The sequence below is a fragment of the Rhipicephalus microplus genome, chromosome 1 (genome assembly GCF_043290135.1).
Source record: "Rhipicephalus microplus isolate Deutch F79 chromosome 1, USDA_Rmic, whole genome shotgun sequence".
In the NCBI taxonomy this organism is placed as follows: Eukaryota; Metazoa; Arthropoda; class Arachnida; order Ixodida; family Ixodidae; genus Rhipicephalus; species Rhipicephalus microplus.
In genome coordinates, this window is record NC_134700.1 from 159,082,705 (window position 1) to 159,186,655 (window position 103,951).

General features: G+C 47.0%; 3 protein-coding genes across 3 annotated transcripts; 1 reads left to right on the plus strand and 2 right to left on the minus strand.

Annotated features, from left to right (window-relative positions):
* Positions 1–236: 236 nt before the first annotated feature.
* Positions 237–28,459, plus strand: LOC142801692 (peptidase M20 domain-containing protein 2-like). The gene is made up of 8 exons (XM_075887552.1): positions 237–362; positions 1,423–1,675; positions 7,119–7,359; positions 16,161–16,327; positions 17,828–17,977; positions 20,738–20,870; positions 22,222–22,464; positions 25,721–28,459. The coding sequence occupies exons 3-8, from the start codon at positions 7,131–7,133 to the stop codon at positions 25,999–26,001; spliced, it is 1,203 nt and encodes a 400-aa protein (XP_075743667.1). The 5' UTR covers positions 237–362; positions 1,423–1,675; positions 7,119–7,130; the 3' UTR covers positions 26,002–28,459.
* Positions 28,460–30,217: 1,758 nt separating this feature from the next.
* Positions 30,218–57,765, minus strand: LOC142765877 (putative transporter YutK). Its single transcript, XM_075867684.1, has 11 exons — positions 57,745–57,765; positions 56,720–57,067; positions 45,719–45,888; positions 45,011–45,152; positions 44,599–44,823; positions 43,121–43,282; positions 36,079–36,204; positions 35,429–35,559; positions 33,843–34,014; positions 32,658–32,997; positions 30,218–30,305 (listed from the first exon to the last, which is right to left on the minus strand). Exons 1-11 carry the CDS (start codon positions 57,763–57,765, stop codon positions 30,241–30,243), a joined length of 1,902 nt encoding a protein of 633 aa, XP_075723799.1. The 3' UTR covers positions 30,218–30,240.
* Positions 57,766–86,886: 29,121 nt separating this feature from the next.
* Positions 86,887–100,012, minus strand: LOC142768908 (uncharacterized). The gene is made up of 5 exons (XM_075871453.1): positions 99,878–100,012; positions 97,407–97,758; positions 95,707–95,957; positions 88,601–89,093; positions 86,887–87,198 (listed from the first exon to the last, which is right to left on the minus strand). The coding sequence occupies exons 1-5, from the start codon at positions 99,930–99,932 to the stop codon at positions 86,946–86,948; spliced, it is 1,404 nt and encodes a 467-aa protein (XP_075727568.1). The 5' UTR covers positions 99,933–100,012; the 3' UTR covers positions 86,887–86,945.
* Positions 100,013–103,951: the final 3,939 nt, after the last annotated feature.

Below are 103,951 nucleotides of genomic sequence, written 5' to 3' on the forward strand. Positions count from 1 at the left end.
CGACTCCTAATCAGCCATGAGGTAGCGATCCCTCTATTTTATTACAATAAAGTGTGTGCGAAACGAGTTTGCAGTCCTAAGCGTCGCAGTGGGCAAACAGACAGGCTGGCACTCAACGACATGCAAGATAACAGCGCTTCCTAAAACACCTGATGTGCCTCGGCGCAGCCAAGGAGAGGCTTTCGTTATCGGTGTACTTAGTACACGCATGTCATTTCGTCGCTATCTCGAAGGGCCATCGTTGTAACAGTTTCTCGCAGGCCCAGTGCCCAGCGGTGTACGGTATTATTCGTCCTGTGGGGCTCATCGAATGACCAACCACTTTTCTTTGCCACATTTTTTCACCAGAGAGAGAACAAGAGGTAAGTCTTTGAAAAATTGGAAGCATTGCAGGCAACCACAGAGCATAGTCGTATGGGTGAAATCCGCAATGACTCAGGGAAATGGGGTTTGCTTGAGAAGACGTTGAAAGACAGGCCAGGGGCAGAAATTTTCGCCGCGGTAAGGGGGGGGGGCGGGGCACCCCTTTGAAATGGTCATTATTCGCTTGTATGCAATGGCGAAAAAACTTCGGTAAGGGGAAAGGGCATGAGCCTGGTGTGCCACCCCCAGGTCGCAGGGTGCAGAGAATATAATAATAATAATAATAATAATAATAATAATAATAATAATAATAATAATAATAATAATAATAATAATAATAATAATAATAATAATAATAATAATAATAATAATAATAATAATAATGCTGATGTTGATGGTGATGATGATGATATCTCGTGTTTTAGTTCAAAAACCACTATGTGGGACACCACAGTGCAGGGCTCCGGACACTTAGATCGTCCGTCCCGCTGACCACGCACAGTACACGGGCCATTAGCGTTTCGCCTCCGTCGGAACGCCATCGCCTCGGCGACCTTCGGGTCAGCAGCTGAGCTTCGTAACATCTGTCTCACCACGGCGGACAGGGTGCCGAAAAAGAAGGCGTCATGGTATACGAGGTAGTTAGGTGAAACGAATTATATGCTGGTGGAGCGCACGTGATCAAACTCGCTCCAACATGCGTGAGTGAGTTTGATCGAACGCGCTCCACCACCATATACAATCCACTTCACCTGACTGCGCATCCACTTCACCTGACTGGTTTTGGGACGTTAAACCTCACACACCAACCAAACCGGAATACTATCGACATTTACCAAGCGCCCCTCTGTACGACATGTGGTGGAAATATATCTGGCTCTACCAAATGTTCCTCGATATGGATGGCATCGGAATACTATCTGGCTCTACCTACAGTCTGCCTGTATGACATGTGCCGGAACACTATATGGCTCTACCAAGTGGCCCTTTATATGTCATGTTGGCAGTCAGCGGCAAGGCGGGCCAGCGTCACTGAAACATTTTCTTCATTCTTGGCAGGACACAGTGACAAGCCTGGGAGTTAATCGCTGTTTTCGTCAAGCGCTGACATCATAGACGCTCTTCGGCGCATGCGGCTTCCGAATCCCTGGACACGCCCGTTCTTGGATCTGCATCACTGCAACCTGGTCCGCTTGGTCTCGGTCGTTGTGTGCCGCTAGCAACGTACAGAAAGTCTGCGTTCCCGGCTCGGCACTGCAGTCAGCGGCAAGGCGGGCCAGCGTCACTGAAACGTTTTCTTCATTCTTGGCAGGTGGGTCCCTAATTTTCACCTTGCATATAGTGATTTGGTTATCGCCACTGACTGCGCTGCAATGTCTTCCTTGTGTTCATCATGTACCAAGCCCGTCGAAGGCAAATTCCTGGTGTGCTCGACTTGTAAAGCAAGCTTTCACCTAGGAAAAAACTGTTCCGCAATCACAGACAGCGCTTATATCAAAATGTCTACGGTTAAGCGTGAAACGTGGGCTGTCAGATGTGCAAGTCTGGCATGGGTTCGGGTGATAGCAATGGTTCACTTGTTCCCCAGTTATCTACTGTTAATACCGAATTGGACCAGCTGACTAGCACTGCTGAAATGCTTGTGTCGAAGGTTGAGGAACTGCTCTCTTTCAAAGAAACCTGTGAAAAGATGGTGGGCACTGTGGCAGAAATTCAAACGTCTATTGACTTCCTGTCGGAAAAATACGATTCCATGCTCTCTAATATGACTTGTAACCAAGCCGAAATCTCTCATCTAAGATTTCAGGTGGAATCTGTTTCCCTTACAGTTGCCCATCAAGCTGAAGCTCTTGACAGAACGACAGTGCAAATAAATGAACTAGAGCAATATGGCAGACGTTGTAACTTTTAAATCCATGGTCTCCCTTCTAAACCAGGTGAAAACCTGGGGTCCTTCATTAGTGACTTAGCGGGACTTTTCAACCTAGTAAACTTTCAAGATGAAATATGCAAGGTACATTGTTTGCCAACCCACGATAAATGTACACGCAGACCACCCATTCTTGTGCAAGTACAGAACACTTCAGTAAAAGAAAAATGGCCTCGAGCTCGAAATGGCCTTCGTGATCTTGCCCAGTCCGATAACTTTCCTCGTTTGTTTATTAATGAAAACTTGACACGGATGAGCCGAGAACTCTTCCGATTGACCCGCTCGAAAGGAAAAGAAAAAGGTTATAACTTCGTGTGGACGAGGGACGGAAAGGTGCTAGCAAGAAAAGCTGAAGGACCACCTACCATTCGCATTAAAAAACTGTCAGGTTTGGATAAGCTGGTGTAAACATGGCGGTTATGGAAAGTATCACCTGCACCGACTTCGCGAATGCAGCTAAATTCCTTTCTGGTGCCTCATACGACGGCTTTAAAGTAGCGCATGTCAATATTCGTAGTCTTCGGAAACATTGGAATCAGTCCTGTGCCATCACTTCATCATCTCGCCTAACTTTCTATGCTTTCGTCCTTACTGAAATCAACATTTCATCCGAACAATTCTCACCGTTTGCTCTGCCGGGTCACCAAGCCTTTGATACACACGCCCAACAAGAAAAGAAGGAGGTATTGCCGTTTTTATAAGCAACAAATGGGCAGTTTCACAGCTATCCTTTTCTTTTACACAAGCCGAAGTGTTAGCACTGCGCTAACACGAAGTGTTAGCACTGCGCTTGAACAAGCCCGCTTTTTCGGTGACTCTCTTATCGGTGTACCGGCCTCCCAGTTTCAATACGCGCCTTTTCTTATCTGAACTTGAGTCCACACTATCATCTTTATCGATAGAAGAACATGTGTGCATCATAGGAGACGTCAACATTGACCTTTTGCGTCCCACTGTAGGCCCCGTTGCTGATCATCTAGACAGCCTTTCTAAATGGGGCTTAGAGTGCCGAATAAATCAAGCGACTCGAGAGGAATTTTTGGCTGGAAAGCTCGTCGTGTCGTGCATTGACCACGTTTTCGTGTGTGCGCAGAACCTGCTCACAAAAACCGCAATAGAACAGACGAAGATAGCTGACCATTACTTTGTTTGCGGCTTAATCAGCTGTCCACATATGACGACGATGCCAACTGATACAAAAAAAAAAAAACTAATTTCAGTGCTAGATCCAAAAAAAATTTGATAATCTGGTAGCTCATTATGACTGGAATTCTTTTTTGTCAATAACATCTCCTAGCGATCTCTACGATAAAGTTGTAGAAGCGTTCATAAGCTTAAAAGAAAGTGCGACGCGAACAATACACATTAAACAACGTAAATTGGATAATAAATGGATGTCAACACATTTACTCGCTGCAATAAAAGAAAAGGACTTGCTTTGGACACAATGTAAGCGTTATCCTAACTGTTCCGACTTGTGAGCCAAATTTAAGCAAAGCAGAAACAAGGTTCATGCTATGATTCGCTCGGCTAAACGAACCCATTTCCGAGTCAAATTTAAGGATGCCAGTAAGAGCAGCAAAAAAAAAAAAACATGGGCGTTAATTAACACCTTTAGAGGTGCAAACACTTGCGTCAATAATTTGAATAACTTTTTTCGAGTCAAGCCAATAACGCACAGGATATTGCTGATGAAGTTTAACAACTTTTTCTCTCGAAAAATTAAAAACACAAATTCCCATGTAGTCCCGTGCACTCTACGTCACAGTGTTAGCGAATCGGCTTATCTACCTTCAATCTCACAAGAGGACTTACGATCTATCATTTTCAGTATGAAGTGTAAAAATCTTTCGGTATTGATGGTGTTTCTATAACTGACTTGCGCCGTACATTTGAAAACACCCATGAAGTTCTGCTAGCACTACTAAATCGCAATATTTTAGTGGAGAAATTCCCATAAACTTGAAAAAATCAATAGCTATACCTCTACACAAAAGTGGTGCGCGTGATAAACTTGAAAAGTATCGTCCGATATCAATTCTGCCTTTTACAGCACAGATACTGCAAAAAAACATTTTTGGTAACGATGACAAGCTTTCTCGATAGTCACAACATTTTATCGCCTTGCCAGTATGGTTTTCGACAGGGGAAAAGCACTCGGACCCTATTGGAAGACTTCTCTGATCAGTTGAACGAGGCGTTCGATAACAACAAAGTTGCCTGTGCGCTCCTTCTTGACTGCAGCAAGGCTTTCGATAGTGTCCATCATACCTTGTTATTGGATAAACTTTTCCAGTTAGGGTTTAGGGGTGCCTTCTGGTCTTTGTTGGCAAATTTCCTCCAAGGCAGGCGTCAACTTGTACCCGTTGAACAATCTCACAGCGCGTTCCAAATCATCAAAACCGGCGTTCCACAGGGATAAATTCTTAGTCCGCTGCTATTCAATATTTTTGTAAATGACCTTCACAGCGCGATGCCGGTTTCTCCATATCAATACGCCGACGCTGTGATCGTGACGACTGCAAACAACTTTTATGAGGCGATTACTCTTCAGTCAGCTGCCACTAAAGCCATGGATTGGTTTTGAGATAACCTTATTAATATAAATGTGTCATAAACGAATCTAATCTGTCTCCATAATCCATTGAAGAAGGTAACCCTTGACTATCCTTTCATTTTGCATTGTTCTGACTGTTCATCCTGCTCTTGTAGGCCATAAAAGTATTCATCTGTTGTGAAATACCTTGGCTTATACATTGACAGCGACGTTTCCTGGAACAGTCATCTCGCCTATGTTTGCAAAAGACTTCGCGCTGTGTCATGTCTATTATATAACATAAGATACTACATGCCGTGTTCAGTACGTAAGATGATAGCACACGCTTTAGGTTACAATATACTGCGTTACGGAATAACCATTTACGGACACTGTGCTATCCGATGGTGCAATAGAATAAATAGAATATTGCGTTCGATTAAAAAAAAATATATCTCTTACGACCTGAACATGAATTCTGAGAGAGACATTTTCAAAACGCTGTTTATGCCAAACTTCAATGATCTGTTAATTCAAGCGGTTGTTTTAAAATATTTCTGGTCCAAAGAATTCCTGGTTCCGTATGTTACTTCTCGTTCTTTAAGGCCCAAAGTACGTTACTGGAGGCCGCGGTGTTCAACAAGGTATGGAACTAGAATACGAGTCCATTATGTGGCCCAACCTATTTCAATGAACTACCCCCCCAGCATTTTTCGCAAAAAAACAAAATACAAAAACAAAGAAACTGCTACGGCGTATCTGTCTACAATTGTAATGCATGTAGTGTGTTATTTCATATACACTCATTCGCAAACATGATGCTGCACAATCATCCAGTGTGGTACTTTGCTTAAGAAACATTTGCTCTAATTCTGTTTTTTTTTCCTTTATACCTTTTCACTTTCCATTGCTGTAACTATTGTATAATGCTTGTAACTATTGCTTGTATGCCCTGTTGTTTCTAATCTTATATGCACGTTGTTTTTTGTCCTATCATCCCTCTTAGGTCATGAAATACGATCATGTAACTCGTCCGGTTTGTTTTGCTGTCTGCCAGGCTCTACCACGCAAGCCACCAATTGGCAGGCCTAGTCACATGTACTGTTTTAATTGAAGAAATAAAAATTATTATTATTATTATTATTATTATTATTATTATTATTATTATTATTATTATTATTATTATGTACCGGAACAATATCTGGCTTTATCGGCCTTGATTCAAGTTCCATCTTTGCCGTGCACCCTCACCCTGACCTGCTGCTGTCGTGCTGCCTGCGCTCCGTTTGTGGCGACTATAGAGTTTCCTATATATACACTAGAGGGAACTATAGCGCTAGTGTCTATGATAACTGCAACACACGGTGCTTCAGCGAGCATGGGAATGAATGGGTAGTACATAGATTTGTCTAATCTTCGTACTTATGCTTCCGTGTGGCTTCGCGTGGCTTGGATTTGTTTTGTCATGAAACAAAAAAAAAAACGGCAGGTTTTCAGCTGTTGCACTTCACTACCTTAACCTTTTAAGCTCACCATTTAAAAAGGGCTCATGAAGTTCGCAACCACCCGTTCTTTCATTCGAAACAAAACCAAAACACGGAAATAAAAAAAGCCACAAGCGTGTACAAAGCCCGCAAGTACAAAGGCTAGGCATATGCTTGTACTACCTGCCATTCCCATGGTCGCTGAACGATCGCAGCGCTAGAAGTTAATTTTGGGAAACTTTATGATGATGACATCTTCGACAATCAAGGACGGAGGCTACTCTTGGTCAATATAATCACGAATGATTGGATATTTGAAAGTTGTTCGTTTCTGTGACAATGCCTTCCTCAATCTCTTCACGGACTATTGCCGATGGCGTACGATGACTACAAAAAGAGCTCATATCGAGTAGAGATGGTCGTTACAAAAATTTAGCATCAGTGCAGCAAGTAGATGAAGTGAGAGGGCTGCTTAAGTAAAACCACAATCAGGAGTTGTTAGGGCGACTACTGGAAAGTAAACCACACCGTAAGTAAACCACAATCGGAGGCGGTCAGGACGAGTACTGGAAACCAGGATGTAGCTTAGGACCAGAAGTGGGTAACAAAATTCGCGTGCGAGGAAACTTGCATAACAGAAGTTGTGTATTACCTCGATGTCACGTGGCAGGGTACGGAAGAGATGTCAAGCGGATGACCACGTATACGACACGCCACATGGTCTTGTATACGCCAAATCATTGCCTTCATGCAATCTCAAATTGATGGCCGAGTTCTCTCCCGATTTCTTTTTCGCTTGTTGCAGGAGCCATCTAAGATGGGCTCTTTTGACACAAACGGGACCTATGCCCGTGGAATCGTGGACGAAGCGGTCTTGTCTCGAACCGAAGCCTTGCACGCCGTGGGTCGCTTCCTGTGGGAGAACCCGGAGATACGCTTCGAGGAGCACAAGGCGCACGACACGTTGTGCGCCTTCCTCGAGGGCGAGGGATTCGACGTACGCCGACACCACTTCCTGGACACGGCGTTCCGCGCGGAGTACGGGGGTAACTATATGCAATGCTCTATCGTCAGCACAGCAAAATGCAGGGACATTTGATAAAGTTAGTGTCACAGAGAAATATCTTTCGAGTTAACCCATTCAGCAGCTTTGCACTATTGATGATATTACGGTCTCAATGTTAGAAAAACACTGACACGATTTGAAGACAACGCAAAAGGTTCGTTACCTAGGTATGCAGTGTCAACGCTCTCCCCACACTGGAGACCGACAACGCGTACAAACTGTCTTATTTTGATTTTGAAGCTTTGTCGCTGAGCATCTGGAAGCTGGTTCCCCGGCAGGGGACATTATCCCGACGAGTCGATACATTTTCTGAGTTGGCGAGCTCTGCGTCCTGCGCGCAGCCTAAATCGCAGAAATCACTGTCAGGGTCACTGTACGACAGTTCAACCATCGTTGTTACCTCCACCACGAGCAGATGACATATTTGCCATTCGAACGTCACCATGATATATATATTCATGGGACCTGCTGTCACGCGTCATTGAGGAGACGCCCCCATGATACCGAAACCGAAAGAAAGGGCAAAAACTATATTTGATGCGTTATCAAGCACATCCGTTTTAGGTTTCTCGACACCAGAACTTTCATTTAAAGCAACAATTAAAAAATTAAATTTTCGTTGGTACTCCTTTAACGCTCGTTAATGTCAAGGCTCGCCGCATATGAAATGGTAACGATCGTTGAATTATCGATTGCATTAAATAATAATACTGTTTAACTGTAATAGTTCGAAAAATACCCATCAACTGGGATGATCAATCACCCTCTGAATGCGACTAACTTAAGTGAGCCGCACATTATATTAACGGCCTCTTGCTTACTCACGGCACCACCACCTTATATACACTTTTCAAAGCAAGACACGTTATCTTATACGTAGGCTGCACTTCCCGGTAGGAGGGAGCTCGTCCCTCTTTATAGAAAATGGATCACACTCCGTTGCTCCGCCATGGACCTGTGAATCATAACTGTTATCTTGAATTACGGACAGAAGCGATGTGTCATGTAGGTACGTGCTGAAAAGGCTGAGCCTTTCCCAAGCTCCGCCGTTGTGAACGAATATGTTTACTTTCTGTTCCGAGTCATATTGTGGCTTCAGACAGGAGCAAAGACATTCCGATTAGTTACTTTAGCTTCACTACATCTCTGAGGCCAGATAACTATAGCTTGTCTACCCACGGAAGTATTTTGTGCGATTCTTCCATGACGAGACACAAAGAGAGAGAGAATAAAAATATTTGCCCCCACCTACCCGAAGAGAATCGCGAGCAAATGCGAATGCATTTCTTGCGCCGAGAGTACATGGCGTAGTAATTTTAATGGCATAAATTGATGACGAGGCGAGGATTTGTACCGTAACCATTTATTTACACATTCATAGGCCAGCGAAAGGTCGAGGGGGCACGCGCTTGACTCCATTCATATATACGTGCCACGGCCGCTGCATGAAAAGCGCACGTACGAGCGAGCGGGCGGGAGAGTGGGGCGCAGGGAGGAGAGAGAGCGATCTTTAAGAGAAGTAGCGGCGAAGCGCTGCACATACTCTCTCCTTCACTCTCATAGGCACTGGGCCGTGCTCCCGACCAGGCTGCAGAAATTGGGTGCCTTTCTCCTCTTCTAACCACTACCACCACCACTCTCACACGCAGGAGCTCCACTGAGCTTCCGCGATGCGAGTGTCTTCACACGCCAGAGCGCGCTCCTCCTCTCCACTCGCTCTCCGCTACACTGTGTGGTTATGAAAAAGAAAAGAGAAAAGTGCCGCGCGTAACTTTGTATGTAACTGTCTGTATGTAACCTCAACAGGGGGGCACAAGGATAGGGCAGTGGGAATAAAAGGGATACGTAAAGAAAAGGCAAGAGAAAAAATGGTAGGACCCATTCCCTCCGCCTTTCCCAGCACGCGCCCGAACCACCTCCGCCCACACCACCAGCTCCGGTTGCTATAGGGGCGAGGATAAGCGCGCTCGGCCACAGTTGTTGCTATGGGATAGGGAGTGAGAGCGGAGAGATAACACCTGAAGGTGCGCGGACACCGACAGACGCCTGACATGCCCCAACTAACAAATGCCTTCGCACTGAAAAAAACGCAGACGCCCGGACTTCAAAGAATTTACAGTGACAGTTCGAGAAACTCCGGAAGCGTATAGCCCTCGAACTTCCGTTGCTATTGGTTTCAACTTTAAGTTATTGACACCTCTTTACGAACGTGCTACCAAAGTTCCAGGGGAACTAGTGGCACAGTGAGAAATGGAATATTTTACTGTTACTGAAGCTCTACGTAAATACACCTTTGCACAACAGGAAACACAAGAACTTGTGCTGGGAGGTGCATACAGCCATATTTAATGTCTAATGAAAACATAGTCACTGGCGAATCACCATAATGGTACGAATGTGCCTACGCGACATGTGCACTTGTTCTTTCATGTTCCTATGCATTGGTTCAATCACTGCGAGCAAGCGTTAATGTGACGTATATCACGGAACAACGCAGCGTGATAACAATCCAGTCCACTGTACATGATTGATTTATTTGTAGGGTTTAACGTCCCAAAACCACCATATGATTATGAGAGACGCCGTAGTGAAGGGCTCCGGAAATTTCGACCACCTGGGGATCCTTAACGTGCACCCAAATCTGAGTACACGGGCCTACAACATTTCCGCCTCCATCGGAAATGCAGCCGCCGCAGCCGGGATTCGATCCCGCGACCTGCGGGTCAGCAGCCGAGTACCTTAGCCACTAGACCACCGCGGCGGGGCCCAGTCCACTGTACAACTGGTCCTAGAAGATAAGCCACGTACAAGATGTCCCTATATATAGTGGACACCTTTAAAATAGATGTGCTATCAGAGGATCCTGTCTTTTTAGGACATGAGAGCTACGTCGAGGCATAAATACTTTGCCGCAGGTAAAGTGACATCGATGTGGCTAATTAACAGAAGCTAGTTCATTAACTTTTGACAATATTGACCCGAGGACAACTATTTATATGGGAACTTTCTAGTCGAGGGTTTCGTGGTAAACTCAGTTTTTTTAGAAGTCACAAAAGTCGCACATAGATTTAGATATCCGTAACAAGTTTTGATAGACATATCAAAATAGACCACGCCTGGAGCATTAGAAACGCGGTGACTGTTGCGTCAGACAGGAACTTTCCGGGCCAAGAAAATGACGAACTTTGAACCGAAGTGCGTCAAAGCAGAACCTGCTGTGCAAATACGCCAGTAGTCTGCAAATAGACAAGCAGCTCTCTCATTCTTGGCGTGTGATATTCGGTGCTGTGTACAAGGAAAAAATTCCCACCTCCCCGAAGGGAATCGTGAGAAAATACGAAGGCATTTCTTGGTCTGAGAGAGGGTACCGTTGCCGTCAGAAATTTACCTTCACCGATTTCTGCCATCGCCCTGAGAGGCGCCGAACCAGCAAACGGTCGAGCGTGAGAAGCAAGTGGACGGGAGAGTGGGGAGCCAGCGTTCTCAGCTCAGCGTTGCTGTTTCACAGCGGCGTCTCCAGCACACATTTCCGGATATTCTTGAAAGGCGCCCAGCCCGCGAGAAGACATTCTCGAAATAAAGAAGGGTGAAGAGTGGGGTTGAGAGACACAGAAACTGTCTCTCAAGCGAGAAAACCACAACCGCGACACTTGGTCGAGAAGGGGGAAAAGGGTAGGGGAAGAATTAGAGGGGAGTGAGAGGCATGGGTGTTGTGGGGGAGGGTAGTATAACAAGAGATTTGGAGCTAACACACATGGTCGAGAGTGAGGCGCGAGCGTATGGGAGAGTGGGGTGCAGGGAGGAGAGAGCGAATGGCGAGAGAAGGAGCGGAGAAGCGCTGCGCCGACGCTCTCTCACACCTCATGCCGCGCTTGCTAGGGGCGACGGTATGCGTGCGCGCTCGCAGCTGTTGCAATGAAAGGAGGAGTGAGAGCGGAGAGATAACACCTGCCGGCGCGCGGACACCGCCGCGGACAAGGCCGGATGCCTGACATAGCCCGACTAAGAAATGCATTCGCATTTGAAAAAACTCCCAAGCATTTCCCCGAGGGTGAACATGGTTAAGTGCGAATACACGGGGTGATGCTATGAGGGGTATTTATTAATTCGCACTACTATATTTATTAATCACACTATGGTGCCTTTATGGTGTAATGGTTCCTGGAAATCGCAATTTGATCACACGGGGGAGTTTACGTTAACTCACTGGCGAATACCAACGGATTTTAACTTTACTCCCCCTCACGACCCGCTCTCGACGGGAGACTGAGAGAGAAGGCGGGCGCGCGAGAGAGGGGTGCGCGCGCAGCTGCAGCGAGCGAGGAGAGCGGAGGAGCGAGCGAAGGGGGAGGGGGTATAAGGCGCGTTACTGACACCGATATCAGCGTCGCGTCCGTGGCTTATTCGGTAGAGCGTCGCGCTGCGGCCCGCCAAGTCATCTTTCTTTTAAAGATAGAGAGAAGACTGCGGACGCCGCCGACGGCGGTGGATGGTTTGGGGTCGCTTATGAAGTGTATTCACACTTAAAAAGCAGTGCCCACCTTTTCTTTCCCTGTACAGCGTACAACTCAGCAGCAGCCACTACGGCGTTTTTCGCTTCAGGCAGGAGGAATAGTTAGAAATCGATAAGCACGGCACATTGAATGCAAAAAAAAACAAGGTGTCCAATTGTGTAGATTGGAGCACTTGCTGTTTTTCTTTTAACCAAATTCTGCTTCGATGAGGCTTGCTTCAAATTTCGTCACATCCTTGACACGGGAAGTTATGTGCTGACGTAATAGAGTGGCCGCGTTTGCTACGAGTCAGACGTGGTCAGCTGGTTGTCATTAAAATTCGACAATGAATATATCAAATTACTAGCAACTTTCATAGCTTCTAAAAGAATGCGCATGCCACAGCTTTTCATTTACTACAACTTTTCATCACGAGCAGCTTCTCCTAATAGAATTACAATATACTGAGTTTTTGTAATTAGCAACTTCTATGACAAATTGTATGTGGTTCATTCATTCATTCATTCATTCATTCATTCATTCATTCATTTTTATTTCCTTGAAGACCCCTTGCGGGGCATTACATAAGGGGTGGGTACATAAAAATTGAGCAGAAAACAATCGTTTGTCCTAAAGTGAAAGATGATTAGTGATACTGGTTGTGAAGGTAGAAGTACAAGTCATGGCAGGAATGTCGCCTGAAAGGCCATTCCAGGCAACTGCTGTGCGAGGAAAAAAAGATGTTGAAAAGGTAACGGTGCGTGCACGTGGGCGTGCGACTTGAAGAGGATGATTAGTTCGTTGAGAGATGTGCACTGGGGGAACAAAATAAGGTGGCATGCGCATCGAGCTGTGAAAAAACTTATGAAATAACGAAAGACTGGCGATACGGCGGCGGAGGGAAAGGAGGGGCAGTTGAAGTTCTGCCTTTAGTGAAGATACGCTGACGTCATGGGAGTAAGAATTATTGATAAACCTAGCGGCACGGTTTTGAATACACTCAAGGGCGTCTTCAAGATAGACCTGTTGCGGGCTCCAGATTGGGGAAGCATATTCAAGTTTAGTTCTAATAAGGCTTTTGTAAGCTAATAATTTTACATTTCTAGGTGCGTTACGTAGATGACGTCGCAAGAATCCCAATGTTTTGTTTGCCGATGATATGACTTTCGTGATATGCAAACCCCATGTAAGATCGTTGCAGAGTGTGACCCCCAGATATTTAAAAGAATTAACAGTTTCAACTGGAACATTACTGATGGAATATGGAAAAACAAGTGGAGAACGGTGGCGGGTGAAGGATAAGGCTTTGCATTTGTGAGGGTTAAGTTCCATTAGCCAATCATCGCACCATTGTTTTACATTGTTAAGATCACTCTGTAGAGCTAATTGATCAGAAGCGTTACAAACAGTGTGGTAAATAACACAATCGTCGGCAAACATTCGGATTTTACAGGATACATGAGTTGGGAGATCGTTAATAAATATCAGGAATAAAATCGGGCCCAGAACCGACCCCTGCGGGACACCAGATGTTACCGGAAGTGAAGTAGAGGTAGCGTTGTTGACAAAGACAGCTTGAGTGCGCTTACTTAAAAATTCACGGATCCACTTTAGGACGTAGGGGTGTAGGTTTAAGCGGGAAAGTTTCAACAGAAGGCGTTTATGGGGTACTTTATCGAATGCTTTCGCAAAGTCCAGGAATATGGCATCAGTCTGTACGTTAGAATCCAAGTTAATATGCAAGTCGTGCGAAAACATAGTACTTCCCCCTCGACGAGGTGCTCGCATGCGAGACGGACATGGGCGTAACCGTCATATGATGGTTTCAGAGGATCTGCATTGTCAAAAGACTAACAAAATTATGGACCATCGCCCTGAAAATAACCCTGATGGAATGCGGAGCAGCAGTGGTGCGCGCGGCGTTGACCCGGTTGAAATGGGAGTCGACGCGGGGGCTGGAAGAATGGTCGAAACTCGCTGTAGCGTTTAACAGAGTAAACGTTTGTTTGAAACACAGACACGGGAGGCGGGTTGCGTTTTGTTTAAGTTTCATCGCAGAAGTTTCATCGCAGATATAGAGCCGAAAAGGTGTTTCCACTCGACGTGCGGTCATTCATTGCGGGTAGTAGAGAGGGTGAAGCGAGCGGACTGAGGAACCGGCAGCTGCGGGTGCTGCGGCGAGCGGGCTGCGGGTGAAGGAGAGAGTGACGTCAATGCGTAGCTGCGGCGTGACCTACTTGGCAGTATTCCAACACTCGCGGTGAGAAAAACGCTGCGTGTTCGTACGGACGCACGTAAGTACGGTGTTACACACGTGAATCAAAAAGCTGCTTCGCATTTAAAACATCCTGTATATATCTTGAGGTATGGTTGAACTAGGACTACCGCTGGATGCTAAGTAACGTTTCGAGAGGTGAACTTGTCTTGGTCAGGCACGAAACAGCCTTCCTCAGCTGTTGCCGGTGAAGATAAGTCCTTTTGTCGAAACGTTGGCCTCAGCAAAATTTCTTTACCGACAATTTCTTCTCACTATTAAGCCTCTGTCGTCACGAGCAAATCTGTCTTGTTCGGCTTCCGTAGACAGGCTTTGCATCTGAGGCATCTTATTGCGACAGCAATAATATAGACGCTCCAGCTGCATTTCCGCCATCGCCGTGAGCTTCACTGAGCTTCCGTAATAATTCCAAGGGCGATAGCGCATCCCCACGCGTTGTAGGTTCTATGTGCGAGTGAAAGCGTGTGTGAGTAACCTACAATCGCGGCTTAAGCGAAGAGGTGATACACCAGCTGTTTTAGGGGCGAAGCTCCTTATAGCGGCACCCGTTCGTCCCCCGTAGTATGTAACAAGTAAAACATTTTGACCTCCAAGGTGGTGCCGGTGAGAGACTTCTGTGCGTTGTTGAACAATAAAAAATAGTGCTCAATATACATGTCAATGGCTGCTAATGGGGAATGAGAGACAGGAGCATTCGGCTTTTAGTTAACGCGCAGGCTGCGATCACCATTAGCAGCCATTGGCATGTACATTGAGCACTATCTGACAAGAAAAGGTTGCTACGTTATACTCGCTGGGTGTAACCTCCTTAGCTTTAGAAAGGTTTAGCGAGCGTTGAGCCGCAGTGCCATGAATACAATGAACTTGTATATACCATGAATGAACTCGAGGTGGTTAAAAATGGGAAGTAGATACGAAGCGCAAGCCGTAAGAAAGTAAAAGCCGAATTATCCGCCTCTCATTTCCCATTAGCAGCCATTGGCATGTACATTGAGCACTATCTGACTGAAAAAGTTTGCTACGTCATACTCGCTGGGCGTAACCTCCTTGGTTTTCGAAAGGTTTAGCGAGCGTTCGGCCGCAGTGCTATTAATACAGTGAACTAGTATATACCATGAACTCGAGGTGGTTAAAGGTGGGAAGTGGACCCGAAGCGCAAGCCGTAAGAAAGTGTGCGTGTGCCATCTCTCGTTTAGTCCTTGGAATGTCCGCTGGATGGCGTTGCTTCTATATGGGGAATATGTGATGAAAAAATGCGAGATGGTGGTACTTGGAGTGTTGAATAGATGGACGAACGGACACATAGACAGATGCATGGATGGACGCATGAACGGACGCAGGGGCGGGTGCATGGACGAACGCAGGGACGGACGCACGAACAGACGCACGGACGGACGGGCTGATGGACGCATGGATGGTCACACTGACGGACGCATGGACGGACGGAATCAAGAACGAATGGACGGATGAATTCTTCGCCCCACTCTCCGTCATTCACTCCGTGGATATGCTGCCATTTTTTTTTATTTGCGCCAAAGGCTCATTGAAACCAGGCAAGCCAATGGGAGGGACGGGAGAGGGCTGCGTAGCTTCAGCAGAAACTGCGTACTCTGAACGGCCAGGTGTGTTCGCGCGTACCTTGTCTTGAAAGGAATCGACGACCCACTCATAACTTTGTGTGTTCGCGTGTACCTTGTCTTAAAAGGAATCGACGACCCACTCGTACCTTTGTCCGTCCTGCTTTTTCATCATTGAATTTGCGTTGAAACGGCAGACAGTGTGGAGATCGCTTCGCTGACTGCAGCGGCGGCATTTCCTTACGCCAGCGTTTTGTTGATCTACGCCACGTCGTATTTAGAGGAGTTGGGCCTTATTTCATGTAATATTCTGATTTGTTGCTCTCGCATTCATTGCTTCACTCTTGCGAAACCGTTACTTGTTTTATGTAGGTTTGCTGTGCGGGACTCTGTCACAGCGTGATAGCAACTGGCCATTCGTGTAAAACATGCGCAGAGGGCTCCCCTGTGGTGGCGCTGCTGTGCGAGTACGATGCCTTGCCCGGCCTCGGACACGCTTGCGGGCACAACCTGATTGCCGAGAGCGCTATCGCCGCTGCGGTCGCAGCAAAGGAGCTTATCGTTCGTAAGAACAAGTTGAGCGACGTCCCCTTCAAGGGGAAGGTGAGCACCGATCTAAGATTTTGAAAGCGATTTTTTTTTTCTTTGAGGTACTACTCTTGAAGTGCTGGCCATAAATTGTAATTACGAGTGCAACAATTTGCTCGTGTTAGCGATTGCGTGGTGTTCTATTCAAGCAGTGATAATGAGTCTTTTCTTCACCTTCGTCTTTTAACATTAAAGCATTTTGTGACGAGGTCCACCACATTTGACGTATTCCCGTCCTGAATAGGACGTAAAATATGTACAAAAATTGCTAAAAAAACTACATGAAGAGGTCCAGTCGCCAGGACTTGAACGTACGAACCAACGCTCCGCAACGCGCGGCGTGAACGGACTGAGCCGCAAAGCGTACGTTAATTAGCTAGTTAACAGTGAGCTATATATATACTACACCATTTGTTGTCTTCACCAGCGAGATGGCACAAAGGGTGCGAAGGGCGCGCTTTAAAAGTCGTCGTCACGCACGATGCGATGCGCGCGTGCGCTTATGTCGTGATGGGTTGTTTGTACTTCTTCAGCTTTCACCGCAAGAGAGCGTTGAAGTTACAGGGCACGGAGGTCACTTCGCTCGCTCCGGTCATGGTCCACCATACTCCGGTGGCCGCGCTTGCTAAAAGAGCGCGCTGCTTACACAAAAAGTAGCAATTGTGACAGTTAGTTCGCACTCGCCCTGTGTTTACTTGAGCATTCGTTCCGTGCGACTTTCTTTGTGCTGGAGCAGAGCACTTTAAGTATCAGGCTGTGACATTGTTTGCGCTCGTCCTATGTTGGTTCCATTCGTGCATTCTTTCTGCTTGAGAAACGTGCTGCAAGTTCTGAATGGCTATGAGTGGCTATAGCCATTCCTCGCGTGACATTACCTTCGACCTTGTGGCGAAAAAATGCTCAATAAACACTCAGCTACCTCTTTGAAAAGGCGTTACATTCTTATGTTATACCGATCTTTGTGACAGAGGGAACAGTGTAGTTTTTTGGAAAGTCGTGAACTTTGTAACGTCATGATAGGCCGAATGTGTGACGCATACATGTGCTGAAGCACATAAATTTTGATAACTGGGTTTATGATTTAGGAGAGGGAAACATGATGCGTGGTCTCTGAAAAGTAATGTACTCTGAGCGCTCTTTAGCTATGCTTAATTGACTCTACTGTCGTCGTTAGTTCAGCGGACTAGTCAAGTTCACAAATAAGTACGTTAATTAAGTAGGATTTGTGTGAACGCACTTTCTGAGACTATAACTAAAGGTGAATAACTTGTCTTGATTATGTCTTGATTCATTCAAAATTATAATTACGCGATCGGTGTTTGGCGAGCAGATTTTCAATCAGCGTCATTGTTTGGGCGGTGGAGACCTCAGATCATCAGTGTCTGCTTATAGCGTTCAATATTCTGCACTTTTACGCCTTTATATCACTTAAGTTTTCCCCCTCTATATCTTTTTTTGCTTCTTTTTTATGGAATTGATATGTCCGCCCGGCAATCGTCACCTCCGGCCTCTCAGATAGTAGTGCTGGGCACACCCGCCGAAGAAGGCGGCATGGGGAAAGATCTGTTGCTGCGTGCTGGCGCAATGGACGACATCGACGCTGCGCTCATGGCGCACCCCGAAAACAGGTCCGTCCTAAGGATGCGATTGTCGTCCAGAAGTGGGGTAAGTACCGCGTTATTGGGCAATACTGTTCACGAAGCAGATTAATTATTAGTTTTCCTGGGGTTTCCCGTGTCACAACCATTATACATGATTGAGGCGCACCCAGGGGAGAAATCTGGATTGATTTGACAGTGTGTTTTTTTTTTTGCGTGCGCCAACGTGTAAGTACATGAATGTTCTTGAATTTCGCCTTATCGTAAACGCAGCCGCTGTGGCTGGAAATTGGACCGGCGTTAGGGTGGCCAGAACGGACATACTATATAGAGCTCAGCAGCGTGGCACCTTTTACCTATAGGGTTGCCGGATTTGGCTACTTTACGCCAGATTGGCTACGTTGCAAAGGCCACGGAGACAGCAAAAAAATGACGTTGGCTACTTTGTAACTATTCTTTTGGCACAGGCATAAACAGATGATGTACATGAAAACCAAGTGCAGCTATAGAAAAAAAAGTGTTTAAGGGTTCATTCACACTGCCGGCTGCGGCTCCCTATAGGTGTAATCGCATTTTTTGTACTGCCTTGGTTTTCACACTATTAATGGAACTCATACAGGTTAGGCAGCGCTGTAACGTGACTGGCGCGGGACTTGCTTAGGCTTTCTAGCCGCTATCCGCCTCACGCGCTAATGCTCTGAGCTGTATAGGTGGCGAACTTGGTGAAAAGTGGATGCACTCGGCTCATGGAAGCCTTGCGCAGAGCGCATGCATCTCGCTATTTTTGCACTAATTTTCCATTCCGGTTTATTATTTTCACTGCCGGCACTGCTGCACTTGTCAGCCATAACGTTTCTTTATCGACTGTTCTGTTTCATCATTTTTTTTAATGACAGGCCAGGTTTCATCACTGTTTGCACGCACGATGTACTGCACGAGTTTCTTGCGTGAATGCATTTGAGCTGCTGTTTGCGTGATACGTTAACACAAACCAAATAAGAAAATATGTGCACGCGAAAGGCCCAGCCGCTCTTGAACGGCACCTTCCTAGTATGCCGGCACTCGCATCCTGAAGTTGAGGACGTGAGTGCCGGCATACTAGCAATGGAAGTCTGGATCAAAATGTAAACTTACCGGGATGCATCAGGTCAGCTCATATTGTTTTACTCAATTTTGGTGTGATAACCATTGCTGTGATGCATATGCGCGCAGCCGCTGTGGCTTAAATTAGACCGGCGTTAGGGTGGTCAGAACGGGCGTATTGGAGCTCAGCAGCATGGCACCTTACCTAGGGTTGCCAGATTTGGCTACTTTACGCCAGATTGGCTACAATGCATTCTAAGGAGTCAGGTTGTGGTGATAATTCAACGAAATTGAAATCATGTTTGGTTATTTTTTGGCTCAAAAACAAAAAAACAAAAAAAATAACGGCTGCCGGTTGGCTACTGCTCTAGCTATTTTGGTTAATTTTGCGGCTTTTTTTCTCTTCTATAGGACGTGGCAACCCGGATACGCGCAATTACAGAGGCCAATGCCTATACAAACGATATAGCGGGTACTTGAACTTGAACGCGTACAAGCCATGCGGCGTGCTTTGTCAGTGACAATTACAATTTTAACTTCAGGGTTACATGCACTAAAAATAACTTAGGATGGAAGTCTCTTCAGCAGTGCAGAAAATTCTTGCGATTAAAGTTTTTCCATTCTATATTTTTTGATGAAATCCGCATCAACAAGAGTTTATACATGATGAGCCCACACTACGTCTCACATAGAAATTATCACGAAGAAAAGAAATCCGTGAGGTCAGATGTCGTACTTGTGCCTTTGCCAATTCTTTTTTTTCCTTATTACTATTCGCGAATGGGATGAGTTGGATGTGTGTGTTATTGGTCTTGCAGCGAAAGCTGTTTGTTCGTCAGTAGAAGATTTGTGCTTTTTGTGAATGTGCTGGAGCTGCTGCGCAAATGTATGCCATTTTCGTCGGCGCAAACGTGCGCTTTGTTGGACTGTAATACTGTTCTTTTCCCTCACCCCCTTACAATAATGCCCACTTGGGCAATGTAGGCTGCACTAATAAATAAATAAAAGAAAATAAATAAACCGTCAAGACAGTAACTTTCCAGACTTCTGTTGAGTTTTGGTAACGGGAAGAAGTTTTCCGTGGCTCACATCAAGAGTGCATTAAGGCCGCATAAGCCCAGATGTAAGCCGTACAGTTTTTAAAGCGAGGAGCACTTTAGGGACCCGGGTAGTCATATGCTGTCGTCACTTGGCACGTAAAGCAGGCAGACTCGAGTATAAAAATAGAAAAAAAAGGAAGCATTCGTAAAATAGAAAGACAGAAAAAAAGGGAAAATAGAAATAAAAAAGACAAAACAAACAGCAAAAAGTAAAAAGAAAGGAAGGCAGGAGAAAGAAAGCTGAAGGGAAACAAATATGGCTGCCCAGCTCCGCATGCTCTTCCGGCTCGGCAGCGCTAATGCGAAGGTGCCTCATTTTTGTTTCTTGTTACCAAAGCTAAAAAAAAAAGCTGCATTGCATCTTTAGGGCATCTCATAAGCACATTGTAAAAAGTGTGTCTTCTTCACTGTTCGAAAATTTGAAATTGAGGTAGTACAATTCCAATGCGAACTTCTTAGATGGTCAGTATTAATTTTATGGATTTTAAAAAAAAGTGTTACCAATTTGACCAATACACGCGACCAATTTGATAAAGAATTTTTACGTTTATTGAACAATCTCGCCAGGCGAGCGGAAGCCACTGATGTAGCATTCTATATGAGGGTGCACTGGTGTATCAAACGCAGTCGTCGTGCTTGTGTAGGTGACCATGGTGTTCGACAGCGTCGACGGTCCGGACAGCGGGGATCAACCCAGCGCAATGGACGCCGCTGTGCTGGCTTATAGCAACATGACACTGTTGAGGGCACGTATGGATCCCGACAGCCGAATGCATGGTAAGTGTGCCGACTGGTCGGAGGGAATGAAACACTTGTATAGCTTGGAGCCCCTCCTTTCGTCAGCGCACACATTCTTCGTTGGTACCGCACAATATTTGATTGGTGCTGTTGCTGCAAAACTGATACTGACATCAGCAGCTTCCGTACCGTGTACATGTGTATCCACGAAAAGACGGGTTTTTGCGGAAAACTATTTTTATTACACTGTCTCCCGCAGTTGACCTCATGGGCACATATATTACGATTTTTTTTACAGTAATCCGCCATAGCTTGGACCTTGCACATACGTTTTACGTTGATGCATCTGTGTTAGCAATATGCAGGCACAAGGAGCTCACAGGCGCCATCTACAAGTCAGTGCGAAACACTGCCTCCGATTCTACTACAACTACACCGACCAATACGTAGTAGACAAAAAGGTTGAACTTTTTATAAACGAAAGTGCTTTACATCTAAATTCACCCAGACATTGCTGATGTATTTACATTACAGAAATGCGTTGGCAAAATGCACGTGATCAAACTAGACCAAGAAATTCAAGTTCTACTGGCGGGAGTCAAACCCACGACCTTGTGGTCTCCTATGATTGATGGCGGGTGCTTAAACCACTGCGCCAGCGTGGAACTTTTCTTCCTTATAAAGCTAGTGTCGAACTCATGAAGGAGCCTCCACAACGACGCGTTTTATCCCTCACCCTCTCCACTTGCAGAGCTCTTGGTTCACGGGGTGGTGTTGCGTCTGGAAGAGATAGAGTGAGGTAATATGTGGCCCCCTGAGATTAGCTCCTGCAACGCGCTGTCGTTCGGACCGTCCGCTTTAGCGCGTTTCCTCAAAAAGAAGTGTAACTTCGTCAACGCCTTAACACACCGAGGCGGTACGTTTAGCCCAAGCTTCGTGGGAAGCCTACATGACCGCTCATGTAGGCTCCCTAAAGCATCACTCACAGCATGCATACTAAAAAAAGTGGAGGACCCTTAAGCCTTTTCCTTTAAGAGTTGAACGCGATAGCGAAATCCAGCCCCCAGTGCTCCCTTCAACCGCTAAGTGCATACTCCCGCATACGCCCTCGTGGTCGAGCTTCAGTTGACACAGATGCTGCATGAAGTGTCGCAGATAAGGCAGTGTGGGTAGCGCTCCCAGTTGCTCGTGCTTGAATGTCAGCATCGTTCTGGCTCGTTAGCTCTGGGACGATACTTGACATGAATGTCCCACAGGCACTCATTGATGAGCAAGACTGTGCAGTGTGGCCACTTCCCTCTGCTAGAACGGCGCTCTGCTGTAGTCGAAAAACGTCGATAATTTACATGTTATAACTGGTATCGCAATGAATCCAGTCTGCATGTTGCAGGAATGATGAACACCGAAACGACGACCGACTTCAACGTTCACCGCAGCCGCCTCGTCATGAACGTGCGGTCGCCCAGCACAGAGCGGGTGCTGCAGATGCGACGTGACGTCGAGGCCTGCGCCGAGGCAGCAGCCATGGCGACAGGCTGTCGCGTCACCATCAGCGACCTGGGACGCCTCTGCAGGCACATGAACTACAACGAAACCATGGTTAGGACATTCCAAAAGCACGCCGACCAGTATGGTGAGTTATATTTTGTTTATTCAATGCCCGACAGCCGCGTTGCTATATCTCGTGTAGTTACGACACAGTAGGTCGGCACCTCTGCTGCCACTCTCTGAAATAGTCTATGTATTTTAGGGGCGAGGCTCTTTATAGCGGCAGCTATTCGTCCCTCGTAGCCGTTGTAGTTTGTAACAAGTATAACAATCTGACCTCCAAGGTGAAGCCGATGAGAGATATCTTCTGTGCGTTGTTGAACAATAAAAAATAATGCTCAATGTACATGCCAATGGCTGCTAAGGGGGAATAAGAGACAGGGGCATTCGGCTTTTAGTTAACGCGCACGCTGCGATCCCCATTAGCGGCTATCGGCATGTACATTGAGCACTAGCTGACAAGAAAGGGTTGCTACGTAATACTCGCTGGGTGTAATCTCCTTAGTTTTAGAAAGGTTTAGCGAGCGTTAAGCCGCAGTGCCATGAATACAGTGAACTAGTATATACCATGAACTGGAGGTGGTTAAAGGTGGGAAGTAGACCAGAAGCGCAAGCCGTAAGGTGCGCGTGCCACCTCTCGTTTAGTGCTTGGAATGTCCGCTGGATGGCGGTGCTTCTATATGCGGTATATATGATGAAAAGATACGAGATGTTGGTACTTGGAGTGTTGAATAGATGGACGAACGGACACACAGACAGGTGCAAGGACGGACGCATGAACGGACGCAGGGGCGGATGCATAGACGAACGCAGGGACGGACGCACGAACAGACGCACGCATGGATGGGCGGATGAACGCATGGACGGTCACACAGACGGACGCATGGACGGACGGAAGCAAGAACGAATCGACGGACGAATGCTTCGCCCCACTCTCCATCATTCACTCCGTGGATATGCTGCTAATTTTTTATTAAATGCGAAGCATTTCTTCGTGATCTATCTATCTATCTATCTATCTATCTATCTATCTATCTATCTATCTATCTATCTATCTATCTATCTATCTATCTATCTATCTATCTATCTATCTATCTATCTATCTATCTATCTATCTATCTATCTATCTATCTATCTATCTATCTATCTATCTATCTATCTATCTATCTATCTATCTATCTATCTATCTATCTATCTATCTATGACATTTAGCTCTCCTGGCCGTTTCGATAATGGTAACGATACCAAACTTGGTATGGCATAACATGACTGTATGAAGAACATATTTGACTAGTCATAACATAAAAATCGTGACATGCATGTCACGAATGTCATGATTTATATTTCATGGTGCTGCAGCTCTTGCGGTGGTTCCGTTCACATGGCATGTTGCAAAACTCGTATAGTAGTTTCGTGTGCTATATATACACCCCTGTACGAAATAAAATTTTGGTTGTAAGTCAGCGCTTCGTCCGTCTCTTCTCTGTCCTGTGTTACGCGCTGTTTTTTTCACTTCGTTGACCATGTACCAACCGGCCCAAATAAGCACTTTCGTATAGTATGGCATGAATGCATGACTAGCACAAGCGACAGACCCTAACATGATTCAAATCATGACATGCGTGTCATGTAATAACATTACTACATGCCACGCGCATGGTGCGCTCGCGACCGTTTCGCTAGCATCACATATACCAAATTTGGTATTACAGTACGTGAGTGGATGACGAAGGTATGTGACTGGTGCAAACATAATAATAATGAGTTGCGTGCCATGTAACAACATGACTACATGTGATGCTCATGATGCGCTGGCGACCGTTTCACTAGCCTCACTGATTCCAAAGTTGGTATTACGGGGCGTGAATAGATGATGAAGGTATGATACTGGTGCAAACATGATAATCACGACATGCATGTCGTGTAACAACATGACTACATGCCACACTGATGATGCGCTCGCGGCCGTTTCGCTAGCTTCACATATGCCAAATTTGGTATTACGCGGTATTACGCCAATGGATGACGATGGTATGTGACCGGTGCAAACATGATAATCATGAGATGCGTGTCATGTGAGAATATGACTACATGCCACAGTCAAGCCGCCAATACATTTCGACATGACGCGGTGCGCATGCTCGCCGGCGTTCATTTTGTCGCGTCACGCCAGCGTTGCCACGCCAGGTGCCGGTCCTGCCATATCCTCGCAGGCCCGCGCTGCGTTGCTTTGACGCATGCGCGTTTCAGCGCGTCCGGCGTCCCACCGTCACGAAAAGAGGGGGACGCAGTGTTGTCTGGGTAACGCATCGGGGCGAAACGTAGCATGTCGCATTTCGCGCCGGTTTCCGTCGGGCCGCGCTGACGGACGCTGGTCGCGCCTGGCGTGAGATTACAGAGTGCTCGCGTTTTGCTAGCGTTGCGTCGCTGTGCCCTGCGTGCGCGTGTGTCAACGCTACATTGGAGTATATTGGGCCCTTCATGATACGCTCGCGGCCGTTTTGCTAGCTCCACATATAGACAAATTCCACCGGACTTACGTCACGAAAATGCAGTGGCGCTGTCTTGGTAGGCAAAAGACGATCTGGCTACCGCAGTTTCTGCTGGGTTTTCAATGGTGCATGTGGTGTTCTCAGTCAAGAAACGAGAAAAAAAAAACGGTATGCCGACGAGCTGCGTCACGGTTGGATGTGAGTCACGTCTCACAACTTAGTTTTGTTTGTTGGCGCACATGGCAGCCCTCAGCGCTTATGGCTTTCACAACGCTTGTGGCGTCTGACAACGTCGTTTTGTTGGCACACATTTCAGCCCTCAGCGCTTATGGTGGAAGTCACGTGCGGACGTCGGTATAATTTTACCCATAATGTCGACATCGGCCTACCTGTGTTTACAAACATGGAATGGGTGTATACCAAATGTGGTGTTACGTGACGTCAATGGATTACGAAATATATGACTGGTGCAAACATGATAATTCTGACACGCGTGTCATGTTACAATAACATGACAACATACCACGCTCGTAGCGTGCTCGTGGCCGTTTCGCTGGCTTTACGTATACTAAATTTCCTATCACGTGACGTGAATAGATGACGAAGGTAAACGACACATCCAAACATGATGATCACGACACGGAAGTCATGTACGGCATCATTTACCTCCACCTCGTGACGTTGTGCTGATTTTAAAGTGACATGTAGATTTCTCATTCGTGCTTTGCATATTATCATTCCCACTGTACGTGGGATATGTCACTTTTTTATTTTTATTAATAAGCCAACCAATCTATTGATCGGTTGATTGATTTCTAACTTCTTTCCGCGTGCATATACGTTTTGCAGGAATGCCCTTCATAGACGTTCCAATGACGACAGGTTCCACCTCCGACGCTGGTAATGTGTCTCACAAGCTGCCCACGATCCATCCCGTGTACCGCATCGATTCGACCGGCTTCAACCACACGAGAGAGTTTTGCCGCGTGTCCGGGACGAAGGCGGCCCAGGAAACGGCTGTGCTTGTTGGGAAGATGCTAGCGCTCACAGCCTTCGACTTACTGTGTGATCCGCATCTCCTACAACGTGTGAAGAAGGAGTTCGATGACTTCGCGGCGCAAGCCGTGTGAAACGCCGATAGGTGGCCACGCTAATTCACTACGTCAATCCATCAGCTCATTCATATTATGTATGTTCGAAGGTATGTGACCTGCAGGATGGTCAATGCGCTGTGCGTCTAAAGCGCTTAAGCAATATAATAAGCAACACAATATTTCTGTAGAGTTTAAGTATAGCGTACTTGCAGATCTAACAACACCTACTAAACAAAAGAACGCACATGCACTTTGGGCACTGAAGTGACTTGGAAGACTGAGAGCCCATACATTTAAATAACGAACAAAGTTGATGAATATTGCAAATGAGCTCTGCGGAAACCCGCAATGTGGCGGAAGTGTTAAGAGCCGTTCCACGCGCTTCCCGCACAGCCGCAACGCACGTGCTGGGACCCCTACTGAACGCAATAAGCCAATTGGAGACGCTGCAGAGGGTGAAAGAGCGTCGCCAATTGGTTTATTTGTCCTCCGCTCGCGTGCGAGAGGGGTCCCGGCACGTGCGTTGCGGCTGTGCGGGAAGCGCGTGGAACGGCCCCAAGAAAGCCAAAGAATACAACCACCCATTTGTAGCATAAAGCCACAAGGAAATCCGTATGGATTTCCTCGTGGCTGTGTGCTACAAACAGGTGGTTGTCTTGTTTCCCCCTCCTAAAGATCAAACCTGCAATATTTTTTTTCTTTGCGAGAAGTGTGAAATTTTTTTGTTTGGCTCGCTAAGGCTCTGGTTTTTCATGTGTACATCATGCGTTTCACGGTATTAAATACCATGTGTTACATATGCAGGGTGTCCCAGTAAGTTTAGCCAGAGTTTAAAAATCTGCCGGCACACGCAATTACGACGCGACCAAATGGATGTTGCTCTACGTTGCCTGGAGTTTGTCTATTTTTTGGGATCTCAAATAATGTTTAATTAGATCTGTTTATTAAATAACTTCTGTAGGAACGAAGATGAATACAAAATTCAATGAGAAAGTTGTAGATCGGTTCGCAAAACGTCCGAATAGATAGTTTTGAACTTTCTATCTGTTAAGTATTCGTGTTTTTTTACTAATTACTAATGCCCACGAAATACAAAAAATACCACGCGACACCCGCTCGCGCGTCAGTGCGCACGATGATTTTAGTGCTCCATAACGCTCCGCGTACGAACTACACGCTTCCCTCACACCGGTTCATGACAGCGATAAGCAGTCACAGAGGTTATTGTTTTTGTGGCCGACAGCAAAACGTGTTCACCGTAAAGCCACCACCATCGTTGCGGCCCTGTCGAGACAGCACAATCGGGCAAATACTATGGTCGTTCGTAACATACATTTGGTCACATCGCAATAGCGTGTGCCGGAATATTTTTAAACTCTGGCTAAAGTTACCTAGGACACCCTGTGTATTTTATGCACTACGTGTTTCACTTGTTTGTGTGCGCCTGAGAAAACTAAATCATTCCATGGAGTCCATTTTCAAAGTCACCTCGCCTTGATAACAAGCGCTGCCCAAGAGGGCAGAGCGTGTGTATAACTTCTGTGACGGGAATGACGCGAGTCAATTCTTGGTGGAGCACCGTATAAAACACTTATATGTTAAAAATTACCGTGACTTAGCACAACACGAATGGGAGAAGCGAAATTTGCGCGCCATAGTAGTGGCGTCATGATGACGTTTTATAGTAACGTCATCAACATATTGTCACGTGCTTGCGGCAAGAAAGACGATAATACAAATATGAATATTCAATACTGAAATTGTATAACTCGTGTAATGAGTTCTTGGCCGATCCCCGTGAGTGAGTATGAGCTATGTTTAAATTAAGGCGTCATCATCATTATTATCATCATTAGCAGCAACATGTGCTATGTAGGTCAGTAGAAATGACGAGAAGAAAAAACTCACTCGTGCTCGACAATATTGTTGCATCATAATGTGACATTCACAACGATAGTTAGAGAATTCTTCTCCTACCAATTACAAAGGGGTCTTTGTTTGTTTGTTTGTATCCTTTAATCCATGGCTCGTACCCACTCTGGGGGATTGGCCAAGAGAACAAATAGTCTCATATGAACGATAACTGCATTATTGCTTACAACGAAAAAAAGGGGGGGGGGGGAGTTGTATAGTTAAGACAGTATGTTGGAAAAAAAAGAAATAAACCAAAGATTTAGATAGTGAGAAAAAAATCAATAACAAAGTAGACACTAATAGCTACAACTTGATTTTGGGAGCCGACCAGACAGCTGGTTTTGCCAAACCCGATTAATTTGGTATGTCACGGATTTATCCAGAATAGAAAATTACTTTTTGTATTCTGGATAAATCCGTGACATAGGGTCATCCACAAGTCTTCGTCGTCGTCAGCAACATAGTGCACATAATTTCTTGCAGACGTGCCGTGGGCACCTCTATTGTCTGCAGAATGACTAATAATGGCGCAGTGCGAGCCTCCCTGCTTCACAATAATTAAAGTTTACGGTTTAGTGGGTACCTTGTAAATATACTTCAAGAACAATCAACCAACCGGCTTGCAGTAGTCACCCCAAGATAGTTAACAAGTTACAACGAACTCTACGAAGGCTCGATAATGCAGCTTTTACTGTGACTGCAAGCCTATAGAGTTATTTTTTTTAACTTTCAGACAGAGCCAGGATTACGAACGCCAAGCGCAGGCACTTTTGTTGACTTTTTTTCGCTCAATTACTATACTTATGTTCAGCCGTGAGGCGACTTGGCGCCGATCACACTGTCTTGATAATCGCTCTAACGAATACAGTGAAATATATCTAGAGACGTATTAGGAGATAGTACTCATGCAGAAAATTTGCTGAAGGATTGGCTGCTGCGACATTTTTAACCGATGACGGGCAACCTACTATTGCAGCAACTTTATTGGTGGGGCATATTCTGTCCATGTAGCTTTTGTTTCTATCATTTCTGTGAAACTTGCGTATTTTCTATACCTGATGACAGTTATATTTATTCTACTTGTGGAATTACGGATATTAACGGGCCATCGAGCAATGCTTTGTTTTCCTTCGTCATTCTTCGGAGAAGCCTGGTACCCGCTACATGGCGAAGATTAATCAAGCCTGAAGCTCTTGTAGTGGGTTGGAGCATTCGATGACCCACTCGTTAAGCAATACGCATTGTTTGACGCCTGGTTGTTCCGTTGCTGTTCGAAAACGCCCATATCGACGCGATTTCTTTTCTGGCGTCAAGCCTGGCTAAGGCCAGTTTGCAACGGAGTCTCGAGCACCTAATTGACCCTGTCGTAGAATACTGGGCTGGCACGCAGGAGGCCCGTGTTCGAATCTCATTTTCTTGGTGTTCTTTGCTTACTTCGCTTGTTTTATTTCGCGCGACAGTCGTTATGGACATCAGCGGCGGCGGACAAAGGTAGGTAGGTGGGTGGGTGGGTAGGTGGGTAAGTAGGTAGGTAGAGTGCTTTCAGTACGCAAATAAACGCTTCGAATTTAAAATCTGTTTTTTTTGCTCAGGATGTACTGTCACGTGGTCGTAGTGGTGAAGAAGGCGGAAGTCTGGCTGTTGAGACGGCTCTTCTGCGGATGAGCGCGTAGCCAGAAAACGAAAGGTCAAAGTGCAATCAATGCAAGGTGTACACTGTTAGTGGTAATCACAGTCCTCGGCAATTCGATGGTGCGTGAAATGCATACACGCCCGATCGAACCTTCCAGCGTTGTCACTGGTGCTCGTGTTATATCCAGAATAAACTCGGCTATACGCAACGTGCGTGTAATTTTAGGAGAACCATCTGAAACAATCGCGATGTTTCCCCAAACACTGTGGTGGCGCTGAGAGACGCCTTAGTGAAGGGCTCCGGAAATTTTGAGCATTTGGTGTTCCTTAGCGTGCATGGATATGGCGCAGTACACGGTCCTTTCCAACTCGTCTGTATCGAAATGCGACGAACGTGGACGGGATCTAGCCCTACGACCTTCAGGAAAGCAACCAAGCACCATAACTACTGTTCCATCGAAACGGACCTGAGCCATATCATGGTTTTACACGTGTAAGAGGCAACGCACATGAAAATGCAAAAAAAAAAGTATTGCGTGTGTAAATATGAATCGAACTAAGCGATAAGATAAAGCGGCTCGCTTTTTTTTTTCGTAGCGTATAGCATGCCCAGTTAGAGCGCCGTTCTTGTGTTTTTCTACTTAAAGTGATTTCGTGAATGAACAGAAGCATGAAAGATTTTCTTGACGTGGAATAAATATATACTGCCCACTTTTTTATTGCTGCCCTCTAAAGAAAGTCGTAGCTATTGAAGGCCCTTGGGACATCGTAAGAGGCAGTATCCGTCAGCGCCCCTGCATATAAAGAAGGTGTATACTGCAACGAAAATTCCCAAACTTATATAGAAAGGAAAGTGATTCGTCAAATGGCTAATTACAAATGCAACACAATGCAATGTCATAGGATCCTTCAGATCGCACCAGTGTATAGCCTCAAAATTTCGCTGACTTCTTTTTTTGTTGCCACTGCTCTACTCGCCCTTTCACGTGTTTCGTAGTCACGCCCACGCCGAACAATTTGTGTTTTACCTTGATGTTTAACGTACCATATGCTGACAGGCTCAGTGGTGGCCTGCTTTGGTTGAAGGGTATACTTGTGCAGTTAAGGTTAACTGAGTGTTCAATACAGCACCCCATAAAAAATTGGGAGACCCTTAAGCATCACCTTTAAGAGTTGAACGCGATAGCGAATTTCGGCCCCTAGTGCACGTTTCGACCGCTAAGTGCATACTTATTCATATGTTTTGTTGCATACGGACGCACGCACACAAACATGCAAACAGTAGAATAGACCAGCGAGCGCTATTATCGCCGAATGGGCTCGTTTTCATCGTGACACCTGTCGAACGAAATGCGTTAAAGGGGCCCTGAAACACTTATTCAAGTAACCATGGAATGAATTCACTAGAAGAGCTTACTGCCTTACGAATTCAACGCCGCAAAATTTAAGAATCCGTCCAGGGCGAGTGGAGTTACAAAGGTTTGTCTCATGCTGCAATTGCATTATCTCTTCCCTCGTCCGGACGAAAGCGCTGGAAGCTAAGCAGGGAGGGATGGCAGGGAAGACTACCGCGCCTTGTGACCTTGGCCACTTTTTTTTCTTTGAATGCGCGGCTTTCTCAGTACTTGTGATCGCGCGCGCGAGCGTGTACAAGTAGCGGCCTCCCACGGCTATCTCGGTAACTTGATTTTTCGCAGACGCACAAACAATTTTTCGCTCACAACCAACGGGGCCGACGCCGGCGGCGGCTTTTCTGCGACACGAGCTCTTTACCGCTATCGCGTTAATAAGTGTCCACGGGGCTACTGATGTTCGCGCTTATACAGAAACACCAACCCCGTGCATAACGAGAATGATAAGTATTTGAGCCCATCAGGAATTCCCAAAATGAGCTACACTACTAAAATAACGCGGACTTATTACTACGTAATCCCAGCTCTTTAGGCTTGCTCTGGCTCGGTCATGTCTTGGTTGATTAGCATCGTGACCACAGTCGCCAGAACCAGAACTACCGAAAGGAGCGCCACTTGCTGAGTACACGCAGTAAAATCGCATTCATGACAGAGTCGGCCGTGTTTCATGATTTTGTGTTTTTCCTCTAGTATATGGGACAGCGTAGTGCTCTCCCATAGTAGAGTGCACCGTATACTCTAAATTGTGCAACATTTGTTTTAAACGGCGAAGCAAATGAGTGCGCACAGTAGAAGAAGTGTCCCGTTGAAGTATGCGTGGTTTGCATAGCATTGCAAAATATGAAAATATGCAAATTACCGTGAAGGAAGGAAGAAGCTCTATAGGCGAGAGCATTACGTCACGCAGTCAGTGGCTGCGTATTGACTCTCCGTAAAGCCATACCCTTCGTATACTTCTCCCCTACCCTGCCGCCTGTTATCGCTCGCCCACACCCCATTGTATTGACCCAACAGGATAATTATAAAACACAGTGTCAAACTAACAGTTCAGATGAAACACAGCGCATTGGCTGCAGAATGCGGCGTGCGCGGATAGTTCATACCGGAATCACACTTGTTCGGCGGTACCGCAGAGCGCAAGCGCTAAAGCCTGCCGTGCTTGCATGCGGGGCTGATATTTTTGCGTTTTAAATCGTGTTGCACAATGCTGCCTTCTAATTTTTTCTTCCGCCACGTGTGGTGCTGTCATTTTGGGCCATTGGCTTCGTAAGCACTGGGGAGGGACTGGAGGAAGTATTGCAAAAGTGCACAGAGCTGTACATGGATCGAGCGAATCAAATCATAGCTCAATTCAGTATACCTTGTGCTTAGTAGCCGATAATAATAATAATAATAATAATAATAATAATAATAATAATAATAATAATAATAATAATAATAATTCAGGTTTTACGTAAAGAAAGCTCACTATATGTCTACGAGACACACGGTAGTTGAAGTGTCCGGAAATATTGACCGTCTCGTGTTGTTTAACGTGCACTGACATGACACAGTAGATAGGCCTCAACCCTTTCGCCTCCATCGAAATGAGATCCCCGCGGCTGGAATCGAACCCACGGTCTTTGGGTCAGCAGCCGTGCAATGAGACAACAGTTCCACAGAGGCGACTGCTGAGTAGTCCAAGAAGCGAGACTTTTCATGTATAGTTTCCGTCACCGGATACTTCTTACTCACCGGCAGTGCAGGCGGTCATGAAGCACGCCAGCGACCCGGCGATCACCGCGCGTCCGGCTACGCGCGCGCAGTCCGAAAGGCGCTCCGGCGCCAGGACAGCGTACGCGCCCAGCTGGACGCCCAGGGCGCCGAAGTTCGAGAAGCCACAAAGCGCGTGCGCACACAGCATCTGGGAGCGCAGGGACAGCAGGCCGTCTCGTGCCAGCTCGGCCATCTTGCTGTAGGCCACGACCTCGTTGAGGGCGGCCTTCAGGCCGAGCAGGGAGGCAACCCGCGAACACTCGTGGAGCCCGACGCCCATGGCGAGGGCCAGCGGCACGAACAACCGGCCAAGCAACCACTGGGATCGACACGTGATGAAACAGTGATTGGATAGAGCGATAAACGTACGCCTCTTCATAAGGGACCAGCAAAGATGTGAGCAGACTTCCATTCATTCAATAAAATAATCTATCAATGAATTAATCAACTTGCAAAATGGTATTTATTGTTATTGATATTGAGGAGGCAAGGATGCATTGTACGAGACATAGGGGAGTTCACGCAGCCTATAAGTAATAACCATATAGCGTCAACATTATCGTCATGAGGTTACAGTAGGAGTGCAATTGTTCCGACACCATTGCGTTAAACGCTAGGGTAGTAAAGAAGACTTTGATGGCGAAGAGAGAACAGGGCCCTGAGCATGGATAATAGTTTAAATAAAATACGTGAATCGTTAGCGATAATGTTGGGTAGATTTCGGGTAGCGGCATAGCAGGGCTGTAAAATCCGCACACATGGTTTATTTCTTTAATACTGGGCGGTCCTGAATCGTCACACCAAACGGTCTACTAAGTATTCATTTTTCATCGTGAATCACCCATCTCGCTCAGCCTATGCCACTATGTCACTCAGCGAGATATGCTTTCGGCAGGCATCTTCGAAAGACAGCGGCATCTGTATGAAGCAGTGAATTCCAATGCTCTTTCTTCGTATAACGTTCCGCGATTTACGCGATCTAAAATGTGCTCTTCAAGCCCGGTGTATCACGTGCAACGTCCTTCCTATACATCAGACGTCACGCGATTTCACGAGGCATCCTTGTCGGTGGTATTTTTCTCATTTGTTAGTAAGTATAGTCGATCCGCTAGGCCCCTGAAGTACACAACGAGAAGCGAATACAGCGCTTCAAGCAAGTCTTACGTTGAGCGTGACGAACTGCCATCCTACGAGGGAACCGATGGAGGCGAGCAGGGAGTCGAGGAGCGCCACGAGGGACACAAATCCCAGAAGCGAGGCCACCACGTGCGCCGCCACTCGCAGCTGCGCCGATAGTCCGTACGCCACGGACTCCAACAGGGTGCAGCCGGGACGGCTACGACGGCAGCAGCAAAGTAATCGTCGCGAAATATGAAAATTAAAACCATGAGGGCAGTTTCGCAATAAAAACAGAAATGAATTAACAATGCAGACATGCACCACGGCAGGTATGCAAATGGTATTTCGTGGTCTCGTTTTGAAAAAGAAGAAAAAAAAAACATACTCAGATTTCAAAATAGTTTGCCGGGAAGGTGATGCATGTACTTAGTGTTGGCGGATCCGGAGAGGGGGGGGGGTGACTTCCACCCCCCTAAAAAGTTCTCAGTGCCCCTCCCCCTCAATTCTGTGCTCGTAGTCCACCACCTATCACTAATTAATTAGGACAAATGAGTGAATTAAACCACTGTGAGCACACATTAACAGTATTAGTGCTATTAAGTGGTTTTTTTGCTATTGATTGATATGTGGGGTTCAACGTCCCAAAACCACGATATCATTATGAGACGCCGTAGTGGAGGGCTCCGGAAATTTCGACCACCTGGGGTTCTTTAACGTGCACCTAAATCTGAGTACACGGGCCTACAACATTTCCGCCTCCATCGGAAATGCAGCCGCCGCAGCCGGGATTTGAACCCGCGACCTGCGGGTCAGCAGCCGAGTACCTTAGCCACTAGACCACCGTGGCGGGGCAAGGTTTTTCTGCTAGCAGAAACAAAAAAGTGATGACCGTGCTTCCGTCTACGTTGTTACATTAGCTGACCCCCCCCACCCAAAATGAGTGGCTGAATCCGCCCCTGCTACTTAGCAGTGTTAGAGCGCATGTCAGTCGGCACTGTGTCTGATTTGTTTTTAGTTTACATGTGCTTTACACTCTTATATGCCTTATGAAAATTTTTAAGTACAAGCAAGGATTTAAATACTTTTATGTACCATATATATAAGAGTACAAGTATAAAGGAGCCCCGCCGTGGTGGTCTAGTGGCTAAGGTACTCGGCTGCTAACCCGCAGGTCGCGGAATCGAATCCCGGCTGCGGCGGATGCATTTCCGATGGAGGCGGAAATGTTGTAGGCTCGTGTGCTCACATTTGGGCACATGGTAAAGAACCCCAGGTGGTCGAAATTTCCGAAGCCCGTCACTACGGCGTCTCTCATAATCATATGGTGGTTTGGGGACGTTAAACCCCATATAACTATCAATCAAGTACTAGTAAGGAAACAAGTTCGACATCGGCGTGTTGACAGTGGTTGTCTTCAGCTTCTTTCGGCAGTGAATGGGAGCGGAGAACACACCCTTTCTGGCTCTTGCCTTTCACCGTTCACTGTAAGCCCGGCTAGCAAGGACAGCGGGGTCGTTACGAGTTTACAAAACTCTTCATTCACGGATCTGGTGGTTGACGTATCCCTTCACCTTCGAATACAATCTCTCGAACTCGAACCTTTTCTTGTTAGTTGGATCATCAATCATTACCTTTTACGGGGGTCGCTGATCTTCTCAAGACTGGCACGACTCTCTTCGGTCTCCGGGTAGAAGAGCTTGGCAAATCCAAGCGCCGCCGGTGCCGACATCAGCGAAGCGGCGATCATATCCTCGGCCTTCACCTGCGATGGCAAGTTTATTAGCTACCAAGAATTATTTTTTTCGTAATTTGATCTGGCCTACACACTGTTAAACTTATAAAGTTGTATGTAAACTTCGTAGCCACTAGTGCCGTATGAAGCATCACACATAGAATATAGGGGCATAATTGTAATGACGTAATATGTACATCTAGGTAAGTCATTTGGTATAGCAAAAGAATTAGATAAATTTTTGGTTTGTAGTCAACAAATGTGCCGATACATCTATGGTGCAAAATGAACTATAATAAGCGGTGCGATCACACTGCAGGAAAGATTTTGTTGCAACAATTGCGCAAGAATCCCGTATAGACCGCACACACTATGAATCGAGTTAAAAGGAGAGCAGTGATTCTATGAAAGCGTCTGCACACTCCGTACAACTTGTCCTCTACTGCACATGCCAGGGTGACGATTATGAAGCCCCAAAGTCGATTTACTAGTGAATAGTCTATAAACGTAGGCGCTCAGTAACTGAGGTATATAGAAGCGTCAACTCACGCCAAAGGTCGTGAAGACGGCGAAGAGGCTTCCCGATATGGTGGCGAATCCGCAAGTCATGACGCAGTGGATTTCGGACATGGTCAGCTGCGTCAGGCACGGCTTTATCAGGAGCACCGAGTCAGCCTGCGCGCGTCTGACAGTTGTACAATGATTTCAGTGCGCTGTCGCCATGTGCTGGCGACAGCGCACATGGCGACAGCACATGGCGGCATGTGCGATGACAGTTGTACGATGATTTCAGTGCGGTCTCGCCATGTGCTGACAGAGAGACCACTCGGGGAGGATTTCGCTTTTTACGTACACGTAAATTTCGAGTCTTATCACGAACCGAGCAACACGGTGCACTTGAGTCATTTAACGCCAAACGTCCTAGCCATTTTGGCGACCATCTCAAATGCGTTCGAAAAAAAATTATGCTGATTTGCCTCATTGAAGACAGTAAGTTGCTACAATATTTCGGAGAAAAAAAATTTTGGTCACCTTCCGAACTTTCCAGAATCTTGCCTGGGGGTTGTTTCTCAAAAAAATATCCTAAAAGTACCACCTCTTCTTTCTACACCAAATTTGATAATAAGCTGCTTGTGCTTTTATTATTTGTAATCATCACCGAGGGTCACGTTGCAGACGTGTACTTTGGGACCCTCGTCTGTATATTTTACTCCCTGTAACATCCTTTTATGACATGATAATAAACTGATTGACTTGACTTAAAATATTGTTACGGTGCATCATCGACAGGAGCAAGCGTGGCACTTAGCGAAGATGAAGAAGACGCCTGTGCGTTAGGCGCTTGCACGAGAGGCAACTCAGCCATCTTGTTCTGCTGCCGATTCTCGGCGGACGCTGTTCTGCAAGCCAAGACCTTGCCCCGTAACATTTGGTGGAAGTGCTGGGCAACCGCCTCGCAACGGAACTTCGCAGCGGCCGACGTTTAAAGGGTCATTCCACAACGATGACGGAGAGTACGGCGTCTGCATCTGCTCCTGGTGTTCCTGCGGCCGGAGATGATGCGGTAACTACATCTCCTTCTGCGACCACAACCTTTGTGCTCGAACCCCCACGGGATCCTGGCACGTTCAGTGGTTCCGGCGATCCAGATGAAGTTGACGTTGAAGATAGGCTGGCAGAGTACGAACGTGTGAGTACTCGATACCGATGGGGCCCGACTCTTATGCTGGCAAACCTGTTATTCTATCTTAGGGGAACCGCCAAATTGTGGTATGAGAACCATGAAACAGAACTTGTGAGTTGGGCAGTGTGCAGGGAGAAAATGCTAGACCTGTTCGGAAAGCCGATTGGAAGAAAAATGGCCGCGAACAAAATGCTCGCGTCTCGGGTGCAGACCTCGACCGAGTCTTAGGTCTCCTATATAGAAGATGTGTTGTCGTTGTGTCGCAAAGCCAATGCCGATATGCCGGAGGCTGACAAGGTCGGGCATATTCTTAAGGGGATTGCGGATGACGCATTCAACCTCCTCATCTGCAAAAATTTTTCTACAGTGGACGCCATTATAAAAGAATGTCGGCGCTTTGAGCAAGCGAAGAGCCGGCGGATTAACAGCGTGTTCACCCGCCTTCCGAATACGGCTGCAACATCATCTTGCGAAGACCGTGCAAGAACACAGCCACCACCTCTAGATTCATTGGATCAGGTGACCCGAATTGTTCGGCGCGAACTTGAAGCCATTGCCTCTGCTCCGGCTCACACCGCTGCAAGTGACACCACCCCACTCACTGCTAACATGGTTCAAGCTATCGTCCGCCAAGAACTCGCCAACATAGGTATTCCCTCGGTGTGCGCTTTGCCCAGCCCGCAGCGAGCTTCATGGCGTCCACCCTCGTCCTATCGCGAGCAGCAGTTCACGGCCCGATCTCGCGACCCTGCGGCGTGGAGAACCGTCGACAATCGACCAATTTGTTTTCATTGCCACCGTATCGGTCATGTCGTCCGTTACTGCAATTACCGCTGGTCCTCGCCACCTCGGACTTCATCTCAACCTCACTACCGACAGGACAGCACCCGCTTCGCGTCTGCCGTGCAGCCTTCTCCGCAAAACAACTACAGAAGGTTCAACAGCGATCTCCGTCACCGCATGGTCATCAGTCGCGTTCGCCTCCAGGACGTCGCCAGCCGTCTCGCTCACCGCAGACTCGCAGGCCGTCATCTCCATTCAACCCCGCTCCTGCCTACCCGGAAAACTAAACGGTGCAGCGCCCGGAGGTGACGCTGCATCTTCGACTCCCTCCACAAATCCTCTCTTGACGCTTCCGACGAGACAAAATTTGTTAGACGTTGCCGTTGACGGTGTGCCTATTTCTGCCCTTATAGATACTGGAGCGCACATTTCTGTAATGAGCGCGAACCTTCGCCGACGCCTACATAAAGTGCTCACGCCTGCCGCTTCCCACAAACTTCGTGTCGCTGATGGGAGGACCCCTGATGTTCAAGGGATGTGCACGGCCCGTGTGTCCATTGCCGGTCATCCTACATTAGTTCAGTTTGCCGTCATTGAAATGTGTCCTCATGACCTAATACTTGGTTTGGACTTCCTGTCACGTCATTCTGCGCTCATTGATTGTGCCACTGGTGCTCTTCAGCTTGAACTGCCGCAGTTTGCCGATTTTCCAGCAGACTATTCTCCCCGTTTACGCTCTCGTCACCACGTTCGCTTGCCTCCGCAAGCTGCTACATATGTCACTTTGTCGTTCTCACGTCATGTGCCCGACGGTGACTACCTCGTCACTCCTATAGTCGACGTACTGATGGCCCGAGACGTCGCCCTTGCTCACACTGTTGTCGCCGTCGCTAATAATACAGTGGTTATACCACTACTCAACGTGAGTCTCTTGACTCAAGTTATTCCACAAGACATGTCTTTGGCCACCCTATCTCCACTTGACAGCTGCAACGTTACTGGTTTGGACACCGACACTACATCCCCCTGTCTTGGCCGCAATTACACTCTGCCTGCAGATGACATTAACAAGATGATTGCTCCCGACCTCACTGCAGTGCAAGCTGCCAGCCTCCGTAGTCTGATAACATCATATAGAGACGTTTTCGACTTTGACCACCGCCCTCTCAGCCAAACAACTGCAGTGACTCACCGGATCAACACTGGTAATGCCAGTCCTATACGGCGGCGTCCATATCGCGTATCTCACAAGGAACGCCAAGTAATTCAAAATGAAGTGGACAAAATGATTACTAAAGACGTAATAGAACCCTCATCCAGCCCCTGGGCCTCCCCAGTCGTGCTCGTTGAGAAGAAAGATGGCAGCTGGCGCTTTTGCGTGGACTATCGCCATTTAAACAAAGTGACCCACAAAGATGTCTACCCTTTGCCTCGGATTGATGACGCCCTCGATTGCCTCCATGGTGCCCAATACTTTTCGTCTATTGACCTTCGATCCGGCTATTGGCAAATTTCCGTCGACCCCATGGATCGTGAAAAAACCGCTTTCGTTACGCCCGACGGCCTCTACCAGTTCAAAGTCATGCCGTTTGGACTGTGTAATGCGCCGGCAACTTTCGAGCACATGATGGACTCCCTTCTCCGAGGATATAAGTGGTCCATCTGCTTATGTTATTTAGACGATGTCATCGTCTTTTCACCCACCTTTGACAGCCATATAACACGTCTGTCAGCCGTTCTGGATGTTTTTCGAAGAGCTGCTCTCCAGCTCAATTCTGCAAAATGCCATTTCGGACGTCGCCAAATCACCATACTCGGCCACCTTGTCAGTGCCGATGGTGTTCAACCAGATCCCGAAAAGGTGCGAGCAGTACAGCAATTTACTGAACCACGCTCAACCAAGGACGTCCGAAATTTTGTAGGGCTATGTTCCTATTTTCGTCGATTTGTCCGCAACTTCGCCGACATCGCTCGACCGTTTACTGATCTCTTAAAGAAAGACGTTCCCTTCGCATGGGGTATAGAGCAAGCGGACGCCTTTTCGGCTCTTATCCATCTGCTGACTACGCCACCAATACTGGCCCATTTCGACCCAGCATCACCTACAGAGCTTCGGACCGATGCCAGTGGCCATGGAATTGGAGCGGTCCTTGGCCAACGACAGCACGGGAAGGACCGCGTGATTGCTTACGCCAGTCGTCTTCTTTCACCTGCCGAACGGAAGTTCTCCATCACTGAGCGTGAATGCCTAGCTTTAGTGTGGGCCGTGGCGAAATTCAGGCCTTACCTGTATGACCGAACTTTTTCCGTTGTTACGGACCATCACGCTCTTTGCTGGCTGTCATCGCTAAAGGACCCATCTGGACGTCTTGGTCGCTGGGCGCTCCGTCTCCAAGAATACTCTTTCGTGGTCCACTACAAGTCGGGACGCCTCCACACAGACGCAGACTGTTTGTCACGTTATCCGGTTGAAACGCCCGACTTGACAGACCTTGATTCAGACCCCTGCGTTCTCTCCATCCACGCTTTGGGTGATATCTCCACCGAACAACGACGTGACCCGTCGTTACTCTCCATTATCGAGCGTCTGACCTATGCTCCAACAGACCCTTCCTTTCGCCTGTTCGAACTGCACGACAACATTCTGTACCATCGCAGCTTCAACGCTGATGGCCCGGAATTACTACTCGTGCTTCCCCATCACCTGCGTACCAGCGTTCTCGAACAACTACATGACGTACCTACAGCCGGTCACCTAGGCGTCTCTCGTACCTACGATCGTGTGCGACGTCGCTTTTTCTGGCCCGGACTGTATCGTTCTGTGGTTCGCTACGTCACTGCTTGCGACCGCTGCCAACGCCGCAAGCGCCCCTCTGTGCTACCGTCTGGCCTCCTACAGCCCATTGACATACCGACGGAACCATTCTTCCGTGTTGGCCTTGACCTGTTGGGCCCGTTTCCTACGTCCACCTCCGGAAATAAATGAGTTGCAGTCGCCACAGACTACGCCACACGCTTTGCCATCACTAAAGCACTGCCAACAAGCTGTTCCACTGACGTCGCTGACTTTCTCTTGTATGAAGTCATTCTTCATCACGGCGCTCCGCGGCAGCTGCTTACTGATCGAGGAAGGTACTTTCTTTCACGTGTTGTGGATGACATTCTCCGCGTCTGCTCCACTGAGCACAAGCTTACCACTGCTTATCATCCACAGACAAATGGATTGACCGAGCGTCTGAACCGAACGCTGACGCAGATGCTGTCAATGTACGTTTCGCCAGATCACCGTGACTGGGACAAAGCACTCCCCTTTGTCACGTTCGCGTACAATTCTTCACGGCACGACACAGCTAGTTATTCGCCGTTTTATTTGCTATTTGGCCGACATCCAGTATTACCATTTGACACGCTCCTTCCTTCGGCTGCCCCCCTGTCTACTGAGTACGCCAGCGATGTCGTTTCTCGAGCCCATGCAGCCCGTCAGCTTGCCCGTGATCGGCTGCACTTGTCGCAAGCGCAGCAAAAAGACCGCTATGACAGTCGCCACCAAAGCGTGCACTTCTCGCCGGGGTCTCTGGTACTTCTCTGGACACCAAACCGCCAAGTCGGCTTATCAGAGAAGCTACTATCACACTACCATGGCCCCTACAAAGTGTTACGACAACTTAGTGACGTGAGCTACGAGATCGCACCACTAAACAATGCCTTTTCGACCACCTCACTCCAGACAGACGTTGTACACGTTTCCAGACTGAAACCGTATCACCCTCCTCGTTCGCCGCCGCCTTACTAAGCGCCGTGACGGCGCTTCCGCCGCAGGGGAGTGATGTTACCGTGCATCATCGACAGGAGCAAGCGTGGCACTTAGCGAAGATGAAGAAGACGCCTGTGCGTTAGGCGCTTGCACGAGAGGCAACTCAGCCATCTTGTTCTGCTGCCGATTCTCGGTGGACGCTGTCCTGTAAGCCAAGACCTTGCCCCGTAACAATATCAAGTAAAAATACTTGTGTAAGGTGTTTAAAGGTGAGTAATATTCGCACATTTTTTTTCTGCCAGATATGCCTACAAAAATTTTCCCGAAAATGTTTTATGTTTACATGTGCTTCTATGCTAATGCTGCACGTTGTAAGAATATTTGAACAATGAATACTTACGCCACAGAAGATATATTTCATCGAAAGTATTTTAGACCCCTGATATTGCTAAACCTTACAAAAAAACCACGAATTTCACAAAATTGTCATTTTTGTTGACGTCGAGATGCGATTCGCACCATGTCCTGGTCTAACTAAAAATTGTCTTTATAGTTAAATCGAAAGCCAATGAATAGTTGTGCTAATATGGCAAGTTCTATCATTACAATTTTTGTTTTCAGGAAGAAAATAACTTTTGAAGTTTCCCATTGATGGCTACCTGTCTATTTGCTGACGAGGGCTTCCGCCTTGCCGTCAAGCTCCCCATGGCCGTCAAGGAAACTACTACAATGCTTGAAACTGCATTTCAAGTATTGGCATAGCTCTGTGATTACTTCAGTCTGAATACTATGTTCTGTTCTGGCTTACAGTCCCGATTTCTATTTTTTTTTACTTCCACCGAGATGCTTCACAAATCGACAACGCTGCCGCCGCCAGCGCCCCATATTCTGTGACACGGGCTGAGTCACGCTGTCGCGTTAAGATTTCGAAATGTCTGTGACTGTCTTTCTTGGGTCTACACGACACCAACTGTCATTCACCCGTGCGTGACCCACAGCTGCATAATATCAGCTGTGGTATGCGGGTATGTGCGATACTTGAATGAGGGAAGGCGTCCCATAACGTACACGATGAATATCTCTTGCTATGCGCATGTTCATCATGTTTGCCATAACTTATGCCCTCTCGTGCACATTTTCGATATGTCAAGTTACGGACACGATCACGAGAGCTTTCAGACGAAGGCGGCAAGATAACTAAGTAAGTAGGTAGATAGAAATGTTCAAAGTGTTTTTCGTTTGCCCAAAAAAATGCTTCACGCTTTAAAAGCTATTAAAATAAGTGAAGGAATTTTGTGTATACGTCTATGAAATGAAAATATCGACCAGTGCAATGTAGGGGTGAACATGCGAGTAGGAATAAACCTTACCATCCCTAGGAATATGTTGATTGCTGCACAGTAAGACTCGCAAGGGGTAGTGCCCAGCACGACTGCCATGATGCGGCCCGCTTTGAGTGCGAGGCACTGGAGCAGCCCGTAATGACACAGCAACGACACTAACATACCGAAAAACACCACGGCCGACAGCACCTGCACAATAATAGAACCAACTGTGGTCATTTGACATCCCACACTTCCAGGACTAAACACTAAGAGCACACACGCGTACTCACATACACGCACGCACGGTTCCAAAGTTGCACAGTTTGCCCAAAACACGATCGCATGCACGTGCAAACACACATAAAAGAACGCATACGCGGAACACACACACACAAGCCTGCAGATAATAACGAACCAATATAAAACCGCGCGTCGCCCAATTTCCTTCGTTGCTATGTGCAAATCAGTGGTAAGACATAGGCTCCAGTAGTTTCGCAGTGAGCCATAATTTCCCCACCAGCTACCATTGTCGTTTCGACCATGTCCCGCCTTTAGTTCGCACGATGGACGTGATTCAGATCTATGCCCAGTCTGCATTCACAGGACAAGGGGAATTCCTGCATTGCTCCTTGAGGATCCCAAGAGTGATTTGGGATTCTGTCGCTTCACGAATGGCTCCGTACACACCGAAGAGGGAACGTGGGAGTGGCTGACGTATGGGAACGCTAGATTCGGTGCTTGGGCCAAAAAGGGGAGAGGAATTCCGTGTGTACTGCGAACGAGTCGCCGAGGGCCGCTAGCCTGAGGAAAGCCGTTACAGACCGGGCTGTGTCATTCCAAGCCGGGAAGTAAGGCACCCTGCAGTCGAGCGTCGCAATCGAACCCAATCGGGTTTGGTCGCGACAACATTTCTCGAAAGAACAGTGGCGCCGCTGTGGTGCTTTTGACGCATCAGCACGAGCGTCAGACCCATCATCCCAACGACCTTCTCATGCCAGCGAGTGGTCACCATGGTACCACATAGGAGGTGTGGTAACTCCACCCCTGTCAACGGCGCAGATGTGGGCGGCTGGGGGTGGCCCCGTTGAAGGTGGTACATGTCTTGGAATTGGAAAGTGTAATTTGGTGCCCTTTCCCTCTTACGCGGATGTGGGGAAATTAGACGGTTAATAATAAGCCCTCGTGGGCTTCTTCGGTAGCTTTTTGATGTAGAGCTTTCTCGTAAGAGAGCTTTTCGAAAAAAGACTGAAGATGTAACTCTCCTCCATGTGATATATGTAAATAAATCTGTGTTAATACCTTCCTAAGAAGGCGCTTTCCTCCCTGCAAGATGGGCTAAATGAGACCAGTTGCAGTGGCCAGCTACCCACGATGAAACTCGCCGTACCCGGGTCGCAACGACTGGCAGCAGAGGTGGTATGCCGTCAAACTCCAGTAATAGCAACGCGCAATCTGCAGGGTCGAATCGCGAGTTCGTCGTGTGAATGCAGCTTTAGGTGCAAATTTCGTTTAGAACTACGTACACTGAGAGCAAGCACGGGCTTCTGCTGGGGCAGCCCATCCCCTTCTAGCTGTCCCGTGGCCAGGTAGCCGAACACGAAGCGCGCCCCGTGGCTGGCGAACGCGATAACGGCGTTGACCTTGTTGGCGAGGCAGAACAGGACATCTCGGCCGACCTTCCAGCGCAGCAGGAGCAGACCCAGCCCAAACTGGAGAAAGAAGCTGCTCAGCACTGGGCGCCATCTAATCTGCAGTGCGTACAAGAATGCCTTTTATGGAAACGTACAGTAGTCGTTCTGCAGCAGAGTCGTTAACAGGAGTTCCACAAGAGCCTACGTGACCACTTATTAAATATCCTTGAAATCATCCGCGGACGGCACGTCTAAGCAAGCTATGCTCACATATCTGTCGGGTGGTACAAAGCCACTTGTGTACCTTGCTGCGGTTCTTGGAGAAGACGTATCCGAAGCCGATCAGAAGAAGCATTCCGAAACAAGCCTTCACACGAGGCCGGTGAAGTCGCGAGTCGATGGCAACAAACAAGAACACCGCGGCCCACACCGCGACCCATGCAGTCCTGGACGAGAATTAAGAGAAAAATTGAAAGCTGCAGGTGCACCTTGCACTTAAGAAACAATAGATATCTAGTGTACTCGAAATTATATAATAAATTCCTCATGTCTAATCTGTGAAATGATCATTTCAATCGCGCGCGCAGAGTGACGCACTAACCAGCCGTGTTCAATAGTCACTCTAGTCAGAAAAAAAGTGACTCATGCATTCCCCTCTTTGACTCCCAATATGGTCAGGCTGATGTGCTGAGAGACAGAAGATAGATCTCACTTGTGGACTCCAAAATCGTTTGTTTTATTCGGTAAAATGTACCCAAAACTTGGACGACATAGAAGCACTATGATTCTTCATTTTGCCTCTTTGTTGGAAATGGTGTTCTGGAGTCTGTGGCACAGGCAACGTACCCCATGCCTCTGTGTCGATTGATTATGTCGAGGCGTGAAGTTTGGGCTGTGCCAGCCAACAACCAGCCCGGCAAAGGTGGGGTATGTACCAGACAGCAAACACAATTAATAAAACGTGTGCTTGCGATTCGCTTTGGCGCTGTGGAGGAAATTGTGCGTTAATCACCTGACTATCCATTTCCGCTCGCTGAGCCACAACGTCTGCTTCTTGGCGCTTTCGTTAATGGCGGCCATCTTTTTACGGGGCACTAATCGTAAGCAGATCCCGCACCACAGCCATAGGTCCAGGGTCAGCAGCAGCAGGAGCAAAAAGCCAGAGCCCTGGCACCAGGGCGCCTGGAAAGAAAATTTAATCTCACATGTAAACATCAGGTGTGACCATCTGTCACATATCAGGTGCGGTATTTCACACGGCAATTTGTGCGAAAGTTTACAGTGATTTTGACAAAATTGGTGGTTAACAGCTCGAAATATAGTTATTCATTTTCTTTCAAACTCCTTGACTGGTTTGTGCACTCGCTTTTTGTAGTTAATCACCACATTGACGTTCGAACACTGGTTCTGCTGTAGGAAAGCAGTCACAATAAATAGAAATCAAACGTGGACGTTAATTTTATTCCCCTGAGATGGTATAATGCAATCGAAGACAATATTGTTGTGCACTATGTCAGAGAGAGCGAGAAAATTAGGGGACCCTACAGCTTCGCCTTTAGGAGTTGAACGCGATAGCGACATTTTGTTCCTAGAGCGTATACCTCAAACACTTAGTGCATGAAAGCTTCTCGAATTTGTTTTACACCCGCTACGTGGCCTTAAGGAAATAGGCGCAGTAGCATGTGCCTTTCGTAGTCTGGTACCGGCTATCAACCAGGAAGCCATTACGATAATCACATATTCTGATGCCCATTGGCAATGAACGCTTGTACCACGCATTGTTACTGCAATATCTCATGCTGAATTGTAAAGCATGTAAACAGTACGCGTGTGTTTGTGAAGGATAATATACTTTCATTGCCGTTCCAAGCAGAAAAAGCTCTTTTCACTGCTTTCACAAGCAGAGGTTGGCCGTGTGGTAGAACATCCGCTTGACGCACAAACGACCAGGGCTCGGTCCCCACTTGGACCCAAACAACCCTGGTTCGACCCCTGCTCTGCTTCAGCGTTTCTTATAATTTATTCATTTTATATGCATCGTTATCGATTTCTCGGTCACACATAAGATGTTTTTTCGCTCACAAGCAACGACGCTGATGCGGACACCGATGCCAAAATTTCTTCGACACAAGCTTTAACGCTATCGCGTTCAAAAAACATGGTTGATTCTTAAGCCATAGCGATTGGTATAACACGAAAGTGAAATTTGTCTTTACAGAAGTAGTTGACTATTTACTGTACATTCATATAAGACAGCTTGTACAATTTAACGTCTGTGAATGTTTTACAGCTACGGCACCGCTTAACGGGGACGCACGCGCGCTGAAGTTTAGTGATACATCTCCACTCCAACGACTAACGTTCACGATCAGTGATTGAACAAACATTTGTGGTAGCTGTAGTAGTTAACTATGACAGCGGAATTACATTGACTATAGCAGAATCATAGAAAGCGGTGGCGCAGTAAGGAGCTAACCGTTAGCTAAACGCCACTGAATCGTCGACCAATGAATGATTGATATTTGGGGTTTAACGTCCCAAAACCACTATACGATTTTGAGAGACGCCGTAGTGGAGGGCTCCGGAGATTTTGACCACCTGGGGTAGGCGCAGTAAGGAGAGCCGTGACTATTGGACGCCCTGAACTTGGGCTTCAGCAACGCTGAAGTCGTGGCACGTTAAGGGAAGGCTACGGCCTGCCTAGAGAGAAACGCAACGTGCATCGTGTCTAGCTATTGGCCGGCCACGATTTTTCGCGCGTTCAGTGTAAGTGCAGAACTATAGTGCTCATAATATAGTCTATAGTCCCATATATATAGTCCCTATAGTACCCATATTATAGGCTACAATTATAGTGAACTAGAATATTCTGGACGTCTGCCAGTTGGGCGTGTTGGTAAAGGTTCATGATAAAACAAGTGCTAAAAATTACACACACTCAAGGAGGAGGAGAGACGCTGCTCTCGTCGGAGCGAGTGGACGCGCGTCGTGTCGGCTCCTGTTTCAACGAATGTTTTGCAGTGGAAGTCACCTAGAAGCCCACAAGATTTTGGTACCCGCGTATTCAGCTTGTCATCAGGAATCGCCCGGCACCAAGTTCCAGGTGGGGACTTGAATTTTGACACCTTTACCAACGCATTTTTGTCAACCACGCTAGCGAGAGAGATACGCCTAACGCCTGCCAAGCCACCGGCAGCGCAGCTGCCAGAGACGCTGCTGCCTAGGCCGGCCTAGCTCTGCGGGCACCAAAAAACGCCGGTCGGCGCGTTTGACGCGTCCAACTTTTTGAGAAGAAATGGAGGTCACAGTGGAGGGAGAACCCATTTCTCGTGAAGAATTCGAAGAAAGTACAGGATGGAGCACCGTAGGATCAAAGAAGTCGACCCGCGGGCAATCACTAGAACCCGGTGCGGATTCTCAACGAGGGAATCGCAGCAGGAAACGGCGTGAACAAAGCCCGAGTCAAATAACAAGATTAAGCCGGATGCCTCCACTGCCCCGAGGTGACTACAAGATCATCATCCGACCTAAAGGCGGCCTTCGACTCACCGATCATGGAGCCACCCGACTGGCGACTAGCATTTACCACGCCGCTGAAATTCCGAAAGATGCCCAAGATGAGGACACAATATGCCCAAATTTCCAGCAAAATATCATTGTTGTGAGCACACCCATCGAGGCGCATGCTGAGAGATCAGAGAAAATCTCTCGCATTGTGGTCGGCAACAAGACGTACGATACCAGCGCATATGAAGCAGCACCAGACGGTACGTCAAAAGGCGTGATACGTGATATCTCGTTGGAAGACACTGCCCGAGATATTACAGCTAATGTGATTACAACAAAGAACCCTACAGCCATCGCTGCAAAACGCCTCAGCAACACAACGACGGTGATCGTACTGTTCGCTGGTCTTCGCGTGCCAACATACGTTCGATACGGTGGGGCAATGTTGAAGTGCTCCCTTTACCGCAAACAGATAGAGACGTGTTACCAATGCGGTCGCCTGGGGCACTGCGCAGATGTATGCCCAAACCCGAAAGACCACGTGTGCCGTGGCTGTGGTATGACCAACCCCCCGCAAGATCACCAATGCCAGCCCACTTGTCAACTATGTGGCGGCGACCACCAGACGGCCGAGAAGGCGTGCAGGGCACGTTACAAGACGCCGTACCTGGTGAAACGCCGGCGATGGGAGCGACAACAACAACAATATGAAGACTACCCGACGAAGCCAACGCCTGTCGACAACAGCCTCGAGCAGCGGGACACTACTCCTACCCGGAAGCCCGGAAAGAAAGCCTGGTCGAGATCTCGGTCGCGGTCTCGGTCGCGGTCTCGCCCCCGGCGCCGCTCCCGACGCCGCTCCCGGCGCCGCTCCCGGCCCCGCTCCCGGCGCCGCTCCCGGTCGCAGTCAACATCTCGGAGCCGTACACCTGGACCTGGCGCAACCTTCAAGGTGGGCTGGGTAGACGTAGTCAAGGGGGCGCGCTCGGGGTCTGAGGAGGCCGCTTCTCAAGGCAAACTTGATAAATTAGAGGCTGAAATAGCACAGCTAAAGCAGATGTTAGCACAATGTAACCAGAAAATGACAGCTTTAGGAGAGGAAAACAGGACCCTCAAGGAGGAGTTACACCATTATAAAACAACAAAACATGCTCCACCAGTAGTACCACCGCTCTCAGCTGTTACACCCAGTGAAAAAATGGCGGAAGGTACAACACCACCACCTCCCAAGCGCAGAGCCGAAACCCAGGCCAATGAATACAAACCCGCACGCGTGACGCCCGAGAATAAAGTCCTGAAGGAAGTTCAGCAATCAGTCAAAGAATTAAATGAGTGGATGAGCAACGCATCCCGACTGATCTCAGCCCTTACTGACCGCGTAGAGACTATAGCTAAAATTACCCAGCAACAAAACGAACACCTACAACAGCGACTCATCGCTGTGGAGGCTAGAATCGCCCCTCTGCCACCTAGCGGACTGGACCCCACAGCGAATGTAAAGCAACCTTCCTCGTCGGCATTCAGTGTGATACAGCCGGCGACGTTCCTACCCCCTGCATCTCATCATAGCTAGAAATCACGCCTACACAATTTGGCAATGGAATTGTAGAAGCTACGCGAATAAGCAAGCAAATCTTAACCAATACCTTAAGGGGAAAGTTAAACCCGATATCATTTTATTGCAGGAGACACATTGTCTCGCTAAATTGGCAGGCTACCGCTCGATCGGACATGCCAACGGGGAGACGACTGTCCTTACCACCCTCGTTAGACGAAACCTTACGTTCACACAGCACGACACGGAAATTACCAATATAGACAATATATTTATTGAACTCGTTCCGCAACGCAAGACACAGGAAAGTCTTTTTATACTAAACATATACAGCAACCCTAAACAAAAGAAGCACAGATTTCTCACACTCTTTAAACGCGCCCTCAACATCGCTGGCCAAAATCCCATCTTAATAGCGGGGGACTTCAACGCACCACACACTGCCTGGGGATACTCTTATGTGTTTCCTAAAGGTAGGGTCCTCTGGTTTGACTCGCAGAAAGAAAGATTAACTCTCATCACCAACCCTAGCACACCCACACGTGCGGGCACTAGCTCCAGTAAAGACACAACGCCTGATCTGACGTTCACGAGAAACACATCAGCAGCCACCTGGAAAAATACCCTAGAGGACCTGGGTAGCTACCACTACATCATCGAGGTACATGTTCAAGGTGGCCCACGTAAACCCACGGGAAAAGAGCTAAAGTTGGTAGACTGGACCCAGTTCCGCAAATCACGTGAGAACCAGGTCCAACCCATCAGCGACATAGAGGACTGGATACACACGCTTAAACAGGATATTAATAATGCCACCCGAATCGTACCTCCCGAGGCACACCTCGAATAGATCGATAGACGGCTCCTCCACATGTGGGAGGCAAAGCAGTCGCTCCAAAAGAGGTGGAAGACACAGAAACACAACAGAAACCTCAGGAAACGCATAGCACTCCTCAACACAGAGATAGAGATGTATGCAACACAGCTAAGCCGGCAACACTGGGATGAAACCTGCGATGCGATAGACAGGCAACTAAGTCTTAATAAAACTTGGCATTTTCTACGGTTCCTGCTCGACCCAGAAGACAGCAAAACCGCCCAACAACAAACCATCAACAAACTAATGCATGCTTACAAGGGCACCGAGGAGGAGTTTCTTAGGGAGGTAGAGCTCAAATATATCTCTCAGGCTCCTACTCAGCAGCATCCAGATTATACGGGCCAGATCAACACTACTCTAGACGAAGAATTCACCGAAGCGGATATCCGTGCCGCCCTACAAAAACTTGACACCAAATCTGCACCAGGTCCGGATAACATCACGAATAAGATGATACGCAATTAGGACGATGAGTCGATCACGCATATCACAGACTATATTAATAACTGCTGGGAGACCGGAATCTTGCCCCCGCATTGGAAAACGGCCAAGGTGATTCTGATTCCGAAACCAGGCAAACCACTGAATACTGACAATCTTAGGCCCATCTCCTTAACACCTTGTATAGGCAAATTGATGGAACACGCTTTCCTGGCTAGACTGACAAATTACCTCGAAGACAATGATTTTTTCCCACACACCATGATTGGCTTCCGCAGGCATCTTTCAACGCAGGTTGCCATGTTGCAGCTTAAGCATCACATCATAGACAGTACGGGACGCTCCACTAAGGGCATACTTGGTCTTGATCTGAAGAAGGCTTTTGACTCTGTCACGCATAGCACCATTCTAAATCAGGTCAATACCCTAAACTTGGGGCTTCGCACGTACAACTATATTAGGGCATTTCTTACGGGCAGAACAGCCACGATCACTGTGGGAGCACTCAGGTCGTCCGAAATAACCATAGGAAGTGCGGGAACCCCGCAGGGTTCCGTGATATCTCCCATGTTGTTTAACCTTACCCTCATTGGTCTTTCTTCAAAACTTCAAACCATCCAAGGACTTCATCACACCATTTACGCTGACGACATCACCCTCTGGGTGTGCGACGGCAGTGACGGTTCCATTGAACAGAGATTACAGGAGGGGATCGACACAGTCAAACGGTATTTACAAGGAACTGGACTATCCTGCTCGGCGGAGAAATCTCAGTTACTGCTATATCGCCCCACACTTAGAGGTCGGCCACCCAAACTACATCCCCAAGCGCAGGCACACGCTGATATAAAACTCACTACAAGCGATGGTCACGCCATATCAACCGTGGACAAAATCAGAGTGCTAGGTTTGATCATAGAAAGTAAGGGTACCAACGGAGAGACAGTTCGCAACATTGAAGCCAGAGTGTCTAACACGATGCGCCTCATTAGGCGCATTACCAATAAACACAAAGGCATGAAAGAGGCCAGCATCATCCGTTTGATCCAAGCGTTTGTTCTAACTCACATCACCTATACAGTGGCGTACCACCGATGGTTCACCGCGGAAAAGTCAAAACTCAACAGCCTAATTAGGAAAATTTACAAACAAACGCTAGGTTTGCCTCAAAACACCAGCACCGAACTACTCCTTCAACTTGGTTTACACAATACCCTTGAGGAACTTATTGAGGCGCCACAAATCTCCCAATTCGAGCGTTTAGCCAAGACTAAGCCAGGCCGCCAGATTCTATGTAATCTCGGTATTACTTGCCACACTCAACACGGAGACAAACACGACATACCACGCACTATCCGTGCTAAGCTAACAGTACCACCCATACCAAGAAACATGCACCCTAAACACAACAAGGGCAGACGTGTCAGTAGAGCCAGGACCATGTCAAAGATGTTTGGGCGCAACTATGAGGCAGTCTTTGTCGACGCAGCACGCTACCAGGAACGTCACCACTTCGTGGATGCTGTCGTAGACCACACACAACAATGCAAAAGCAGCGCGTCAATCATCACACGGAACGTAGAAACGGCAGAGGAAGTGGCTATCGCGATGGCCATAGCCCACACTAACGCCTCATGCGTAATCAGCGACTCGCAGACAGCCGTTCGAAACTACGCCAGCGGCAGAATCTCCCCCGAGGCATTGCGGATTCTTAATACAGGCAAAATTCACGAGGTGGACAAATACGTACACATCTTGTGGTTCCCTGCCCACACACCACTAGGTAACGCGGAGGCCAATCCGAATGAAGTGGCGCACAACGTGGCTCGAGGTCTTACGTTCCGAGTCACGTCAGACGAAGCGGCCACCCAAACGGACTTTTCTGCGCCGGTGTGGGAATGGGACGATCGGCTCACTAAATTTAATGACATAATTCAACACTATCGACTGCAAAGGCGGGAGTACCCTCCGCCTCACTCCAAGCTAAATCGGGCCCAGTCCGTTCAGTGGCGACAGCTACAAACACGCACATACACGAACCCTGTCATCATGCACCACATATATCCTGACGTCTATAGTTCTAATCTATGCCAGTACTGTACCACCAGAGCCACTCTCGAACATATCCTATGGGAATGTCCAGCATTAGTCAGAAATTCTGGGGTCGCGGCCTCCAATGAAGACCTTCGGGCGCGTTGGCAGACTGCGCTGCTCAGTTCGGGCCTGGACAAGCAACTTTGGGCAATCCAGCAGGCCAAGGAAGCTGCCGGGAGACACGGTCTCTCCGTTGGCCCCTAGGTGGGAGCCCATCCCAGCAATCTGCCGGAAATTAATAAAGTCTATTTCTCTCTCTCTCTCAAGGAGGACACAGACGAACGCTAGACGAAGCGTTCGTCTGTGTCCTCTGAGTGAGCGTAATTTTTTAGCGCTTGTTTCATCAAGAATATTCTAGTTCACTATGGAGGGTATGAGTGAGGCCGACGCTAGTGTTATGTCGCCACCTGGCGTTCCGTTAATTATTACAAAATTGCGCATCTCCAATAGGATACGCGCCGAATGGGACGAACGCAAAGAAACGATGCTTTGAAGAACTAATCGTGAATGTCACGGTTATAATGCATTACTTCACAAAGAACATGCACTGTGAAAGGGCAGTGTTAGATATAAAGGGCGTGTTTGTAAAGCTTCCACAGAACATATAGCATATGGAGGTCACGTATGCCGAGCCCCAAGCGCGATCGGTTAACACCTACATTTTGTTGAACATGTCAAAAAGCTCAGAGAAGTGCTGGAGAATCAAGAGGGGAGGGATGAAATGCTTGGTAGATTATACACGTTGGAACGGTTAAGGATGCATAAGTAAATATAGCCCGCCTTACGCACGCTGGTGAGTATGTGAGGCATATTTATATATTGTTGCGGAGTTCAGGCTATTAATAAATATGGGGCGCCGCGCGAAGAAGAGGACATCGACGTGTTGGTGCTCGAAAATACAACAGCCACCACCTTGACTGCGGGACTAGTTTTCTACTGTAAAGTAGTAAATATATCCGCAACACTTTGGTGGAGGTGCCGAATTGACAATATGTGTAAAATGTATTAACATTGCAATAGAAAAATGGTCGTGGCGCGGTGGGCAGCGTACTCGACCTTTATTGTCTTGAACGGAAACGTCATGGGTTGAGGTCTTGTTGACGAATTCTTTAGGGACGAAGCTCCTTACGCCGTGGGTCGTTATGTCCCGCGTCGTCGTAGTCGTCGTAATAGCCAGTGGCATTGTATTGTCAATAAAAATGGCGTCACATCATATTCAGGGAGTGAATGATGATGAGTGGGGTGAAACGTCCATCAATCCATCCATGCCTCCGTGCGTACTTCAGTGCGGCTGGCCGTCCGTGCAGCCGTCCGCGCGTCTGTCCATGCGTCCGTCCGCTTTGCCCCAATTGTCATTATTCACCTCGTGGATATGAGATTTTTTATTTTCTTTCTGATCTTGCGTATTTTTGAACGTCATTTCCGCGATGGAAATACGTCACTGAAGTCTTAGTGGACATCAACATAAAACACTTTCATCTTAAGAAGACATTGCTTATTGCACTGACGTGTTGATAAGTATTCTATGCAACAGATATCTCCCATATATCAACCAGTTGATAGCTTATCTTCTGTGGGTTCATCAATATTTTTCGCATGATAAAATAAATTATGCCTGTAGAATACCTAAATAGCGTGCTAAGAAATAGTATGAAGCAAGTTTCATCAAAATATAATCGTTAGTTTACGAGAAAATAATGGAACGTATGTGTCCCATTCACCCACCAAGTGGGACAACACCTGTCCTATTGTATCAAGAGGGCACCATGCTGTAATCTTCACCCACCAAGTGGGACAACACCTGTCCTATTGTATCAAGAGGGCACTATGCTGTAATCTTTTTGCGAAATTTTTAGAACGAAAAGAACTGATGCAAGCGGTACAGAGGGACACTTCAGAATCTGTGTAAACAAAAATTTGTGGGGTACCTTATTTCCAGATGTGGTACACATTCTGCGCCTCTGCCTGCTGCGTTCAGCCCAGTGGCTCTGTTTGAGGTTTTCGCATACAGAAACCGTATTATTTTCTTTATGTCTCTGGTTATTTATTATTTTATTGCTGTCTCGGGTTGCTGTATATAAGGATGAACACCTCAGTTACGCCTGAATTTCTGCCCATATATAAAATTGTGCTCATGAATCACGGCTAGTCACACTTATGTGATGTCACCAATTGCGTTGAATCCTGAAAGCGCGTTTACTACTGCTGCTACCGATTATTGAACTTTATTCAGGCCTTAGATATTAACTTTTCTCATTTTGTGCATTTGTCTCTCGCTTCTTGGCTGTTGAAAGCATCTATTTCATTATTATTTTCCTTTGGCCCTCAATTTCAGCCACAACATGTTAGCCGCAGCTTTTGGTCTAATTGCCACTGCTATCGTAATGCTGAAAAAACAACTTGAGGTCATTCTTCATTAGAAAATGCTGTTTTATAACAAAATATTTCTTCGCTTAGTTGAAGAAAACAGCAGTGTCCGTATGTTTTATAGTCAGGCTAAGTAAGGAATTGCTTCACCTTTTGTCAAGGGCATTTGAAACATGATTGCTGGCGGATATACTGCGCCAATTTCAAAAAAGAAAATTCATAGCTGCATGCTAAAATTACTTTTCTCAAGTTCCAGAAAAGGAGGAAAATACCATGAATTTAGAAGTTTAGCTATCTCACACACAATATGACACCACTTTAAAAGAAATCAACAGCAAAAAACAAATTAAACTGAACCAATCACTGGTGCCTTGCAACGCAAATGTGCCACGTGTATCTTTTTTCGTTTCTTACTGTAGCAGCTAGATAATGATGGAGTTGATGGCAACACGAACTGGCGGTGAAAGGTTTTACTGGAGAAGAAAAAAAAAGTGCCACACATTCGTCGCATTATTCTTCAAAGGGTTAATTTATTTTGACGTCAAGTGAACAGACTTCTGGCGTCACAAATTGCGCCGCAAAGGCGGGAGACATTGGGAGAGAATAACACACTCGTTGTTCGTATTTTCAGAGGTTATTAAGGGTTCTTTAGGCGTTTCCTGCAAGGAAATTCGGGCTTTGGCAAGCTGTGGCGATTACCCGCCGCGGTGGGCCAGTGGCTAAGGCGCTCCGACTGCTGACCCGCAGGTGGCGGGATCGAATCGCGGCTGCGGCTGCTGCATTTTCGGTGAAGGCGAAAATGCTTGAGGCCCGTGTGCTTGAATTTAGGTGTGAGTTAAAGAATACCAGGTGGTCGAAATTTTCGGACTACTTCATACGGTGGCTGTCATAATCATATCGGGACCTTTGGGACCTTAAACCTCAATATCTATTACTATAAGGCGTGGCAGTTATATTTCTTATTGGTTGTCTGTTATATCGTTAGTTGTGTTTTCGTACCATGTGTTCCTACAGAACTTTTATCTGTCAGTATTTATATGTCACAGCTTTTCGAATACTATTTGCTGGTAGTACACGCTTTCGTTCTTTCAGTCCCTGTCTACGTTACGCGCTCGTATATATGAATGTTACCACTATAAAACAACCTTCAGGAGAAGTATCGAACTTGCCTTGCGGTCCCATCCGGTGTCGAGGAACGCGACTACCAGGAGCGCATGCGCGGCGAGCAGCAGCAGAACCTTGAGCAGCCGCGGAAGATGAGCAGCCACGGCAGTCCACGGGATTTGCAGCTTGCGCACCTCCACGGGGTACGGGGCAGGCAGGGACAGCGTGTTGCCGTCTCCGTTGGAGCCCTCGGCCGCCCGCGGCGACGGAGTCTCGCCAGAGCTGAGCCCTGCGGCGACAGTGATCCCAGGGATGGAGGCGTGTTCGGGCAGCCGCGACAAGATGAAGGACATCACGCTGCGCGTCTCGTCGATGGAGTCGTCGGCCGACGCCAGGCTCTCCTCTGAGCCACGCTGTTGGGAAGCAGTAGAATGGCCGGTGAGTTTGCAAGATGTGATCAGATTCACTAGTTCAACCGGCAGGTAAAGCTGAAGGCATATTTACAACGACAATAACTTAATGATCGAGTGATACCTGAACGACGCTGCAGAGATATAGAGGCACGTCCTATACCAAGCAGCAACAGCGGTAAAAATGAAGTGATATAAAGCTCTAAAGTATATATGCTTCGGCTCTATGTGTCCAATAGCGCTGCAAGGGGCTTTCCTGGTATATATTGGAGATGCAACACCATTGACCGCAGAGGATAGGGACCCGTGGAGAGGGGAGCTCTAGTGCGTGGTGGTTTTATGCTATGTACCCTACGCTACAACAATATCTGGGCGTTGAGTCATGTATACCCATTGTGCCCGCCTCCCTCGTTCTTGTTGGGTGCCACCACGCCTCTTTCGGGTACTCCAGAAAAATATCTCTATTTGCACAGATATGTGGTGAGAGGTGACAACATATCCAGACTATACGATAGTCAAAGCTTAATCTACGTCCAAAATTTACGATTCCTCTCTCTAGATAAGCCATCTCGGCTTCCTTAGCCCTCAGGCGTCGATCCGTACAGTGAGATTGCCGTCACTGTCGAAAATACGCTACTACAGGCCACTAGCTGCATTGCATATTGTATGTATAGGCTCACCCTGTTCCTGATGCGAGACATTGCGTTCTTGCTCCTATTTGCTTGCTTGTTCCTTACAAACACTTGAGCACACTGCTGTGGGCTTCTTCTTCGACTCAGCTACCGCCAATGGCTCGTGCGCACGTTGGCTAGCGTGGGCTAACGCACCTAGTGCACCTCGTGTCAGAAGAACTGGTTATTGATGATGGTAGTATCCTCTGTTTTGATTGAAGTCATCCACAAAGGGGAATATCCCAAGAACTGCTCGGTAGGATATTTAAGGTTCAGATCTATAAAACTAAAATAAACGGAAAATCAGATTTTATGTGGTGCCGGACAAGAGAAGAGGGAAAGCCATCAGCTAACACAAATGGCATAGCAAATTAATATCTAGGAATGCGTTAGTGAGTGTATTTTCCAAACGAACAGCTTGGACAACGGAATAGCAGAAAACAATATTTTTTCTTTCATCAAGGCTAGTCCATGCCTTTCCTTCCTGTCGTTTCTCCCTTTCGCCGTGCGCTGCCTTCGCTGCAATGTGGAGGGCTGAACAAAAAATGAAAAGCTTATAGCGCTTCCAAGCCTTTGGGTGTGTTTTTGCATGTGTCAAGTATTCTTGCAGCGAGGAAAGCTACTCGCAGATTGTTGGAATCACACTGAGATTTCGCAAGCATTTTACTGAACATAAGTGAGCAAGTTAAGTTTGTGAACGAGCAGCTTTCAACCACAGCTAGACTACCGGAACAAATTATTTTTTCAATGCTATACTCCACCGCTTTTTTTCTTCCACTTATTTCTTTCTTTCTGAGCAAATAAATTCACCAGAACTTACTTACAAGTGTGGACGCGGCGCGGCGTCTGTGTTGTTCATACTACCTTCGAGCGGCTCCTGTTTTCTACAATGATCTTCAAGTGAATTTTTTTTAGTTCGCGTTCAGCTTTGTTTGTGTCGCATCAGTGAAAGTGCCAGGACTATTTTGATGCCAAAACCTGCTGCGTGAGTGGACTATTTTCACGTTTTGGAACGTTTTTTTCCGGAGCCGGCCACCGCCTGGGCTAAGCCTAACGAGGTAAGCCCACGCCGGCGCGACGCCAGCCGCGTCGCCGTTCCCGGGTGCCCTTTTCGCTCTTCTCAGGGCTTAGTTCCAGAAAAATGGAATATCAGGTGGTGGGGGAGGACATCACCCCCGAAGAGGTAACAGAAGTGTTGTGTTCTGGGGTTTCGGTTTCGAATTGACATGTGAGGATGCCAGGGGGCGCCGCTCTGGCATCCGGGATTTCAAGGCGACTGTAAAATAAAACGAGTGTGTGTTAGGTAACCGTGGAGTGCGGTTGTGTGCTTTTCTTTCGGCGCGTAGCGCCAACCCGCGTGTTCGGGCTGGTCGGTGTCTCCGCCGGCCGCGTGCGTCTCCGTCAGCCGTCTTCTTCTTCTTCTTCTGCTTCGTTGGGACCTGCCAGCCCCCAACTCAGCAATGGCGACGAGGACCTGTAAGAACCCGTTTCGTTCTCCGTGTTCGTGCTAACCCTAGACGCTCTTTGTTCCCAGCAAGGTGGCTACTGCGTGCTGCGTCGCTTCATTTCTTCATTCAGCTACGCCTACGTCTCGGCGCGGCGGCCAACATGGCGGCACCTCTGCGTCACGAGGGCGAGGAAGCCGACAATATGGCGACACCATTCCGCCAAATTCTGGTTCTCAGGAACAGCACCGAGCTCCTAATTCGCGTTCGCAAATTTCTTCTCCAAGCGCAACCGCGCATTGCTTTCGTTGTGGATCGGCTCGGCATTTAGCCAATTTTGCGCAGTGTCCAGCGAGAAACCGCACTTGTCTTGGGTGCGGAAAAATCGGACATTTTCAGTCCGTATGCAATTCCCGACCAGCAAATCTTCCGGAACCAGTTTCTTCGTCCGCTCCTTCGAGCACTGCACAAACCAATACGGTCACTGTTTTAAATGTGGATGGCCTCCACACTACGTCCGAGCCCACCATCGTAGTTTCAGTGGGCCATGTGCCATTGTCATTTCTCGTGGACACTGGTGCCTCAGTCTCTTTAATCAGTGCCGCTGACTTTCATAGTCATTTTTCCAACATTCGGCTTTTGCCTTCACACGTCGTTCTACAAACCTATTCCAAGGAAATGATTGATAATTTAGGTCATTTTACAGCTCAGGTCTCCTACCGCAGTCGCACTGCTTCCATTACTTTTTATGTAACTGCCAATGGCAGCTCGCTTTTGGGACGTGATGCCATCAGGGCTTTGTCCATCAACATCGACGGTGCGTCTATGACGTGTGCTCAAGTCGACGTCCAAGATGATCTTCCAGCCAACGCGCCTTCTGAATTCCACCACCTGTTCACCCGTGAACTGGGTTGTGTGCGCGGTTTTGTGCATAAAGTGATGCGTCGACCAGGTGTGTGCCCTGTGCGTGCCAAGCTGCGCCGCATTCCTCTTCTCTGTGAGCAAGTCTCTGCGGAACTGTCTCGCCTTCAAGCCAGCGGTATCATCGAGCCTGTCTCTGCTTCCGACTGGGTTTCTCCACTGGTCGTCGTCAAGAAAAAAGATGGATCCCTTCGACTATGCGTCGACTTACGAGAACCGAACAAGGCAATCGTCGTAGACGGGTTTCCACTTCCTCACATTGAAGAACTGCTTCATCAGCTCTCCGGAGCAGTATGTTTCTCCAAGCTGGACCTCGCGTCCGCTTATCACCAAGTTGAACTTTCTGAATGCAGTAGAGACTTAACCACATTTGTATCGCACGAAGGCTTGTTTCGGTTTCGCCGCGTGTGTTTCGGGCTTGCATCTGCCCCTGCAGTGTTTCAGAAAATGATGTCAATTATTCTTAAGGGTTGTAATGGCGCCCTTTGTTACTTGGATGACATTTTAGTGTGGGGACATACTCATGAAGAGCATGATGCTAATTTGCATACTGTTCTCAACCGCATCAGTGAATGTGGTGTGAAACTTAATAACAAGTGCATTTTTTCTGTGAATGAGTTACAATTTCTAGGACATAATGTCAGTTCCCGCGGCTTGACACCTGTTGAATCTAAAGTTCAGGCCATTGTCAATGCCCCACGGCCTACTGATGTTAAAACCTTGCAATCTTTTTTAGGTCTTGTGGGTTATTATGCCAAGTTTGTTCCTCACTATGCTGATGTTGTTGAACCACTGCGTACTCTACTTCGTCAAGCACAGCCTTTTAACTGGTCAGCTGAAGCTGAGCAGAGCTTCATTCAAGTTAAGTCAATACTGGCCTCAAAGCCAGCTGTTAGTATTTTCAATGAGAAGCTTCCCATCGTCATCACGACGGATGCGTCCGATGTTGGACTGGGAGCAGTGTTTCAACAACTTAGAGATGATCAGCTGATCATTATTGCTTTTGCATCTCGTACATTGACCCCTGCTGAACGTAGATATTCAGTAGGAGAGCGTGAAGCTCTCGCTTGTCTTTTTGCCTGTGAGAAATGGCATGTTTACTTGTGGGGCCGGCACTTCACATTACGTACAGATCACCAAGCACTAGTTGCTCTTCTTTCTGCAGGATCCGAAGGCCGCCGCCCCATTCGCATTTCCCGTTGGTGTGCCAAACTCATGCATTATAATTTCAGTGTTCAATATTGTAAGGGTTCTAATAACGTGGTTGCTGATGCACTGTCGCGCCTTCCTCTTCAGATACCGGTTACTGAAGAGCGGGATGAGGAAGTTGTTTCATTAGTTACTTCCTGCATTACTAAAGCTGAGCTTCAGGCAGCTACAGCTGCAGATTCCACTTTGTCTCAAGTTCTCAAATATTTACGTGAAGGATGGCCTTCCAAAGGTGCTCTTGCTTCTGAATGCTTGCCTTACTTCGCAGTCCTACAGGAACTCTCTTGTGTCGAGGACTTGCTTTTCCGCGATGAACGCGTGATTCCCCCTGCTTCTTTCCGTAACAAGCTAATACAGCTTGCCCATGAGGCCCATCCTGGCATTGTCCGCACCAAACAGAATCTCAGAGACAAGTACTGGTGGCCAGCCTTAGATAAGCAGGTCGAGCATGCAGTTTACAACTGCCATATATGTCTGGCAGCTGACAAGTCTGCCAAACCTGCATTTTCTCCGTTGCAGCCAGTCCAGTGGCCTGATCGGCCTTGGCAGAAACTCGGCATGGACATCATCGGTCCCTTGCATAATGTTCCGCAAAATGCCCGGTTCATTGTTTCTCTCATCGACTACCATTCCAAATGGCCAGAAATTTGTTTCACACGTACGGTTACTTCTGAGGTCATCATTGAGTTTCTGTCTTCAATCTTTAGCCGGGAAGGTTTTCCTGATGCCATAGTTACGGACAATGGTCCACAGTTTCAGTCCCAACATTTCGAGACTTTTCTTTCACAACGAGGAATTCAGCACTTGAGGTCTGTCACACCTGTCCCGTTAATTAGGGAGGCGATCGCCGGGCTAATTCCAAGAGCCGAAGTATCGGCCCCCCGAACCGCACCACGAAAGCGTGGACAATTTAGAAGTGGTCCTTATTGGTGCGCCAGCAGACGCCGGCTGTGGCCCAAAGAACAAGTCAGAGCCGAGAGTTGATAAACAAACAAAATTATATTCTCAATAATGGCAGATCAGAAAAACAATACACCAATATGCTCACTCCACAATAGCTGAGTACAATATGTCACCAATCAATCAACACACTACACAGTACAATTAGCCACACTCGAACAACGGACACAGACAACAGTACACACTACAATGCAGTCGCATGCATTGAACAACCAAGACCCTTAAAGACTAAAGAGATAGAAAACCTATTCAGTCCAAAGTCCTTGGAACCAAAGTCTGAATGATACTCTTCCGAGAATCACTCACTCAAAGTGCAGCGTTGTTGCCGTTCCGCTGTCCCGAAGTTTCTCTTCCAGGAAACCTCGCGTCTTCAATTGGCCACTCTCCAAGCTTCAAACTTCTTCGCCGGAAACACGTCGGCTTCACACACGCAGCTGTTGCCACGCGTCCTCGCTCAATAGCGGTAAACACACGGTCTTGCCTGTAGCTCGAGCCTTCACCCCTCAGGTGGAAATCCTCTTCATCTCCGGCTTCGTCCCTACGGACCAAAACCTTCGCCGACTACACGGCGGAATCCCTACGCGCTCTGGCGCTCACTTCCGTCTCCTCCTGATCTCTCATCTCGGCTGCTCGGTTAAATACCTTGCTCGCGACATTCCAGACGGTTCTCGTCATTTCGTCGGCACGATACGCATCGAAGGCTGGGAAGAGGGCGAGACGGTTGGAATGCCCTCCGCGTCGGATGACTCAACTCGGCGTGGCCACGCCTCCTTCGTTCTAGAAATATCGCGGGCTATCTCGGCCGCCGATGTGGGGTGAGGAGGTTCGTCGGCGAAGCCACGCTTCCAAGGGGAGAGCGCGCGCCCGGGGAGCCTTGGATGTTTGTTTTCTTTTTTTTTCTTTTGACCTCCCGGCGTCTCTTCCGCGCGTTACCGCAAGAATTTGGCGGCGCGCCCATTTTTAGCGCTCGTTCTGTGACAAGGTCATCAGTTTTCTCTCCCCAATCAAATGAGCAAATCGAGCGCTTTAATCGCGTTCTGAAGGAACATATCTAGATCGCCCAATTAGAGCACCGTCCCCTCAAGCAAGTCTTGACGGAATGTTTAGCTTCGTACAGGTTCACACCACAAGGCACCACTGGAGTGTCTCCTGCTCAACTTCTCCACGGTAGGCAACCGCGAGTTGCTCTCGACATAGTCTATTAGCCTCGCAACATAGCAGTGTCTTCTCCTGATCAAATCCGTACCAGGGTTTTTCTCAGCAACAAGCAATGAAAAAGTATGTCGACACCCGTCGAGGTGCAAAGCAGTCCAAAGTTCGCACTGGCAATTTAGTCAAGGTTCGTGTGCCAGGCAAGCGGCCCAAGTATCGCGGTCCTTACAAAGTCTTGGGCCAGGTTAGCCCCACTTCTTTTCGCTTAAGTGATGGTAACATCTGGAATATTTCGCGCCTTGTTATTTTTCATACGGATTCGCCTTCAACACCTAAAAGCTTTCCTCATCATGTTCCGTCCACGCCTTTCAACTACGCATCAGACTGTTACATGTGGCCTCCATGTACAGGCATTTCTTCAAGGGGGGAGGAGTTACCAGGCGGTGTCGCTGGTTCAAGTACACCAAGTCATACTGTTCACTTCGAACCTTCAAATACGGCTGATGCCATTGAATCGGACTCCGGTCCGCAAAATTCTTCCAAAGCTCATGCTGCGAGCTCTGATGAGACCGCAAATTTTAACGCTCATTCAGAGCCTTCACAATCTTCCACTGCTCTTGATGTGTCACATCAGAGCAGAAGTGACCAAGGTGCAGAGACACCCGATTCTACACCCAAAAGGGCCCGCCCTAAGCGGAAGCGGCAGAAGCCGCGTCGGTTCGAAGACTACGTGACGTAGAACTCTTGTTCCAAACAGTTGTGTACATTCCTTTGTTTGTCAGTGCATTTTCAGGACTTGTAGTGTGTGAGTTCGGTGTGCCGTGTTTTGAATTTTCATATGTTCTAACGTTCATACCTTGTATATACTTTTGTATCGATTATGTATAAATATAAACAGTGTATAGGTGTGCTTTTTTCGAGGAGGGGGTGGTTGTTGTGTTCTGGGGTTTCGGTTTCGAATTGACATGTGAGGATGCCAGGGGGCGCCGCTCTGGCATCCGGGATTTCAAGGCGACTGTAAAATAAAACGAGTGTGTGTTAGGTAACCGTGGAGTGCGGTTGTGTGCTTTTCTTTCGGCGCGTAGCGCCAACCCGCGTGTTCGGGCTGGTCGGTGTCTCCGCCAGCCGCGTGCGTCTCCGTCAGCCGTCTTCTTCTTCTTCTGCTTCGTTGGGACCTGCCAGCCCCCAACACAGCAAGAAGATCGCGGTAGGCAGTCTGCAGGCGCCAGAAGAGCTGGCGCGCGCTCGGCAGGCGCTAATCCTAATGGTGCTACTCTCAACGAGACGAAGTCGACAACGGCCGATGCCCCGCGAGGCCGCAACAGTGGCAATAACATCATGGCTAGGATCATTTGCGCGGGCCGGATGCCACAGCTTCCCAGGGAGGATACCAAGATCGTGACGGCCCCGCGGGGGCCTCAATATTGTCAAGACCGGCTGCACCGTGGTGGCTGATGCAATCCTGGCGGCCAAAAGCACCTGCGCCGAAGATTTGCGGGGCGACACGCTATGCCCCGACGTGCAGCAGAATATTATGGTTGTCAGCACACCTAGAAGGGAAAATGCCAACCACTATGTCAAAGTTTGGCAGATCGTCGTTATGGGCCGAACTTTCGTGGTCAGTGCCTACGAGGCCGCCCCTCATTGCACGTGCAAGGGCGTGATCCAAGGTATTCCACTCGTCGACGGCCCGAATGATATTGACAACAAAATCGTAAATGAAAGAAATCCGCTCGCCCTGGCAGACAAGCGCATAGGCAGCACCGGTACGGTAATCGTCGCCTTCGACGGTCATAGAGTCACAAACTTTGTACGCTAAGGCCCCTTGTGCAATGTTCACTTTATCGCAAAAAATAGACATTTGCTACGCTTGTGGTCGGCTCGGTCACCGTGCTGATGTGTGTCCCAGCCCAGGCGACGTCGCATTTCGGGGCTGCGGGGCTTCAAATCCTGACGCACAACACAAGTGTACCCCCAAGTGCAGGCTGTGCGGTGGGCAGCACCTCACGGCTGACAAGGACTGTAGGCAAAGATTCCAGATCCCGTATGTCGTACGACGAAGGCGCTGGGAAAAGTCTCGCGCCACCGATCAAGGCCAAGCCACGGCACCACCATCACCCCCCACGAATGGGCAGGACTTCCAACAGTCACGCGGTTCCGGGGGCCATTCCAGGCGACGTTCTCGGTCCCATTCCAGGTGCCATTCTTGGTCCAGGAGCCGCTTCCGGTCCCGAGGAGGAGCGTGGCGCTACAAGTCTGGGAGCCGCTCCAGGTCTCGATCCAGGTCTACCGGGCGTCAACAGGAGCCTAGCGGGGTGTCAGTGAGAAGCAAGAAGTCGGGCTCTGTAACCTGGGCCGAAAAGGTCCGAGGAGGGCCAGCTGAGGTACTGTAGGGGTCACTCCCAGAGCACGCGGAGAGCGCGCGCAAGATTTTCCAGCTGAAACGCGAGAACGCTGCGATGAGGGAAACCATAAACAGGCTTATGTCCGAAATTGCCGCGATTAAGAACGCGAGAAACCCACCACCGCAACCCGCCGCCGCCTGCGTCGCCAACACAATGCCCCTACCCATGGAAGTGCACAGCACTGATGCCGGCGACAGCAGCAGTGAGGGTCAAAGTGGTCCCAAGAAGAGGGCCGTCGCTTACAAACAGGAAGGTGTAGCGATTTGAGTCAGGTCTGAGCTTCGTGACACGCTATCCGCGCTCAGTGAAAGCATCAATAAGCTCGGGGAGAATTTCGCTCAACTGCAGATCACCCTGGCCGCGCAAAACGACCGAGTGTCCAAGGTAGAGTCCTTTCTCGAAAGTGTAGTGAAACCTGCCCTGACCTCAACCGCCGTCGTACAACCCCAGCCCGGCTCCAAGGGCCCTATAGTCCACGCTATTCTTAGCCAATCTGAGGGCAGCACCAGCCCACAAAAGCACCAAGATGGCCAAGCCAAGTGAGATGTTTCTCCTTTGGCAATGGAACTGCAGGGGCTTCCCCAGTAAAAAGGCGTCCTTGTAGCAGTACATTCGATCCTCTAGCGAAAAACCCCTCGTCATTCTGCTTCAGGAAACATTAACCTCAAACGTCACACTGACTGGTTACCAGCCTGTCTCGCGTTATTCTGATGGCCGGGGCGTCTGCACCTTGGTCAGTAACAAGCTCACACACATCTCTCACGACCTCAAAATGGCTACCAGCAGCGCCTAATATGTCATGACCGAAACTCTTCCGCACAGCTCGGACCGAAGCAGCATCTTTTTTCTCAACGTGTACAGTAGCACTAAGGACCGACAACAGCGCTTCAGGGCCCTCATAAAGAAGGCAGTCAACCTGGCGGGTCCCAACCCCCTGGTTGTGGCGGGCGATTTTAATGCTCCGCACCACACTTGGGGCTACCCGTACAATACCAGCAAGGGCGCGGAACTGTGGCAGAACGCGACTGACATGGACCTGACTCTTATCACCGACAAGGCCTTTCCATTTCGGTTGGGCACATCATCCTGCAGAGGCTCGACTCCCGACTTGACCTTCGTCAAGAATCTCCCCGATGTACAGTGGGCCTACTCGAACATTGACTTAGGTAGCGACCATTACGTCCTGGTGACGCAGTTCTTAGTGGTCCGAAAGAGGGCACGGGAGTTTTCTTGGACAAACTGGGACCAGTTTCGCAAAGTCCGCAACGACCGACCACTACCTGCAACCAGGCCAAGCCTCGAGCAGTGGATTAGCCAGCTCAAAGAGGAGGTCATAAGTACCACGAAGAATATTAGTACTGACCTTCCGGTTGAAAAAATGGACAGCCGCTTTGCCCACCTGCTCGAGGCCAAGCAGTCACTTCTCGCCAGATGGAAAGGCCAGCGCCTCAATCGCAGGTTGTGCAAGAAAATCTCCGACCTAAACAAGACCATCGAGGAGCACTGCCTCGTCCTCTCCAAGCAGCTGTGGGACGAGGTGTGCAACTCGGTAGACGGCCAGATGCGTAATGGCAAGACATGGAACCTGCTCAAGCACCTGCTCAGCGAGACTAACACCAAAACTAACCAGCGGAACGTACTAGCGCGTGCCATGCACGAAGCCAAGCAGTCCTCTTCAGAAGAAGAGGTTTTGAAGCAGCTGGTGCAAAAGTACCTCCCTGTCGACTCGAACCCCGCAACAACGTACCCCGAGTACTCGGGACCAGCCAACACTGAACTGGACATCGAGATATGCCACGAATAGGTTCGGCAGGCACTCCACGGGCTCAACGGAAGGTCTGCCGCAGGCCCCGATGGCATAACTAATAAGACCCTGCGCAACCTGGACGACCGGTCAATCAACTACCTCACCAAAGTCATCAACGAGGCATGAAAGAGTGGCGAGAACCCCGACCCGTTGAAGGTCACACGCACCGTACTCATTTCCAAGCCGGGGAGGCCACCCAACTTGGACAACATGCGCCCCATTTCGCTCACATCCTGCATGGGAAAGGTAGCCGAGCATGTGGTACTCAGTAGGTTGACTCGGTACCTGGAAGACAATGGGCTCTACCCGCAAACCATGATTTGTTTTCGGGCCAAGCTTTCGACGCAAGACACTATGAAGCTGCTCAAGCACCAAGTCATCGACTGCAACACTCCAGACACGCGGGCCATTCTCGGCCTCGACTTAGAGAAAGTCTTCGACAATGTTACTCACTCTTTCGCGTTGTGGTCGATTGCTGAGCTCGGTCTTGGAGTCAGATTCTACGAATATATCAAATCGTTCTTGACCCGTAGGAGAGCCACCCTCAGAGTGGGAGACCTTGTCTTCAAGGAGATCGAGCTGGGCTCGCGCGGCACGCCACAAGGGTCAGTGATATCGCCCACCCTGTTCAACCTTGTCATGGTCGGGTTGTCCAAGAGGCTCTCAAACATCGAAGGCATTAACCACACAATTAACGCGGACGATATTACCATTTGGTGCACAGGTGGCAGTGACGGGCAAGTCGAGCACTTTTTGCAGAAGGCCTTAGACACCATGGAAGATTACCTCCGTCCCACAGGCCGGAGGTGTTCCCCAAACAAGTCCGAGCTCCTCCTCTACCAACCCACTAGGCGAGGGCCAAAGCCCAAAAACTGGCAGCCGATCTCGAAGAGTGATATTAAGCTCTACACCGGAGATGGCGGCGCAATACCCAGAGTCGACTCCATTCGGGTCCTCGGCATGACCATCGAGTCCAATGGTTCCAACGGCAAGACTATACTCAAGCTTGCCACCAAGACGGATAGTGCGGTTCGGCTGGTTCGGCGGGTGGCCAACTTCTACCAAGGCTTCAATGAAGACAACCTAATCCGCCTGGTCAATGCCTTTTGCTCTGCCACTTTTCATATGTCGCGGCCATGCATAATTGGCAGCGTGCCGAGCGTGACAAGATCAACGTCTTGCTCAGAAAGATTACCAAGCGGGCCCTCGGTATCCCGATCAGGACGCGCACCGAGCGCCTGCTCCAGCTCGGAGTACACAATACGTTGGAGGAGATTGCCGAAGCACAGGAGCGGGCCCAGCTCGCGCACCTTTCGAGCTCCCAGACCGGCAGACATATACTCCGAGAGCTCGGTCACTCTCCGGCTGAAGTGGACGAGAAGATGAGACAGGTGCCCCGTGAGATTCGCGACCTCATCACCGTGGTACCGATACCGAGGAATGCTCATCCCGAGCACAATCGTGGTAGGCGACGGGCAAGAGCTGCCACTCTTCTCAAGCAGATTCATAGTGAGGAGCACGGCGTCAGCTTTGTCGACGCGGCAGCGCACCATGGGAGCGACACCTTCTCGGCAGTCGTCGTAGACTCCAAACAGCAAATCATCAACTGCGCATCGCTTCACACTGACGATCCGGCGATTGCCGAGGAAGTGGCCATCACCCTTGCGATCCTGGAAGGTGAAAGGGAGGTCATCTATAGTGACTCTAGGTCAACTATTCGCGCTTTCGAGCGCGGTGTAATCTCCAAGAAAGCCCTGCGCGTGCTCCAGAGTGGTGGCCGCGATGGTATCAAGCACCACGTACTGATCTGGTTTCCTGCACATGTTGGATAGGTCCAAGGTGCTCCCCCCAACCTCAACTAGTCTGCCCACGAAGCCGCGCACGCGCTAACCGACCGCGCCGGTTCCGGGCAACGATTCGGGGCCAACGGAGTTGCGGAAAACAGGGACGCGCCTGCCACGTACAACGAAATAACAAAACATTTTTACCTCGCGCGAAGACTATATCCACTCCCTCATCCAAAACTTAATAGGCCACAGGCCCTTACGCTCAGGCTACTGCAGACCGACACGTACCCTAACGTGAGATCCCTTCACGCTATTTATCCTGACGTGTTCCCCAATGACGCTTGTCCCGCATGTGGGGATATATCCACGCTAGCGCACATGCTCTGGGAGTGCAAAGCAATGTACACTAACCCCAACAGTACATCGGTCAGCTGGGAGGCGGCCCTACGCAGCTCCCTTGTGGCCGACCAACTTCGGGCCATCCAGCAGGCCCGCGGAGCGGCTCATAGGCTTGGCCTGACGGTCCTGACATGGAAGTGGGCCGCTGCGCGCTGACGCGCGCCTTGCAGGACCGCAATGAAGTTTTGCAACCAACCAACTCACAAGTGTGACATTCAGGCAGTGCTTTTGAAAAGCGTCGATGGCTCCGAGCCACTCTGCCTGGAATTCGGAGGGGTGAATGAACGTAGAGGGAGAAAGTCATTCTTGACACGAAAATTTTCAATACGAAACATTCCAACATGATGGGGAAATCGGCTACGTGGTACATACTTCCAAGAGAAACAGCGCACAAAGATGTAGGACGAAGGATCGGCGAAATATATATTATAACGTAATTATTCTCGGCGCTTAACACGCCAAAATTACGACATGGTGAGAGACACTGTAGTAGCGGGCTCCAGTAGTTTTGACCCCCTGGGGTTTTATAACGTGCATCTAATTTGAGGCACCAGTGGTTAAAATCACCAGATTACGATGCGGAATTCCGCACCTGAATTGTTACCTACATAAAGCTGGACTTACAGAATCTCCATTATGTCTCTTTTACAAGGAATCAGAATCTATAAATAATTTCTTTTTCTCCTGTCAACGATACTCTTATCAAAGGAAAAGATACCTGGTCGAACCAATTGAGAAGCTAGGTTTAAAAATAAACGTGACAGTAATTTTATCCTTCGGAGGGATTACATTAGGTTATAGCCACAGGGAGGTTTGCTCTGCCGTGTGTGCGTACATAATGGCAACAAAAAGGTTACCTTGTAAGTCTATTGTTATTATTATTTCCGGCTACGAGACTACCTGAATGCCTGACTCATAACTAACTCTCTTGATGATCCTGCCACCCGGTTCTTGGCCGATCCCTCTTTGTGGGCGTGTGCCAGCAAAGCTAAAGGCTCATCATCATCATCATCATGTAAAACGCCCTGGTGCAGATCAAGAGCGCGGGTAAAAATGCACGGAATGACCTCGTTTTCATTTCATATTTTATTATGTACTTCTAAGACGAGGATCTGTTAAGGTCTCCGATTGCTCACCGAGAACTCCATGAGCTGATCCTCTCAGAGAAAAATGCCGTGCCCGCCCTTACTTGCAAATGACGCTGCTATACAAACTCTCTATCCGCTCGTCTTCTTCAGAAGGTGACCCATGGCATCTGTCTTCCTACCATAGACACTAAAGCTTCAGTGTATTGAGTGCCATCAGAAATCTCTGTCTATCTAATCAGTTTTGAAACGTGCCAGACTTACCCCTTCGGGGCAGCAATAATCTCGGAGTCATTATTTTTACTACTTCATGAAAGATGTAGTACTTCACGGTATATTATCAACACCAGCACTGAATTAACGATGCAAGAACTAAAACATAACGTCTACAAAATACTGATATTCCACGAACACACGAGGGGACGGGCAGACGCACCGACGGACGCTCGGACGGATGCACGAAAGCGCGGAGGACTGATAGATGCTTCTCCCCACTCATAATCATTCACTCCGTGGATATGCTGTGACACCGTTTTTATTGACATGCAATGCGATGCAACTCGCCACTACGACGACTACGACGACATAGGACGTACCACCCACGGCGTATGGAGCTTCGCCCCTAAATGGTCAAGGTGGCAAAGCGTAACTGCACTTTTGCGGAAATTCATCTTGCAGCCAAGTGAATTCAGGCCGCAAGAAGCCAAATGGAGCCAGAAGAAGGAAGACTAGACACAAATATTTACCACCCGTTTCACATACTGGTTGAAGTGCCGTGCATTGCAGTTATCATATACGCTAGCGCCAGAGATCCCTCTAGCAAGTATTGTAGGAAACTCTGTGATTACAGGGAAGCGCACACCTTGGCGTTTCTCTTCTCAAGTGGCGACGCTTTGAATGAGAACATATCGAGTACCAATCTTACATGCTTTTTATGCCATCAATGCGCGGAATGGAACATATGCTGTGTCCAGGTGAATGTTTACTGCCTCAGCTACAAGGAATGTGAGTTAGTGGGCGAGCGAGTGGGTGAGTGAGTTAGTGAGTGAGTGAGTAAGCTTTTATAGGATACATTGAATGGCGATAATACGCGCACCCCCCAAAATCAACCATATTTTTATTCTCACAGAAAAATCCTGTCGGCAACTTTACAACCAGTTTTATTATAGTAGTCAACCTAAAATCACTGGACGCATAGAATGTTCTCGTAAGTTTCTAATTTCGAAGCTAAAGCAATGGAGAGCTTTCGAAAACTACCCTCAGCTTTGACGGGACGTTACAGTGACCCCAATACTCTATCTGGAAGTGTCACCATTGGATTCAGTATTGCAGAAGCGTACGTGATGGTATACTTATTTTATAACCGATGTAAACAAGACTGTTTCGCGCATTGCTGAAATGTCTGCTTTTCATATGTGTTGCCGCATAAGCAACTAATGGCAGTAGCATATATCCCCACTCCTTTCTAAATAAATTAAAATTCATACTAACACATTTAAAAAATTAAGGGCCTGGTTGTGTCTACACACAGAGGACCACAACCGAGGAACAATATCACCGCTTTAGTACAATTTCTGTGTTTACGGATATGGTTTTATTTTTTGTTTGCTTAATTTTACTGCCCAATTTACGTACAGTCCCCGTAGTGGGTACACCTTATTTATTCGATACATCAATCGCTACTAGTTTTTTTTAAAACTATGTTCTTCTGAAATGATCACTTTTGCCCCCTTTGGTAAAACATAGTTCAATCTAATATTGAATTACAATAAAAGTAACTTCATTCTAATTGACACTGTAACCTCTAGCAGCACTTAGAAAATTCAGACTGTAGGATCCACCCGGCTCATGGTCGACCCCCAGAGTGGGTCTGTGCCTATAATTCCAGAAGCCATTATCACCATCAAAATCACTTCCAGACATCGGTCAACGAACAAAGGTATGTCGTGCCGACGCCTATGCAAATAACTTGAAAATACTCGCCTACGTATTCTTTAGTTTCATTGCTTCAACTTTCTGTCAGTTCTGTGGGCTTGAAGATTGTGCACTATACATTTATTAAGCAGTGTTTTTCTTCACACACAGCCTCTACGCCGCCTCTCTGGACTTGAATCATCTGACAAAGAAATTTAAGACTGACTGCATAATGCTCCTCTGCGTCCTGCTGTGCACGACTATCTCAGTCCTTCCGTCGGTGGTCCGTGGAAAGTAAGTGCTCAATATAATTAGTAGATGAAGTCAGTATCTGTCGAAAACACTAGGTACTTCAATGCAGGGCAAAACAACTAGATCGTGCGAAGTGCATAGCAGTCACGCTTTGCATTTATCATTTCTGTAGCCTTTAATGGTGAAAGTTTGAACGAGATGACCGAGGCTAAGGTCAGTCGCATTTGGATACCACTTCTCTTTGTTGCAGCTACCTTTAAACGAACCCTTGCTCTTTCCCATGTAATAAAAATAATTGATTTGTAGTCTTGACTTTTTTCCAAAATATAATTTCCAACAAAGCTGTTTATTTGAAGCAGTCGCAATAAAAGGATTTAGTTAAATCAAAACTCGTAATCATCACCCGCGTATTACTCGCATATTAAAGACTTTGCCTGCATGTAACTCTTTACATATAGTGATAATTTTTTAGATATAATCTGCACACATTTCACCTCGTATTGTCGCATACAGGACATGTAGAAGGAAATTTCATCGCGCTCCATGGGGGCACCTGAATGCGTTATTCATAAGAAAAAAATAGGAAAGAGTTCACCCGCAGATTTACTTGCCCTTTGACTACGTGTTATCTATAATGTGACCATTATTTATAGTTTGAAATGAATGTAAGCTAACGTGGCTGATAAAAAGAAGGCCTTCCCAATATCTAATATATGGGTAATTTCTGAAGGAGGTCAAGAGTTAGGATTCAAGAGACATCAATACTTATTGTTAGCACGGCTGAAATCTGGATGATGATTCTAAAACGCAGAGTTCAGAGTTCTTGCTCTGCTGTTACGTTTTCAAAGCATAACCACATGGGTTAAATTATGAAAAAAATAAATTCTTGGGACCAGTCACGTCTACGTAGCTCATTACCATACTAGGGCTGAGGCTTGGGCTATTTACTTCATGCTTGTTTGAGGGAAATAACAGCGCACAATTCTGTCACGACACACAACAAGAAGAAGACACGACAATAGGGCTTACACACGACTGTTGTCCTGCCTTCTTGTGTGTCGTGTGAGAACTTTGCGCTGTTATTTTCCTCTTATAATCAATACCATACGTATGAAGACAATAGAAGAATACTATTGGATGAATAAAGCCGTGTGCGGCTCGGGCCGCTAGGGAAAGATCAGCGTGTTTGAGACCCCTGGTATATAAAGTATTCAATACGTCAGTACGCCAAGCATAGTTTTTCCCACAACATCTGTCCGAAACAGCCGCGAAAATAGCAGAAAGCAAGTCGCAGGAGCGTGTGTCCTTGCACAACCTAAATAATTCCTGTTAATCAAGATTGTATTTAATTTTTTTTCAATTAAGTCGCGAGAATATGCAGAGAACCAAAACGAGGAACCTATCGGGAGCATGGCGACAAAAATTATGAAGAAGGTATGGTATTCCAAGTAAACCGATGCAGGGAACGTCGATTAGCTTTGTTCTTCGTACAAACTTTGTTCTCCACGCTCGCCATACAAATGTTCACCATTTCAGCTTGGTTGACTACGTCATCATTCTTAAGCCTTGGCTGCGCAGGGAAGGTGGCCAGCGCCACCCGTTCCCGAGTACTGGACCGACGTCTTCATCAACGAAGTCGAGTTTCATCTCCGAGGTCGACCGGGAGACGGGAACTCCGGGCGTGGTCGTAACGACGACTTCGTCGATGCTGACAGCGAGTTCGGTGGATGCCAACCCCGACGGAGGCGTCACCGCAAAGACGGCGAGCATGGTGATGACGAGCACGTCGGTGACGGCACAGTCGGGTAGAGGTGAACTGACTGCCGATTCCTCGACCACTTCCTCGACCGCCACGACGTCCACGAGCACCACCAAGGCTTCAGCCACTCCCCAGAAAGGTCTCCCGGACAGGTCTTCAACGTCGGCAGTGACCACGACGACGACCACTACGACTTCCACGACTACGACCACGAGGACGACTGTCAGCTCACGTAGCGAGCGCAAGGCTTCGGTCGGTCATCGCGAGGCCGATGGCATCTGCGGAGGGGAGAGCCAACTCGACACAATAGATGCCACAGGTCGAGAGAGTGGGCTTTTGGAAGCCAGTCATTCGGTGTGCTCTAAAGACGCAATCAATCCTTCGGCAGATCAGGATTTGGGAAAGGACCGTGACTGTGACGGCGGGAACGTGGCTAACGAGGGTTTCTGCATGGCTTGATTTTCGGGCACTGCGCGAATGGCTCCAGTAATTGGAGTGTTTCTGTACTATTGCAACCACTGAGTTTTCGCTTGTGCAAGTAAACAGTTTTGTTGAAAAAAAGTGGGCTTGGGTATGTTGGTAATTAGTAGTAACCCCATCAGCGTTCGAAAACTAATGATGGACAAAAAGAAAAGTGAAAGAACAAGGATACATCACTAAATGGTTTATTTTTCATAATGGTACATGTAGCTTAAAAAGCAGTAATAATTGGACATTGTATATGTTAACGCAACTCCTTGCCTGGTATGACATAAGGTCTTTTTACGAAGGGGTCTTAAGCACTCATGTGGCTCTGCGGTAAAATATTTCAGTGTGATAAAATGTGTTATGGCTTATTTCTGGCTGGAACTATATTTTTATCTAAAATTTTAGGTAAGACAATGTGAGTTTCTGAACTGCATGCCCCGTTTTCAAGTCGAGTGCCTCATGAGGCACTTCGAGCGTTTGAACATAGCCTTGTTTCTCTTTTGATTTCCTTTAGAGTGGTCCTGCAACACTTTTGCAGCATGGCCAGAAAACGGTTCCGCCGCGGTGGTCTAGTGGCTAAGGTACTCGGCTGCTGACCCACAGGTCGCGGGATCGAATCCCGACTGCAGCGGCTGCATTTCCGATGGAGGCGGATATGTAGGCCCGTGTGCTCAGATTTGGGTGTACGTTAAAGAACCCCAGGTGGTCGAAATTTCCGGAGACCTTCACTACAACGTCTCTCATAAACATATAGTGGTTTTGGGACGTTAAACCCTACATATCTATCTACTGTTATAACGTATGCTTTCTTTGAGCGGTTGAGCTGTTTTCGCAAGCGTGTACACAAATACTCTGCCATATCGCAACAAACTTTCGTGTGGCACTCACAACGTAGACCTCGTCCGATACAGAACTGCTACGTTCTCGCCTCAGAAATACGTATACCAATAATGCTAATCTAAGAATTCGTACGCTACGCAACACAATGCTTTTCAGCCCGGAATTGCTGCGGGGCCCTGCCGTGGCTATCACGTTCGTATCCCAAACTAACGTTGTGTAACTGACGGTGCTTCGAGTTTCAGCAGAGTCCTCGGAAAAGTTCTATACCTTGCTATAGTGTACCTTGCTGTGCTATAGACTCAAGTCCCTGCAAAATCGCCTGGAAGATGCTATACCATCTCTCGTGCCTTGTGTGGTAAGCCTTACTATACCACACAAACCGTAGTCTTGTATAGTATAGAAAGGGTGTTGTAAAATGAATGCAGAGTGAAGAGAAAAGTGATGGTGATGGGGAAAGAAGGAGTGTGTAGAGTAAGGCGTAGTAAAAACAAAGAGAAAGGCAAATAGAAAGAAATGAAAGAGAAAAAGAGAAAGAAATCGGAGAAGGAAAGAAAGAGGAACCAGAAAGTGGAGAGAGATAAATTAGGGAAGATGAAAGAAATGGGTAGAAACTCAAGGAAGAAATAGGAATAATTAAAGAGAAAAAAAGATAGCTAGAATAGCCCTGTAGAGTATGTAGTCGAGCAAGGGATGGGTAATAGAGGTTTGAAGGGGTAAAAGCCAAGCCAAGCCAGGAGCAGCTATGTGCCTACCAACCCTGTTGTTACTCAGTCTTGCGCGGCTTCTGGCAAGTTACGCAAATTTCAACTTGTTGACGCCTTAAGCTCCAGAATGATTCGCTGAAATTTTGAGACTACACGATCCACCCTACTCTGGCCTGTTTCCCCTGAGAGGATAGTTGCCAATCATCTCGTAGCATTATAATGATTACCTAATCGTTTGCTTTTTCAGTGAAATGACTCGTAAGTGGGCAAGGAACTGGAAAGGTATATCCAGCTATCGGACCATGCCGTAGCGGTAGATGGTTGAGGAGAGGACGGTGAAGAACACTGGTGGTGGTGGTAACAACTTTATGAATAACTGCGGCAAATTCGTGGCCTGGGCCTAGGCCGCCCCCGAGGAGAACCGGAGACCCTGTCTCCTCACTGCCTCGCGCGCTTACTTAAAAACAACAATTATTGCATTCCCTCCATTTTCTTCATTTTATACGTACGTTGTTTTTCTTTATATATATATATATATATATATATATATATATATATATATATATATATATATATATATATATATATATATATATATATATATATATATATATATATATATATATATATATATATATATATATATATATATATATATATATATATATATAATATTGAATATACTGAAAGGTCTCACCAAAATATATAATCAATTCTTGGCCTATCCCTCTGAGAGAGCCATGTATGAGCGTTCATCATCATTGACAACACCTGTGTGGGCGGCCAATAGTGGGTATGAGCCACAAGAGAAGCTAAACAAAACAAGAACAACATAATTCTATACGTATAAAATTAGATTATTGCTCTTCTAAGGATAAATTCGTTTATGTAAATATTTGTATGCATTACATTAAGCACCACTCTTTCTTAGGCTATCGGTAATCTTTCTGTTATACCTCCGTTATTCCAAATCTGAACAGTAATTTTTAAAACCACTTGATTCTTGGCCAATCCCCCATAGTTGGTATGCGCCAATATCAATAGGTGAACAACAACAACTCAATTCTTGGACAATAGGTGAACAAGAACAAGAACAAGATGATCTCCCGCGTGTGTTCGTGTGCCACGTAGGCCACGTACTCTACTCAGCTCCATGACTGCTCATACGACGTACCCGTCGTACCCGTTCTTGTTCGACAGCCATCGATATTTGAACAGCCCCGTTGCGCCTGGCCGATGGCCCGTGCGCACCACTTTGCACCCGATGAAGAGTGCCTTCTGTACGTCTTCCGTTACCGGCCCTTCCTCTCTACTGCAGCCAGCAACGCAAGCCAGACGGAAGTAAGAGCAACATTGCGACAACGTATGCGTAGTTGGCCTCCCATATCGGAAACTTGTAGTTGCGTCAAGGTGGGAACAGTGAGCAGTAGTGGTTAAACGCATTAAAACAGCCAACTGAGGTAGTTGGCGAGTATTCGTCTGGAAAATCGTCCAGCGCTCTCAGAAAAAAGTACCGATCTGCTTTTCAAGTTCCACGGTCCTTGAGCTCGGGAGCGGGGGATTGTCTGCAAGTCGGTTGAATGTATCGAGTGAAGCGTGAGACCATGCATGCATGCTCTGCATCGCGACGAAAAGTTATAACTACGCTTGAGGTCCTTCAATTTTGAATACATGCACTGCTCCAGGGAGCTACATACGTCCTTTATATTGGAATACAGTGGTAACGTTTCGTCGAATACGCATTGATGGTACTATGGGATAGGATAGCCAACCTTTAGAATTGTAGATGGCAGTGTAGGATATATATAAACACAGTGGACGCCATATTTTCAATGTTTCTACATAGCGGCGTATTCAGTTTTGAGAACTATTGCTGAAGACTCGGCAATTGTTAATATATTGCGTGTTATGTAACTTTGCCGTAAACTGTGAACTAAACCTATAGCCTTAGTCATAAACCTGTTGGTAACTAATGAAAAAAAGATTACGTTAATGGCAGCAATACTGAACTTCTTTTCAGCAACCGCTTGAACACAGACCAAAAGCTTACGTGCAGTGGTGCCGTCTCGATCCCAGTCAACAGTATGGCGACGATGCTTGTCTTGCCGACCCCCGACAGCCTTCTGCAGGGGCCGACCAAGCGGGTGAATAAGGCTTCGCTCTACACCCCCGTGATCACTGTCATCTGCTTGGCGTGCGCCTGTGCTTTCATCTCCGCGATGCTGATGAAGTCGACCGTTAGCGTCGTCCACAATCACGACTTGGCTGCGGGCCGATCCCGGGAGCCGTCGTTGGAACTGGACGCTCAGGCCACCAAGGTCCCCGCAGAGAGTGCCGCCAGTATAAATTTAGAGAGCTGGCATCATCATCGTAGACCGGACTAGGCGCACCACAGGCGGCTGAGAAATTTCGCGAAAAACGTGGCGTACCACCACTCATGGGGGAAACCACCGTTATCTCGTGCCACTGCTTCTTTTAGGCCTGTTCATCGTAGTTTAGGTGCCGTACTTGCAGGTCTTCCTAACGGGATGTCAAGGTCTGCCATTGAGGACGTTTCTGGCGCATGTGTGAAGCAAAGAACAGCACTGGCTGAGGCACCGGAAAGGGCTACATACTTACTGCACATGGCCCCAGCTTCCACAGAGGGATCTTCCGACAGTTCGACAACTTTGATGTTTTCCTTCGCAGTTTCAACGGCATTTAAGCTACTCTCGGGTCAAGTCTTTAGTGAAAGCTCTGAGTTTTCTTGAGCTTCGTCTGAGATACCAAGCTTGCCGGGAGCTTCACAGGACACGACGGCGTGAGCGTGTCCCTGGTTTTCGCAAGCAGTGGGGGCTCTTCAGAACGACGTCCAATCGCTGTTGATGCGTCCTGCAGGGCGTTAGAGAAGCTTGGACTAAGCTGAGTGAACTACAATGACATCACGCATTTAGGAGTTGTGGAAAACGGCATCTCGTTTGACGCACAACGTTCGATGTTCCTTTTCTAGTGCGAGCGTAAGGTGCCAGTGGCTACGGAAATGTATTTGAAGATACTTCAGCCACAGTGCCTTTATAAAAACCGAAAAGTCCGTAGAAGGCCGGACTTTGTAAAGGGCCTCAAGAAGGGTGCTATTCTTGTGTTTACGGGTCGTGTAGCGTCTCCACGAAACTATCATTAAGCACGTATTTGTCGAACCGCATGTTTTATAAGATACTTGCGAATAAGTTTACCAGTATTTTAAATATCATGAATTACGAGTCGTCTACGGATTTGACGCGGTACGCAATTTGAAAAAAGCTGCTGATTATGCATCCAACGTGGCTGTGAGAAAGTGTACCGATAACCTTGTCGTGTCGAGAGCACATAATAACGATGAATTAATAATGCTATATGACAGGTGCAAAGCAAAATGCCTAATTTATTAGCAGAGACAAAATATTGTGACTTGCTCGACGTGAAAAGATTGTGAAGGCACACGTCAGCTATCATGATCAGCGGTCGGCTCGCACTCTCTTCGTCTTAATCATGTTCTGCTTCACTCCCCGAACACGTGAGTCCTGCATGCTCTCCCGCTGTGCCAAGTTTTCTGTTTGAGCGGCTCAAGAAGTACCCGCTACAGACGATCAGCCTGATTTTGGTAGATTGCCACTGTCCTTTAAGAGGAATGTATATAACAGCTGAATCTAGCCGGTACTTACCTACAGAGCAAACACCTGGAGCCTTACAAAAAGGGTTCAGCTTAAATTGAGGACGATGCAGTGAGCGATGGAAAGAAAAATGACAGGGGTAATCTTAAGAGACAAGAATAGAGAAGCCTGGCTCAGGGAACAAACTGAGGTTAATAATATTTCAGTTGAAATCAAGAAGTGGACATGGGCCGGGCACGTAGCGCTTAGGTGGGATAACCACTGGTCATTAAGTTTAACTGACTGGATTCTCAGAGAAGGGAAGCGGGTGAAGGAGAGACAGGAAGTCAAGTGGGCACGTGATATTAAGAACTTTGCTGTTATGAAATGGCAACAGCAAGCACACGACTAGCGGAACAGTTGAAAAGTTGACTAGCGGAACATGGGAGAGGCCTTTGTCCTGCAGTGGGCCTAGTCAGGCTGATGATGACGATGATGATATGAGGTTGCAGCTAGCTACCTGATTTGATTTGCGTGATACGACGTCATAGTTAGTCACGTGACGTGTTCCCGCAAAATTCACGTAACATGATGTAACAACTTGGAGCATGACATGTGACCCTTAGCAAACTTATCAACTTAACCAAGAAGGGAATACCTCAAAGAGCGCCAGCTACGTTTGACCTAGCTTAGTGCGATTTAGTGAAAGCTGGCCGAATTTTTGAATTATTCAAAGTTGTATATTAAACTAACTTCACACTGATGGCATCAGCCTCGCACAATACGTAATGCGCTGAAAGAGGATCACGCCAGCTACTTTTTTTTTCGACCAATAAGCAGGCAGGCGGAAAATGAACTTTAATTTAGGTCCTGCAGGGTGACTTTGAAATCCACTTTACGAGCAATGTACAAAACTACGCACACTTACATCCAAAAGCGTTGCATGTTATTTTATGTCAATTTTATCTTCTCGTTGGACACTCTGCAAAGGAATTTCACCACCTAATTTGGGACGTGTTTGTATTGCTGCGGTAGACGACACTGCATATGTTAAAAAAAGGGCGTTCGTAGAGGGATGCTTTTTCTTATTTTTTCATTAAATTGGTTTTACTTATTTGACATAAGCCAGTTTCTGTCTCCCTGACTACGGGCATATGTATGCTGGCATTTGCAGAGTTTATAAACTGTGCGCGGACATTCCTAAATTATGTCTGTTTATGTCCCCACTGCTAAAGATAATTATATGGCGCAAAGTTCAATGGAAGATAAATGTGCAAAATATGGATAGCTTACAATACTCAGAAGAGAGAACAGAACTTCCCTCGCTTGGGAAATAAGAACCTTATAATTTGCCCAAGAGATATGCATATCTAGGTCAACTACCAACAAGGAAGCAACATAATGGAATGTTATAGTAAATAAAGCAAACACGTAACTTCTTTAGCTTTTTCCGACCTTGCGTAAACTCAACCAAAGGAGGTGCAGTGGCATCTTGCAGCACTGCAGGCTAAACCGAAGAACTTATCCGCCAGCTTACCTTAGCTAAGTATGGAAGCCGCGGCAGCAATCAGTAATTTGCAAACTTACACCTACGTTCACGGTGAAATACTTAACTGTATCTCACCGACTGATCCCTTGTACATCTGCCAGCACTGCAATGTCCCGGACACTCTATGCCATATGGTGTGGATATACATACAAAACCCTAGCACCACAACACCACCAGAAGCGCCGTGGGAGGCCGGGCTATCGGTCCCGGACCTGAAGAATTAGCGAAGCATGATTTAGCGGGCACGAGAGATGGTGAAGGTCCATGGCTACCCAAATTAAGGAGGCCGCCCACCTTGAGCGCGCAAGTGCACTTGACTAAAACAAATGTTTATTCTCTCTCTTTCTGTGGTGTAAGGAAACACGACATTTGCAGCGAGCGAAGTGATCGTCTTACGCATCTGTCTAACGCATCAACGCAAACTTACCGGCGGGTACAACGCCCGTATAACAATATGAGCCGAGCCACCTGCTGAACCCTGTCATGTGGCATGCATACGTAAACGCGTCCGGCAGCTCAAAGTATACTGTTGCTGCTAGAGCCAGGCAGCCACTCCTCTAGGCCCACATGGATCTTTGGCAATACGAGAGTCGGCCGGAGGGTTTCCTCTGCGCTTGAGTAGCGATAGTCAGCAGCTGCATTTGCACACTTTCACTCGTACATAGAACATACGACGCGCGGGGTGGTGTTATAGCCCTTGGCGGCGCTTACGCTAACGGTGACGGCAAGTCTGTGCCTGAGTTGCTATAGCAATAAAAATTAGAGAAAGAGTTAAAGGACCGCGCTGGGCGCAACGGAACGAAAAACGGTAGGGGCAACATTAAAAAATCGGAAGACAGAAGAATGGGTCAGAAAGCTAGTAGGTAACAGTAATATTCTAGTCGATAGTAAATGAAAGAGACCAGGTTCAGCGAAGTAGGGCGTACACATATATAAGAAATAGAACCGATGACAATCTTGAATGGTGGAATGGACATTATGATGAAATTAAAGGAATAGAAGACGACAGAAAACTGGAAGAAGCGACAGAATTAACAAGGTCACAAAGTTAAAATGAAATAAGCTCGCATAAAGTGGGTTCAATTGAATATTATTGGCACAAGCCTTTATTCTGGGTGGATACAGAAAAAAAGAACGGATAATAAAGGCTACGATATGTCTGGCATCTGTAGTGCTCTATATACTACTGGTGGTATGTACGAAGCATAGGCAAAGCGTCACGGTAAATATTTGCTCAACCATTTTTTTTCAAAATCGAGGTAATTAATACCCGAAGGCTTCATGAAGCTATCATAGTGCTGTGGTAGAAATACTAAATTTAGCTTTTAGTTCTCACTTCAAAAGTGACGCAATGACAGGCTTTGAAAAGATTCCACACTACGCGTATGTATACGCAATGTTATTTTCACGTTGTTGCGTTCTAAATACAGACTGGCTCACACTTGGCACCTGCGAGTGATTGGAAAACGTTCCGGTGGTCGGCGCATAGACTAGAGTGAGCCGACGTTCCTGGGTCTTTTCCCGTGCTGTTTCACGCACGAAAGTCGACAACAAGGAAGTCGGTTTCATGGTCCCGTCGATGTACACGACATACGGGGAGCGCCGTACCGTCGCCGATTTCATGACGTTCAGCCATGCGCTCGCAACTGTCTGCGGCGATGCCCGAAAGATGCGCATCAGGCGCGTCCAGTTCACATTGAGTGTGGTAGCACGTGGGCTAGGCTCTGGCTCGACCGTCGATGCGACGACGGTGGTGTTACGCAGCTGTGTCTCCGACATTCGGGTCGTACCATCGGAACGCCTGTCGGTCGCAGCGCTAGGCAGTGTCGCCGCCTTGTTCATCACCAACGCTGGTCGTGCGACGGGGTGATAACGGTGTACGGCAGGAGCTCTGTAGCGCAGTTCTGGCACTCCACTTACGCCAGGAAAGCCAGCTCTCGTTTTTTCCGCGTAGTTTCGTCGCGCCGCTTTCTTAATGGGCAGCTGCATTGACGACGAAGGCCGGCTTTCACTCACGACGTCCCCTAACGCGAGCACGACCTCCGTTTCGTTAGTCGAGTCGAGGGCACCGATCGCGTCTGTGGCGTTTAGGAGCGTCGACAGCTTGTCCATGACAAGCCTCGAGACGAGGACGCAGCAGGACACGGCCAGGACCGATGTGCAGATCAGCTTGGTCGCCCGGCCGCCCGGCGCCACATCGCGCCACGGATGCCTGGACGCGGTGCGACTCACGTCGAAGTGCGCCAGGCACGCCTCTTCGTCCTTCTTGCGGCCGATTCGAATCGTGCTGGAGCAGCTGCTGCGACGTTCGCTATACGTTTCGGACGGGACGCGCGAGGTCGCCGGGAACGGCTGCGACACGTACGTGGAGTCGTAGAACGTGCTGTCGTCGACGTCGCTCAGGTTCAGGGAGCAGCTCGAAGAGGGCGAGGAGGCCAGGTAAACGGTGCTCGACGTCGCCTTCGCGCAAAACGACAGCTGCGGCGCCGAAAAGCTGTAATGCGCAGGGCGTGGCCGATCCATTGCGGCACCGTTTGCTCTTTCGTTCTCTCTCTTTGTTTCTACGAACGCTGGAGTGTTTGTTGATGATGATATTGCTACAGCATGGCACGTACCCACAGTGGGGAATGCGAGAAGAACTGGGGAGCTAAACTTGAAGTTGCAATCTCGGAATATTGATAAAAATTGAGCGTCGAAAGATCAACATACAGAACATGACGTATCGATTGATTTGTGGGGTTTAACGTCCCAAAACCACCATATGATTATGGGAGACGCAACATGACGTATCGAACAATTTGGACGTCAGACTAGTAGGTGAATGGTTACCTCTAATAAAAACAAGTTAGAACGCTGGTTCTTGTAATAACGACAAAAGAATTCTTCGTCACTGCAGTCAGATTATCTCGAAAAGCCGGAATCTCAATCGTTTACACTTTCTTGATTGACTCCAATTTGACATTCACGCAACGACCTGCCATTGGCAAAACTCAGTACCAAAGCATCAAACACATATATTACATTGGCCAGCTTTACTGAGTAGAATTTCAAGTGAAAGTTTCTCTGCTAATATATATAAGCGAAATAATAAAAATAGCATGTCCTGCAGTGTGGTATCGATTTCCCTGCAGGATGGGACCAATGACGCTATTGCTAAACGAGCATCGTTTAATCATCATCATCATCATCATCATCATAATCATCATCATCATCCTGACTACGTCCACTGCAGGACAAAGGCCTCTCCCATGTTCCGTCAGTTAACCCGGTCTCGTTTAAACATGGGGTTAAAGAGAAAGAGGGGGAGGGTTATTTACAGCGTATACTTTCGTTTGTGTTGATCGACGCCGCTAGTTCTGCCAACTAATCTTTGCATGGCAGAAATATGTTTATGCTGCTATTGCTCAAGTCGAACATCTGCGTATATGTGACGTTTCTAATACTTATAGGTCACAGTGATGATTGTGACTAGTGAAAAATCAAAAATACGAGTTCATCCAGCAATGCTCGGGCTATTCAACAGTTCATTTCACGTTGATGTAAATAACGTTGACCTTGTAACCACAATAATTTCACGGTACTCAGTTGTAAAATAACCTATGTAGGGACGTTTTTAGAGTTTGCGAATATATTCAATTCCAAACACGAATCGAATATTTCCCTTATTAAAGCCTTATTTGAGTCAATAATGATGCGTTTTCGTACTTCCAGAATATTCGGCTACGGCAGCGGCGTGTGCATATTCGCTTAAAAATACCAATTGTCGGAGTAATTCGAATGCTCGAGCAAGCAGCGACTTACAAGTAATACGCACTTTTATTTTTCGGCAGAACATCACCCTAGACACTTATGTTTAGATTGCTACAGACTGTGACATTGCCGATTCTTGGTACATTGCATGCAATATAGCCTGAGAACTATCCGGGCCTGGTGACGCATATGACGCATTAGGGGGATGACGTATGGCTAGCATGCGGGGCATACGTCATCCACCTAACGCAGGCTTGCAGTGGCATAGCCAGGGGCTGGCACTCCAGGCCCGCATCCCCGCTCCCCCCAACCAAATTTTCTTTTGAAGCGAAGTTCCTTAAGGCCTGTCCGTTGTCACGTCGTGGCCAGTCGCTAGTATTCGAGCACCCACTGGATAACTCTGCGCTGCTCGCACCACTCCTACGTGCCACTTCTACGTGTCACCAAACACGCTTTCTCTCTCTCGACGGTCGTCAGTCTGCTAGGTCTATGAAATGAATGACGAGTGGGCCATGCAGTGGGGCCATTTGGTGTTACCGTAAATCACCTGTTCAGCACCCCCGCGAGTAAATGAGGGACAAAGCGGTGTGGCAGTTATGTGCAATGTTTATTTGTCATTAGCGATGTAATATATCTTACTGGTGTGAGCTGCTTTTTGTCTAAAAGGGCTACACGTGAAAAATAGAAGAGCATATTTATATCAATGTTATGTATGGAGGTAATTGTGTGACTGCGTTCATCAGCGGTAGTATACCCGCAATTTGGCTTCGTAGACTTCGCTTCTATGGCGAGAAAAGTTGCCCGTACTTAGCAGAGCAGCAAAATGGGCAAGTTGGAGCAGCGCTAAGTTCTATAGTGCCGTGTTTGTCGTTCTTTCGTGTTTGCCCTTTTATTTTGAGGTGCCTAAAGACAGGAATATCAACCAATTTGCCCAGTTTGCTATGTAAACGTGATTTATTTTACAAAAGGCTCTGTTCTCTGCTGTGGTTAGCATCGTATCATTCCTCTCTTGTTGTCATTGCCATTTGCCCTGCCATCAATCAGAACGCGCCTACACGTTGTCGTCGAGGTAGACATGCTTTCATAACACATGCCGTGCTGTGCATCCGTACTTGATCGCGGTAAATGTTCGTGCACTTTTCACCAACCTGTCTTTTTTATTATGGCGATAACATTCAATAAAGTGTCACAGATGGTCACCCTTGGCGCTGCGCCGTCGGTATGGGCGGAGGATCAGCGATGAAACCCTTAACCGCGTCGACGATCCGCTGAACGTATCTGCGCGAAGACGACTTGATTAGCTGTAGATCGTTGTCCTCTAGGGTTGTATTGGATAGTCCGCCGAATAAGTCAACGAGCCAGCCAACTGTCCCCGCCATTGTTGGTGTTACCGTGACGTTAAAGGTAAAGGTCACGTCATAGGTAGTAATTTGAAGCGAATCCTCAGTTCTGGAAGAAACGCAAGACACATTTTTGGCATTGCGTATATGCAAGGCCACACGCACTGTGTTAAATGCAAGTTGTTTTTTTTGCGTACTGCAAGCACTTTTACCATATCTATCTATCTATCTATCTATCTATCTATCTATCTATCTATCTATCTATCTATCTATCTATCTATCTATCTATCTATCTATCTATCTATCTATCTATCTATCTATCTATCTATCTATCTATCTATCTATCTATCTATCTATCTATCTATCTATCTATCTATCTATCTATCTATCTATCTATCTATCTATCTATCTATCTATCTATCTATCTATCTATCTATCTATCTATCTATCTATCTATCTATCTATCTATCTATCTATCTATCTATCTATCTATCTATCTATCTATCTATCTATCAATCAATCAATCTATCTATCTATCTATCTATCCGCCTACGAGTTGGTGCTTTCGTTAACACTCCTTAACTTGGGGAAAACGAAAATTGGTCCGAAAAATATGGCTCGCTGGTCACTACATGAATAATGTGACAATCTCGTTGCCTGCGTCGTCCAACTCTTTCCGCCAGACGCGTGGGGCTCGTACTCGTATTCCAGTGGCGGGTATGCACTACATGTTTGCGGGTTTGTGCCACAGGTGATTGCCAGTTTCAATGTGTTAGGGTTGCAGCAGGAATCTTACCCCAGCATACTGCACGGCAAGTAAGTATTCTAGCACAGAGCCACGCCAGCTCTCGAAAGCCGTCTTCTTATAGGCGCTAACAGTAATTTTTCGTGAAGCGTCGATGGTGATGGCCATGCTAGCTATCCTATTTTAGAAACATGACACGTGTACTACTATATAATACGGCCGTCGCGTCGGGTTAACGTCAGTTGTATAGTTAAGCGCCATCCACTGAAGTTGATATAGCAGTGTGCCCGGCTACCAGCCTCGCGAGCATGAGCGCTACATATCAGTATAGTGGCACTATAATGTCAGCTTACTGCTTCTGGTGCTGCTAATACCCATGTTGCTAACACCCATGTTACGCAACTGTAAACAACTGGTTATATAAAACATACGCGATTGCTTAACATATGTCTGAGCGTACAGTATCTGTACATATATTTAGCGTTATTTTGTAACGTTTCGCTCAGTAAACATATTACAACACAGTCACCTTCCATACGCATGCTTCGCATAAACATGCATCGACTCCGAAGGTAAGTGATTGATTGATTGATTTGTGGGGTTTAACGTCACAAAACCACCATATGATTATGAGAGACGCCGTAGTGGAGGGCTCCGGAAATTTCAACCACCTGGGGTTCTTTAACGTGCACCTGGGATGTGCCAAATTTTTTACAAGTTCCATCAGAAATTACGTTACGCTCTACGACTTCATGATTCTACTTACTCTTGGATCTCTAGAAGGACCTCGACTTCCGGGATCTCCATCACGAAGGCCACACTCCTGCTCATTGACCATTTGCGGGCTGACGCTGTCGCATTGACCCTGAGACCCTTGAATACCAGGTCGAACCGAGCCCGGATGCCGCACTCGTCGACAGACATCCAGCTGGCGCCGTTAAGAGAGATGCTCGAGAGGCCCGTCACGTTCCCATCGATCTCGTTCACCAGGGCTGTGGAATAGTTGAACGCTCCTAGATCATCGGGTAAGGTCGCCGGTTCGAATCCCGTCGACACAACGAGCGTTCTAAGGCAGCGTTCGAAGACGCCCATCTGGCGCTGCCGACGCACTCTGTAAGAATCCAAGCGCTGCCCTATTGTGCTGGTTGACCCTGAGTGTGCGTTGGTGCGACGTCGATGAGAACGGCCACCCTCGATGAGTGCTGAAAGGCTCGTGGCAGCATTAAAACCATGTTTCCATGCTCGAAGAGCCAACGAATCTGGAAGGAAAAAACAACACCAAATGCGAGGAAAGCTTAATCGAGATAGCTACTAAAACTGAGATAAAGACTGATTTATCGTGACGGCAACAAGTAAAACTTTTTATTCAACGTAATTGAACACTACCTTTAATAGTTCATGGAAAGCTATACACGCACTATTTTTAACATGCAGCTTCCAACACTTCGTTGCTTATACTAGCTGTAAGCATAAAAAGCCTCCGTGTGGTAAGGGTTTGTATTTGTATTACGAATGCCCTGACTTCATTTGTTTCATTTATTTCAATACGTTGAATACTCGAAGACGTTACAAATGAGAGTGTTGATTGAAAACATGACAATACATACTTGTTGTCTTTAATAGGCACTATAGTATGTGCATAATAATAGTCGACATCGGTATTTCATACAGAGACTCCTGAAAAAAAATCACAGCACATTCACTAAATTAATGAATAAGTGGGCGAAGCAGTTGAACCACTTGGTCTTACCGTAAATCGCTCGTTCACCATTCATGCATGTAAATGAGTGACAAAGTTGTGTACGATTATGTGCAATTTTTGTTTGTCATAACTGGTAGTCTGTGTTGACTTGTGAATTTCGTTTTGCCTTCATTGCTACTCATTTGTGGTATCGGATCTAGCCTGAAGGTGGCGAATATGACGTCTGTGCACGTTCTCTTGGTGATTCTTGTTTGTTTTACGTCATATGAAATACATCGTAGAGTATGTCGAGACGTCATTTACTTTACAAGCCAGTCGTTGTCGGTGATCATGATCATCTTCTTCAGCGTTATCGTCATAGTAAATAGCATTATCTTGCATGTGCTGTGCCGTGATGGCAGAAAAAGAATGTGTAGTCAGGAACGCGCTTGTTCTCGTTCTTGTTCACCTTCTTTTGTCGCTCCTACCCACTGTGGGGGGGTTGGCCGGGAATCGAGCGGTATTATGAAATCTTATTCATTTTTAGAGTAATGGAGATTATAAAATGAAAACGTTAAAAATTTTGGAAAGAAATTTTGATGCTCACTCAAATGTACTGACTTCAAAGCTTCCTTTATTAGTAAAAGAAAATAAATTAAATCAGAAACCTAAAAAAACATAAATAAATAAGAAAAGTTATGCATATGTCGACGCAGAGGGATAATAATATAGATTAGTTTGTTGGTCTCTTGTTTTCATTCATATAATTCCGCACAGCCACGCAAACTATCGCACTGGCAAACCCAGAAACAGAGGCTTCATAAGACAGTTACGGGCATGAACATATTAATTCCAATATAGTACAGTAAAGGATTGTCTAACTTGGATCTACGAGCTGTAGTAAATCCCCTCCAGGTCAAAAATTAATTATCCACAGTATATAGCTCGCCACAGAAAGCGCACATGGAAGAAAGAGCCTTATTGGACCTGCATGTGGTGGTAGAAATTTAGCTTCGGCACCCTACAACGCAGCCTCGTAATTGCGACTTCTAATTTACATGTTTCGCAAAATGATCGGCGCATGGGGTGTAATAAGGGCTGATATTTTGTGAACTTTGTGAGTCATATACTTGCAAAACTTTCCATAGTGTTACGCCGGCAAAATCGCGCAGATGTCTCATCAGCGGAAGGTGGAAACGATGGTAAAATCGGCCCACTTTTTGATGACTTCACATAATCGGCAATTTCGTTTGGGAGCAGCTTTTTATGAACAGGCAACCAGACTTGTCTAAGTTTTCTCAGTTGTGGGGGTATTAATGCACGAAACACCTTTATTATGTGCGAGTCAGCACCAACAGAAAGTGCAACGCTAGAAGACAAAGAATGTCTAATTACAACAGCCGATGTAATGTCCGCGTATAAATTTCGTAACGCAAGTACCACTGGCAGAATCTGATCAACAAAAACAGGTATTAAATCAGGTAGTCGAAGGGAATACCACCAATTCAACTGTGGTCTATATATACAAACATTTAACTTTTCGTCACACTGTGGTGCATGCGTAGAAATAGCTAAGCTTGTTTTGACGCTCTGCAAGTGTTCCTGTAATAAACCATCTAGAATGTGAGAGGGGAGTAACTTTGCATTATTAAGAAAAATGTCGTCAAATCAGATAGCCACATTGTGTGAATTATGGCTAGACGGTGTTGTCGCGTAGATACGTACCCCCAGGGGGTCCAATAAACGTTCTACAAATATAATTGTTGGGCTGTGAAATCGTGGCATCTAACACCGACAAATAATTCCGGAGAGAATATAAATGCGGTCTCCGACTGCTCTGATGACTCGTAAATTCTTAAAAACGTCTGAACGGTCAAGATACGAATACCTGCAAGAAAGAGAAGTAACTCTTGATGCTAGGTATAAAATGCACTTAGAAACCATTTTAGGAAGATCAAGGCATAAGCGTAGCGATTCCCTTTCTAAAAGAATTAGAGGCCGAATTTTCTAGGCTGCCGCATCATAGAAAAACGTGCAACCAAATTCCAGAATCGGACGAACGTACGTACATTCGAGATATCATTACTAGTGGTTCTCTTCTCATGCCTATTCGGTAGTTGCTTATTATACGCAACGTGCCTACGGCTCGTACACCTTTTCCGGCTGTGTATATTCGATGTGTTGTTGCCAAAAGAGGCGCATTATAAATTACCCCAAGGTATTTAATAGATTTGATGTGGGGTATGTCCTTAGAATGGTAACATGATGAGATGTGAAAGGGATATTTGAAGGGGAATACAAGAAGGGCACATTTACTCGTACTCAGTAAGAAGTGATTGTCATCAAGCCAGCTCTCCAGGGTGTCCAGATAAGACTGAAGCCGTTCATATAAGGTCTTAATGTTGTCTCCCGTTGCATCATCAGCATGCACATAAGTTGTGATTTTCTGGTTACATAGAATGGTGCTCATTAGCCTATTCAATAGCACCGGAGACAGCACTGAGCCTTGCGGTACTCCTCTCGTTCATGTGTGGATTGTAGATGAAAAGCCGTCTTTAAAACAATAAAACTTCTTTTCTACAAAACATTCGTGAGTCCACGTTTGTTTTGTTTATTTGATACCCACAGCACCATAAGGCATTACAGTGGGGGGAATACAACATGATTACAAGACAGAACACAAGCTCAATTTGCGGCAAGTACAGTACAGCTTATCCAGATAGTAGGAAGTACACTGAATACACAACGTAACAGAGATTGACAAAAATGTACGAAAAATGCCAGTGGGTAACATACAGTACGACGAAAACAAATACAATATGTATACCGCACAACAAAACACCCATCATCAACTGAACAATTCACTTGACTCTAACAAAGGAAAAAAATGAATCACTACGAACAGCGACAACGATCGCTGAAGGTAATCGATTCCACTGGGAAACCGTTTTAGGGAAAAAAGAATTACTGAACGCTGCTGTCTTACATCGGTACTCCCGCACTTTGTAAATGTGATCGACTCGTCCAGACACGTAATGAGGTGGAAATATGTAACTGTCACGAGGAATACAAGTTCGAGATAAGTATATATTATGGAAAAGCTTTAGACGCTGCTTAGCCCGGCGAGTGACCAACTGTTCCCATCCTAAAGCTTGCTTGCAGTGCGTCATGCTGAAGTTGTGGCTCTTAACAATGTTTCCCAGGACATAACGGGCGCCCATGTTTTGCACTTTTTCCAATTTATCTTTATCGGGGGCAGAGGGCAGTGGGAATACGTTACTATGTATGCCGGAAAGTTAAAGGATTTCAATCGATATATCAGAATACTGTGCTCTACTGTATCGTATGCTTTAGCGATTTCCGAAGTAACTACAGCCGCATGCTTGTGCTGGCGCGCTAACTGCATACGACTTTATAAATAAACATATGCGTTACATTTTGAACACACAGCCCTGAATCCGACTTGACAGGGACTTAGAATTAACCTCTCGTCAATAAATTTATTGATTCAAGTATGTATATCTCTCTCAAGAACTTTTACGAAATTTGACGTCAAGGCGATCGGACTTATCTGTTTTAATATGCACCCACCGCCCTGTATCTTCGGCAGCAATATAACTTCAGCTAGTTTTCATTCTAGCGATATCCATGAGTTCTTCAATGAGTAATTCACATTATCTAAAAGAATGTTAGGCGATTCTTGAAGTAAAACATTTAACATCAAATTTGTAATTGCATCGGGTCCAGGGGCTGTCGTCGGTAAACATTAATCAGCATTACACAACGTTAACCAACGTCCACAACAAGGAACATTAATGTCCATAGACTATACTGAAAGTGTTTCATTCAATATTACTGCGGCGTTGCTTCTTTAGTTAATGTAAAAGTCTGTAAGAGTCGTGCGATAGCCAAGACATGCCCTAGTTTATTGTTTACGTGGCTGTTTTAATGGGACCACACTTGTTTTCGACGTGTGCGAAGTGCGTCGTCTCTTACACGTGTGCAACTCGAGCGGTGGGCTTTTCACTTCACGTTTTACAGTGATCATTGGTGCACGGCACATACACAAAGTGACATGACATGACATGACATAAAATGACATGACAAGCACGTTATTTCGGTTTCGAATAGCTCATACGAGGAGGGACATGGGATGAGCAGATGGCTTGACCCATGATGAGACTGGCTGGCCTAGGCCTACAGAAACATCACGGGCCTTCTGGACTGTCTACGTGTCGTTCTAGGTGTTCTAGAACTAAAGCCTTTGCGGTGTGTAAAAGTCATTTCACGTGCGACCTTGAACATGAGCACTCCTATAATATTGCTCCTGGCAATATTGTAGGAGGATTTCCTGGCAAAGAACAAAACAGTGAAGTTTACATTAGCTCAGTATACAACTTAAGAAACAGAGAAGCTGATCAATCTTCGGGGCTTAACGTGGCTTTCATGACTGATGTTATAGGTCTTTCCTTGGCGTAGACTGAGTAGATAGAGCCGAACCACAGCCTGTTACACACCTTGTAAGAATGACTGAACTAGCGCCGCAATCTTGCGTGCAAACGTGGCTCTGGCATGCCGGCGTTCAACGCGTGGGCATTTCGTCCCTTGTACTCGGCTTGCGCCACGCCGAGCAAACTCGGCGCATTCTGTTTCTGTCGGTGGGCGTGGCTTAGTGGTGGGCGTGACTTAGTGGCGAACCGAATTGCACGGAGAGGTTCTTAACGCGATAGCGTTAGAGAGCTCGCGTTGCAGAAATGCCACCGTCAGCGTCGGCACCGTTTGTTGTGAGCGAAAAATTGTCCGTGAGCGAAAAATGGAGAAAGGGGCAAATAAAATAAAGGTTAAAATTTTCGGTCTCAATGGCGATCGAACCCAGGCCGTTCGTGTGGCAAGCAGGTGACCTACCACGAATCCATGATGTTACTTGAAACTGCTTCGGGGAAAAACATTGCATATATGGTATGTAGTGGAAGGAGTCTCCTTAACGAATTTTGTTCGACTGGTGTCACGACGAAAACGAGCCCATTCGGCGATTTGTAGGCGCATTTTGAACGCCATCAAACTACGTCAAAAAAGGCCGGGGTATTGCAGCCATCGCCGCTAAAAACGCAGATAAACTTTAAAACAGCTCTAAAAATGGACAAATACGCCAATCTAGCGGAAAACATATCATGCCTTTCTAGAGGCGTTCATCAAGCAAACAGCAAACGCTAGATAATGTGCTGCCATCTGTGAGGCACTGTGAGACTTTTTATGGCCTCCAAGATGGCGAGCGCGCAGCGTATATATTGGAGCCCATGCGACTCTTGCGTTAGATCATAAACCTGTATGTACCATTCACACGCGCACCCGTGTGTGTGTGTATGTGCGTGTGTGTCTGTGTGCAATCTGTGAGACACTGTGAAAAACGTGTCTCGACTACAGCAGAGCGCCGTTCTAGCAGAGGGAAGGCGACACTGCACAGTTACTGCATTACTATAGATACATCGCGCTTGCGCGCGAGCGCGTTTGTGTGCGTGTGTACGTGTGTGTAACAAAACCTAATAAGTATGCAGTTAGCGGTTGAAGGGTGCAGTAGGGGCCGGATTTCGCTATCGTGTTCAACTCTTGAAAGCGAACCTCAAGGGTCCCTCAATTTTTTTGCAGACGACGGGTATTTCCCCTAGATATTTAAGAGTCTCGCGCTTTAAAAAAATAATAAAAATAGCCCTGTCGCTAACCATAAATAAGTTGCAAAACTTGTCGTGCGGAGCAAATTGCAGAAAAGGAACGCATAAGTGATATCACCTGTACTAAAGTCTTGTTTTTTTTCCCACAAGGGACTTTCCTCTCATTAAATCATCTTTCCAGATGTTCCGATCGGCGTTTCAATTGCTGGTTGCAACTATACCATCCGCGTGTACGGCACGCAGTTCGGTGCTAGCTATTTTAGATGAATGTTTAGTCACGATCGCCACATAGATGGGAAGAGAATAGTGGCGCATTTCTGCAACCATAGTGGCAGTTCACGCGTCTCAACTGGCCCTCAACCGTTCTCGCATCTGGATAGCTCCACCTACAGAGCACATGGCCTCCCAGAAACGTTTACGTGACGGTTAGTAGCTAATGACACTAGAATGTGCGAATCTTACACTTGGTCAAGAATTCATATACGTGCACATCGTTTTCGCCTACGTCTACAATCATCTTACCTTCTCCGCGAACAGTTCGCTGCGCATTAGACACGGCGTACAGCTTCACTGCTCCGAGAGTCTCCTCGGCCAATTTGCGGAGCTCCCGAACCAGGGATTCGCCAACCTTTTGCTGAATTAATGGTCTGAATTCTTCGAACACGATGTCGTAGATGGGGCCTTCCAAACTGATGTCGTCTTCGTCGAATATCAGGCTACCTTTAGACATCCTCACTCCGTGCACTTCGACGCTAAGGTCGTTTGGCGATGACCTGGAATCATTCAGAGAAACAACATCCTTGGTAAAACTTGTTACAATTCAGCAGGCATATATATATATATATATATATATATATATATATATATATATATATATATATATATATATATATATATATATATATATATATATATATATATATATATATATATATATATATATATATATATATATATATATATATATATATATATATATATATATATATATATATATATATATATAAGGGAAAGAAATGTATACCTAAGGGCTAGTTTTTCCGTGCTTTGACACAATATTAATGAGATCTAACAGACAATAATGCCGAGGAATGAATAGGGGAAGTTATTAGAAGAAATGGAATGTAAATAAGAAGAAAGAAAAGTGGGTGAAAAAATAACCAGCCGTGAGTAGGAATTGAACCTACGACCTTCGTATAACGCGTTCGACGCGTTAGAGGCCCGAAGAGGCCCGTCACTTGCTTTGCTAATAAAGCGCTATTATACGATACTGCAGAGTAAAGCTTGTCTGGCGCTCTGTTCCGTTCACACTCTATAAGATGTGCGCTTGTTCAACCTGCAAATGCATGACGATAGTTATAGCGCGAGAACAAAACGATGACACAGAGACAAGAAGAACACGAAAGACACGAGCGCTTTCGTGTCCTTCTTGTCTCTGTGTCGTCGTTTTGTCCTCGCGCTATAACTATCGTCATGCCATACCAACTAGCCCAAGCTGCCACACTGCAAATGCAGCTTCATTTGTAGAACTACTCACTTTCTCGACGCGTGTCGTTACTTTTTATTCCGAGTCGATGGAAATATCGACAAGATATGTGCGTTACTCGTGACTCTTGGGCTGCGCGCCTTCGGCAGCAAGTGCATACTTCGACTGTTTGGACGTGGTCGCGCGTATCATGTCTTGACGGGGATCAACATACGACTCTTACTTTCGTACGTACCATGCTCTCAACTCGCATTTTGCGGTGAAACCATAGACAGACAGTAGGTCGCTTAGCTCGCGGCAGCATTTTCGTAAGCCAGCGTATAGATCAGATGCTAAATGTCTTACCCCCGTATTTACAAACGCTCTTCGAAGTCAACGCAGCGTCATTTTCAGCCAAGTAGTGGCACGGAGTTGAGCCCTGCGCCGCTACTTGGCTGAAAATGACACTGCGCTGCTCGAGAATTGCACCACGTTAGCGTTGATATGCAGTGACTTGCCATGCCTAGAGAGGGCGCTTCCATCGACTTTCTCAAGTGAAGGTGAAGCGGGGAGTGAAGGGACGTTCCAGAATACGGGGGTTAGCCTTAGTTAGTGTACCATTTCAATTTGTTGTTAACGCAATTCTTGCTTGACCTTTGTGGTGAAACTGCGACTTCGATAGCTCAGCACACAATGTCACTCTTATAACCACGAATCACGGGGCAGTCGGTGCGCGTTTAAGCCGCAACTTACTTACTCTCGGATGGTGAACGATGCCTGGAAACGTGGCACGCGTACGCGCACATCTAGTGCCGTTCGTAAGAACCACGCCCGGATTCCTGCAGTGTAGTCAGCCTCCAGAGGTCCTCCCGCTACGTGAAAAGTCAGGCGGCTGTTGCCGTACTCGTCCACTTGCAACGTGCCTTTTCCTCTCCTTCGAATGGTGCTGATGCCGCGAAGCGTACCATCAAAGAAGCCCACTCTCACGTTTAAAAGGTTGTAATCCACGTTATGCAGAAAGTCGGGCAAATCTATCTTGAAGAAGCGATCCGAGTCAAGCAGCTTTCTCAGGCCTCTGTCGAAGACCGACTCATGTAGGTTGCAAATCTCTGCAAAGAAAAAAAAATAAAAAGAGGAAGAAAATGGAACGAGCTGTTCAGCGTACCGAAACGGCATGAGTAAAAGACTTGTGAATGTTACAAAAAAATTGTGCCACTTTACGGGCGAAAATTATATTAGAGAGATATATAGGTTTAACGCCTCAAAGTGCACGTCGAAATTCAGTAAGACTAAAATTTGTTTACTATTTATGGCGACACACACACACACACACACACACACACACACACACACACACACACACACACACACACACACAAACAAACAAGCCTGCAATGTCGGGGACTAATTGGCGCTTATCCTTGTTTGGAAACATTGAGTTTCGGCACAGGATGTATCGGCCGGGAGTGTTGGTGCGAAAATCTCATCGATTCCTGTCTCATAATCGAACTACTGATGCCTATTCGAATTGTACTTATGAAAGTTTCGAAGGGGTGTTGAGGTATGCCCTTGTTAAGAAATAAGATTTTTGCTTATTTGTACCTTTCATCTTTTATTATCCCCACCATCACCGCCATCATCATCCCCCTTATTTGGTGACCCTTCCGAAAGGAAAGTGAGGGAAAGGAACATACATTAACGAATACCAGAAACAACCATGCCACGGGAAGTACAATGCCTCGGGGGTACCACCTATGTCACGCAAATAGATACCGACACAAAATCTCCGAACAGTTATTCACCACGAACACAGCCCGAGGTTATTAAAAAAAGAGGCCGAGAAAAGTAGTTGGCTGGGGGAAAACGGAAGGTTAGAAGCAGTGAACAAGGACTTGTTTTCGTCGGGAGAGAAATTGGCTACGCTCTTATGACAGTCACTAGCTTGGAAATACTCTTACAAAACGTCAGCAGCACCGATATTCCGTGTTTTGGCACATAAAAACAGGTAGGTTGTTCATCCTCAAAGGTTAAAATTGAAGGGGCTAGATGTGGAGCAAGACAAGTGGGCAGAACGGTACCAAATTATTTTATTTGTAATATACGGCCTAATTTGTCAAGAGAGCTGTAATATGTGTGTTGAGAAGAAAGTGGGTAACAATTTAGAGTACTATGCACTCCACTAATGGAGAGCATAAAGCCGTTCCGTGGGCCTCGAACTTGATGAGGCCCTGTTGACGAAACATTCTAGGGTTGGCATCAAGTGAACCAACCGAGGAAACATGGCGTGATATGAACAGTAATTACCCTTACAATGACAGGGTTATGAACTACGTGGTTGTTAAACAAAGCAAAGACGAACATTTGCGTTCTCAGTGTTTTCATTAGTGTCAAGGACAGATGATGGCGTGTTTTACGAAAAAAAAGGACAACAGCGGCGTTTTCAGCACGTTTAGTATAGTGAACAATTGCTATGGTTCGTGCTTATTCATATATCTGTCCACACGAGTTTTAGTACTGGTTTGTACATAAAACGGCGCGGGTTTTCATCGTGGACTTTACACGCTAAGCTCGAACGACAAAAAGAAGGTATGCAGTGGTCATTGGTAGAGCTCACTTTTCAGGAACATAGCCAAGGTAGGGGAGGGGAGGTAGGGATGTTCCTCGCCCTTTATATATATGAATGCGTGAAACCTGTGCATACATACACATCCAAAAAGAAATGCATGTGCATGCATCGAAGAGTGCCGACGGTGGGATCAAATGGCGCTTTTGATAGCAGCAGGACAGCCTGCAGTAAACTCAGTCGCGGATGGTATGCGACTGCAGTGTTATGCAAATTAACTCTACAAGTCAACTGCAACTGTGTCACTCTGAAAACCGGAAAATACTGAATACAGTACTGAAACCCTGCGCGAGCACAATAATAAAAGATTAACTGACTGTCGGAGATTTCCAGGTTGTCACTTCGCCTTTGAAGCGACGCTTCAGAGTGCTTCTGACAGTCTCCGTAAATGTGGTCGCAGATTTATGTGCAAGGACCGCTGCATCTCTAGAATGCAGCTGGTACGACGCGAGACAGGCGCGTCGGCCACTCAAGTTTGGTCACACAAGTTTGGCTTTCTTGCTCACCTTCCAGCCTTCCCGTAAGCGACACCTCTGAAGTGAGGGAAGCATAAGATGGTACATTTTAAACAAAAGCGCAAAACAGTTGCTGCAAAGTAAACTCACCGCTCGCGGACAACGACGACAGTGAAATGAAGACAAAGAACGTCGAGAGATACATATTTCGCTAGTTTAGTGAAGCGGCCATACGTCTATACTCAGAGCGGACCTCTGCGTTCCGTTGCCGCCAAGGAAACGGAGTGAATGCGACGGGATGTCCACTCCGGCGGCGAGTTTATACGTATAGTTTCGAGGGCCTGCATTGATAACGCTATCTCGCATCTTGGGTGTACTTGTAGCGTTGTGACGAACGCTGATGCCAGGTCGGATTCGTTTGCCTGCCGGGGCGGCTTAGCTGCGGCCGTTACGTACAGGCAGAGTAAACCAGAGTGCCTTAGAGTGTGTTTGTGTTGAAGGGGACAGGAGGGAGGGGACTTGAGAACGAGGAACCGAAAGAAGAAACCGACCGTGGGTGCGATTAGGCAACGTGGTGCAACAAGACACAAGGAGACATAGTTTCGGTTTCTGCGGAAAGAACGTTCTCGCAACCGAACGGAAATCGCGCCAACATTCTGTCACACATGGGGACGGCCACAGACGCACGAAGTTGGGCGCTTGCGTACGCGTGCTGCCCCACTTAGTGTGTTTAGTCCAGCAGGGGAATGCGACGCGAAATAATTTCGTAAAATTGTGCCCTTAGTGGCTGTAGGAAACCTTAGGCCAGCATATTTGTTAACATTTTCCAAAAGAAATCTAATAAATTTCGCCTTTCCGATTTATATACAGTTAATTACTGTCCTAAATCTGGTACCAAACACAGTGCTCTAATACGAGCCCATGTTATCGAAGGATACTAATAGCACGAAAATAATAGGTCGTTTTATAATAGTTTCAAACCCTTCATTTTAATTGAAAATTAGTTGTTCATAGATTTGCTCATTTCGATGGCTTTTTTCACTCAACGAAATTTTGTTGGCGTTCATCAAAAAAGGACATTCCGATTTAGCGACGGCCTTATCTTAAACTGAAAGTGTCATGAGCCATCCTTGGAAATTGTGAGATGAGTTTAAGTGACTGCGAGCTCAAAGCAGCGAATCGCGGTATAACAGAATATGTCACTCTTGGAATTCCAATTCGGTGCGATTCAGCAGATCCCACGTATCATGAGAATCGATCTCATGCGAAGCATGCGGAATGCAGGTGACTGGGGTGAAAGTTTTTTTTTTTTTGAGCTAGACGTCGCGAAATCACTCTAAATATGTGCAGAAATGCTATAGGCATATACATTCATGTTTATATAGCTAGTTGTTTATAGTTGCGTAACGATACCAAGAGTAACGAGGGTATTGCGAATACCAGAAGCGGTTAGCTGAAATGTAGCGCTCCTGCTTGCGAGGAAGGAAGTTCTGATAGTGCAACGTAGACCAACTTCAGTGGATGGCGCTTAAAGGGACAGTAAAGGCAACTATTAGATCGACGTTGATTGTTGAAATGGCGGTTCGAAAACCTCGTAGTGTTACTTTTATGCCAAAAAAGTGCTTATTTCGAAATAAAATTATGTTCCAGTGGTCCGCATCGGGTTAGTGCACTTCAAATTACCCGCCCAAACGGAACATCTCACGTCACTGTTGCCGCGCACAACGTTGCCCGGCTTTACTGCGTGGGCGCCGACATTGGTAGCAGGAGAACGAAAGCAGCAGAGCCACAGCAGCAACAACGGCAATTTAACAATTTCCTGTCATTCGTTCAGAGATAGCAGACGCATGGCCTCCGAGATGGCGGGCGTGCGGTAGGTTTCTCTCCGGCCGTCCCAATTGCGCAGGGCGAGCGTGTTTCCACGGGTGCGACTGTTCTCACAACAAATCCGTGCAGGGCGGGGCCTCGCCGCAATGACGTAGCCACCATTTGCTTTTTTTTCTCTCTCTGTCCCTCCCTCTCTGTTTGGCAGCGCGTTCGCTCAACACCACTTAGACTTGGGGTCCGTTCGATTCGCCTGCACCACGTGAACCCGTTCACGAGGTGCTGCACCTTGCCATTCGTTTCAGCGGTGTGGCAATGACGGTCTCTGAACACTGCCATTCGTTTCGAAAGGTACAGAAGAAGTGTAACACTGGTTCACGAATTTCTTGCACCTCCTACGCTGACGGTGTCGGCTTGGTGCAGCCGCGCGTGCAGCTGAGCAGACGACGCAGCCCTTAGGCGTAGGCGCCGTACCCGCCTCTACTAACGCAGTGTGCTTTGCCAAGATGTCTGCGCCGCATAAACTGTCCACATGTGCGGTTTACCATCGTTCAGTGTTAGCTGAACGATGTAAATTAAGCGAAAGGAAATGAGGCCTGCACCTTGTCGGCACATCGTCATTCGTTTCAGGTTCGTGCTGTGCCTGCACCGCTGAACTCACGCTGAACAATTTCTGAACTTCACGTGCACAGCCGTGAACTGGTTCTGACTGGTGCAGGTGAATCGAATGGACCTTTGGTTCGCTGTGTGCTGTTCTGTGGCTGTATGCTGTGCGTGGCGTCTCCCTGTTCTGTGGCGGCGTGCGCTGTCTTGTCATATTAGGCTTTTGAATATAAAGCTGTTGAGAGGTCCTTGGCTGTTGTCAACGGGAGGTATGCTGTGCGGACATCAAGAGACCTAAATGTAAGAATGTCTGGATTGCTTCTTAATGTTTTGCTCTGCGCGTAGATTTAGCATTGAAACACGTAGATGAAGGGACTCAACACGGCAGGACAGGCTTGTTTGCAGTTGCGGTTAGTGCAACACTTGACAATTGATTGGTTTTCGCCTTTTTGAATGTCAGGTTATCATTGTCCTGGTTGCCGGTTCAGTTTCCCTGGCACCGATTCATTTCGGTTTGAGTGGAGTACCGGGTCCGGGACATGACCCGATCTTCAGAAATTTTAAGAAACGTTATTGGAAGTGAACTGTTTTAGTTTCGGGCTCCAGTCATGATTAGAACAGCGTGCAAGCTAATCATGACTTAAAGAAAATTAAAGGTCTGCCATAGGGTCACATACCTTATCTATTCTGCTCCTGTGCTCTTTAGATAATTGCCTTGAATTCAAGGCCAAGCTGCGCTTGGGCGTTTATTTTGTTTCCATTTGTGCGTTTCAGAATTAACATTTATGTTATTTTCAACAACGAAAAAGCAATCGTGCACAACACGAGACACGAATTGTGGTTGGGTTATTCGTGACACATCCGTATGCGCCATCCCTGGTCCTGCTTAAAGTGTGAATTACACGTTAGAGCGAGGCAGGCCCGATGTTGAACTGATATGAGAAGCTGAAGCGTCAGCGTCGAGCTTTTTTGTAGTGTTGTTTTAAAACCCTAAGGCCCAACCAAACTTTAACGTGTTGGTGCTGCTTGTAAGCTGTAACTTAAACGCCATACGAAAAAAAGTCTGTGTAGTTATTAATAATAATGATAATTATATTTATTATTCTGGTTGACGAAAGCCAGCCAGAATTTGTTGCCAGAGGCAGCGCATCTTAAAGTTTTTTTGCTGCCATTACACAAAAACTAAAACGAGATTTGATATTGCCCTCTGCCATGCATAAAACTAGGTGCCTTCATTAAATCCTCTTTAATGTTTATTTTCAGCCAATGTCGTCTTCTCCGTGATCCACTGCGGATCTCGAATCCCTCTGGACAATGTGCCGTTTCCAGTTGTCAAGGGAACCGCCAAAGTATGCATATCTGGAATGGAATACTAGCAGAAGACACAGGAGAAAAAGAAGACCAAATATGTTACATCGTGATGCACTTGCAAACGTTTCAATCTCATTCAGATATGCAGTAGCCTTCCAGTTCAAAGATTGTGTGCAGGCAGTGTAAGGTGCATACTTTGCGGCAGCTGTATTTAACGTATTTTCCCTTATACATATGCCCCTCTTGGGGCCCTTAGGGTATTTCTAGCCAATGAATACATTTAGGACAAGCCCAAGAGCATTATGACTGTGAACGAGACACATAGCCGGGGGTTGCTGCACACCGAAATGTTCTGTTTTGCTGGGACCTCTTCTACCTCCTCTCCCACTTTTGACGTTTTGCCATGCCTTCCCCCCATCAGTAGTTGCGAGCAAAAAAAATCATGGCTACATCCCTGGTGTGAACTATAAAAACATGGGCTTGTTT

Bases quoted from the DNA above. Each gene is read 5' to 3' on its own strand.
- LOC142801692 (XM_075887552.1), top strand. From the start codon at position 7,131: ATGGGCTCTTTTGACACAAACGGGACCTATGCCCGTGGAATCGTGGAC. The intron at 7,360-16,160 runs GTAACTATATGC...AAACATGCGCAG, and splicing joins GTTCCGCGCGGAGTACGGGG to AGGGCTCCCCTGTGGTGGCG. The intron at 22,465-25,720 runs GTGAGTTATATT...TACGTTTTGCAG, and splicing joins AAAGCACGCCGACCAGTATG to GAATGCCCTTCATAGACGTT.
- LOC142765877 (XM_075867684.1), bottom strand. From the start codon at position 57,765: ATGTCTCGCATCAGGAACAGG. The intron at 44,824-45,010 runs GTACACAAGTGG...TACGCACTGCAG, and splicing joins TCTCCAAGAACCGCAGCAAG to ATTAGATGGCGCCCAGTGCT. The intron at 30,306-32,657 runs GTGAGTAAGAAG...CTTTATATGCAG, and splicing joins CATGACCGCCTGCACTGCCG to GGGCGCTGACGGATACTGCC.
- LOC142768908 (XM_075871453.1), bottom strand. From the start codon at position 99,932: ATGTATCTCTCGACGTTCTTTGTCTTCATTTCACTGTCGTCGTTGTCC. The intron at 97,759-99,877 runs GTGAGTTTACTT...TTTTCTTTGCAG, and splicing joins GTCGTCGTTGTCCGCGAGCG to AGATTTGCAACCTACATGAG. The intron at 95,958-97,406 runs GTAAGTAAGTTG...GAATGATTCCAG, and splicing joins GCATCGTTCACCATCCGAGA to GTCATCGCCAAACGACCTTA.